Raw genomic sequence first — 144179 nt, forward strand, 5'->3', positions numbered from 1 at the left:
TAAAAAATATAAATAACACCACACACACACACAAATAAACCAAACAAAACCAAACAAACAAAAACAAAACAAAAACCCCTTTGAATTGTACAGTTTTACTGTGGGGACAGAGTCCAAACAAGAACTCAAGCAAAAGCAAGTAGCTTTGGGGGAGAATGAAAATTAAGAACTGCAAGTTTTTATGCAATGCCTGTTCCCCTTCACAGGATCTCCTGAGGTCTGTTTGCCATAGTAAATGCCAAGGACAGCCCAAATATCGTGTTGGTAGATATTTTTTGAGTACCACAGCTGCACAGAGAGATGTGCCTTTCTGTCCACTGTATTAGCTTCTTTGCTAATGAAAGTCCTCTCATTTGAAGATTGTTTTACCCTGCACGTGGCATGCAGATGCCATGAGTAAATGAGTGTCTGTCTATTAAAGGAGTAAATGATCTGGATTTATCCATACAAGAAGGCAATTCTGTCACCAACTAAAGAAGAAACTAACCTAACTCTGCCAAATGTCATTTCAGTGGTAGTTCCTGGGCAGAAAGCAGTCTGCTGCCTAAGCAACAATTACAAGGCCGTACTAGAGATGGTGCTGGATATGATAACTCAGAATGAGTCACCAGAATACAAGAAAAGAAAAAAAAAAGTGGGAAAAGAAAAAGTGGAAAAGAGCAGTATGGGAGGATGTGTAATGAGAGCAAAATGAGCTTCCAGCGTATCACTGAAACCACCTTTGGAAAAGCAGGAGTGAATAGAGCAGGTTATTACTGAAGCTGGCACTGGTTTTGTCTCCCCTGGAACATCATGCCCAATTCTGCTGCTCATGGTTCAAGGAGTGGTTCCCAGACGAAGCACAAGAACCACTCAAAAGGTGAAAAAAACAAAACCTCTTAGGAGTGAGAATCTCCATCCAAAAGGGTCCTGAATGTGTCTTCCCAAACAGGCTGCAACCCGTCATGACCCCAAAAGGAGCAGCGACTGTGCAGCAGGCGCAGGCGTTTTGTGTGAGGACCACGAAAAAAAAGTCACCTCTGGCAACTTCAGGTATCTACAGCACCTAGGGGAAAAAAAGTACAAAACTGATGGGTAGCAGCACAGGCTAGTGCGAGATAAAAGGAAAACACATTCATTCTTATCCTCGCTATATACGTTTTTTTTACTTAACAGCATAATTGCAGGATTCCTGTGGGAGCTGCTACTCTGTCCCCAGGGCCAGGCAGTGGAATTTGTGTGGCCGGGGCACGGATGTGTGCATGTGCGAGGGGGAGAAGGAGCTTTTCTAGCTGTGGAGGCGACTGCTGGTGAGACAGCAGAGGGAGGGGGTGGCGTATTAGAGTGCTCGCTTCAGTCTCTTGGCTGGTTGCCAGCAGTACAGAAGTTGAGAAATCATTTGTCACAAGGATGAAAGCCAAATACAGTGCTCTGGGTGAGATGTAACCTGACAAACAGTCTCCTGTGACTGACGCATTTGAACTACTAATACACTCTATATAAATGCCTTTTTCTGACAGCTAGCAGTCTTCTTTTTTTTTTTTTTTTTTGCTTAGTTTTTCTGCTTGTTCATGCTGAGCTTTCCAAGTTCGGCGATATCAGATTGCTCGGTGAGAAGCACTGGGCAGGAAAACAGTCTTCCGTCATGCTAGTTCCACCCCACGAGTTCAGGAGGAAACAAGCGATGAAACAATTAGAAAACAATTTTTAAAAATTACTATTCCCTAGTATCTGTCTTTCTTTCTTCCTTCTTCTTTTTTTTTTTTTTTTTTTTTTCAAAATGTCATACAGTCAGCTGGCCAGCAGGAACTTCATTTATAACTGTCAATTTAACAGTTCATTTATTTTATTGAAGCAGTGAGACACAACAGGGGTGTGGTAACCACGAGATAATCACACCTCTGGGGTCTTAGGAGGCAAGGAGAAACAGCCAATTCTCTCTAATCCCACAGGGGTGTGATTAGTGCTCCTGATAGCTACAGCCAAGGAGGTTATGAGATAAATTGTGCATTTCATGCTCTAGAAAAAGAATTAAATTAAAGTTAAATGTTTAACCAGCCTCATTCAAGGTCTGTAATTCATTTTGATTATAGATATGTATGATAGTGAATACCGATCCATATACATTTGTCTACTATAAAATGTTTGCCAGACAGTAGAAATAGTGATTTGGATCCAGAATTCTACTACACATAGAAGGTACAGCATATAGCTGCCTGTCTGTCTACAAGCCCTATAGGCAGGGATCTATCATTGTGCTATCCAAGACCTCCTGTAGGTATGCAGTCATTACGTGCATATCTATACTAACTAACTGGATCCCAGCAGCGAAGAGACTGTCTTTTTCTTAGCTGTTATGGGTAACCCTGCTAATCCATTTCATTAAAGGCTCATCTAATATCTATGTCTGCTGTGGAACGTCCATTCATCTCTCATATATGATGCTTCCACTAGGAAACATGTAACAGGTATTACAATGCTTTCACTAGAAAACATATAATGACTATTTGGCAGACAGATGACTGCATCATGCAGGACAGAAATTACAAAATTTATCACATCTATAAGGTCATATTTCTCATTTCCATCCTCCAGTGATGTTGTCTGTAGTGCACTTTGTTCTGTTGAGTTCTAAAAGATTCAGTGAAGGACACCAATTTATTTTTAAAGTGAAATATCTTTAGAGAACAATTTTTATGATTGTTATGAAGACTAAACCAATATTGCTTTGTCATTGGCATGTGTCAACATTGTGTGTTACTGTTTCTTTCTCCTTTTGCTGAAGTCTTGACTGAAAGAATGATGACCCACCCTTGAGATCCCTTTCTGCACCTCCATAAGTAGTCATTGCCTTGGGGAGTTGTGGTGGGTTGACCTTGGCTGGCTGCCAGGTGTCCACCAAGCTGCTCTAAATAAGATTTAAAACAAAACAAACAAACAACCCCAAACAAACAAATAAAAAAAAAACACCAGACCAAAAAAAACCTGTGGGTCAAGATAAAGGCAATTGGATAAAGAAAAGCCCTCCTGGATCTGGCTGGAACTGGTTCCATCTCACATGGGGGCAGCTCCTGGTGTCTTCTCATAGAAGCCACCTCTGCAGCTTCCCCACCGCCACTACCAAGATCTTGCCACATAAACCTAATACAGGAGTCTGAAGATATGAGTACCAGTATCAGCCATGGTAAAGATGTCATGCTTGCTGCCGAGAGCAAGGGCGGTTTATTCAGATTTACAAAAAGGACGTTAAAGTAAGACTGTAAAACCAAAAGGTATCTGTGACTATTGCACGTGTAAAACAACCCACTGCATTCTACCGCAATAAACCAAGTTTCTGCTATCGTGTGTCACTCAGCTGGGCCATGCTGGACCTGACAGTCAGGTTGTTCAAAAGGTCTCCCTGGTTGCTTGGGATGTGGAAACATGCAGGGGGCAGCTCTATCAGCCTGAAAATCCTGCAAAACTTTCAGGAGTATCTTTGAGGTTTGTTATTTCTATGGGATGACACAGGTGCCTCCAGGCAGACTGTCTGCCTTTCCAGCTCCTCAGGCTGCAGTGCTGCAAGCATCCTCAGGATAGGGAAACAGATATTAAAATTCCCTTGGCTGTTGTGGCAATTTCAGTTGTCAAAGTCTGATCTGACACCCCTCAAATCTTTTTAGTTAGTGCACTTGAACACTGCTTATCCAGACTGGGAAAGTGAAAGCATGATCTGCATACTTTTAGTAATTTATTGAACACTTTCACTATATTTTCCAGTTCTTCCCTTTTTCTCAGTAGGCCTGGCTGTGTGAGAGAAGAATAGATAATTATTTATTCCACAGAGATTTCTTTAACACACACAAAATGAAGCATAGGCTTTTCCCAGGGTCACAGACCTAACTCCGGTTTCACTCTTGTTTTATAGAACGGCATAAAACAACATAAGATCAGAATTCTAGGTCAAAATAAGGCTGCAGTCAGCTGAAGCATCTCCCAGTTAACCCTATTTCAGGTGTAAGAGATTTGATTTTTCTGCTGGTGATAAGGGTATTATTCTTGCAATCTCAAAAAGAAATCAATCCAAAACTCTATTTAATTTTTCAGAATTTATTTCAATGTCATTATTCACCCAATATGAATTATTTATTGTAAAGATTATCCAAAACTAAGGTTGTTAGTTTAAATGAATGCTCATATTCACTGCCATGCTAAAAGCACCTAGTAGGTGCTTTTAATGGTACTAGGGAGTGTTTCATGGCTCCAAACACATGGGATGCAGGTACATCGTTTTAACCATGTCACTCCAACCGCAGTGCAATCCTTGTCCACCTTCTAAAGGACATGGTTATCTTACAGGAAGTTTTCAGACTTCATGGAGGGATTTCAAGCACATCATCCTCTGCTGCTCTTCAGTGGACACCTCTGGAGTGATACTGCAGCCCTAAGTCTGGTTTTCTCCCAACTCAGCTCAAGGGTGTTGCTGCCTCTTTGTCAAGCAGAGCTGCTGCCAAAATTGTGAAACAAACATGAGCCTTTACAAGTCGTCTGAAACATTAGAATGAAAAGGTATACGAAACACGTAGGTCCCTTTTCAAACAATATTTTGGTGACTATTCTAATCTCCCTGGGCTACCCTGAGTAGCCCAGATCAGGCCAAGCTTGACTGGAAAAACGTTCCCCTACTCTGTAAAAACAGTGCAAGTCCCAGCAGTAGTATTTTTTGCAAGAGGTAATGCTTTGGAGCAATGCTGGCGTGTTTCTGTTACTAAGGCAGGTTTGGGAGAACTAGTGCTTTGATACCTGGGGCACACTGCAAAAATTAAAAGACTTCTTAAAAAATTATTCTTCTTTCAAAATGAAAGAGAATTATAACCCTTTTGTCCTAATGATAGGGCAAGGGTTTTAAATTCCTGAGTGTTGCCTCCCTCTAGCCCCAAAATTTTTGTAGCTGCGGCACTGAATGCAGTCCCATTATTTTTAATGATATATCAGGACTGGGTAGAAGAATAGCATACCATATATCAAAAGCTACTCCCTTGGAAATCACAGAGCTCTTCAAGAAGCCACCAACGGGTTAAACGGTGACCTGACCAATTTGCTATGGTTCATTTGGTCTATGCTAATTGTTTTAAATGCTCACTTTGTGACATGTTCTTTACTGTGCTGATGGGAAGTGAGGCATATTTCTTTAGAGCAGGGATTCAAGAATACATTTATATTGGAAAGACTTTTTCAGAAAAGTACAGGCACACCTCAATAGTACCCTGTAAATAGTAATTAAGCTTCATCATTTATCCAGTTTAAGGAAATACACGAAATAAATACTTTTCAAATCCTTTTGCTCTGCTTGATTTTTCAATATCACACCTTTTTTCTCTGTACTTCTGAAATGCTTGAAGTCAGGTTGTTTCTTTCACATTACCAGGTTTTTGTGTCTGCCTGTCTGGTGGGTGGCTTTTTATATATCCCTTCGGACCCTGACCTGGTAGTCATTATTTAGTCTATTATCTTCATCTTCCTTCCCCTTTCTTTTTCCTCCTTTTGTTTATTAGACTAGTCAGCCTTGATATTAGTCTTCCCAAAGCTACTATCCGTTACAGTGTCAGCAAAGCAAGCTGCCTTACTGTAGGCCAAGTGTCAACAGAAGGTGAGGCAGAAAATCAGCCACAATCTAAAGCTAATTACCCTGCCTAGAAGTTAATTAAATACTTGTTAGGAGCAGCAGGGTAGATCCTAATTAAACTTGTCTAATAACAGTATGCTGACATACTCTGACACTGGGAATTCCTACAGGGTTTAAATAATTGTACAAAGGGCAATAATACCTGTCACATCATGGTGTGCAGGCAAATTCTGAAGATGCACATTTCTCAGTATTTTCTGTACTAATTTGCCACATATTGTGCACTTCACATGTGTTTAATTTACACATGTTTTAATTTTGGTGCCCTGGATCTTTCTGAATGACTTTGCTGTTGCTGATCTAAGTGTAAACCACTGCAAAGGAAGATGGTCACTAGTATTTCATTGTATCATTTATTATGCTAAACCTGATAAAATCCTGCACCCCAGTGCTGCTTAAGTAAAGCCGTGGCCTTTCCTTTCAGGTTTCTAGACAGTAGTGATTTTTTTCTGCAAGCAGAGCGCCTGGCACACCTTGCCAGCCTTCACACATTCCCGATGGACAAATCCTGCACCCAACCCCAGGATGGGAATTTTACCCATGGCATTTTCAATTCACAGGAGTGTCACTGGCAGAGACTTTTACCCCCACTGCTAAGCATGTTTTAAATCAACATCTCTTTAAACTAGCCAGCTTTTCATTTACATTCAAAACAAAAGGGAGAGGAAACCACTAGTAGGTGTCACTGCCAGCTGAATGGAAGGGGAGAGGAGAGGTGAATGCAGGAGAAGTGCCTGATAACAGAATACAACCTCTCTCTTCTATTTATTTTCAGCCTTTTGACGGTCTGGAAATATTTTTGTTTCCCAACAGGAAAACACTATTTGCCATCATTTCAAATAACAGAAAGTTCCCCACAAACCACGGCAGGGCTTTTGTCTAGTTGTTCTTAAGGGATCCTCTACGTCAGCGGTTTTAATGCTGGTTTAAAAACCTGCCATTTGACCAGGTTCTGTTTTTCAACTGATGAGTTGTCACACTGCCTTGCGTGAGGGTTAATCCCCCATTGTGTCGCTTATGCCACGGCAAAGAAGGACGGCAACAACAAATATGCAATTGCTGATAAAGCTTGTCTCTTCTCGAAAAGCCCCGAGAGACTGTCTCGCATGCTGATGGGTGTTTACTGCAGCAAAATGCTGCATGTCAGTTTTAGGAAAGCGATGTTTTGAAACTTTTTGCCTTTTCTCCCGGTAAATCAGCTCAATTTCCCACTGTTCCTTTTCTACCCTTGACTCAATCATCCTTTTTACTAAAGGGGTTGGAGCTTTTGGGTGGTAACCGGCCATGGATGCTTGAAAGGAGATTTGATGTTCCCATCATCAGGCCATACTTGAAACGCCATGTCAGTGAAACTAATGAAATGGAGTGCCGTGATGTGAAACTAAGCAGACATGAGACAACTTTTGAGGAGGAGAAACAAGAAGCCTGCAAAGGTTTAAGCCAATCGTAGTACTCTCATTTTGTACCCCCTCTCTGAACAGCAAGGATTAATGGAAAGATGTAAGCGCTCTGATCTTTCCTGGCAAGACTGTTACAGAAATAATCAATTAACCTTGGGAGATCAAATTGACAGAGCTTAAGCGTGAAGTTATTTAAAATGCCAGACTATCTAGGCAGACGAATACATTTGTTGTAATACTAAATGGAGAATGAAAGTATTTTTCCAAACTTCACTTTTCTGAACTGATTTAACATTATTTCCCCAGGAGTCAACTCTGCCTTTTTCTGTGTGCACTTTAACACATTAAAACAAAATGAGATTTGATGTACTCCACAAAGAGACGAGTGATTTTTCTCTCTTCCTTCATGGAGTGGGAGGGTTATTATAGAAAATAGCCTATAGTAACCTCATGCTTTTAGCTCTTTACTTTTGTTTATTTGACAATTTGATTATTTGGGTTCTTGTCTTCTGTGGTGATTCTGGTTGGTTTGCATTCTGGCTAAGTCATCTGCTGCTTCATCTATGGGATAAGAGTTCCTTTTGTCCTCACAAATACAAAGAATGTGAATTATTGTATAATATCAGTTATTTTTATCAAATACAAGAATCCAGTTACACGTTCTTTAAACAATCAATTTAACTTCATTTGGTTTGAAAAGAGAGCAATTTTATTTTATTAATGTGCTTTGGGCTGTGTTATTCAGAATAATAACCTCTCTAGTATTTTATCACGCTGTAATGAGATGAGGACAACATCAAGTTGTAGCAGCATCAGGCTGTAACTCTAGGCCCACGGCTGCAAGCTTCAGCTGTGATCCAGCATGTAAGACTATGCTTAAAGTAAGCACGCAAGCAATGGCAGTGCTTCTGTGCTTGAAAGTTACCGTGCATATACACACAAGCTTAAGTCCTTCCTTTAAAGAGAATTTGTGGGCAGCCCTATTGATTCAATTGGTACAGGTTATTGTTACAAGAATGGCACAAATTTTACCACATGAATTTTAAATCAGTTGTTTTGTTGAAGTAGAAAATGTGTTGCATTTGATCCCCTCACATTGATACTTTCGTCCATTTCATCTTTTTGTTACTTTTTCTTTTTTTCCTTAATTTACAATGTTGCAGCAGTCTATATTAAATGCAGCAATTTAATTCAAGAATGCACTAGAGCTTAATTCGAGTTTTATTATCTGAATTTACATATTTAACTCCAAGCTAAACAGAAAGTACAAATGCATTTAAGCCAGTAAGGAAACATTTGCACACAAAGACATATGGGCTGAATCGTAAAGATACAGTGTACAAACCAGCTCAGATTGATCAAGTTCATCCAGCTGCACTTTGCTAGTAGCCACACCTTTCAGAAATTGTCATCCCCAACCATTTGTTCCCACACCAGCACTGGAGGTTACACAGAGGAATAAAGTACTATTATCTATGTGTCCCCCAATCTAAGGCAAACTGAGATTATTTTAGCCAGTGCAAGTTGTGACTTGAGCTAACTCAGTTGTCTTTGTCTGAAGCAGGGCAAGGAACATCCACTGAGCTCTTCTCCTGACCCGCATTTCAGCTGGTGGTGACAAGCTGTTGGGAGTACTGATGTGATCGACCCCTTCAGCTGGCTCCAGAAAGGGCATCTGTCCCTGCTCTCCTGCTTCCGCTCCTTGACTATGTACCCTCTATTCACTCAGTTCTCCTCCAGACCATGAAGCGGTCAGCCTAAAAGGGAAGCGAGGAGAGGAAGCAGAGGAAGCTCTTGGTGGGACTGGCACTCAAGACAGATGATGTAAGGGAATGGGCAACAGTTAGGACCAAAACCAATGTGTGAAGAAGGGGTTAGTTATAACACAGATGTCTGAGGAAATTATTTTTTGGACTTGCAAGAAGTGAGAGGAGAAGCCATCTGGAAGGTCTTGAGCTTTTACATATAGGTAGAAACACTAGAAACTGTCAGCAAAGGGACAGATTTATGGACAATGAATCAATGAAAAGGTGAGTACATGCTGCAGAAGCCACAAACAAACTATTGGCCAATCCCTGATTAAAGATACTCAGCTCTCAGTCAAATGCTCTCTTTATATGTTTTTCATTGAGCACATGTCCTTCCTCAAGCTTAAGACAGTGCATCAAACATGAATGATACTTTTCAAAGGCTTTCAAGTGGCAGGATTCCTTTACAACATAGTCTGGCCAGGACAGTTCACGGCAGCAGAAAATTCCTGGATGTTTTTCAATTGTAAGAAGTCTGATCTGAAGGAGCAAATGAGTTAGTAGCAAATTATATTTCTTCCAAAAGATAGAGCTGGAAGATCATTTGAAGACAAGAATTCCCCATACTTGGAAAAACTATTCTGAAAAAAACAGGCCATGATGGGTTGCAAATTGAACACAAACTCTCAGTATACTACTGTTGTAAGGTACTAGTACAGCTCTTCAGTTCGTAAAGAAGCAGGAGTAGAAAGTAGGACTGCTGAGATTGTTTTTTTCTACTGGTTGTTTTGTCCCCAGTTCAAGAACAAGGATAATAAATTAAAGGGACTCTAAAGAAGAACCACAAAAATGTTTTAAAAGTTGGAAACATGATTTAGAGCAAGAGAAATTCAGCTTGTTTAACTGAAAAATGAGAAGGTTAAGAGGTGAGTTGATGGCAGTTTGTAACTATAAACACAAGGAGCAGAAATATGTTAATGGAGGGCTCTTCTGACTAGAATACAAACAAGTGAAAGAAAGAGGGTACAAACTTCAAAAGTGACAAATAGAGTTCAGGAAAAACAGCTTTGTCCTTAACAGTAAACATAATTAACCCCTCAAATAATCTGTATCTATGGTTGATTCTCCATCTCTTGAGACTTCATGTTTTACAAAATACTATCCCTAAGACCAAATAAAACTTATTCTGCAAAGCCCACAGCCTGTATATACCAGTAGTTGTAACAGCTGACTGTAATAGCTCCTTCCAGCTTTACAATGTAGGTCACTTCTAATCAGCGATAAATTAATTGGAGCAAAGGAAAACTTAACAAAACAAATTCTAGAAGAAAAAAAGCAACTACATAACTTCTATTAAAAAAAAAAAAAACAAAAACAAAAACAAAAACAACAACTTTTATTGCTATAACTTGCCCTTGGGTTTTAAAGTTCACTTCTCTACCGACCACAGCCACTTGTATACTGAAGCACTGTTACACAGTAAATGGTGTAAATGCAGGTTTTTCTTTCAAAGTCCAGCTTTAATATAATACAATGTAAATAATGGTGCTTTTGCCTCCCCTGGACAATCTGCATTAAGCATTCTCCAGCCAGTGCCAACATGGCACCACAAAGGGAGAGAAGTGCAGCAAGCCCATGGTGTGTCAATGGTACAAGGTCCCTGTGAACATCCTGGGTGATTTGTCCACTGGTTTTTACTCAGCAAAACCACTATTCTGTAGTCCACCTTTATAGGAGCTCTTGGCCTTCACTGTTCATAGCAAATAACCACCAAAGGCAGTTGCCAAAGGGTGTGCCCGAAAGAAGAGCAATGACTCAGGGAAGTCTTCTAATTTTAAAAGCAGGAATGTACATCTCTATCACACCCCATGGTCTTACAGTAGGAATTCCAAGTAGCGTATGTTGCAGAGGTTGAAGCCCCACAGCATGAAGGTAATGACTCTCTTCCAGGCACATAACGGGAAAAGTAATGTATGTCCTGGAAACATATCCTTGCTTTGACAGGGACACTTGCTGCTCCCTTTCTTTTCTGTGCAAGGATGAGAAAAGGCAAAGACAAGACAAGCCATGGTCACATAGCAAACTGTGTGCTTTCTCTGCAAGACTCCAGTATAAATGCACCACAACAGACCTTAAACTGTACACACAGATGCAGCATAACAGGTGATGGTCCTGCTGAAACCATCGGCATTACAGTGCTGCTTCGGTATGTACACTGGTTAATTGTAGTCAAATCCTGAGGTGCATTAGGATCAAACTGGCTTCTGTATCAAGCCAGAACACCTCTTCTGCCTTCGTTTCTTTGGCTGTTACCACCTATTACAGCCTCAGGGAAGTGCAACCTGCCATCACATTTGTCCAGCGCCAGACTGATGGGCTTTGCCCCTGCAGATTCCTTTGGGATTATATTTAACAATTTAATATTTCCAATGCTGCTAAGTGATTGTTTATCCCAAAGTAAACATAAAGGTTATGGAAAATTATATGATTGGTCTGCTTTCCCATGGAAACAACTGCTAGCATTTTTATCTTAGATTTTCTGTTATTGTAGCACTAGAGCAGAGGGCCTGAAAGTCCTTATTCCAGAAAAGATAATTAACATAAAAAGCAAAGGACATAATGGAGAAAATAGCAACAGCATTCGTAAAAACAAAAACAAAAACATCATTCCATCTTCTGTGAAACACATAGATGTCAGCATCTATGCCCCCAGGCATTGAAGAACAATATGTACAACAAGGCAAATCTGTCTAGCAATCACTGCAAGTCCAAATATTAGGTATCTGCTCCTGAAGACCTGCCTGCCTATGCCTAGTGACATCTCCCATAAGACGAAATCTTCAACTCACGTGTAGCTGCATGTAAAAGCAGTAGAATGACACTGAAGTGTGTCAGGCTAAGGAGCTGCTACCTGTGGCAGATTTGGCGTTTTTTTTTCAGATCTGTGTAGGGTCAAACAGAGTTAGAACAGGAATTTAGGAAAGAAAATTCCATCCTGCTAGGCTCTTATAGAACCTAAGTTTTCATGTCAAGAAATGCAATACTTGTAGCACTTACCCATCCATATATAATATCTGGGTAAGAAGTATCTTGTAAGTGCAAAATCTTGTTATCATCCTTAGTTTAATTTACAGTTATTAATTTGCTTTACTTTGGGATCATAAGAAGTAAGTAATAACCTTTCTTGCAGAAGACAGAACTTTGAAAACTTGCTCATGCTAATTCAACAGCTGGTAACATTCAGACATGTTGGAAACAAAGCAAATGTTCTTTCAAACAGGAATTTAGCAAATGGAACATATAAGGCAGCAATAATGTTTTACCTGTCAGACTTTTACTGCAGAAAATGGGGTTTGGATAACGAGGAGAGAATACAGAAAATCAAAAGATAAAGGAAAATAACACAAAATGGAGAAAAACAGGAGCAGGGGCAGAAAAGAGATGGTTAAAGGAGAAAAATGTTTTGCAAGGATATAAAATAAAAGTAAGGTAACAGCTAGCTATTGAATAAAAACGCAAGAATTGAGGTTCTGCAATAAAGAAGTGATGAACTGAGGCACCAGGAGAAAGGATTATAACAGAGAAGATTTAATACAATGTAGTTGGGAAACAAGACTAAAAAAACTGTAAAGCATAAAACAGTGGCAGACAGAAAGGAATCAGGGGAGAGAGAAAATACAAAAACTGAAAACAAGAAAAAAATGGATGGCATATTTCCATTTACTAAGCAGTCTACTGAAGGATAGAGGACCGGACAATAAACTAAATACAGTTTGCTTCTTCTATTCTTCTGCTTTATTGGATGATAAGAAATGCTAAACATGGACTTGAAATTGGGTAAGAAGCAAATGTGTAGAAGTCAGTATACTTACTAGCCTGAAAATGCTATCTAGCCATTAAGTATATTTTAGCCTAGATTCCTAAAAAGAGTAGCCTTATGCATTTTTGCTCTTCAGCTATCCCGCTCTCTCGCATCCCTACTAGCTTTTGACAACTCCAACCAAGAGTGTCTCCAAGATACTGAATGTTTACTTGTTTCAATGAAAGCAGCCGCAATGAAAAGGCAAGAAATCGAAAGCAATCCCTACCCACCAATGGCAGAAGATTGCAGTACACACACAGATGTTCTCTCTTCTGCAACCAGTAAATAAACACCGCGCAGTTAATAAGCACAGATGCTGCACAGAATCACCCACAAGACATGCTGCTTCTTGTTCAGCTGGTAGCTGGAGACAGAAGGGGGAAACTGGTGATCTGTAGAAGGCTCATCAGGGAGTTTTAAAAATCTGGGAAGTTGTGGGGCATTGTAAGAAATGCTGTGGGGTGGTCAAAATATAGTAATAGTGCATTAGTGGAGAAGAACTCCAGCGTGGGGGTGTGGGGAAGGAGATCCCTTGAGGTCCTGGGGAGGGGCTCAGGCTATTGTGGCGGGGAAGCCACAGGGCACAGGGAGGAGAAGCAGAGTCCATACAGCACGGTGCTGTAGGAAATTTCTTCACAATGAGGGTGCCAGAGCACTGGAACAGGCTGCACAGGGAGGTTCTGTGGTCTCCTTCTCTGGAGACATTCAAAACCTGTCTGGGCGTCTTCCTGTGTAACCTCATCTAGGTGTTCCTGCTCTGGCAGTGGGATGGGACTAGATGATCTTTCGAGGTCCCTTCCAATCCCTAACATTCTGTGAGTCTGTGAATGAAGGATGTGAATCTACAGGAACCCAGGCTTTCCCCCTCCACTCCTCCTGAAGCTCTTTGTTTCCTCAGCACACCTAGTGACTTCACTAGTGTTCAAGGGTGAAATTCTGTTAGACTGTTAAATGCTTACAGGCATTTAGAACGCTGTTTGAGTGAATTGCTCATAAAGTATGCATTTGTAAAGGAAAACAAGGGGAAGCTGTGCCATGTTTGAGGCAAAAAGACACTTTTCTAATCGTAGTTAGGCTGGTATAATTCAGAAGTAACACCAAGCTGACCTGATGCAAGAAGTTGTTTTACAATCATGAGCAAAAGATAAAACATGTTCATGCTGTCAGTGATGTCCACATTTTATTATTTTAGCTATGTCAGGAATCTGGATGTTCGTTTGTAAAAAATAGCTTTTACTAGCGCTTTAAAAAAAAGTAACCAGAAGGTCATCAACAAGGGAGCTGAGAGAATAATATAACATGAATAATGTATTAAATTATTTCAGTCTTTATCTATTAATGAATTATCTTCAATCATCTTGTAATTTTCTTGAATGTATTTGTAATTCAAAAGTAGTCCCCATGCAATTTCTCAAAAAAAAGTATTTCTCTAAACTTTTCTTGGTCTTTTTGTGGATAGAAAGTAGTTGAAATTTGAATTCAATTAGTTTGTTTTTAATAGGACATACAGAGTTGGAGTTTCTATTTCTGTTCTGTCATAAACACATCATGTTACCCATAGGGCATTAAAATTTTAACCATGAAATCTCTTCTTCTAATATATTTTTAAATGTTCCTTTTCCACCTATATTCTAATACGACCTGCAGTGTGCTAAGGCAATCACTGAAATTCAACACCTAGTGTGCCCAGTCTTGGCACAATTTTTTCTTCCTGAAAGAACAACCTCTGCTATGGGTGTTGACTCACCTCTTGAAGAATTTAAGTGCTACAAAGCAATAAAAAGAATATTTTCTTTCAGAACACAATGAATGTTATTGGCATAGTGGCTGACCAGGCCTTTTTTTTCCTGTATCAGGCTATAAATTACTCCCAATTACTTTAATGGGAGTCTTTGGTGGTCCCTATATGTAAAGACACAAATTCTCATTCCTCTTTCCAGCACACCAAATAATAGCTTGCACCCCACTGACACTTTTACACTTCTTAGATATTGTGAGTAGACTTTGTATTTACCTCTAATACTTTAAGTTATAATAGTGACAACCATACCTGCATTGGAATCCAGCAGTCACAATATGCATCTGAGAAACACATTATTTTTCATTTACATGGCATAGTTACAGAATCAAAGGATATCAACATGCCAAATAGAGCCAACATATTTTTATAGATACGTAGCTTATACAACTCCTTCCAGCGTGAAGATATGTGCAGAAGTCCCTTCCATGTGAAGATACAGCAGCCTATCTGCGTCTTCTTCCAAGTTCCAAGCTCTTTTCTGTCGGTCACTCGTCCATTCATGTTGTTGGCACAGTCTTTGTTTTTAACTCAACCTTTAGCCAGATGTGACTTCACCAGCTATTCCACCCAGGGCTCTGCCCAGAGCCTGGGGGTGTGAGAGCGACTATGCTCATCACATCCACCCACGGAATTTGGATCAAGCTATGACTGTGGTACTACAGCAGCTGCAGACCCTCTTCCAACTGCCCCTTCTGCTAACTTGGTCCCCATGGAGAAAAACCTTGGTGGGAGGACACAAACATCTGTAATCGAGGTTGACATCTGAACACAGTCACTAAAATATTTTGGGTTTCTTGGTATCAGTTCTGGGAAGAAGCAGTTCACAGTGAAAGCAAAGTATTTTTTTCTCCCCCGGAAACATCAAGCATGCTTTAATCCAAGTACTATATTCTTGTGAACAGAATCAAAGAATTTAAGAAAGTACTCAGAGACACAGAGTTTCCACATTCCATTTTAATTAAAGGCTATAAATACTCATAAAGAGAGGCTGGCACACAGCTCTAGGGATCAAGCTGAGTAATCCTCATCTGGAGCTTTCTTGTATTTATATGATCATGTTAAATCTTGATAAGACAGTGACTTATCTAAGGCTGAAACTTGCAAAATCTCTATTACATAACAAAGCACATTCTGCAATGCTTTTTAATACCATAACAGATCAGTTAGGCTCATCTCCAGAGGGGTCCAATACCAACTGGAAGCCCACCTTGGCTCCCAAAGGACAGTGTTCTCCAGTGACTTCAAACAGGTGTGAAATCCTGCCTGGCCCCAGCTATAGTAAGGACAAAACAGTTGTCAGGCAAAATCGAACAAGCGGTTCCTAGTCTGGTTGCTGGATCTCAGTCAGTGATCACCCATGGTGAGCGAGGAGCAAATGCAACAGGACCAATCAAAAGAAAAAAAAGAAAGAAAAAGGCGGACTGGTCCCATAGTACTACTTGCTTGCACAAATCCCTCCATATGCCACCAAGGAGTGTGATGTGTGGCAGATCTGTATCGCACAGACACAGGAATGCCTGCATGAACGGAAAGACTGAATCCAGTGAGCAGAGTTTCAGCACGTGAGCCTTTATGTGGGAGCTGAAAATATAAAGGGAGGGAGAGGAGCTAGTGATCATAAAACTCCCTGGCACCAGCTGACACAGCAAGGGCAGAAAGGACACATGTAATTTTAATCTTTCCCCCACGTGAGTGGTTTTTCCTTCCCCTTAAACACAGTGAAGATGCTTACTCTGACCATAGACTGTTCAGCAGGGACACTGCCTGACTTAGTAAAAGCAATTTCTGTTCATCTGGCAAAGTTGCCAGTCTCCATTTGCAGGCTCATACAGTCTGTGCCAGAAAACAAACAGGAGGCAATGGTGGGAAAAGAAGGGGAGACTCCAGTCCATACAAAGACTGCCCCTTTCAATAGCACATCTTTGTCCAGGTAGGTCAGATCCTGAGCATCTCTGCCTTCCTCCCAGCTTTTGCAACTGCTCTTTTAGACCATTTTGGTTCCATGCATCAAGAACCCGTCTGCACAGCAACCACACAGACCCTCTTTCAGCCAGTTTTCTCCAGAGGCTCCTTACTCCCATTGGGAACGAACTCCACAACTCAACAGCCTTCCCCTGTTGCAGCTTGCTTTAAAGGTCATTTTTGCAAAGAAGTGTACAAAATTACCACCAGATCTATGTTTTCATACATATATAAAAATATATCTAAACATATAAAAATACATATATAAAAAATTGTTAGCCTAAACCAACATGTGTTTACTGGATTTGAAGTTAGAGGGGGAGAGAACTCCCATTGCATTTTACCTTCACAATGGTGCTGGAATGGTTGAATAAAGTGTGGCCCCGCTGCCCATATGCCATTCAGCTTCTGTCTGTCTTTTTGTTTACACTGGGAATACAATAGAACTATAGTCCTTCCAATGCATCATTTATAAGTGTATTCTACCTCTGAATGTACAGACAGAACTGGCTCTGTGAATGAGCTCTGTGAATATTGCCAAGACACTGTGCTTTGTTCAGCATTATTCTTCACAATAGATACCACACTTTGGAAGTAATTTTAAAAAGGGAATCAAAATAGTGGTACTTTTAGCCTTTGTTTCTTTTATACCACACTGCATTCTCTGTCTCTCACTCAGCTGCTTCTATTATACTGACAAATTAAATAAACCACTCCATTGCTAAAGAGGCTTGGGCGGGCTGGGCTTCGGTACACTGCTGCGCTAGGAAGTTGAAATAAACATTTATGCCGGTTTTATTCTTAACAAATTTAAGCTAACTTTGGTCAAGCGTCTTTTTTTTTTCTTTTTTAATAAAAGGAAGGGGGGCAAAAAGAAAGAAGTACTTCAAATTTTTGAGCCGATCTGCAGCATCAAGGGATCTGGCATCTGAAGCAATGGAGTAATGAGAAGCCATGTGTCCAGGTAATGAGCCCATTTTTTTAGTGCTCCGCTATTTAGAAGTGCTGCGAGTTCATTCCTGCCGTGCGGCCTCTGGGACAGGGACTTGGTGAGTCCGGGCAGTGGTGTGGTGCAGATAGTGGTCTGGTTGTAGAGGCTCGCTGCGAACAACTTGCAAACTTCTGCAGCAAACTTTCCACTGGATCTGGGAATTTTCCTCTCCTGCTGCAGGCACAGCTCTGTTTTGCAAGGCAGCTTGTTTGCATGCTGATCAGTGTACAGAAATAAGGGCAGGTGGGGGAATGTTGAGCAAAGTGTGATGGATGGCGGGGGCAGGTCTGGCTGCTTATAGGTGTAGATTTATAGACAGATGGACAGGTAGAAAAATATGTTGATTTGTATTTTGGCTATAGGCTTGTATTCCCATTGCATCTGTAGCAAAGAGAGAACTAAGAAACTGAGGAGAGTGGTAATGTGACTTTTACCTGCATCTAGGTGCTTTCTGAGTTGTGGCTCTTTTCTTCTGGAGGCAGTGAGACAGGAGAACTGGGGAGCAATTAGTAGTGGTCTGCTTGTGTGTAGATAAGGTGTGAAAGGCCATCCTCCGCATTTGCAAGCGCTGGGGTATTGGTGGGGCTGTACGCTGTTTAGAAAGGCTTGTCCATATAGTCCAGTATTCTTGAAAATACTGCCAAATGAATGGCGTTATTTTCCCAAACGAGATCAGGGTAATGAGTGCAATGTTGCCCGGATTAGGTCTGAAAGCTCCTCCTGGGCTAACAGTGTGTGAATAATGCAGGACCAGTCTCAACCCTGCCGTGCCTTTCCCCTCCTCTCCTAACAAAGCAGATGGACCAGAGGCAGAAGCCTGAGCTAAGGAGGAAAATTATTTTGGTTTTTGGTGGGTTTGTGTTCATTTTAGGGAACCTTAGAAGCAGCCAGCTTCCTCCTGAAATCGTTGCTCAATGCCAGCTGTGGGGCTTTGAAGACTTAAGCCTTCCCTCTGAGGCTGGAAGGCTACAGCACAAGCTGGGGCACTGCCGGCAGGGACACCCCTTGGCCGGCCGGGCAGGGACCAGCGCTGCCAGGAGAGCAGCCAGCAGGGAGCAATTGGGATTCATCTTTTGTTACTGAAGGAAGACTTTTTAAAAAGGGGAGGGAGGAAAAAATAATATTTAAAAAAAAAAGGAAAAATAAAGGGAAAAAAAGGTGAAATTTCCTTGTATTGTCTAGTAAAATTTCCTTTAATTTGTCCCCAGGGACATCCAGCCTCCTTGCGATTCCCCACACATCTCTGTCAACGCCAGCGACTGGGGGGGGTCCCTGGAGAAGGGAGCGGGGGAAGCTGAAGGTCAGGGTTACCCACTGTGGCATGACTTTTAAGCTAAAGGGGTTTTTATTTCTCTTGTTGCCGTGTCAGGTTTAATTTGGCCTGCATTATTCTGGAAGGGTGGGCCTGCTCGTGACAGGAGGGGGTTAAATGGGATTACAAGCTTTAGAGGTTGTCAGCAGCCACCGCTGCCTGGGGATGTTAAATTGCGATTTAATGGTCAGCTTTATCTGTATAGTATCAGTGGAAATCTGCTGTTTTCAGCAACTTAATAGGCACTGTGTTTTCAGGAGGGGCCTTTTTTTTGGGGGGGGGGGGGGAAGCGGGGGGTGAGGGGCCCGCGGGAAGAGCCGGCCCGAGGCGGGGAGCGGGGTCTGGGCTCCGGGCAGCCCCTCAAGCCCCGGGCTCCGGCCGCGCCTGCTTCCGCACGGTGCTGAACTTTGCGAAGGCACCGGGCAGCCCCGCGCCTCGGGACGGGAGACACGAACCGGGCAGCGAGGCCCGCCTGCCGGGACGGGGGCGGTGGGGAGGCGGCTGAGGGGGAGGCGGTGGCCGCCGGGAAACCCACCGGCAAAAGAGCCTCCGGCGCGGGGCCGTCTGTGTGTGTGCTGGGGGTGTTGCGAAGGGCTGTAAAACATGCTGAGGGCAGGCGGAGGGGCCTCGCCGGCAGGCGCCGGTATTATTTGCTGGCGAGGGAAGGGTCAGTCCGGAAGGTTCGGGATTAGGAAATTTAATATCCTGTCAAAATTCTCACGGGGATGAGGCTCGGCCGGGGGAAACGCGGAGGTCTCGGTCGGTTTAAGTGATTTTTTTTCCTCATTGCCAAACACAGCAGCCCCAGTAGCGTGGCCGCACTGAGTGAGGTGGGCTGGGGTTGGTGTTTCCTTCCCCTGCCCTCGCAGGAGTTGCACTCGGGAGTTCTGGCATTGAAAATAAGACAGGCAAAATCATGGTTAACCGCGTACATATTGCATGGCAGGCTGATTTTCCAAGGACGTTTTCTTTTAAAACGGGAGACAGGAGAAGGTGGGAAGAAAAAAAAAACCCACAGTGCAGAGCAATAGCATCATAATAAATAGTAAACTGTGGCCCCAAGAGTGTACTTTTTGGAGCTGATGTATGATATTAAAATACAGTTCCTAAACGAGTAACAAAAAAGATGGGGGGAGGAGGGGTGGAGAGGAGAGGGGGAAAAAAAAAAAAAGGAGGAGGGGGAGAGAAAGTTCCTGTGCACTTTGTTCAAGGTTCTGCACCTCTCTAAGCAGCTGTCACATCCGTACATTATGGTACATTGAATCTGAATGAGGCTCTCCACATCAAAACCTTGCATCCATTATGATATCATCTCCTGCTCTAAGCTGTAATGCTTATTAATTCTGCACCCATACTCTCCAAGCTTCAGCAAATGTATTCCATCAGCCTAGCATTTAATTTAATTAGTACAGCTGGGCTCTCATTCTCCTTTCTGTGTCAGAGGTATTGTCAGCACGTTCTGCTATAACACAATTACTGATTGCTTTTAGATAGGCAGAAATATGATTAGGGTATTGGGTGACTGTATCATAAGCCTTATTAGATTCATTTGAAATCTGGAGATAAATAGGAAACTTTTATTTGCAGTGTAATGAGATTATGCTTATTAGGCCAAGGCCTCACAACCTTTTGCAAAGAACATAGTGTATCACTAGGATTATACTCTGGAACCACACTTTTTTGCTCATAGCATCCAAGCAATTTCTCAGCAGCTTTGAGATTTAACTGTTGTAGCCCTGTACACATTTTAGAATTGTTTTCTGGCCCAGTGACTTTCTTCTGTGATATACTGTGCATACCTTCCACCATGTGTTTTCTTCAGCTTAAACCCAAAAATGTGAGGAAGATGTTTTATTCAACAGAGGAGAGATGTTTGGGTGAACTGTGGCCATGTGTAAATGGGTAAACATGCTGATGCATTAGACAGAGGAGTTTTTGCCAATACCATTCTTTTTCTGTAGACTCTTTTTTCTTTTTCTCTTTGTAGGAAGCTGCAAAAAACATTTCAGGATCAGCAGTTATCAGAAGCTAAAAAACATTGCCGTTCAGATACTTCTGACGCTTAGTCTTCAGATAGAAATAATAAGTTAATTTTCTTGTGTAAAAAATCCTGGAAATGTCACTTCCAGAGAGAGTGCGTTTAAATCTTAATGTATACATCACAACCTTTTGTATTATACTATCCTGACAAAACACGTGGCATAGTGTTTGAGAAGCAAGAGTTATGTTTTTAAAAGTTCATTTATTACAGGGATTCAGAATTCTGATCTGGTAATTTCCCTGTAACAATCAAGGGTACAAACAACCCATCACTGACTTGACAGGTTATAGAAAGGAGTCCATCAATTCTAACACTGGTGTCAAATTTAGGTTTCATTCTGTTTCTGCGTAAGATTTGCTACAAACTCCAGTGGGAGCAAGATGAGGCTCTTACTGGATTCTTGTCCTTTGTGAGTGGTATTACCCAGTGTGGAAGCATTTTGTAATTGAGTGTGGGAAAACCCTGAGCCTAGTTTTCTGTTCATTGTTGTATCACTTGCTCTACACTTAAGGTAGAATTTGTCTCGGTGTCAGTATCTCAGGCTAAGGATCAGACTTGGGAGGAAAATGTGCTTCAGTACTATCATGGTATTTTATTTTGCATTTGCGTAGCATTGAAAGCATGTCTGTAAGGGCTGGCTTGTGTCTGTCGTTAACATGACAGAGACATGTTTGAGTAGCATAACTCCAAGATTTGTGATATTTTAAAACTGTCATGGGAATAAACTTGGAAGAAGTCAGGTAGAAGTTCTTAAAGATGACATTTCTGTATTTCTCATCTAGTTACTAAGGGAACATCCGGAGGGTGAGACTTTTGCCACAGCCTGGTGGAGTCCTTTGCCAAAATGGACTGAGCTTTGGGGTTCCTAGCCCTGCTTCAGCTCGTACTTCTGCAGGTGCCTCATTGTGCAGTTGTGTGTGATTCTCCAACTGGGGAACCTCGTGCTGGAGCTGCACTTTTCACTTTATTGGAGAGTAATATGCATCAGTTTGTAATGGCTACTGGCTTGCTTCAGAAATCACAGTATGCATGCCTAAGCAACGTCAGCAAAACGTTACTCTAAAGGAACGATTCTATAAATTGGGAGACCTCAGTATTATGGAAAAAGAGAAGGACCATTCTTTCCAGGTACAGGCAAGCTCAGGCACAAAACAGTGAATCAGCTCAAGTTACACATCTAGGAGCAGCAGCTTTGCAAGTGCTGAATCTACTAGCAAGTCAAATACTGAAAATCCAGTGTTTCCACTGTGAGTAAGAAGCTAATTTTAATTGTATCGCTTTATAAAGAGAGATGCCACTTTAAATCAAGTGTATTTTGGAAGGGAGGTGATTTCTCTGATAGTTTTAGAGGAGAGAATATCTAGCTTCTTTCTACCAACCGAAAAAAATGATGAACAGCAGCCTTGTTTTATACTGGCTCCAAAAGCAGCACAGATGACAAATGCCACAATTTTCCAGTATGTTGCTTCATCAAGAAAATATTTTAAAGTGTGGTGTAATTGCTGTATGTGAGAATGAACTGGTAGCCCTGTTCATTTGTCCCCCGTCACCATCATCCTGATTTGCAGTGAGCAACAGGGTTATTCACATGCTGAGATTACACACATGCTTCGGTGCTCTGCTGGATCAAGGCCTAATTGACACCCTAATTGACAGGCTCAGTTGAGAGACTGAAGACTAAATTGGGCTTGGAAGCTGAAACGTGATGTATGTTTTTGCCCTCAGAGGTGGTTTGTCCAGGCTGTGTTCGAGATGTGTTACCAAATAATGTGTTCCACCTTCTGCTGTAGCTTTTGTTGCCTTTCTTTTGTGGCTAGAGAGAGGACTTCAGCTACTGGGAAAAAAAATAATAATTAAAAAAAAAGTCCAAACCAATGACATGTGGAATGCTATAATGGAACAAACAGTTTTATCTTTGGTCTTTCTAAAATAACAAGTTTGTTAAAAAAAATACTAACAACCGTTTATTCAAAACCAGTTGATTAAATGAAACTGTAACTAATTGTTAGATGTTTGTTTCATGTAGACTCAAAGGTAGAATCACAACAGAAGTAATTAGGGTAATTATTAAGGTCTGTATTTAATTCAAACCCTCAGAGAATATTGCATATTCATTCAAGTGAGCTATATTTCCTATTAAAAAGATAGTAGTTTCTCAAAGCTTTCATTTACAGGTATGTTTTTGATAGTGTCATTTTATATGGAATCATGTCATCTTGCTCTCTTTCTACTGTGACAGTGTTTGTTATTCATAATGATGGCAATCAAAGGGGAAACGTTACCAGTAATTTCTGTGTACACTTCTAACCCCCAAATATTTGTAATAGTAATTTACCTAAGGCATTTGAGAATTTGAAGATTGGGGTGAACTTGCCTTGATCTCTCTATAGAATGTACTGTGTGCATTAAGATACTAAAGCCAGGCATTTTTATATACTAAAGAAAATGCAGTGAGACATTATTTATAGAGTAACTGAAAAATCGAAGCAGTACTTGTACCCTTTTACTGACAATGAAGAGAAGTCTAACTCTGTTTCAGATATTATTTTCTTCTCTTTAAGACTAGTCTGTATAAAATGCAAAGAAAATCTACAAAAGAAATGTTTGGGGGCATTTACTGTGAGAGGTTCTCAAATGGCTGTTTCAAACTGTAGACTGAAGAAGAATTTGTATCAGAGCATTTTGGAAAAGAAAAGCTTCATGGACCCAGTTCTTACATGTTACTAATCATGCAAGACACAGAATGGCAGGATGTCTTCCAATATTTGTTGCTGGCAGATGACACACACCATCTTTACAGGACAATTGGACCACTGTGGTCTCCTGCTGGATGGATTTAATGCTTGGATTTAAATCCAGATTGTCTTGGTAAAACCAGGTGTTTCTCTTGAATTCCTAAAATGCAAAACTGTGTTGATCAGACAGAGAACAATATTGCTTGCTAAATTAGTAAGTACCGTTCTCTCCCCTTATGCTTCGATCCTCAAACGCTATGCACTGAGTGTGTTTAATAGAAACACACGTCGGATCAAAGTTATCTCAGCCAGATTCCTTCCACTTAAATGATAAGCCACTGGAATTTTGTTAGTGCCATTGTTTAAATAGATACATAACACACTAGAATTAAAAACAGTAATGACAATGGATTTGTATTGCCCTTTTCTATTACTGTAAAAGTACAGTGGTGGTGATAATAACACCTGATTAACCTAATTTTCTTGTACAATGGTAGAAGCATAAGGCCTTAGTATGGAGCCAGCTGTAATGGTCTGATGATGGTCTGCCTTTCTAACCTGCAAACAATCAGTGCACTATGGAACTGACCAAACAACTAAATGAAGAGAAAAAAGTTGATAGAATCATAAAAAAAGGAGTGAACACGGGTTATAGGTGGTAGCATTACAATTCACATAATTACAGCTCTGCAGTTAAAGTCATATCTGCATATTCTTTGTAGTTCACATTTTACTGCCTTAGACATTTTTTTTTCCCACCAAATGTGATATCGCTTCTTATTTGTGACCATTTAAGTGCACGTTGTTAAATGAGAAATAATGCAGGCTCATTACTGAACCATTGGGGAGTACTGAGCTAGCATAGGTGTCTGCTAGAAGGCAGAAAACAAGGGGTTGCACACTGATGAAATCTTTTGGCCACATGACTGCACAAGCATTGTGCTTATGTGTTAGGACTCAGCGTTTTGGTGCTTGGCCACATTTCCAGAAGCATAGCTCTTTAGAGAAAAAATAAAACTTCCTTTCTGCCCCCCATCCAGCTGAGAGGTAAGCCTTGCTCTCTCTACAGTACTCTTCCATCCTCCTAGTAATGTCCTTTCTCTTTCAGGCTACAGGAGATCAGGTAGGATGAGCTCTGCTGGTGTCAATAGAAGTTTTCCATCTACACCCTTCTTTCTCCCACCCCTCCTTCCAAAAACTCTGCAACTTCTCCACATTTAAAATTACCAGTGGCTTTATGAAAAGGCGCTATGAGAAGCTGCAGTGCAGCAGAACTGAATCCCCACATCACCGCTTTGCAGTACAGTCAGGATCTTTATCGTTGAGCTGTAGTGTGTGCATTTCCTAATCCAGTAGTCCATTACTTTATGAATGTATATAAAACTGTTTTGAGAAGAAAGGCTTCACGTGCCTTATAAGCAAGCCAGAGCTGGCCTTCTATATCGTATCATGGCACTGAATTGATCTCCTGTGTCACAGAGGTTTTACAGAATTATTGATTAGATCCATTTGTAATGGTAAAGGAGTTATTTGGTCAGATCCATAATATAAAATACCTTTGCTTTCAGGCACTTATGCATACAGTTTAGAGTGGGCAAAGAAGACGTGGAAACATGCTTTTAAAAGGATGAAATTTTGTAAAATTGCTGTTAACACTTCCTTGGCTTAGGTTTCCATTATGCACCAGCTTGCACCCAAATTAGACAACACATGAAGGTGTTGTTTTCTTTTTTTTTTTTTCTTTCAAGATCTTTGTCTAATTACTGACTTCTCCACAGTGTTTTTGTTGGGATGGACTGTGCCATTAATATTCCTACAAGCCCTCTGCAGGTTATGGTTTGGCATATTTGTACCCGAACAGACAGACTTTTCTCGTCCAATACATCCTATGCAGCAGCAGCCTGGAAAACTACATTATTAGAGGTCATCAGTTGTTATACACATTTTCTCTGCTCCCTCTCTTCACTTCAGTATTAAAATGTTGGGTTTTTTTTTTCTGTTGTTGGCCACGATTTTTTATACTTACAGAACAGTGTGAGGGGTGACGATGAATACTTCTCTTCCCTGCTGCCTGCCTCTGTGCTGCATGGAAAACAAACAGGAGGGCTAAGACCGTATTTCTCACTTTCCTTCAGCCAAGTCCTAGATTCCATTGCCAAGACTGAATATACCAGAGCGCATGATGAGTGTTTATTTCTTAGCACAGAGAGCTGAAGTAACACATGACACCTTAAGAAATGCCACTAAAAGCCAGGAGAGTTAGATTTTATTCCAATCTCTAACTTTTATTTTCCATTTAACCTTGGTGAGAGTTCTGAAATGTGACTGTTGGCTTGCTTAGAAATCTTAACCAACACAGCCAGGCATGTGCCAAACTTTACTTTGACCCTCTGCATCCAGGTTTCCATTTGACTGGATGACAGTGGCCTTGTCTAGTTGGTAGGGGGCTGTGACTCCAAGATTTATGTTGACAGATGTGCAAAACACAGCCTTAGGCAAAGAAAAAGTCAGATCCTTACAACCTTAGGAGTGGTTTCTTTTTGAGGAAATAATGCCAACTATTGATGGTTTGTAATAGTTGTATGATGTCTCTCAGGACACACTGCTAGTTTTGCTGCCATCAGACAATAAATTCAGCTTCTTACACATGGATCTAAATTTCAAGTAGTAATATTGCAGCAAGAGTCTGTGTGTTTTTCAAGCTGATGTGGACAAGATACTGATTTAATTAATCTCAGTGTCTTGTGACAAAAATTACAGTAGGATACCCATATTTCCCTGCTTCAAATATGATTTATATATACCTAAGACCATAGCAGGGTTTAGTGGTCAACAAAATGCAGTCTTGACATTTTTTTAACTATTTTTGGTAGCACCTACTTGGTGAAAAAGAGACTTTCTTTTAATTCAAACAGAATGTGTGTCACACTGGCAGCTTTAGGATATGAGTGTCAGTATGGTGTATATAAAGATCCTCTTCGTCCTCCTCTCTGCAATGTGTTGAATTCTTGAACAGAGCCAGTCACGCTGCTGTGTATGTTGACTGGAGGTTGGGGATAAAGGGTTTTTCTGACATCCACAAAGCATCATCAGCATGGAGGTAGTGTTCCAAGTGAACATAAGAGGCAAACTCCCAATCTGAACACCCAGGTTCACACTGAAAGTAGTCCTGAACTCTGAACTATTTAGCATACTATTTTTGCAACGAAGTTTCAAATGCTGGTAAAGCCTAAATGACACTGTGGAACTCTTGTTTCCCTTGCAGAAGTAAGACTAAAATAATGAATAAAATTACTATGTTGAAAAAAAGTTTGTATTGAATCACTAAGATGACTTTTCTGATTTAAAGAACCTTTTTGCTAGTGAACAATTGCCAAAATTATACGTATTCTTTGGCATCTTATTCAGCAACAGTGTTGAAGGCACCCAATGCTAATCAGATCTGTCCATCGCTACCTTTTTGAAAGATTGCATTCACATTCCATAGGGTATTGGATCAAAAATAATGCTGTGCAATTAACAATGAACAAAATGCCCTCCTAACAATTCCCATGCAACCTCAAATTCTTGCCAGTGTTTTCCAAAGTAAGCAGGGACTCCTGCGACTCAATACAGTGAAATACTGAATAATACCAGCTGCAAAGCCTCACTAGTAATTGATAGTAATTTTCCAGTGACATGTGGTTGAATCTGTTACACACATATATATTATATTTATGTCTTACAAAGTTATGCAATTTTGCATTCAAAACTCCAGGTTAACAGTTTCCTAAAGTAAGCTGGCATGTATAGCACTGTCACTGTGTCAAATAGTGACTCTCTAATTCCAACTCAATTATTGATGATAATATTGAAAGTAAATATTATGGTTATTAGATGTGTAGGCCTAACAGAAACAACACTCAGTCTCTACTCATGTTTGCCATTTTCAGTCCCCCAAAAGAACTAAAACTGATAAGAAAGATTCATTGGGGTTTATGACATACAGCTCCAATGGGGATAATTGGAAGCTTAAGCCCTAATCCTGCAAACACTTAAGCAGTGCTTAACTTCAGTGCATACAGGTTGACTCAAATGCAATTACTTGTTTTTTTTAAAAAAATGCACTTGCTAAAGCATATGATAGAAAGGGGCAGAAATGGGGTTTTATTTAATGATGAACTGCTGAAACTCTTTGCAAGGAAACAGACCTGTGTAATTGCAGCTGACTTCACCATTTTTGCATAGCACATGAGTGTGTGTATACAGTATCCACTTCTCCAATATTCTTCAAGGATGTTGAAATTGTTAATGAAGTAGTGTACTTGTGTTCAAAGGAGAACAATACAAATAGAAAAATAGAAAGCACATAGCAAATAGCAGTATCCTTAAGCTAACCTATACGTGTGCACCTGTCGTATAGTGATTTGTCAATGAAGAAGGTATTGGATGGGTGCAGCTATCAGTGTTTGTGCCTGTCATGAACTCACACAACCTCTGAGTTTTTTAATGTTATCATATTATTTAATTTTATCCTTTTAAACTGAAAGAGCGACCTGAGATCAGTAAGGGGATGGTTTTATCTTAATTATCATTGTTTTCTTCATAAACATGCAGATGTTCAGCCTTCTTGTAACTCCAGTGATTAATTTTTTGATGCATAAGGAGAATGGAGTGAAGTAGTTTCACCTTAAACACTATTAAAACTGGTAGTCTGGTTATATTTATATCAGCAGGACATATTGTTGCTTGTGCCTTTTTAGAAGTTGGGAAAACATCACAGTACAGCTTGGAGTGAGGTTGCTTTTTTCTGCTTTTACTCTCGTGGCAGAGTGCAACATTTGCAGGAATGTTGCTGGGCTTTTTTTAGAAAGACATATTTGTAGATACTTTCCATAGCTCAACTCTAATAAACAAAATTAGCAGTTTCACGTATTCTCATTTTATCTAGTGGGAAGCTCTTAACCAGCACTGCTTCTTCCAGGAAAACACTGGTGGAATTTTTTAAGTGTTTATCCTTCATGTACATAAAACATTTGCAGTGGGTTTTGTACATAATATATGTAAAACATTTTAGAGTTTGAAAACTGTTCTGATTCAGTGAACTTTTGGCTACAAAAGCACACATTTTATATCCTTTTGAAATAAGAGGGAGATTATCTTGGGCTTGTTTTCTTTAGTTCTATACCCAGGATGCCAGAGGCCATGAGTATGTCAGGGTTAAGACCTGAATGCAAGGAAAGCTTGTTGACTGAGAGGTGTGTAGGTGTGAAAAGCAGTTTTACCCAGCCTGTACTTTGAGACCTGGAGGTGTTTCTTTGGTTCTGCACCTGGATGCACCTTCTGGCTGTATCTCACTCTTGGGGGTAGGTGAGAAGGTGTCACACTTGATGTGAAGTTATATATTTCTCCTCTTGATCTCAGATGCCAAAGTGTGACATTGACACTGATGTTGTTGCTGGGGTATTTTTTTAAACAGGTATTCAGAAAGATTTGTCTTAGCTCCTATCTGTAGCTCATCCCCGCCACATCCAGGTTTTTACTGGAAGTAACAACAGGCGTGTTGCTGGCTGGAAATCACTGCATGGTGTGGCCACGCCTCTATCTGGATGACCTGAGGGCACCAGAACGGTGTGGTGTGGTGTGGTGTGGTGTGGTGTGGTGTGGTGTGGTGTGGTGTGGTGTGGTGTGGTGTGGTGTGGTGTGGTGTGGTGTGGTGTGGTGTGGCACACAGGTCCCACCAGCTAGACAAAGCCTTTAAGTGCACAAGTGAGACACTGCTCTTTTTTTGTGTGTGGAGTCTCCACAGAGTGAGACAGTTTCACACACTTTGTAAAGAAAAAGGTTAGAGCATGCCCATCAGATATACTGGACAGGCTTGCCTGTGACAAGCTATGGGACAACATGCCAAGTTAGATGGACCGCATTACAATGAGCAGGAACATCTTCAACTAGATCAGGTTGCTCAGAGCCCCGTCCAGCCTGGCCTTGAAATGTCTCCAGGGATGGGGCATCTCCCACCTCTCTGGGCAACCTGGGCCAGTGTTTCACCAGCCTCATTGTAAAGAAATTTCTTGCTCATGTCTAGCCTAAATGTCCCCTCTTTTAGTTTAAAACCATTACCCCTCATTCTGTCACAATAGGCCCTGCTGAAAAGTCTGTCCCTGTATTTCTTCTAAGCCCTTTTTAAGTATTCATATTTCTTTTCCTTGCCTTTGCCTGTCCTTTCTTCTGAGGTAATTTTAATAATGTATATAAAATCCTGCATTACTTTCCAACTGTAAGGTTCAATATAAAAAATTGAATTAACTAGTTCAGGTTAACCATGAGCTTTCATCCAAAACATGGATTTTCTTTTTTTTAAGTTGAAAATGGATAACCGGATAACCTTCTTTTTCTTCTTTGCTACTCCAATATCCTATACCAGGGTCACCGTTAATTATTTATGTCTAACTGCTGTTCCTTTTGAGAGAGACATTTTCCAAGCAACAAAATATGTGTTTATTATGTAGCATCATAGCAGTAAATGCCGACACATACGTACTATAGGTTCAATATCATGCATATGATAACAGCCCAATTGCACAGGGCTGGTGCAGCAGGACTTTTTCCCAGATGGTGCTAGCTCTCATTGGAAAAGTCATGGTTAGAAAAAAGGATGCATCTGGAAGTTAGAGGAATGGTAACCCCCGTATGTTGCCCTCTACTGCATGGAATGGCTGGGTTTGTCCTTTTACAGTGCATGAAGAAGATAAAAGTTTTCCTAGTACATGAGCTAAAAGATATTTTTTCTTCCATATGGTTTGGGCCTATGTTTTGTCAAGTCGGAGTCACTAGGTTACTTTCTTTCATTTGTCTGAGTCTAGTGGAAGTTCTTGCATTAAATATTCTTCTAAAATGCAAGCATAAATAGTTAATTTGAAGTACTGTTATATGCATACTTTATTAATACACATATAGTTATGACATAGGATTATGTATGTAAGAAATTGCTTAGGTATTTAATGTCATAGTAATATTGAGTGAAAGGCCCATAAATAGCTGATGTTAGTGTACCTGGAAATCTGTTGCAGAATTCCTCTATGATGATATGCGTACAGGTGTTCTTTGTTCAGCTTCTTTGACAAGGATTGACATTTTTGTAAATATTGCATAGAGTAGTTGGAATTACTTGCTGTTTGTATTTGTTTCTGTCACATTACAAGTAGCTTCATGCTCCTTAAATGATCTTGGCATAGTTTCATGTAAGCTAAGATCTAATAGCTTCTGTCTTTTACTTAGGGGCATAACTGTAGAATTTGTGTCATGACAGTTCTGAAATTTAATGAAATAAATTTGTATCCAAATGTCTTGTAAAGATTTTCTGAAAACTTTTAGGAGTGTGTGATCAAAATGTTTGACACTAGTGTCACTATAATGTGTGTGTGTTTTTGTGAGTGTGTACATATGTGCACATACACTATATATGAATACATAGATATATGTATGTGAATATTCATGCATATAGTGACCTCCTGTTCTAAAAATGTTTGAGATTAGTTGAATATAGGGATTTTTTAATTCTGGAATTATATCTTGTAGTGAACAGGAAACATGATTACTCCTAATGGGAATTCTTTCCTTGATGAGATTATATTTCTGTGTGAAGGAGTGTATCTAATACTTTTGCAGGTCAAAGCAGACAAAGGTAGTACTGTTGTAATTATTTTGTTTTCACTGTAAGTGGACACAAAAGGAGCAAGGATATTTGCTAAACTAATATTAGAAGTCTGTAGAAATTAAATCTGATCTGAGCACATTATATATTTACCTGATGAGGGAGGGAAATTTTCACACTTGTTGCTCAAGTAGATACATGAGTTTGGGGTTTATTTTCTTTCTCTTTTTCTATTTTTACCTAGATTTTAATTTAGATGAAGAGGAATGGGAGTGTCTTTGTGGTGTTTGTGTAGTGTATTGATTTCAATGTTGTACTTTAAAGGGCTAATTTACCATGTGTATCTTATCTATATGAGTATGTCCTTCATGTCCAGCCTAATAAATGTTAAGTTCCTGGGGTTTTTTAGTGGGAACAGGATGAATCAATCCCCAGGGCATTCTTCCCTGCATCACAGAGTTGCCATTTTACCTGTTCAGTGTAATTTAACCTGAGTCAGGAAATCAGTTGAATCTATATCTGGAAAACAACCAAATCTAAGAAATAAATGCTCCGCCCATCCCTGGGGATTTAAGGTTTTTCAGTACAGTTGTATTAGAAAGTGTAATAAAGCTCCAAACAGCAAAGTAAGTAAGATAATTTGTTCTGTCCTCAGCCCTCAGGGCCTGACTAGAGATCCTTAAAACCAGTTTGGTGAATGTCTGGCCAATGAAGTTGCCTTTTTTTTCTATCTACCTTTATTTGATAGTTCTTCGAATCTTTTTTTCGGTCTCCAGTTACACAAATCTTTATTAATTTGAGATATGGAAGACAGTAGAGTAAATCCTGAGTTCTTCACCCTCCCATGACCGTACTCTTAAGCCTCAAAGTGAGTCATGGCCAGCAAGCTGGCTGGTGTCTCTGAACTTCTAGTTTCAGCCAAATGCAGGAGAACTTTTGACTCTTATTCTTCATAAAATACTTGGGTTTAGTATATGCCAGAAGTCTTTAGAGAAAACATACTTGAAAAGGTGATAGTAGCCTTACTTCTAGAAAAATAGCTGCAAATCTCGATTTCTTTCCTTTTGACTTTAACCTGGTGTAGTTACTCTTCTGAATTACCCATGCACAATGAAGCACGTCTAAGCAAATGTGTCATCTTCAACTTCGAAAATCTTAACCACTGCTAATTTTGGGGATTGGGAATGGGGAAGGGTTACCTCTGGATTTCTCTGAATTACAGTCAGGTTTGACATTCAAGTTTATGCTGTTATTTGCAGCAATAACAACAATAGCAATTAGATTCAACAGATTTCATCCATAGGTGCCACATTTGCATTTCAAGGGTAGTCCGTGGTGAATGCATTTTATATAGTCACTCCTCAATGAAAACAGCAGTGGTGCGAGCAGTATTAAAGTGGTTAGTAAGGATGCCTCTGCCCAGGCCACCACATAGCAACCACTATGTTTCTAAGGACGAATAGCTCTTGCCTGCCCTAAGCAACTGGATGAGAACATCAAAACATGCCTTGTGAGAGACCTCTAATACCCATTAGCGTTAGCAACTGTTACCTCAATCATGAATGACACAGCCCTAATTATTAAGGTAATTAGAAGTTATAACACTGGCAATATTAAATGGAGAACTTCTAAAGCCCATTAACAATGTTACTTTAAGTGATCTGGCTGTGAACTGTTCAAATCTCTAATTACATTACACGTCTGCCTTAAAGGGTGATGTAATTAAGTGATGGGAGAGGGAATGAATATATAGCAACTACTGTGCTAAACTTTGTAAGTACTATTTTCGCAAAAAGCCTCAGTAATGTCATTATGTCATTTAGGGGTGGGCTTTTTTGCTCAACTGCATACCACATACAGCTAAAAAATATTTACCTTCAGAATATATAAAAATGTTATATCATGGTTTAGAATGATTATGTTACCAAAATCAGGTTGGATTTGCTATGTTATTCGTGCATGACAAAGCCATCAGTGACATATTCATGCCACCTCCAACAGCACTACACTTTCACACCAGCCTTCACCAATATAAGTGGGTAAATGCCAGTATCCTGTATGTCCTACATAAAGGAAAGCTATTTTTAAATAAAGTAGATTGAATGTTGCAAAAATGAGTCAAATTTGTCAAAAGCTAACAACAGTTATGCATGAGTAAGAACAGAGGACAGACTTCTGCAGGTAGGCCTTTAGGTCTTCACCTCATGAATTCTTATTGAGGACTTGAGAGCAGACACCAGCTTCTTCAGATTGGAAAGAAAGGTGGAAGAAAATGGGGATATGGTGAAAAACAGAGTTGGATGGATGGATGGAGGATACTCTATAATTCTCCAGTTGTCTTTGGTGAGTTATCAAAATTGCTTTTCATGTAGTACAAAAAATGGAAAGGAACAGATTAACACTTCCCATATTCAGTAAAAAAGGAACAAAATTAAGTAATTCCCTCTTTTGAGTTCTTTTTATTCAGAAATTGGCTATGTTTTCTAAGCGTGAAAACTCCAAGTTCTAAAAGACAGTTAGATCTAGGTGCCGGAATTTGGTTTTGTGGTTTTGCATCAGCCTTTGACATAACCTCACCATTTATATGTATATGCAGCCACAATAGCAAGGTTTGTTGTCCAATTAGGTGGTTACATTTTAATTTTTTTTTTTTCTGCACTTGGTGGAAGAAGAAAAGGTCCATATGCAACACAGCAGATTATAATCTAAGATCTTTTTTCTGCTCGTTTTTTTCACATTAGATAGTCCATCATGAGCTGAGTTTATTTAATATTTTTAGTGATGATTAATGGATGATACTTATACCCTTCCTCCAAGTTCTGTGGAGTGGTTAAGTGAAGAGAATTTTTACTGCATACTCAAGGAAGCATCACAAGGTTTGTCCCTCACTTTGGTCTGTGGGGACACTGATACACACTCAGCCCTGTGTGAACACTCCCCCGCTTGCAAAGGCACATAGAATCACAGAATTGTAGAGCGGTTTGGGTTGGAAGGGACCTTCAAAGATCATCTAGTCCAGCCCTCTGACATGTGCAGGGACATCTGTCACTAGGTCAGGTTGCTCAAAGCCGCATCTAGCCTGGCCTTGAACACTTCCAATGATGGGCATCCAGAACTTCTCCCAACAACCTGTTCCCGTATCTTGCCACCCTCGTTGTAAACAATTCTTTCCTTATGCCAAATCTAAACCTACCCACTTTCGAATTAAAACTTCTGGCCCTTGTCTTGTCACGTCAGACCTTGATAAAAAGTCTCTCTCCATCTTTCTTACAGGCCCCTTTTAAGTACTGAAATGCTGCAATAAGGTCTCTCGAGAGCCTTCTCTTCTCCAGGCTGAACAACCTCAACTCTCTCAGCCTGTCCTCACAGCAGAGCTGTTCCAGCCCTCTGATCATTTTTGTGGTCTTCTCTGGCCCCTCTCCAACAGGTCCATGTCTTTCCTGTACTGAGGGCTCCAGAGCTGGACACGGGACTCCAGGTGGGGTCTCACCAGAGCAGAGCAGAGGGGCAGAATCACCTCCCTTGACCTGCTGGCCACAGTCCTTTTGATGCAGCCCAGGACAGGATTGGCTTTTTGGGCTGCAAGCGCACATTGCCAGCTCATGTCCCATTTCTCATCCAATGCCGTCATTTGCTTTAGAGCTCCTGTGTATATTGGCTTTATTTGAGCTTTATTTGACCTTCCTGTGCACACGCTGACAGTTTTTGAAGCAGGGCAAGTTCCTTGATGAACACTCAGATATACCTCTCAGTACACATCATGGTGTGCCCCAGGCTCTTAAATGTTTGCACATATATACAGACCATTGTCAACAGCCATTGCATATCCCTGCTGAGTGGAAACACCAGCAGGGGACAGGGCTTGGGTGCACCCACATATCCCCTAGTATGAAGTTGCATATTGCCAGAGCACACAGCCAGGGAAGTGCTGCTCAGTGCATTAGCATAGATACAATTTTGGTCTCTCACACTCTGGCTTTCCAGCTGAGGAGAGGTCTACGTTCTGGAGACACAGTGCTGGAAAGAGTTTGTTGGAGATTACAGCTGAGACAGGCCATCGTTCATTCAGGGAAGCTCCTTCATCAGCGTTTCTGCTCCAGTTTCTGCCTTCCACCTGCTCCACTAAGTTGTATCTGATGACCACTAAGTTTGGGGGTGAGCAGGGGGATGACAGGCTTCTTCTCTTTTGCCCAGTTTGTGAGCAACTTGGAGGCCAGGTGGGACACCTGCTATCTGAGGAAGTTCTTCCATGTGAATCCGAGTGCTGAGATGTTAGTTGTTTTTGTGCAAACAGCTTAGATGGACTGAAAAGCTGTTAAGTCTTGCTGCTGAAGGGCAGATCTCTTACATCTGTCCAAACGGTGTTGCTGGGTGCACATATTCCTTCAATGCTGGCCACAGACATTGTACATGAATACCTGGCCAGAAAAAGACACCTAAGAAATCACTGATACTGAGCTAGAAATGGAAAAGAAGGGAAAGGGAACCAAGGAGCGAGGTCAAAAGACATTAAAAAGAGTTAAACACGGATTAGCAGTGGAACCATGAAGTCCAGAGATTGAAAGAATGGTCGGCCTGTGGTTTTGTAGCTCTTTCTAGCACTTCTCATTACAGAAGCTCTTCCCTTGCTGTAAGGTTTATTTGTTAAACAAGACAGGCAGTGTGTCATCAGAGCTCTGTTCTGAGAGGATTATGGCATTAGCAGAAACAGGTCCTGATCTTTCTTTGAAGGACAGTGATCCTGTAGGGTCTGACAAGTGTCAGTCAATCTGCCAAAAAAAATTACAACCAGTGATAAATGTGATGTGTGAATGGGATTGAGGGGTTTCTTTTTCTGGGTGCCAATAATCATCAAGTTAAATTTGTAGCTAAACTTGTAATTGAAGGGGTTGAACACGCCACTTAATTTCCCCTTTTTCTTGACCTTGTACAAAACCAAATTTTAAAACCTTTTTAACAAAGAAAAGACAAAAAGATATTTTCCTTCTTCGAAGCAGGAAAAAAAAAAAAAAAAAAAAGGACAGAGTTTTGCTGTTAAAAAAAAGGTCATTGCTAAGCCATGCATGGAAAATGTGTAGCTTAATGGGGATCAGGTTCCTCAGAAAACTGACAGTGTGAAAATGAAGAATTAAAGTGAACTTTTAAGATAATCTTAGCTTTCACTCTTGCCCTAGCAAAAGAGCTGATGTGCACAGAGGCCCTGGTTGGAAATTATCCCTTGTCAGGTAAGCACTCAAGCACTTGCTTAAATGTATTCCTGAATGGAAATATAGCCTATACACAAGGATGAACTGTACACTCATAAATGGTATTTATAACATTTCTCTTGATTGTCACTTTATGAAATCACTGGTGTTACCAGGGTGCAGGAAAAGGTAGAATATGATTGAGTTAGCTTGCTTTCTTCTGCAAAGCAAGAAACATTTATGGTTGTATTACCTGGTATGTCCTGCTTCACATGCTAACAGTTTCCTCAAAGCTTTGGAACAGGCACTTGAGAACATGTGATCAAAAAAAACAGTTCCACAATTAGGGAATACTGTTTAAGTCAGCTTTGTCAGAGTGAAAAGTCATCAGTGCACCCATTCCCAGCTTAGTCCCTGCAAAGTGACATATCAATGCAAGTCTTCTCTTGAACTAATACCTCTCTGTTGTCAAAGTGCTTGATGCTGAGCTCTGTTGGCCAGACAATTTCTGGCAGAAGCGTGGGTCAAATGTAAGAGGCTGGGCATGTGTTCATCCCTCCAGATTTGAGAGCTGTGTATGAGAAATACAACTTCATCCTGCAAAGAAAGAAATATTCTCCTCTCAGACACAAGGAACAGATCGTTCCTATCTCAATTTGAAAGCAGAGTTATATTCCTAATTTATCAAAAAGAAAGGAGAATAAGAAATAAATTTATCTTCTTTGGGGCCTTAAACAAGTAAGCAATCCCTTAGTTGGGACCTAGATAGAAGTGGGTGCAGAGCCCAATCGATAGCAAGAATAAGGCAAGTCAAAGTCAGAAAAATAGGAAAGTAAAGATATACAAGGCAAGGATCTAGGCAACAACTGAGATCAGAAGCCAAACCAAAGGAGAGGAAACTGCATTCAGTTGTACCAAGCTGAAGAGCAAAACAAGAGGAAAGTCAGAGGCAAAGGTCAGAAAGCCAGGGAATTACAATGCCAAGCAGAGCATGGGAAGGGGAGCAAGACAGAAGAGGAGCCAAAGGCAGAGTAAGCGGATAGAGTGTGATTATTCCTTTGACACCCAGGGCAAAGGACCAGCCTAGCTCAGCTGGTTGTTTTTATCAGAGCGTTAGAGGGCAGCAACAGCTGCAGATGAGGACCCTGGCAAGTCCCTTGAGCGGTAGCTGCAGTTGAAAGGTTGAATCAGGAAACTGGTCCTCTCTGCTTCCCAGTACTCAGTCAAACCTAAGACTTAAAACACTTCACCCTGCAAACAGATGTCCTTAGCTGTTCTGAGACAAACAATGAAAGGGCTGAGAAAAACAGTCTCTGCATATATTCTGGATTTACTGTGCTGCACATGTGGAGACGTGGATGTTGACATAATGCCCTGCCTATGGTCCCCAGACCTCACAGAACATAGCACTCAGAGATATTTGTGTCACTAGTAACTATATCCTAAGTATTTCTATGGAAATACACTACAACAGTAAGTATAAAAGGGAGAAAATTAGGTGAGGTAACTTGCTCTGGTTGGTTTGAGGATTATGAAAGTAGGTTTTTACGGTTACAGGAGAGGAGATGCCTCCAGTGGATGATTTAATCGTAGAATCATAGAATCATTTCGGTTGGAAGAAACCCTCAGGATCATCAAGTCCAACCATAACCTAACCCTAGCTCTAAACCATGTCCCTAAGATCCTCATCTAAATGCCTTTTAAACACCTCCAGGGATGGTGACTCCACCACTTTCCTGGGCAGCCTGTTCCAATGCCTGACAACACTGTCCAGGAAGAATTTTTTCCTCATATGCAATCTAAACCTCCCTGGTGCAATTTGAGGCCATTTTCTCTCGTTCTGTTGCCTTTTACTTGGGAGAAGAGACCAACCCCCTCCATGCTACAGCCTCCTTTCAGGTGGTTGCAGAGAGCGATAAGGTCTCCCCTCAGCCTCCTCTTCTCCAGGCTAAACAGCCCCAGTTCCCTCAGCCGCTCCTCATCAGACTTGTGCTCCAGACCCCTCACCAGCTTCGTTGCCCTTCTCTGAACTCTCTCTGACTAAAAGTCAAAGGCAGTCAGGTCTTTCATTCTCAGTTGCGTCTTAATCCCCATTGTCTTTCCTAATGCTGAGGGACTGATCCTGAGAGGGGGTCCACATGATCTTACAATTTCAATTTTTCCTTAATTTTCATACACATTAGAGTATAGTCCCTTAACTCCCACAACATAATCAGTATTTTCTCTATTATCACCTTTAATAATAGATTGAAATACTTGAGCATTCTGTTCTCCCTTGTGGAGAGAAATATGAGCATTACAACTGATTTGTTGGTTTGTTTTTTTAATTAAGGCTTCTTGAAGCTGCTCAGAGCATTATATTACAAGAGGCTCAAAATGCTCTACTAAAATAAAATACACACAACACAGGTGATATTGATCATGTGACTAATCAAGAGTTGTGTAGTAAACTGAAGTCATATCTCCATTTGTTTTGGAGAAAAAAGGGCAGTAGTGGCAGATGAGTGAAGTTCCGACAAGAGGTGATAGGTAATGCAGAACTGTTGTTCACCAAATCCCACAGTATGCGAAATAGAGGCTACTCAGTGAAAACAGTAGGAGTCTGGCTTAAAACAAAGAAGAGGCAGTTCTTTGTACCCACTGGACAGTGAACTTCCAGAACCTGCTGCCACAAGAGGCTGCAGAGGCAGACCCTAAGAGAGTCTTCAAAACAAGAGTCAGAAAAATTCAGGGACAGCAAATCCATAAAGAGGTATTAAAAACACTAGAGAGCAAAGTGCCATCTAAAACCCTCACTATAACTATCCGTGTGCTAGGGGACTACAAAAGAAGTGGACTGCAAATAGTGACTGGGCTCACTTGCTGTCCCTGAGTGACATCTCCTTGTGCCATTGAGACAAAATAGTGGGCTAGATGGACTGGGAAGGTACTAGATGGACTACTAGATGGTACAACCCAGTAGCTTCTCACGTTCCCATGCATTTCACTGCTTGTTTCTTTGGGTGAATTCACCAACATGCTATCTGCTAATTCTTGCCTTTTGAAGCAGCTTCAGCAGCACTTTTCCACCATACACGAAGGATTTCTCTGCCAACTGGCCACAGGGTGTCTCTTGTTGTGAAACAGTTACTTGGATGTAGGTGATTAAGTGGCTATTTGACTAAGCTAGTCTGGGAAGATGGAATGTACATCAAGACTAAATCCTGCTCTGTACAAATTATTTGTAAACACCTTGTCAGAGAGGTAAAGAGATGGAGAGAAAAAGACCATTTAGACTCAACTTTGGGATAATTACATTAAACATTATTTTATTCTGTCACCGAGGGTCTTCGTTATCCTTTGTAACTATGTAGTCAAGTCTGGATTTTGAAAAAAAAAATGTAAATAGAAAAACTATTTGTTTCTACATTAGCCAATATTGTGGTAAGGGTAATGTACAGACTAACTGGTACATAGCAATGCATAACATTCCTAGTGGTGAGGTGGTTACAAAAGCTGAGATACTGGAGCATTTCTGAAGTTCCCAGCAATAAGGGACCATTCGGTTGCACAGGTTGGCTTGAACACTGGTGCCGCTAGCATCTATGTGAAAGGAGGCACCTTCCTGCAAACATGTTTGGACAAATGAACCCCCATAGGAATAGTAGGATAGAGGAATGGTGAGTAGTGGGGTTTGTAACAGCAGCATGCAAAGTCAGCAAAAATATGTGAATTCTAAACTTAACTGACTGCTTCATCCCAATTCAAATTTTCTTATGTTTTTCATCATTCAAAGTGACCCATATGATCACTTTGGTCATACATTCCTGGTTCGGAATTACTTGGCATTGGTTGACTAATAGAATTAATTTACAGGTCATTTACAGTTGTTCTCTAAGTGGAACAAAGCCTACAGTAGTGAGCAGGGAATGCAACTGACTACACATAGTGCTTGGGTGGGAATTTGGGACTCTTAATCCTCATTTTTATACCGGTCTGGCAAGTCAGTTTGCTGCCACCCTCAGCCTTGCTTGTTTTGTCCAAACAGGAAGAGGGAGATCATAAGACCGAAAGTGTGATGTTACCATTTATTCTTTGGAATTTTGCTCATGCCTTTTTCTACTTCAGAATTCCTATGTTCAGGCACATGGTTCGCTCACTATGTTCCTGTCTTCTGATAGGAAGAGGGAAGGATTTAGGAAGAGGTGAACTTCTGGTTACTAAGAACTCACTTCTGGTAAATATTCTGCAATATATACTTAAATAGTCCTGTTTGGTTAATATTCTTACCAATAAACTTAATTCATTGCGCATTTTTAGTAGAAAAAGTATATAAGCCTAAAAATGTATCAAAAGGAATATCACTTAAAATACGAATTTTTGTGGGCATCTTCTTTAGATACAGTGGTTAGTTTTCGTTATTATCCCATTCCTGGGAAGCATACCAAGTTCGGGGCTAAAAACTTTTAAACAAGAAAAGCTTTCTGTTAAAGCAACATCTGTTGGACAGAGCCCACAGTCTGGTGTACTTTCCAGGCAGGTGTGCACTGATGGACCAGTCTGCACAGTGTGTTGCAGCCAGTTTCATCTAGTGTGTCCCAAGCTTTTATTTATGTAACACTGACTCCCACTTTTTGATTTATGTGACTCAGATTCTCACTTTTTTATTAAACAGGGTTCTGTGATATCCAACACAATATAAACTGTTTCTTAGAGCCACAGTAAAAGCAGCTTGAACTATTTCATGTAGATGTTGTCCTTGTATATTTTATTTTATTAGAACTTTAGATAAGTTTCATATTAAACATTTATCAGAAGACTATACAGTTTACATAAAAAGTATATCCTCTTACTAAGACCTCCATTCACCTGAAGAGCTCTGATAACACATATAAACCACTCAAGTTCCATTTTTGTTTGGTTATTACAATATCAGATCCTTAGTTGGACCAAACCTGCTTCTGCATTATGCCATATTAAATTTTTAAGCTTCCAGCTTAATATTGTTCCTCCGTACTATTCGTCAAGTAGATAACTGAAAAAGCGTTCCCATTTTTATTGTGATTTATATGCACTTTAAATACTTCAATCCATTTTCTCTTAAAGTTTCCTAAAATACTGAGTTGAAAGCCAATTGAAATTCGCTCACCAAAGGTGCTGTGTTGAACTACCTCAGCTTTCTCTCTAAACCGTGTGTTGTTTTTCTTTTAAATCACTGCACCAAACTTTGTTAGGGCTCGTCTGCAAGTGCTCCACACAATAAACTGGCAAAGCCCGAAAAGTACGGAAAGAAAATTCGGATCATCTGATAGAGGACAGCAATTTCTCTTCTTGCTCAGAGGTCACCTCACCGTTCCCCTCGCTACTGTACATTATGTGTGGTAGTCTTGGCTCTGGCCTTCCATCACTCTTTTGCACACACTCCCTTACCATGTCAGGTTCTTTGTTGTTGTGGGGCTTTTTTCTTCCTTTTTGCCCATAATTAGTAGTTGCAGACATTTTCTGTAGTCATTGGTTGTGCTGAGAAAGTGTAATTTGGTGAAGGGGCATTTGCACAAAGAAGAAAATGGAAGGCTGATTTCAGTAGTAGGGGGCCGAGTGATTATGAGGCAAAAAGAGTTTATGTCAGTTCCAAAGCAGTGTAAGGTCTACCGACAAAAAAAAAAAAAAATAGACTTTTATTCCAGAATAGTGTCTATGGAGGAATACAGAGAGTTACACAAGCAGTAGCTGCTGCAGCATTATCATTATACTGCCATAGTTCTGCCAGTTAATTTCCTCACATGGACAAACCCTCAATTTTTTACTTGCAAGCTCTCACCAAGTATTCTTATTTTGGGTTACCTTCACGAATTCCTGGTCTCTTTTTAAAGATGTATTGGTTTTTAAAACTTCAGTTGTTGGAAGGGCTGTGAAGTCTCTCCCGGACATCACGTCTTTGAAGCACTCTGCAGATTTCTTAATGTACAGAAAACACTCTCTGGATTGTATTTTGTCATTGAAATGCTGTGCAGACATATAAACCCCAGAGATGGAGGGATGGATGAACCTGACAGCATTAATAATAACAGCAAGTCCCCTTTGCAAAAATTAGTATGGCTGCTAATTGCTCTTTAGGTATCAGGCCCATTAAAGCAACAGCAAAATGAAGGTGTAAGTTAAGAGTGGGGGTCTGGAGGCTGAAACGGTGCTTGGATAGCAGTTTCTTGGAAAAAAGAACTTTATGACTTGTACAAGGAGCATTGAGTTAATGCCTTCCTCAGCCCAAAGGGAGGCAAGGGAAGGAACAGGAGAGCACCGCATTTACCACTCTTTTATGCACACAGTGATCTGCTGTTCTTCCAAATAGAGCAGCAGTACATGCTCCACCCATGAAGGGGTGGGTAAGCTGTCTCTCATGCAAACCACTGGCTGAGGCTGGCAATGTCAATGAAGTTTTCCAAATGAATAAGTTTGACTATGTAGTGGTAGGCTATGACTGGAACTGTTGGAAGAGGACACCTTTCTGTGAGTGTATGCAAATTTTTTAGTGAATCTCTGCATTCATTTGAGCTATACAGCAGGGGGACCCTCATCTCCTTGTTGGTGCTAAACATTTTGTTTGCTTCAATATTTAAATAGTGTGAGTGTTTTGTTCTATTAGTGTAAGAAAGACACAACATGACCTTGCTAAAAGCATGCTTAATTTGAAAAATATAATTTACTGTGGAAGAATGTTGTTGAGAACCTGAACTCAAAAGGGAAAGCCACAAAGTTCTGCAGTCAACATCCTAAATAAACTAGAATAAATGCTCATATAACCCTATCAGTACATTTGTACAAGGTGTTTTCACACTATTCTCAGGAGAGTTCACAAGCAACAAAGTGCTTCCCTTTTTCCTGCTTTACTGGATTTTGTTACATTCCAAGGACAAACGTGCATTTGCTCCAACAAAAAGCTCTGATGTGTTCTCCTGTTACATCAGAACTGTATTTTCAAATGGGAATAGCCTTTGTATTGGAGACAACCAGCTTGAGAGCCTTCAAGGATCTTCACTGTCAGAAGGTGAATTCTCAGGCTGTTTCAGACACCTCACCTACCACCTACCAGCATCACATGTCACCGCAAATGGAAGCCATATCTGGGCTTTTAGATTTATTTTGCAGAAATACTAGCTTTATAAATAAAGACTGTCTCTGCTTTAGTCAACCCTCTTTGTAAGCAAAGATTAATTATATTATTAATAGTGACCACTTACCCTATCCTGATGCACTAGATACTTCTGTGGACCTGGGAAGGGCAGAAAAATAAGCTACTTCTTTGAAATTTTATCTCCTTATGTTTATGAATAGGACTATATGCATAGAGTCAGCTGTACAAAGTAATGAACCTGAGGATATGTTAGAAGGTCACTTTCAGTGCTGTTGCTACCAAGAGAATCGAAAGATACACCTAGAACCACACTAGTTTCAACCCATGATCCCCAAAGAAGAGCTGAGCACACACTGTATTGTAAGAAACATAATCTGTTTCAATAATTTTGCTTTTATTGGGCTGAAATAAGCTCTGTAAGGTGCACTGACTTTGAAGGTTGTTTTGCATATCTTAGTTAAAAGGTTTTACTGTATCTCCTTTGTTTGGTGAGCAGAGGGTATGTCCCCAGATGTTTTGCCTGATTATTCTGGGTAAAATTCAGAACAATTTAAGTTATTTTGTAATTTGTATGTCACAAAGTAGAAGCCAGGCATTTGGCAGAGGGAAAAACCATTTTCCATTGTAAAATTATAGATAACAAAGTCAGAGTGTCCACTGCACTTGCTCGCTGCCTTGTAGAAGACAACCATAGAATGTCTTGGAGCTGTTCCCTGTTTGATCAACATCCACTCTATTTAAAACTGCCAGTCTTGGATAACCTGTCACAGTCCCTTGGCAAATAGGATATCCCCATCTGTTTTGCCTCACTGAAAGGAGGAGATAAAAAAGGACTTAGTTTTGTGTTTTGGAGGCCTGCTTAAAATACTGGTGTTTTCTATCTTTAGCAGTGGCTTTGGAAGGGAGGTTGATTTTCTTTCTTATGGTTTTACTGAGAGCAGGGAGAGACAGTGTTGCATAAATAGCACAAATAGGAAACTACTTATTTTTTAAGTTCTGCTTTCAGACTCATAACTCATTGACTTAGTGGGAGCTGTAGTGCCAGAGCTAAAGCTTGAGTTCAGCAGTTTGCATTTATTTTACTTGTAGTCAAGATTCTGGATAAAGACTTCTGGGAAGACAAAAAAATCCCACAGTGTGGTGTAAAGCTGACAAAACAAGAGAAAATGAGAGGAGAATAATATCAGAGCTCATAGGCCTCCAGTTCTAACAGCTCTGCTCCTACTGCTTTCTTCCTTCATTTAAGCCCCCAGTAAAGTCTCCCTCTGTTTAGCTCTAATTTAAGAAACTGTCCCTTAATCCCATCCCTTCCTGTTCTCTGTCATCCTCTTGTTACTTCCTTCCTCTTATCTTTCAAAAGCTTGCTCACTTGCTCTCCACCCCCACCCTGGCTTATTTCTTCCACATTAATAATAATCTTAGTACTGAGCACTTATATCGCTCTCTACATGTTCAAAGTGCTGTACAAACCTTAGCTAATTAATCCTCACAACACACTCCCCTCCCTCTATAAGACAGGTAAGTATTATTATCTCAGTTTTACAGATGCGAAATTGTCGCAGTGACTCAGTGGCAAAGACACAAGCACAGTAACCTTGTTCTAGCAACCTCTATTTTGAAAATACCTTCTCCAACCCTGCTTGCCTCTATAAATACCTTCCCATCTCCTTTGTCTCCTAAATCATCAAGACAAATCCACTGCCTACTCTTGCCGCCGCAGCTCCCTTCATTGTTGCCATCTCTTTCGCTCCTTCAGACACCTCCTGCGGGAGCTTTGCCAATGCATTTGCTCTTCTGGCTCTTTGAATACCTTCCTCTTACATCTGCAGTTTTCATCTCATTTCCACCAGGCAAAATGAAAGTAACTCTTTGTTAGACTCACCAGTTTGCAGCTCTTCTTTCTTTCTCCTTGCCTGGATTTCTGTCCCTGAATCTCATCAAGCTCTAGGCTTAGGTGTCTTACACAAGGCTGCACAATGGGGATCTGGATCAAGAAAGACACTGAGGTGCTGGAGCGAGTTCAGAGAAGGGCAACAAAGCTGGTGAGGGGTCTGGGGCACAAGTCTGATGAGGAGCGGCTGAGGGAACTGGGGCTGTTCAGCCTGGAGAAAAGGAGGCTGAGGGGAGACCTTATCGCTCTCTGCAACAACATGAAAGGAGGTTGTAGCATGGAGGGGGTTGGCCTCTTCTCTCAAGTAACAAGTGATGGGATGAGAGGAAATGGCCTCAAGTTGCACCAGGGGAGGTTTAGATTGGATGTTAGGAAAAATTTCTTCCCGGAAAGTGTTGTCAGGCATTGGAACAGACTGCCCAGGGAAGTGGCTGAGTCACCATCCCTGGAGAAGTTTAAAAGACACGTAGGTGGGGTTCTGATGGACATGGTTTAGTGACAGTGTTAGGTTAACAGTTGGACTCCGTGGGTGTTTTCAAACCAAAATGGTTCTATGATTCTGTAAGATGGCCTGAATTCCCCTCACATCATTTCCTAGTAGTCTGGCATTTCTGAAGGCATCCTGTACCAGCAAGAAAACAGCAGGCATCGGTTTGTCAGTAGAATTTATGCCCTCTCTATACATGCAGCTCCAAATCGGGCCACAGCACTCCTGCTCAGCACCTTGTGTGAATGCATGTACAATTCACTGCTTTGTTTTTTCTGTCAGTGAGCTCTGACTCACTCCATGGGCCAGCGATCTGCTTGATCATTGGAAATGCTTACCTGTCCCACCTGACAGCATTGTGTGCCCTGATCTGCCTTCCTAGGATCTGGCATTTTGACACTTAAATAATGTTCTTAAAGTAGATGTCCTGAATGTGGCCCTGACAGCAAGTGGATTGACAGAGGATATTTTTAAATTTAGGGGTGTCCATACTTATAAGTACACACATCCAGGATTTTAACTGCCTCTGTTCTTCCAATGTGGCACTTGTTCCTGTACACGGTAAATGAGTGATCATTGCTGTCATGTCCCTGTGATCACAGAATATGTGTGTTACTTGAAACACTGGATCCAACTACTAATTATTACTCAGATATTATCCTTGATTTGCACTCTCCAGAGTGGTGTTCTTGGTCTTATCTGGCCAACAAGCAACAATAAATTCTGACAGTGTGGATAACTGAGGATCTTGCTTAGCTAAAACAGTACATTTTGTCAGTCTCGCATTTCTGTCCAATTAATCAGACATGATTACATGAATTTACTCTTTAAAAGACTCTGCCATAATGTCATGTCTTGTCAGGAGCAATCTGTTTAATGGATTGGTACCATTTTCTGTTCTGTGTCATACGACATGGTATCACACTTCTGCAGGTGAGCTATCAGTCTCTATGGTGCTGTACTGAGGGTTTTATTTTTAAGATACCTTAGAAGACTTGTTGTGATGAGATTCCACATCAAGTTCTTATTCATGCTCATAATAATGAGAGGCTAACTGCAGTGAATTGAACACAAAGGCACATCACTTTTTTATCTTGTAGAGGCATCAGTGTCATAGAGGTCAGAGACTTGGGCAAAGAAGTTGCCGGCTTCTTGCAGTTAAGTTCTGCTGACCCATACCCTCTTGTACTGCTGCCTTATTCTTTATTTTATGTCAGTTTAGTTTATACATGTGCTATCAGTCCGTTACTTTGTTGTGCACTGTCTCCTCATCTTCTGCAAAGAGTGAGCAAGGAAACTGCCCTACCTGTTCTTTGGGAGTTGAGTCTTGGTGTCAAATGTTGCTTTCTCCGTGTTTGGCTGGATGCCCACAGCTGAGGTGATGGGACCAATGTGCACCTGAATGGCCTGCTTAAGCATTTGTTCAGGCTTAGTAATGCTATGCTAAGTTTTGGGGGCACAAAAGGTGGCATTACTGCATAATTCCGCATAATTGTTCTCAAAAAAACTTCGGATACCCCTGCCTACATTGTGCCCTCCTCCTTCTGCATAATGTGAACGCTAGAGGGTGTAACCCACAAACCTCTGGGCTCCCAGGGGCCATTTACTGTGGTGAGGATTGGCATCACTTTTGGACACAAATGGTCTTATCAGTTTATCACCTGTACACTTTTGTGGATGCTCTGCTTCCTCCTCAGCAGCAGCACCCTCTGCACAGAGACCTCTGAGCCTCACTGTACCTCCCAAACCAAGTGAACTTGAATTCTAGCTCTCTCTTCATCTCCCCTCCTCTTCCCCCAACCTAGACTTTTTTCTGACTCAACCCTTCTCAATAAAAAATGGAAACCAGCTGCTTAGGCTCACAAATAGCTGGGTTGGTTGTTTGAGGGCTGGGGGGTTGTTTTTTGTAAGGACCATGGTATTCATTTGCCTTAGAGCCTCTTAAACCTGCAGCTGGAAGTCTCTGCACTATAATCTGGGAGCTGGGGAAATCTTTTGAGCCTCTGGGAGGTTGTTCTGCCCAGTGGCAAGTGCAAAGATCCTTGGTCTTTTCGAAGCCTGCTTCTGACCTCAACATTCAATATATTCATTGTGCTCTCTAACTACTCTGTGGAAAACCTAAATATGAAAAGAGCAATTAGGAATCAAACAAGCTCAGCACAAGGCACAGGGAGAGTGCTACAAGCATTTGAACACTGGCTTTGGCACCAGCCCTCATACCTTCAGCCGCTTCAATAGATTTCTTTTTTGCCTTTCTTTCTTACCTACCAGAGAATAATAAACAGAGCCATGGTATTAGCCCATGTATATGTGCTCACTCATACCTGTTTACCATGAGTAAATTTACTGCTGTCTGCTAGAGTGGATCCAGGGCCTTCTAGATGCTAATTCAGCTAGGCAGCTGCCAAAACCTGGTAGAAAACAACGACTGGGTGAAGCCTGTTCATTGCTGGGTTCTTTCAATTGTGTTTTCACAAGGAATTATATTAGGTGTTTCACTAAAATCTCTATTCTCAAAAGTGGAGTTTTGATGGGAAATTTAGATCATCTCTAAAATTTTTACTTTTTCCCATTTCCAATGGGTATCTTCATATTTTGAAATTCCTTTCTTATTTCTGTATTCAAATGCTATTCATTTTTCTTATGAAAAGTGTCAGTTTAAGCAAAACCCACATTTAAGGGAATCTTCTCTTAATTTCAAACATTTCTGTGCTCCTTTCCAGTTATCTCTTTTAAATGACAGCAAATTCTATTGGACCCCCACAGAAACTGTTTCAGCAGGAAGAGCTGGCTCTTTAAAAATATTCAGTTATGCTTTCAAAGATGCTCCAAGAATAGTCTTACTGACTCCACCAAAGCCCACACCTTTTGGAGAAGGCCTTGAATGGGGGTACCACCCAGCCCTCCATACAGACTTCACATTGATGTCTTGCTGAAGGTCTAAGGTGCTTCTAAGGTGCGGAAGTATACCGACAGGTGCTTCACGTTTAAGTTAGGTCTCTCAGAATGAAGATGGAGGCTTTAAGCTCTCTAACTCATGTGCTGAAAGCAGCAAAGGTGCAGCCACGTTGGCTGCAAATGCTCAGGACTGCACTTTTCACTTGGATTGAGAAGTGGGCCCATGTGAAACTCACGAGGTTCAACAAGGCGAAGTGCAATGTCCTGCACCTGGGTTGGGGCAACCCCCGGTATCAATCCAGGCTGGGGGATGAATGGATAGAGAGCAGCCCTGCAGAGAAAGACTTGGGGGTACTGGTGGATCGAAGACTGGACATGAGCCAACAATGTGCACTTGCAGCCCAGAAGGCAAATCCTCTTCTGGGCTGTATCAAAAGGATTGTGGCCAGCAGGTCAAGGGAGGTGATTCTGCCCCTCTGCTCTGCTCTGGTGAGACCCCACCTGGAGTCCTGCATCCAGCTCTGGAGCCCTCAGTATAGGAAAGACATGGACCTGTTGGAGAGGGTCCAGAGAAGGCCACAAAAGGCCACATTGACCAGAGGGCTGGAATAGCTCTGCTGTGAGGACAGGCTGAGAGAGTTGGGGTTGTTCAGCCTGGAGAAGAGAAGGCTCCAGGGAGATTTTACTGCTGCCTTTGAGTATGTAAAAGGGGCCAATAAGAAAGATGGGGGCAGACTTTTTAGCAGGGCCTGTTGCAACAGGACAAGGGGTAATGGCTTTGAACTAAAAGAGAGGAGCTTCAGGTTAGACATGAGGAAGAAATTTTTTCCAATGAGGGTGGTGAAACACTGTCCCAGGTTTCCCAAAGAGGTGGTAGAAGCCCCATCCCTGGAGTCATTCCAGGCCAGGCTGGACGGGGCTCTGACCAGCCTGATCTAGTTGCAGATGTCCCTGCTCATTGCGGGGGGGTTGGACTAGTTGGCCTTTGGAAGTCCTTCCAACACAGACTATTCCATGATTCTATGATAATAACCCTGTATTGCAAAACTGATTACTAGATCTTCCTTGCTCTCAGGGCCAGTTTGTTGTGTTTATGTGTGTTGTGAGCAGACTTCTGGCTTTCTGTAACCACGCTCTCAACACCCACTGCCCTACTTGGGCACTTAGGGCTCTGGGCCAGTCCAACCACCAGCTGCCCACTGCAGCAGCACTGACACACAGCCCTTGCTCCCAGAACAGTGCTCAGAGCATTTCTCAGCATGATTTCTTCATGTGCAGTGTGGCCACAGCCATGAAGACCCATCAGGTTTTTTTAAGCCATGGTCATTATTGAACACTTTGCTGGATCAGAGTGAAATGTTTAATAAAAGCCAGTGTGAAGGAGCAAGGCGAAGCACATGTTTTCAGGGCTACTGTAAACTACTTGCTTTAAAAGAATGCCAGTATCTACATCTCATTATTCCGCCCGTATTCTGCCATGGTGTCTAAAAGTGCCATATGCATTGCTGGTATTTGTACTCATTTCTTAACCCCAGTATTTACCTCTCAAAGTACTGAATGTTTCAATCTAAAAAGCTGCAGTGGGAAAAGATTTTGGTCTTTACCAGCTTCTTGTATATCAGAAATAATTTCTTATGCAGTTTGCTAGTAAAGTAGAAAGTCTCTACAATTTTTAAAGAGTAAAATTTCTCTAAAAAGTTATATGATATGACCAAATCATTAACATTTCATTCAGACAATTTGTCAGTCTGAGTAAGCTGCCTTTCAGAATACAAATTCATGTTTAAACAGCAAACAAGAGAAAAAACAAACAGTCTAGAGAGGTCAGTGCTTTGTATCTAATATGCTTTTGCAGTTCACTTTTGTTCTGGTAAGCAGATGCTTTGAAAACTGTTCAGCTGCAGTTCAGACAAAGGTCAATATCAGGCCAGTCAATATATCATACAAAGCTCCAAATCAATACCCTATGAAAGGAGGCTCAGCACCTTCTGCCTAAAAAAGTGTCTAAAATAGAACTTACTTCTCAGACTCAAGCTGTCCTGGGGGATTTCCTTCTTCAAGTTCTCGCTGGAGGAGCCCATCATGATATGGCAGTAATTGGTAATCTTTTAACCACCTGTCCATGTACTGAATTTTGTGATTTAAGTGAGCATATTGATAACCAGCCTTTGCTTTTTTATACATAAATGTTAGGGTGCCAGACTTATATTTTCCACATAAAAGATCAGCAACTTTATTACCCGCAAAAGGTGGTTATTAGGGTCTAAGACTAGAATTCATCATAGTAAGTATGGTTATTTACTTTATACATTTATGCAGTATATCAGCCACAGCTTTGACAGTGCTCTGCAATTTTTTTTCATGTGAAGGCATTCAAATCCAAGAAATATATTCATACCTGCTGTCAACAAGTGCAACTCCCTTGGAAAGCTCTGAGTCAATTTCAGCAATGACGTGAACGGCAGCATAAATTTTAGGTCTAAATTGGTCAGAAAATATGTGAAAGTGGGCATAATTTGCATGCTGAGGACTGAAAGAGGGAAAGTAGCTAGCAAAAAAGAGTGCAATTAAGTGGGGGGGCGGGGGAATGGAATAGAGGATCTACTGGCATGAGTGTAGTGCATGGAATTTGGTTCTGAATTTAGACAACTACAAGCAGATGTAAATGTTATACTTAATGCAACTGGCTATTTATAGTGGCGTGAGCACACTTTCTCTACCTGTTATGCTCATTGCTATACTAAAGGATGGACTAGAGCATGTCATGCCGGGGCTGGCAAACGTTCAGCACATACCTGTATATATGTGCTCAATATGTATTTCCCAGTTCCCCAATGTGCTCTATAGTATGGTCGCAAACACACTGATTCTTTATGAAAGTGAAATGAAAAAAAAAAAATACCTTAATTGCCTTGAATGTGTTTTGGGGGTCTTTTGTTTAAAGCAGCCTTTCCTGTATTTTGGGCTGCTGTGATAGGTCGTGGAAGGTGAGGGATATTTGTCACAGAAGCATCACTTCTTTGATACCTTCTGAAGGGAAATGGCTGAGACCTGTGTAATGAAATGAAGGCGATATTCAGACTGCCAACAGGAACTGCTCGACTTGGGTGCTGCCATGCTTCTAAGCAGCACCTGGTTCCAGCAGGATGATTCAGTACATCTGAGGTAGACATCTCAATTCCAAATATAATTGATAGAGAAAGGTGGCCACCTCTGAAATCACTCAAAGCGGCTAGGACCCTGTCTCTCTCCACTGCCTGAGGAGGTCACTGAGACTCCCACCTACCAGTCACCTGGGAAACCTCTTAGTTTAGATCTGAACAAGTGTTGAACCTCAGTCACCTTCATCCACTTGAAATCCAGAGCACTGAGTCCTCTCTTGAGAGCAAGCAGCTAATGATGGAGGAGGAAGAGGCAGCAGCCACTTCAGAATAACTTCATTGTTTGAACACTCTCACAAGAAGTGGGAAACATGGATTTTAAGCCTTTCTCAGACTGAAGGGGTTTGAACCGCTATTCCCTTTTCCTCGGAGCTTATCCTACCCATCAAGCTAGAGAAGTTCTTCATTCTGCTCACTATGCGAGGCCAGGGAGCAGAGAGAAAATAGGTAAGAACAAGCTCGATTTTGCAGCCCATTGGTGAGGGCAGGCATGAGAGAGTCCTGAGGCTTGGTCCCAGCTGTCACTGCTGTTTAAATATTCTTTACTGTTAACTTTTAATACAGGCACTCATACAGTCAAGCAACCATGGTTGACAGGCAGTAGAGACTGTAGTGTTTAATTCTGCCTGAATTTGTGTTGAGCACCAAAAACATGTGAACCAGATACTGCCCTAAGCCCTGAACTTACCACACCGAATTATAAGCATCTAGCTGAGACTGCAGCAACGTAGTTGCCTAATTAGGAACAGAGTTGTTCAAGGCCTTCTGCAAAGGTAATTGAGAGAGAAGGGAAACCACCAGAGCAAAAATGACTCCATTCTTCATCTGAATCACATTCTGGAAGTGCTGGTTCTTCTTTGTTGATTACAAAGGGGTCCTAGGATGACAATGTTCCCCAAATAAACCTCTTGGTTGAATTTAGCGTGCCCAAATCACAGGAATACAATTTCTGTCTCCAGTTCTTCTGTGGTTTATCACTGTTAGTTTCCTTTGTGTCCACCTCAGAGTGGTGTGGACCTCCGGAGACGGATACAGAGGAACCATGTAGATCCAACCTAAGTGGAGACTGCCACTCAGCACCAACATTTTAAGGTGATGTGGGAGGGTTTTAACCTTCCCTTCACCCCAAGGAGCTTATCCGCAGCAAAGCCCTCGCTCTTTCATGAAACCAGCACACCAAGAACAGATCCCATTGGAAAGATACACTGCATAGTCAATCCTGAAATGCAATGTCAGTCAGCTAATCTACCTCCTTTTATATAATTAAATTCATCTTCTCCATCAAAGCATTGTGCTGTTTCAATGTGTAAAATGCATTCATGATGCTCTTCTTTTTCACCTGAGAACATTTTCTTTATTCCAAACAGTGGCTCTCCTAAAGAGTGAGAACTCCTAGAAAGGAAGCAGCAAGGTATACAACACTGCTGGACTTCCTGTGTAGCTTGTGGAGTGGTGTGTAGCGGTGAACTGCAGAAATCCCCTTTGAGGTTTTGTCTTACTTGTTTTCAACATTTTATGACCAAGAAGAAACAAACTTTATGTTATTAATGTGCTTATTTAAGAAAGGTTGACAATACCAGAGAGGAAGAAACTCATTGCCGTGAGAGCATAAACTGGCATGGTGCCATTTAATTACATAGAGGAAAGATACAAGTACAGGTATTTGAAAGAGATATCTGTATTTTACAGAGTGGACCCTGCAGATAATTCTGGGACCGTAAGGTCTTTTTGTGGCAGACACTGCATCTTCTTATATGCTTCCAAAAGCCTTGTTTCTGGCTGGGGCCTTGTGTCATTATTGTAATAGTGATGACAGCAAAACCAAAATTAAGCCACCATAGGTTGTTTTCATTTTTTCTGAGATGGGACTTTTAGAAACTTTGGGTGGAGGAATAAGATTTTGGAAACGTAATCCAGAATATATACAACTAGACACTGTCCCAAACTGAAGACTTCTTGAAACCATATAGATGTCTTCAGTCCTCAACAGTGGTGTAATTGGCCTGTCCTTCCACCAGTGGAGCTGCAAGGAAATTCTGGTAATTTTTTCTTTTTCCTAAATAACAGAGCAAATAACAATTGTAGGGGAAATGGTGGTTGATGGTGAAGACAGTAATAAATTTGCATTAGACAGCTTCAGCAAACTAGTGAGAAGACCTACCATTTTTGTTTGGGAGAGGCTTTAGTAGTAATGTCACAGAAGTGACTCATCAGCCTTTATATCTCTCTGTGCAGTGTTTATCACCTTTCTCATTCAAAGGGTATGTTAACCCATTAGAACTGAATAAAGGTCATGTAACTTGAGTTCTCTGATGAACTCCACATATTCATCTCCATTTTCTTTGACCATAATTATTCTGTCATCTGGAGTAAACTATGTGTAACTGAACTGGCCCAGGGAATCTTCTGAAGGAGCTGGTTATGAAATAGATACTATCTCCCTTCAGGTAGTCTGCCATGTACAGGCACTTTTACTGTAGTCTGAACACAAAATCTGAGGCTTTTTTTCATCTCTACTGCCTTTGGGACTTAGGAGTTGTGCTTTCAATAAATTTTCCTAGGGTGATACATACCAGTGTAACACATAGATGAGATGCATGTCTATCTTCCCCTAAACCATTCGCAGGGTTTGGAGGTGAACCATAGCTTTTGCTGATGAATTCAAGAGCCACAGCAATAGTGTTTGTCTGTTCATTTCACTGTACCAGTTGACTTTACTCCAAAAGTAAATAGTACTGATTGGAGAGGAAGTACTGGGGAAGAAGGAAGGATGTACCTATTTAGTCTATAACACAGATACCTCTTTTTATGGATAAAGAAAACACATACCCTCTCTTCAATTTTCCTTAAACTTCCCTCTTCTATGTTACCTTTAAAACCATTCATAACTATGATGGTAAAAAGACTAGGGCAAATGTGTTCCATTTTGTACTAATTTAAATGTGATTTTGAACACTTATTCACATTAATAACTTAAGTCTAGCAGCCTTCCCAGAAAGCTCAATAGGGAAGCAGTAAAGACACCAGTTGCACAATATTCTAGATGAGAAATTTTCCCTCAGGGCACACCTCATTTGAGATCTCTTCTGTACTGGTAGTGGTGATTTTGCTTATGGATTCTGGCAGCTTCACTTCTCATTGGTTTTTCCCTGTGGGAGGTGGTGTCAGCAGCCACAAGGAACTGCCTGCGTTCTTCTTTGATTTTTAAGATACTTTGATATTTGTTTTAAAAATAAAATGGTTTAAGTGATGCTACCTGTGATGGACAGCCTGCAGCTGGATTCTTGAAATGGCCCTGGAAGGTGTGTGAGATGGGATGTGCACCTCCTCCCATGGAGCAGGCTCAGAGAGGGGGGGAGGCCAAGTGCCTCTGACCCAGGGATGTCACTCCATGGCATCTTCCATGGGTCACTTGAACCCGCCAGCAGGACTCTTTGTTTGCCTTTAAAGTGGTGGTGTGTCAGTGTGTTATGGAAATGTTTAATTACATTTAGTAGTTCTTGTTTCCTGTTACAAATGTTCATACTGTTTCACCAGCATTACGTAGTAATTAACAGATCACCTTCTGTGTGGAAAGCTGAGAAGATTGCACTTTAACTGATAGGATCAATTCAGGAAGAGACTCTTTCTCGCTCTGAAACTAGCTATTCCAAAAAAAAAGTATACTGCAGTTATTTAATAATCTGTGTGCTAATTCACTCTGTGGTTTCATTTTTATTGTTATTGATGTTAGTGTTGTTATTAATCACTACTGTTCCTTTTTACTGCTTTCTTTACTGTACTTAGGTGTCATTAGCTGTTGAATGGAACCAAACTCTTTTCAGCGGTGCCCAATGACAGGATGAGGGGCAGCGTGCACAGACTGAAGCACAGGAGGTTCCATCTGAATATGAGGAGAAACTTCTTTACTCTGAGGGTGCCAGAGCACTGGAACAGGCTGCCCAGAGAGGTTGTGGAGTCTCCTTCTCTGGAGACATTCAAAACCTGCCTGGACACATTCTTGTGTGATCTGCTCTGGATGAACCTGCTTTAGCAGGTGGGTTGGACCAAATGATCTCCAGAGGTCCCTTCCAGCCCCAACCATTCTGTGATTCTCTGATCTCTGTGAATAAGCTTTGCCCTCCCAATCCCTTAAAACTCGGTGTCTCTGCCTACACTACCCTAAGCTGTTCTGGATCAGGTGTAAGCGCACAGCACTGGGTATCCTGCCAGCTTTCCATATATACGGCTGCTCCACGCATAGCCTGAGGACACCAGTGGGGTCCAGCTGTGCTCAGGTAGGGAGGGCACTGCACAGCACCAAGATCTTACTCCCACTGCACCAAAGGCTGCACTTGCAGCTTCAAAAATCGGAGAGTGGTTGGATTACACTGGCAGCCTCAGGTTCCCAGTAAAGGCAGTAAAGTCCTAAAGATACTGATGTGCTCATTGGTGCCAGGTTTTAATCCAAAGTCTTTTCTCCTGATGTAAAAGCCAGAGTGGCTTCCACACAGTGGTTTTAAAGACAGAGGTCTGTCCTCAGGCAGGATCTGCCACATTCAAAAATTTGGGTTTGTTGTGATCCATAGAATTTTTTTCAGGCACAGGGCCACTCCCACACCTCTTCTGTCACAATCTGTTCTCTCCGTATGGCTATGTGCATGGCAAACAATGTCCCATTGTTTTGTTACTCTACCGTACTTCAGTAATGCAGATTATAGGTTCTCCTCCAGTGCCTGGCAACTTGGTTTTTGTTTTTAGGCCTCCTATAAAGGTGCATAGGCATTTAAAGGAATTTCATCTTTGTCTACAAACCAGCATTTATTTAGCTCCTTTATTTAATACTATTATTTTTATACAACCTTCCCCATGTGATCTTATCCATAGCACGTGCATTTTAGTTGTTATATGAGCTTTAGAGAGTTACTTTTGTATTCATCAATCTATCCGTAACTGTTATAGCTTTTATCCTTGGCTGTTACCAGTCCTAAAAAGTGCCATTACATTTGAATCTCCAACAGATGTCTTAATAGGACCTCAGTGCTTCTCAGCACCTATTTCTTCCCACTCCTGGTTTAAGTAAACACACAAAATAATGTTTTCCAAGCCAGTAATCTGGTTTCATTTTGGCTAAGTGAAAACCTACCCTTACTGTACAGGTGTTCCTTTAAAGAGGAACTCAAATACCTTATGGATGTAGTTATATGCTCTTTCTACCAGTTTCCCCCCTAAAGCAAGGACTTTGACATCTTCTGGCCTTGCCATCCCCTCATTAGATGGTCCCATGCAAAGAACCATCAGAGAAAACTACCTGGAGGCCTGCAGCATTAATGTAAGATAATATGAGCATAACTCCTAGATTTCTGACTTTCTATCTGTCATAAGTATCAATCTATACTACAAGCACAGACATCTGCTGTGTCTACAAATTCAGACATTAAATGAGATCCATGACCTGCATAACCTAAGTCACATAAGTACTGATATTTCTAGGTGACCAAAATTACTATTGCAAAAACTCATCTGTACTAGCACTCTTTTTTGGGAAGTCCTCTTTGAGATAGAAGGCACATTTACCTTCTATCTGTCCAGTGAAGAGGGCTTGTTTCATATCTACATTTGCAGTCCTCTTTCACTATGAAAAAAAGGGGATCTTTAGGATCAGCAAACTGAGGCCCCTCCTTTTGCAAGCACTGCATCATGCAACACCCTTGTTGACCTTTCAGGGACTTTGTAAAAAGTCAAGGCTGCTAGACCATATGGGAATAAATGCCAAGAGTGTGAAGATTCAATAGATTGACATGTCAAGAAGAGATACAAACCAGTTATTTTTACACAGAATACTTTTTTACTGGTTCTTTGGTCCAAACAGAGTGTCTAATCAGTTCAAATTTCTTAGACTTGTTTGGAAATTTTTCAATGCTCGTATCAAGAGCTCAGTACTTTCCCATTCTTATTAAATTTGCAGTAATATTATAACTATTCTGTGGCATTAGGTTATGCAACAGCATTAGTGTATGATAGAGGAAACAAATTGAGTTAGACAATAAATGAGCTAGATGAAAAATGTCTCAAGAGCTGGGCTTCAAGCTTCCCAAGTCTCCTAGATATCTTCTACCATTACTTATAGTTAAGGTACCATGATACAAATGAGACATAGTCCAAAACCAAATCTACTTCATACACTTAAGGAGAAGAAATGAAGTGGGAACTTTATGTCTATAAACTGACATGACTGTCAGCATACAAAAGACTGAAATTTATAAGCATTTGTTTTCTTAGAAGAAATAAAAAATAAAAAGTATTAATGCCCCAAGATAGCTCTGGAGAATAAATTGATAGAAAAAAGGTAAGAGCTGGGTTTTGCTGCATGCTGGAGATCAAAGTCTCATGAATGCTGGTGGTTTGATGGGATACTTTCAGTAATTGGTATGCCATTACAGAGCATTAGAGATTTACATTAGTGAGAAGTGTGTAGAAAAGAAAGAGGTACTGAAGGGAGAAGGATGAGATACGTTGATCAGCTGAAGAGAGGCCTAACCTTCTATATTGCACTAGCAAAAAAAACCTTTTCAAATTTATGATCACAGAATAAATACATTAATATATATCTGAACACTTGCACTTTCAACTACCTGTTTGCTGATATTTGTAGCCCAGAAGAACAGGCTGATGCCCAGAATTGAGTAGAGAAAGCAAAACATGGATGTTTCAAATGTCCAAATAGCTGAAAATCACAGTGGAAAAATATTTGGTTAAGATTGTACTTGGAGCTTTGTTTTCTGTTCCTCATCACAGTAGTCATGCAATGGAAGAAACCTTACAAAGAGTTATGCAGTACTCCAATAGCTGCAGCAAGCACTGCTGCAGTTTAAAAAGGACAAGGGAGTTTAAGCAATTTTCAGTTGAAAATTTAATATCTAAGTACTGCAGGAAAAGTGTATTCTAACAGTGTGGCTTAAGTTTTAGCATTAGCCATTGGAAGAGCTTGACTTTAGCTCTAGAAACTGAATATTACTTCAGCATACACAGTCTCAATCACAACTGAGAACTGAATTAAAAGCAGAGAGCGGGAGGGGCAAAACTGGGAGGGAAGGGGGAGAAAACTGATTTTTAGTTGCATTTATGAGACAAAATTACCAACCCTACCTGGACATGACTATCATTTCCCACCTGACTCAAGACATCCCTTGCTTGTTCCAAATACTTTGTAAGCCTTGTCCACAGTGGGAAGAGATTTTGCACTCAATTTGGAGAAATAGTCAGCTGTTCAATGAATTAATTTTAATGTAAACATGGGGAAATGAATTATCCTTTAATAGCCTTGACAAGAGCAAAATGAGGAGGAGAAAGATGCAGATCATGAAACAAGAGTCCTCTTTCTAACTTTGGGGCCCCAGTATATATTCTTTAAAACTGAGGGCTAGCACAATTGCTGAGTTTATGTAGTGTCGCTGGACACTCTTTAAGTTCCCTGCTAACAGCTTGATGTGGCAGCAGCTGGCAGGTGTTGAAGGCTGGTAGTCCCTGGTCTTCCCTTGTTCCACCTACATTGCTGCATTGCTGCTGGCTTACCAGTATCAGAGACTCCTTTGGAGGGATTTTTGTCATCCAATTGTAGACGTCCACATCTGAGCTTGTTAACTGCAGGTTACGTTCATATCCAGTGGAAAAGAAAACAAAATAAAACAGGTGTGGTTCTAGAGACCTAGATTTTAGACATGTATTTCAGGAAGAAACTCCCTTGCTTTCTACTGGCTTTACAAAGGGTTCAGATCACCAGCTCAGTTACAGACTTTGAGAACACGGACTTTTGGCAAGGTGCATCCCACTCAGTTTGTCTGTATATATTTCAATCACAGTATCATCTGCAGCTCGATTCTGATTATCTGAAAACAAGAAAATGGTATGTCTTATTTGACTTTCTTTAATGCAGGTCATCCAATTGGCCATTCTTTGGCAGCTGTTTCACTTCCCAGCATCACTTGCAGTGCTACTGTTAAATTAAGCCCAGCTGCTTCCTTTTCTCTTCATTGACCTCCTAGCAATTACACTGTTCTCTTTATTACACCTTATTTTAATGTCAACAGTTTTATGCCAGAGCTCAATCATTCGGACGCTTGAATGACTTCACAGAAGACTAAGAATGAGAAAAAGTCTCTTTAATATATTTAGATGGAAATTGTAGTAGATAATTAACTTTAAAACACATTTGTATAAGTGAGATTTACTGAGTCTATACACCCAAATGAAACACAATTAAAGTTATTGCATTCATTACTTGGACTATGTTTTTGTTTTCTGTGTTCTCTAAGATGTGCCATTGATTCTCATAATTTTTCAGTTAAGGCATTCAGTGTGAGGGACTCTGAGTTTCTAAAGATTCTCTACATAGACCCATGTCTGTAAGGAAACACTTGGTTTCACTAAGATGCAGAGCTTAACACATAACCTGTCTTTGGGAGTGGAGAGAGATGGAAGTAGAGATGAAGGGTAAGAATGGCCATATTTTGAATAACTCTTTTCTCTGGTGCTGGATATTAAGCATCCCATATTGGCCACTTCTGGCTGCTCGAAGGAGTTGCAAACTTTTTGCTATCACAGGGACTTCAGAGAAGTACAATGAAAAGAGCCTTATAATTTATCTGAGTGTCTTTATTCTAAATAAATATAATTAAATCATTAACAAGTACAGTAATCCCCATAATGAATCTAATATCCTCGCATGCATTTGTATATTTTTCTGGTATTTGCTGGACACAGATGGAGTAAGGGGAATCTTTATAAATTTGTTACTACTATATCTAGTACTGGTTTTCACCATCTTCTCAAGGTCCACCTCAAGGGAACTTTAACTTAATTCTAGGTGTAATCTAATATACTCCACGTCATCCTCTCATACAGTTGTTTTCTCCCATTGAACTCTTTCTTGCATCCAACAGGAGCTCTGCAGAAGAAAAGACTTACAAATCAGGACCATAAAATTCACTTTAGAATTTGGGAGATTTTTTTTCTGATGTCTATCTCAGATCTGTCCTCAAACATTTGTCTGGTTCAAATTGTATTTCTCTCTGCCACCAGATGAACCTGCCACCAGCTATCCACAGCCATTTTCTTTTAAAAACATATGTACACATCTCACTGAAATCCATACATTCTGTCATCCAATAAAATGCTACATTGAACAGAAATATGTATCCTTCCATTAAAAAGATATTATTAAAATGTGCAGAAAGGTACACAATAGGTGTTCTAGACTTTTGTAATAAAATATATCCCAGGAGAGATTAAAATATAGCATAATTAGGTTTTTGTGGGGTGTGCGTTTTCTTAGAGAGAGCAACTGAGCTGAAATAGTAACATTCTCAAAATCTTATGTAATCACTTCAGAATTTTTTTTCATTATGTTCATTTCTACAATTCAAAACATTTAAAAGTTACGTTTATGTAAATTTTTATTTGTCCAAGTATATGTACAGAAGTTCACTGACAATTATGCTCATGTCCCTGCTGTGCAACTGGCAAATTGCTTTTCTCATATGAAGAAACAGTTAAACATCTTAAAATATATATCCTAATGTAGTAAAGCACACTTAAGGCACTGCCCTTTTTCCGTGGACACAGGACAAAATACTATTCAAACATTAAGATTCAAATAAGGAAGCAGGAGTGAGATGCCAACTCTGTAGCTTGTACACAGAAAAAAAGGTTCTGTGCAGGGTAGAACTCTCACTGTTTATGACTCTCAAGTCTTAACTGACGAGAGTTTAATTTGTGTTTTTCATGTTGCATGCAGGTATGTGAGGAGCTCATTAGCCACTGTAATTAATAGAACTCGAGAGCTGGTTGCTTTGTGGCAAACTGCAGCACTGGTGACAGGAAGCAGGGGAAGGTACCACAGCCCTACAGCACCTGGGGACTTGTCACTATGGATGGGTAGGATGCAGGAGCAGCATCTGCCCTCCCTTCTTTTCTCCTAAATCCACCTCTGGGGGACACCCAGCCAACACAGCCCACTGCACTGAAAGGCTTAGCCACAAACAGCCCTTCAGAGAATTCCCAAATCTCTGATTTAGTGTGATCAATGGCACGATTAGGCTGGGTGTTGTGGAGAGTGGTGATTTTCTAACGGGAGCACTGTGATCTCTGTTTACAATGAAGCTCTGCTGGGGAGGGAAAACTCATGAGACATCAAGATGCATTTGCACAAAATACCTTGGGGCATCTGTGCAACCAACAGTCTGTAAGTTAATAGAGCTTTTTCTCTGTTAAGGCAGCAGAAGGGCACACACTTTTATTACATCTGTGTCAGAAAGTGAATCTCCGTGCTAGTGATGTTCTTTCAGCTAATGCATTTAGCCACACCAAGCAATGAACTTAGTCGCTGAGCTATTCGGGAGGTATCAAGCACAGACATTAAACAGGATTACACAACAGCCGTCTGCTCTTGCTAATTAAAATGTGGAAAACAGCCAATATCAAATTAGTTTGTTTAGTCAATTCATGCCTATTTTAGCTAGTTCAGCATGTACTGCGGTGGTGTCACTATGTGGTAAGACTTCTTAAGATTTCACAGTGGCCTGTGTCATTGTAATATACAGATAATGCGATTTTGCCCAATGTAATTTTGTCCAAAAAGAAACTTAAAACTTTTTAATTGAATTTGGGTTTTTAATAAGTAATTGTAATTTTTTTTATGTATTTTGTTAAAAATATTCTTAGGCCTGCAGTCTATAAAATGTGTTCACCAGTAGCTTCAGCTACCAGTTTCACCTACATTTCCACTAAATTGTGGGCCATCAGTGCTTTTAGAAAACTCTTCTTTAGTTTAAAAAAATATATATATTTGAGCTAAATTTTTGCTTTTAAATGGACTCACATCAGTCCTATAGGTTCTGCTTTCCAACAGACCGTTATTCCAACAAAATTTGCTTTTGCAAGACTGAGTTATAGGAATGAGTGGTACCAATGTGCTTAGCAGGTGTCCAGCAGGCAAGATTAAGTCCAGAAAAAAGTTCATTCACACCTCTAGCCTAGGGGTGTCAAACTCATTTTCACCAGGGGGCACATCAGCCTCGTGGTTGCCTTCAAAGGGCTGAACGTAATTTTAGGACTGTATATATGTAACTACTTCTACATGTATACAGTCCTAAAATTACATTCAGCCCTTTGAAGGCAACCACGAGGCTGATGTGGCTCTCGGTGAAAATGAGTTTGACACTCCTGCTCTAGCCTCTTCCCTGTGACCCACTCCCCAGCTTGCCTCAGGGAGGGAACTGTAGACTGGATTAATTTTTCTGGCAGTTTGTGTCCAGTAACCTTCTTTCCCAAGGTCCACAGCACAACCCCCTGCCCCAACAATGTGACCAAAAGCGCATCTCTTGCACACACACCCTGCACACACCCCCTGCCAAATGCTGTGTGGATGCGAGAATGTTTGTGTGCTACACATACCTGCAACATGGTACGGGGCCCACCTTTCCTCATGTTTTTTTGTTGAATGTTCTCCCACCACCTTGTGTGAGTGTGACTATATCCCTTGCTGCTCAGCAGCACGCCCAACAGCCATGAATTTAGATAGTTTAGATCAGGAAACCCACTGACGTGTGCCACAGCTCTTCACCAGTGTATCTGATGGAAAGCCGAACACAGGGATGGGATGGTGTGTACCTCAGCCTACCTCCATCATGGAGCCATAGGCCATATCTGGACTGTCTCTCCAGAGAAAAGGGCTAGGAAAGTACACCTGTGTCCAACAGCATGATACACCTGATGTGGCCCATTGTGGCCAAAATGTCGGGCAACACTTTATTACTGCTTGAAATCTCAGTATGTGCCATCACTTGGAGCCTTGTCAGATAAGTGAAACCCCAAAAGAATCCTAGTGCAAAACCACATGTGACCATAGGTAGGGTTTTGGTGATTACTGGGGTGACTTCAGTGGCCGGTGTAGGAGATTTGGCAGATATGCACTTCTTACAGCCATTTTGTTGGGTCCTGAGCTCCTTGTTCCTCTGAAGAAACTGTCCATTGCAATTGGTTTTCTCTCAGGCTTACTACCCTGTGTCCAGCTTAGCATTCAACCAAGATAAGTAGGTTCATATATTCATTAGACCCATTGCTGAAATGATCAACAGGAGCACATCTTACAAAAATATATATTTATTGTCACCATTATAGTTTAGAGTCAATGCCTGCTAAAAAAAGAAGAGAATTCCTGCCCCTGCTAAACTTGTATTAATATCTGCCTTACCATTTATAGATGGGTTGGCATCCTTTTCACATTTGGACAGTTATCATTAGCAACCGAAGTATTAAAAACTTTTTTAAAGAAATCTTGGATTTCACTGCACAGCTCTGTGGCAGAGTCAGTTCAGTGACAAATTTGCAGCACCTGCAAAGGAGTAAAAGGAAGCTGGAGTTCTTCAAACTTAGGATTTAGAAGAAAAGGTGGTTTGAATAACCCTTCTAACAAAACAAGCTGGGTTTTAAGCAACATAGATTCAGTAGAGAGTCTTAAAATCAATGAGCAGAAAGCTTTAATAACTTCCCCAACCACTGTTTTCCTCCTTGCATGAAAATGACTCATTAAAAGGACACATCAAATTGCTCTCCATGTCTGTGAAAGCGAACACCAACACAATTGGAGAATTTGCTAAACTGTTACATTGAATGTGATATATAACAAGAGGGCTAGGAAGCTGCTGCATTAACATGTGGGAGATGTTAAGAGAAAAACACAAATGTCAATGTAAGAATGGGAAGGAAATTTGAATTTGCAATTATGCTTTAGGGGTTTTTTTTAAACAAACGTTGCAGTTTGGAAAACAGAAAGAAGCCTAGCTTGGTAGTTCGTGCTCCCAGTTTTTAATATAATTTCAATCTAAGTATACAGAATGTTTGGTTTTGTGCTTTACGTTTGTTTAGGTATTGTTATCATATTTTTATCCTCCATCCTACACAGAGCACTCATGACAGTAATCTATCCCAGCTGTTGTGAGAAACAGAACCACATTTTTAGGCCAATGTATAGATACGAAATGAGGCTTTACATTTGTATTCAGTGATTAGAGACTTAAATATAGAGATTTCATAGCAAATAAGTCCTTTAAATGGAGTGTCATATTCATCACAGAAATAACTTGTAACCATCCCTTTGTAGGCAAACCCATAAAAGAACAAAGACTCAGAAAACTGAGCTATAAAAAGATGAAAATAAAATCTGCCTCTCACAAAATCACGAAGTCCCAAATCATGAAGGTGGTTGGTTTGTTTGGCTGGTTTTGGCTGAAAAGGGAAGTCCCACCATGCTAGGGTTTGGCCATGGGGAGGAGCATGACGAGCACATCCAGGAATACCATTACTTGACAGCCAAATGCTGTCAGAGAATGCACATCAAACCACGTGCACGGTGCTTCTCTGCCAGGTAAAAAACTGCCTTCTAAATCATCTAGCAGTGGATCAGGCTGAGGTGTCACTATCTCAAGCCCAAAACATGTTTCCCCTTCCAGCATGCACATTGACATAAAATACAACGCTATTTCCTTGAAACACCCACAAGGGCCATGTGTTGTTCCACAAACTAAAAGGATGAGCATCTCCTAGAGTCTGCTCCACAGGCTGCAGACAGAGCCTTCTCCAGTCCTCCTCCTTGCACCAACCATCTTGGGGACTTCCGTTTTGGGCTTTTGGTCAGGGAAAGGTGGGTGAGCTCCAAGGACCTGGAGGAAGTTGGAATCAATAGGAAGTTGTGCAAGAGTCTCTCCTCTTGAGAGCATTGAAAGACTGTATTTTTGGACATTATTTCACACTCCATTAAAAAGATGTAAACTGTGTGAAACTCAGTACAGTTATTCCTTATTAATATGTCTAACTGAAAGCAGTATCTGAATCAGTGTTTTAGCAGAAAAGGCTGTTTACTCTGATAATTAAGGAGAGTCGAACAGTTAGCCTACCAGTAAGTGCTGTGCCAGTTAATTCCATAGAAGATCTCATTTTCATAAGGAATTCAGGTGGAAAACTCTGCATGCTACTCTGTTTCAGAAAATAATCTAGTTATACTGCATTAAAAAAAAAAAAATTAGAGAAGCAAACATTTAATTAATTGGCCCTATCTGTGATAACATTTTTCATGGGATAATAATACCAGTGAATTTTACTACTTGCTGAAAGAGGCAGGTTGCTATCAGGATGTGTCCTGAATGTGTTCAACTAGTTCAGCTCGAAGGAAACAATGGAGCTTATAGACATGGTAGGTTACCATTCAAATTGCTAAGGTTCCCATTACAAATATTCCTTCCTTTGAACATCTCTTGCCATCCAAGTCCTACATTATGCATATAATTTAAGCATTCTCTTTAATGAATCACAAATGAAGAGCAATGTCTACAAGGGAATTTCAGGGTAGGTGTGGGTCAGTTCCTGTGTTACACTCCATGAGCATCTCCAGAGGAGGCAGTAGGAGCAGAAGCCATGATCCAGAGACTCTTTGTGGGAACAGGAGCACAGAAAGCTTTGGATCTAGTCCAGACAGAGCACAGAACCTCTCCAGAGGTATTCAGCTGCTAGCAGGATAAAGCATCAGCCAAGTGTGGCCTTTATATGTTTTTTGACATTTGAGAGTAGTCCTGCAGAGCTTGACGAGCTGAGCTTTGTCTGATTGAAGAGCATGGGATGGCACCCTAAATTACTGAAAATAAAATGTGTATTGTTATATATTGCTACTATATGTTTTCTACAGTTTGTATATGAGAAAGTATGATTAAAAGTCGATGAGAGACTGTTTATAAATTTTGATTGCTTCATAATTTTAACTCTGAGCAACATTTTTATCATAATTATAGGCTTTCTTAAAGCATTTATGCAGATTGTTTTATTCAAAAGGGGTTTATTCCATATAAACTCCACTCTTTTATCTCTCTATAAAATCAGTATGTGAATTCCCAGCATCCACAACTCCACTAGACAGTCATCCCATTAGTAGCAGAGATAATTTCAAACAAGGCAACATTCCTCAGATATTCTGAACATTATTTCCTACTCTGCCATCCGAGTGAGTGTCACGGTGCTAAAGAGTAATAATCCTTAGCACATTTGCTACCTTTTTATATCTCTTCAAATGTATCAGCAAGTTTATGGTCATAATTACTCTGTGATGTTCCTGTGTATTATGGTAGCCAGTGTACACATGGTTCAGTGGAGGCTTGGGGAGATTAAATCAGTTATCTCAAATCTTCAGCTCAAGGAAACTTAAATCCAAGATTTAGCTGCAGAGCTTCTGTTCGTTTCAGTGAGAATTTTATGTCTAAACATCCTGGATCCCTACAAATATTGAAGTCTAAAGGGCTTACCCAAGGATCTTAGGCTGTTTCTTAACCTTGGTCAGCATTCAGTTGATTGCATGGTGTGAACTGCTTTTGTGGTCTGCAGCAGGGAATGAGTCCATGGCTCACAGATCAAATTGTTTCATGTCCATATTGCCTATAAGGAGAGGGCTCTGGAGCAAACCGTCCTCTGTCTTTCCTCCAGGTTTTCGCACAAAGGGTACGAGACATCCATCCCAACCAAAAGCCCAGGATTTCTGTGGTGGGGACAATCAGAACATCAGAACACTTGGGTGAAGCTTTGGGGAACAAATCGACAGCACAGCTGGACCTAATGGAACAGAAAAGCAATTTAACCCACTGGATCAATCAAAAGCAGTCCTAGTAATTATGATGGAGAAGCCCAGCAAAAGTGAATCATCTTCACTGGAAGAGGAGCTGAAAGGCTCGAATAGCTTCGTAGCAGTCACTGTCTCAGCAAGTTGTGCCTCAGTATGGTCTTCTCCAGCACTGGAACGTATATAGACCTAATAGAACAAAATATATACTCTCTATTTGCATTTATAGCTAGGGCATCAAATGGACAATGTGTTATCACCTCCCCCAGGATATATAAATATATAGTGTAAAATGTATATAAAATATGAGCAGCAAAAGTTAGACCTTTTGGAACATGTGCTTGGATTCCCAGAAACAAACTTGACTTTTTAAAGCTGTAACATGTTCTAGTGGGCTCAGGACAGTGATGACTGAGCATCTAAATGCTTCATTCGTCAATGAGGACTGATAGTTTTCCTCAGTCTCTCTGATAAACCACAAGGCCTGATGCTAAGCCATGCTCCATTTTACAACATTACTTTCAAGTTTAATGATTTCCTCCAATGACTGGATCATGTTGCAGCAAGATGACTGATTCCCATCCCATACTTTCTACTCACAAGCCATTTGAAAAACTGATTTGCACCTTAATCTTGGAATGCATATTCTGCACTTGAATGGTTCAAACGTCAGACCATATTCAAGAGAGAGGCAGCTCTAAAACCTGAAAAGAAGAAAATTTTTTTTAAAAAAATCAGTTGTCATCTGGTGCTCTAAAATGAAACCAGAGAATCAGCACAAAGAGTGTAAATACTGAATTCTGTGCAGCAATGCAATTAGATTTCACCTGTTGATTTTTATAGCTTGTTACAGGCCTTATAGCTTCCCTGATTTCCCTCCAGCATAGATCAGGTATAACTTCACTGCAGTCACAGGAACCAAGCCCACAGAAGACACAATTTTAGCAATCTTTGTGTTTCCTATCTGCAGCACAAGCCTCATGTTATCCTTAAACAGTCAAATTGTAGTCATCTTTATTTCCATTTCCCATGTTATTTTAGAGCAATTTTCCAGCTCTGACTTCCGGATTTGTGCTATAATATTTTCACCCTGAAAACATACTTATGTTAACATTTGAAGTATGGGAATAAATACAAGTTGAATGCCTGCATTTCTGATGACACTGCAACTAGAGAGGGTGCAGATCTCTATTTCAGACCAATTTTAGGATAGTCAGGTTGTCACTAGACCTAGTTTCGAGACTTAATAAACTGCTATATTGGAGATAAACTGTTTATCTATATCAATAATATTTTACTTCTGAGGTTCAGAACTGTTTCGTGGCAGCATGCTGAAAAAGGGACAGCTGTTTCTGTGTTGGAAAGCAGTAAAATACAAGTATACTGGTAAAGAAGACAGTCTCATTAGAGGTAACACCATGTCCATTTTTAGGTGGCAAAAGGAGTTTTTTTTACTATCTATCAAGGCTATCAATAAATATTTTTCCCAGATTTATTGATCAGTTTCTTGTCTGGAAATAAGGGTTGCGGTTTTACCATAGCGTTTCTTTGCAGGCAAATGGCCTGGATAATAGCTACGGGCAGTTTTCTCTGTTAGGTTATTGAATAGACTGTCCCCGGCTCCTCTCCAGAGCCAGGCACCGGCCGCAGAGCCAGCCTGTGTATTTTAACAACCTGCTGCACACCGAAGTTGCAGCTACAATTGACTGACAAGAACTCGGAGCCAGTTGTTCCAGAATAAAACCTGATCTATTCTTCGACGATTTTTACCCGATGCTTGGCTGTAGTTGGCGTTGTCAAGGCAGGGAAAAAAGCTTACCTCGGGGCTGGTGCTTGTGACCCAAAGAGTCCACAGTAACCTCAGTCTGGAGCACTGTCGGCACCGCTGGGCTTCTTTTTTTTTTTCACTTTAAAAAAAAAAAAAAAAAGCGGTTTCTGATCAGTAAGAAGCAGCAGCTTTTAGGTCTGTCCCGAAAGCAGCGTGTCTGCTGTGCTGACCCAGAAGCCCTGGCGAGGTCTGGGAGCTGCTCTGAGCCCCTCTCCCGGAGCTCGGGGGTGCTGCCCACCGCCCCCCGCCCGCGGAGCGGAGGGAACCTCCCAGCCGCGCCCGGCGAGGGGGGGTTTGCGACATTCCCGGCTCCCCCGTGTTTTCTGAACACCTGAGGCAGGGTGAGCTAGCGTCCCAGGCATTCTGTGTCGTTCTGCATATGGAAGGGTTGAAAACCCCTGCAAAATAACAAACAAAAACCTGCAAGGAGGAAAACACTGTAATCAAACAGCAAAGATTTGGGGGGTAGCGGGAGGGAGGGTTCAGATCAAATGGGACTTCAAGATAGCAGACAGCAGTAACGGCATATGATCAATAATCATTCCGTGTGCATTCCTCTACTCATTTAACATTAGCTAGGACCATACAAATATTGCGGCTGAGTAGTCGACAAGGAAATCAGCTGAGCGTGTGCTTAAACTATAGTTAATTATTAATACGAAAAAATATTTTCAATTAAATGTTTCATTTAATCCCCTCGTGTCGATCTGCTTTGGAAGCTACACGTTTAGCTTCCAAAACGGTAAGGTGGGTGCCGACTTATTCTAGGGAATTTGATATCATCCATCTAATATCATTCGTGCGATGAATTATCATATTTTCTCTTCTTGCTTCGTTCTAGCTAGCTGAGGCAACGAACAATTTTTAGTATAAATATCTATTACTTTCTTTAAATGTTCAAAGGAAATTTGTCAGGGGGGTCCCTCGAAGCACAGAGGCAAATCACATCTCGGTGAAGAGATGTCTTTTGGAAATGTGAGTTCGAAAAGAAAAGCGGCTCGTATTTCGGATTAGTAACTTCGGAATAAATTAACCGTGACTAATATTTTTCCCTGCTAGCGCTCCTAATCTCTTTTGAGGGGTCCTAGGCGGGTGCCTGCCACCCTTTGCAGCAGTTCTGGCCACCTCCTTGCACGGTCCTTCCCTCACCCTCCGGAGGCTCTTGTTGTGCAGCTGCCTGCTCGCTGCGTTTGTGGGCTTGCTTTCCCCCGCCGCCTTCTCCTAAATCAAAACCCTCGGCTCCCGCTGTAGGAAACCACCGCTGCAAACCTGAACCCTGACAAGCCCTTTTTTGCCTTCCTTCCTCATTTTCTTCCTCCTTTCCTTCCGCCCTTCCTTCCTTCCAGCACTTCAAATTTGGAAGAGCGACAGCGAGCTGAGGAAATGAAGAGCCCCGTTTTTTCAGTATATACGGCAATCAGCGCGTTTCAATGAGCCATCGTATTTGTCCTTAATTTCGACTTTCCCAAGCACTGTTCTCATATTCTACTGTTTGAAATGTAGGAAGATTTAGCATAATTTGGAGGTTAGATTTCTAAATAAGCCTACTTTAAAAAACAAGCCCACACGGGAGATTGTCAGTATCTCTATTTTGTACACAGTTTACACACTGGCACCGCGTTTTAAAACCCTATATGTGGGTTAAAATTCAATTTTACAACCCCCATTTATACGAGATGTAGGTTTGACATCTGTTTGCCAGAGTGTTTTGCACTTAGCCTAACACCCACTATTAAATGACAAAATTGTGGCAGGCTGTCAAAGCCAGCTGACTGACAGCTGCTCTACTTTACAAAAAAGCCCCATTCAAATATTTGCAGGGTTTGAAGCTTTCTGTAACGCTGTCGCCATTCTCCCCGTTATTTAGCATGTAAAATATAAGTCAAAGTTTTAAAGCTGCTTTCCAGAATGTTGCCATTTTTCCATATAAAAAGAGCGAGTGGTGGTTGCTGGCGGGGATCCAGAGCCGAACGCATTGGATGGGTATTTCGCTGGGTCCCCGCGTTCCTCCTATCTGCACAAACCCGATAAAACTGTCATTTAGCAGCGTTTCTTAATATTGCAGCTAATTAGAGCCGGCGTGTTATTGAAGTGAGAGCAAAAATCCACTTAAAAGAGAGGGGAGGGAAAAAAAAGAAAGGGGGGGAGGGAGCTAAAATGTTTCCGCGCAGGCAGAGAAGCGCACCCGGGCACAGGGCAGAGACCCCCCAGGGAAACGGAGGGACTCCGGGAAAAGGACACCGAAGGCATCCTTGCTCCCCTGTGGGGGTGCCCCTTCCTACCCCCACCTCCGGGGTTCCCTCTAGATATTCGCCAACCCAGGGCAGGTCTGGAAGTACGTGCAAGGGACAGGGCTGAGGGAGGGCGAGCGCTGAGCCTTGGCCGAGGTCGGTCCCATTTCTAGCCCCACTGATGCGGATGGAACGTTTAATTCAGGTCGTTAATACACGCCCGTCCGTTGCCCTGTTCCCCCTCCAAGCGCGAATACGAGTCTGTAAAAGGCAACGATGTTTTAAGCTTAAAAGCCAACAGCTTTTTATTTAAGATGTCTAATGATTGTATGCGACTGAGCAACGCAAAATAGCTGGGAAGGTTAACTTCTGCATGCCAAGAAGTCTTTGCAGCAATTGTTGGGGTTTGTTTGAACCTTGGGTTCTTTCCGCAGCCTTTGCAAGACAAGCAGGGCTCTAGTTGTCAAGAGATCTGAGGTGTATGGGGGGAGGGGGCGAGTACTTGTTAATTTATTTTTTGAACGAGGTCTAGGTCCACCCCCCAATAAAAGAAGAAGGCACTCCGGCGACAGGAAGGCGACTGTCCCCAGTGTTCGTTCCAAGTGCTCTGGCCCCGGTCTCCCGGCAGGGTAAAGGCAGCCCCGATCCTCCTGGCCTCTCCCGCCGACCCCGGCAGCGGGCAACAACACCTCCTTCTGTCCCCCTCCTCCCTCCTTGCCCCACACCTCCCTCTTCCCGGCACACACGGACAGGCACACACCCTCACACAGCCAGAGCGGAACAGAAAACGGGTTACTCTCAGGTTTACCTGGAAATCTTTAGCTGATTTGTGTCCATTTTAATAACCTCTATCGACTGTCTTTCCTAGAGCAGTTGTCATGTTGATAGAAAGGGACTGGAAAAGAGTATTAAGGGGAGGGGGGAAATGCAGGAAGAAAACTAGCGGATCTGTCTAGGAAAGGGGAGGTTATCGCAGTGAGTGGCACAGGGCGGAGAAGGTGCGGACCCTCCGCAGCGATCTCAGGCGAAGGGGGAGGCTGATAAAGCCCGGCTCTATCCCGGGTAAAGCGATGGAAGGCAGGGAAAGAGCGGGGAGCGAGAGGGTGAAGAAGAGGGGGTCTGAGCCTCCCTGGGAATTCCAAGTTTATTGTCAACAAAGGAGGGTCTGGCCGGGCTCGGAGCCTCCGCGGTCCCGAGCTGCCGGGGAGCGGCAGGGAACGGCGGGGGGCAATGCAGCGGGGTCCCAGGGCGGCCGGGGTGGACGCGGTGACGGACGGGCGGAGGCGGGGGGAGCCCCGCGGTGATCACTGCCCCGCACAGGTGCGGAAAGCAGCACTTGTTGGGGAGGGAAACACACTCTTCCCTTCCCTGAGGCGTCTCCCCCGGAGAAAGGGGCAAGGGAGAGTGGCCCAGCAGGAACGGGGAGGGAGAAAGGCAGGGTTAGAGGAGAAAGTGCGTGTGAGAGAGGGAAAGGGGAAGAGAAAGAGGAGGAAGGCTCCGAGCTCCACCTCCCCGCTCGGCGCGGCGCTCCAGCTGCTCTCAAACCAACTGCTCAATTCTATTCACTGCCGCGACGGAACAAAAAAGTGGCTATTTATTAGAATACTTGTTTGGTATTGTTCGGTGCCACACAAAAGGCGTTTCATTATGTTGGGGTGGGGAGAAAAGCCCCTCTCCTCTTTTTTTTTTTCTTTTTTTTTCTTTTCTCTCCAGAGCGAAACAATAACTTGAAATTGTCTTTAGAGTCTTTTCTATCAATAATAAATTTCATTTTCTTCTCTCTCTCTCTCTCTCTCTGCCTCTCTCCCGTGCAGGGTGTGTGTGTGTGTGCGTGTGTGTATGTGAGGGGGGGGAAGAGAGAGAGAGAGAGAGAGAGAGAGAGGGAGAGAGAGGGAGAGAGCGCGGATGGTGAGTGTGCGTGTGTCGCCGGGCACTCGTGGCTCGGGCACAGCCGCCTGGGAGCTGCGGCTGGGCGAGGGGCGAGGAGGAGTGCTCGCTGGCCCCGCCGCCCTCGGCCGGGTCGCGCTGCCCTGCGCCTTCCCGGGCACGGTCGGAGGAAGGTGTGAGCTAGGCTAGAGGAGAGGGGAAAAAAAAAAAAAAAAAGAAAGAAAACAACACAAAAAAAAATAATAATAATAAGGCTGCCCCTTGAGCTGTTATGTTGGGAGGAGGCTGGAGCTGGAAGAGCAACTGTAAGTGTGCCTCTAACTTTTGAGGGGGTTTTCACCCTGTCTTGGGAAGGGAGGAGGGGAAGCCGGCGAGGGGAGGGCTTCCGAGTTACTTTTGCTGCGAGGAGGGAAGAACCGTTTGCAATCACTGGGTTATCGGCTGTGACACGGTTTGGGGCGGGGGGGGACACACACACACGACAGTGTTTTGGGCTGCCCTCCTCCGCCTTTCCGGGGAAGATGCTGCACTGGGTTTTCAGGCACGGGAGGGAAGCGGCGGCTGGGGCCGGGGGCTGCGGGCGGGCTTGGACGGGGAGGGGGCCGGGGCCTCGGTGACCGGCGCTGCCTCCCGAGCTCCCAGCACTCGCTCCGGTTACACGTTCAAAAATTAACATGTCGGTGCGCGGGTGCCATTTAGTGAAAGGTGTTTTGGGCAAAGAATCAGCTTCGCTGTGACTGACCGACGGGCTTGGCTGTTAATACTGCCAAAAAGGAGAAATCAATAGTCAGAGCAGCCCTCAGCTATTACAACTAATGCCTGCTTAATCTCTGCCCCTCGGAGCGAGCATTCACATGGGTTCTTAGAATTGCTAATGCGGCCGGGCTGAGCACGGCTCCATCTTCCCGGGGAACGGGGAATCCCCGGATCCGGTTCCCTGTGAAGGTGACAGCTGCCGGGACCTTTCGACGTGGAGGCTGTGCCCAGCCTCTCGAAGTGAAGTCCCGGCGAAAAGAAACTCCTGGGATGTAGGGCTACCTGGAGCGGTCCGACCCGGCGTCTTACCCTCCCTCCCCATCTCCAAGGTGGCTGTACAGTTTCCCCCTATTGCCATAAAGTACCGGGATGCTTAAAAGGTGAAATTGATTTTTCCTTTCTTATTTGACGGTGGTGTTTGGGGTCGATCAACAGGCAAGGCTGTGCATCTATTGATCAGGGAGGGGACGGGTTTTGGCTGAATCTCTTTTCAGAAACAGGTGTTTAAACATGATAGCGGCTCCAGTCAATTAACCCATTAAAAACCCGTTTTATCGCATTGATTCCCGCAGGCTGCCATAAAAGGTTGTGGTTTGAAAGCTTCTTTGTTAAAGGGGGGGGGTTGTATGTAGATGGATGGATGGGGGAGCGGGAGGATGCAAACTGTCCCCAAATATACAGTATCGAGCAGACGAGTAAAATGCCAAACTACCTCTTCTTGTTTGCGTTCCCATCAAGTCAGGCTGCCCAGGCATCTCGACGCGCCCCGTCTCAGCCCCAGCTGCTCCGGGGCCCGGCCCCTCGGAGGGCCAGAGAGGCCGCTGAGGGCTCCAGGGGCTGCGGGACCCTCTGCCCGCCCTGGGCCTGCCGGCTGCGCAGCCCCCCGTGACAAAAGTTTTCCCTCGGGAAAAGGGTCTCTTGTGGCTGGTGGGAGGGCGAGGGGGCAGGGAGACACCCGCGCGGGGAGGAGGGATCGGGGCGGGGTCGGGGCTGTCGCCCTGCACCGGCTGCACGCCGGGGCGGGCTGGGGGTGCAAGTAAAAGGTAGCCCTAGAAAAGTTACAAGTGCTGTTATTCCCTAAATAGGACAGTCTATGAACAGCCGGGGCGCCCAGCACTTTTTTCAGGTTTGCCCGTGATAGCGCTCTAAAATATTTATTTGCTAGAGGTGTCAGTAGCCGTGTTATTATCCCACCTTGCGGTGACTACCAGGGAACCCTTGTAAAGGTAATGTGAAGTATCAATCAGCGACCTGGTGAGAAACAGGTCTGTGAAAATCACCCCTTTTCCCAAAGGCAAATAATCACTGAAACTCGGCTCCGGCCAAATCGCCGTTATCTGCAGTTGGTGGGAATGAAACCGGGTTTTTCTCGTCGCCTCACTAGGGTTCCTTATTCTCCTTCCCATGACCAGAGTGTTGCACTGGATGGAGCAAGAGGGTCGTGTATGTCTCCTGGGTACCTTTAGTTTCCAGACTAGCGGTCTGACATTATTTAGATGTTTCTAGTTTTCCCCCTGTCTGCTGTTTTCTGAAGTAAGCGCTGGATGCAACCGAAAGGTTTGAAATCGTGTCAAAGTGATATTTTAATCTCATTGAAAAGTGTATTAAAGGAGAAGATGTAATTTGTGTGGGATGTTTCGATGAAAGGAGAGATTGGAGTGGATGATACTTTCGCTCTCCTGTGAACCTCATGTCATGTTTATATTGAAGCCTGTGTAGCTAATCTAATTTGCAATAACAGGATGGCCTGCAAGAAAGAAGCTTCTATATGATTTCATTTCTTTCTTTCCTCGTTTATTTTTTGCACAAATTCATTCTGACTTGCCCTGAATTATGCCTTCGCAATTTGGGGATAACTGACGAGGATGCAAACCAGAAATATTTCCTTTATTATGTTCTAAAACCTAATTCTCCATGCGATGCGCCACAGACATAAACAGCCAGACTGCCCTGCTGTAATTGGGATACCTCACTTCGGTTTGTGAAGTTATTTTTTCGTGACTGACGTTTCAGCAGCTCAGTTTTAAATATTAACTTCGTAATAACTCCCGTGTCATACCAGCCCCATGAGCACTCTATCTTCGCATTTCTGTTTTTTCCATTAAAAGATTAGCTTTATAAAACTGTACTTTCAAAATATTTTCCTTATAGTAGAATGTAAGTTGCTGGGTAGATGTTTATGTGTACAGGGGCTCTCGATAAACACATCTTTTAAAAAGTAAAAGCTCTGGTCATTCCTTTGCATGGAAAACCAAAATCCTAGAAAGTAACACAGTGCAAACCCTCATCTTCCGCGAGATGTTTTGCCTTCTGATTAGCGCATATTCTCGGTGTGTGCTTTAGTAATAATAATTTTAAAAAATCTGAACAGACTTGGAAATTACAACTTTTGTGTAATGTAAAAAGGTGTATTCAGCCTGTTAATTACAGGGGGTTGTGTCATTGGAATGTTATCAATGACCCGTTTAATTTTACTGTAATTACTGACAAAATAAGAGAAGGATAGTTCACAATACAGAATCTTCCTCTTTCAGAACAATATTGTGCTGGAAGTCGACCTAATAAGTAACATAAACAAACATTTTAGAAAATACTTCTGGCAAAACTGCGTTAGGACGCCATCCCGTAAATGCCACCGGAGGAAGGATCGGGCCCGTTTCAAGGCGTGGAGGCACTTGGTACATACTGCAAGGGTGAGCAGTGGGGGAGGAAATATTTTCTTAGGTGTGGGCTGACTGTCCCGCTGTCCCACCGTCCCACCGAGGTGTACCTCACCGCGCCTGCAGAGTGGGCCTCGGTGCTGGAAGGTGACACCCCCGACACGGCCGGCCCACCCGCCCGCCCGGACCCGCTGTCGCGTTGAGGCGCCTGCCGGCTGCAGCAGAGATCAAACGTGCGGGAGATCGATACTACTGCTTTTAGGCTCAACGAAAATATAAAGCCAATTCCCAAAGCCAGTAAATAAATCGAAAGAAAGGAAGGAAAACAAAAATGCTGGGATATACAAACTCTTCGGAAAGGGGCGATTTCTCGTTACTGGAGAAACGGGGCTGATGCAGAATTCCTTCAGAAAAATGGCTCCAGCCGCCCTTTTACCTGACACAATAAATAAATGAATGGAAGTACCTACACGGAGTAGTCGGATGCCCTCCGGCCGCTTTGATATTGTGCAGAGCAGCCTTCTCCCGAGCACACATCTGTGCTCCGTGTCGCGCCCCCTTCCCAGCGCCCGCTCCCCGCAGGGCGGGCGGCTCCCGACAGCCGAGCCCCGGCACCAGCCTCGCCGGCCCCGGGTGCGGATGGCACTTTCCTGTTCTCACTAGGACTTTAGAAACCTTTCGGCTCCGCCTCGTACCCACCCTCGGTGTTTCCCCGCCGTGCTCTTCCCGTCTTTGCCCCGGGGCACCCCGCCGAGTGGTATCAGCGCCGGTGGCCCGGGATGTTCCCTTCCCTGCGTGTTCCCAGCGCGGCCGTGGGCGATCCGTCGGCTGTGGGGGGACATACAGGGAAAACGGCCTGGGAGCCGGGCCGACTCTCCAAACCGCTCCGGGGAGCCGCAGCGGGGCCACCGTTCGTGTCGTGCTGTTGTCGCGACAGCCCGAGCTGGTCGGGAGCAGTGGCCGGGAGCGGGACGCGCCGAGGCGGCGGCAGGACAGCCCTTACCCTTATCACACTGCCCGTTGGTTGGCACCGCTCTCCGGGGCGAAGGGGACAAGGAATTTTAGCCCTTTACTCACTCCCCCTTTTCTTTCCCCCCCGTTTCCCTTTCATTCATAAACCTGGTGGCTATATACGCAGCTTGAATATTGACGTCTCTTCCCCCAACTGCTCCTCCGTTAACCCAATTACAGAATTCATCAAGAACTGTGTTGAATTATCTCTTTCCATACAGTATCAGCATTAGCCTAATTAAAAGCTATAATGTCTGATATAATGATTAAATCGTTAGCTCTGCTGTAGGGAAGCAATATTTTGTTTTCCCTTCAATTAGAAGCTGATTGAGGTTTTCAGAGCAGGTCAGCTGTGAAATTTGAATTATATGTGTGAGTACCGTTCACAGGGTGAGCCCCTACTCGAAAGCTCCAGAGATTCTCTAAACGTTTTTACCCAGCAAGCTGGGAAAAGACAACAAAACACACAGAGCGCCTGTATCTGATTTGGGACTGGGGCTGTAGGGTCCCCCGGAAGTCTTGTTAATGCTGGAAAAGAAAGCGAGACTTTATTCAGACGCCGTTTTTCCTCCATCCCATCCTGGCTGGGTAGCAGTTCTTGTTCAAAACCGTGATCCCTGTCAAGTCACCGAGGCAGGAAGGGACTTCCTCCCCATTTCCTGCCCTCCTGGTTGCTCGCTTTGGCCCAGGTAACGACTTCCCGAGAGCGCTTTGCATTTCGCGCTGACCACCGTGTTTTGCAGTAAAGGGCCAGAGGAGCTGCAAGCGATCGCCCCCTCCGCCCCCCATCGCGTTTCAGACGGGACTGGCGAGGGATCAACCAGCATCTCTCCATGGCATCTCCCCGGTGAGGGCTGGCGCTCGCCGGCCCCGGGGCGAGGGAGGCACGGCGGCAGCCAGCAGACGGCGATCGCCGCCTGCTCCGGGGTGCCCGGCTCGGCCCCCTGCCCCCTCCTCCCCTTTGGGGCCGAGCACAGAGGGGGCACGGCGGGCACAGAGCCGGCCGGGACTGCGACGGGACACCCCCGCCCCGAGGGGTCGCCCTCCCGCCGCGGCGGCGGTAGCGGGATAAGTGCGATCCGCCGGGGCGCGTCCCTCAGCACAGCCCGAACGCGGTAGACAGCGGTGGCCGGGGGAGGCACTCGTCACTCCATCTGGCCTGCCAGCCGGCCAAGCGAGTACCTGCCCCCTCCGTGGGCCCGGGAGGCGGCCAGGACTGCTGCCGGACCTTGAGCCCTCCCTGGTCCCGCTTCTAGTGCAGGATCTCCTCCCCGCGCTCCCCCTTACCTCCCTGCAGTCTTCACCAACGAACCCCCACCCCCCTGGCCTCCCGTATTCCCTGCACACGAGACTCCTGGCTGTTTGCAACTCCACTTTCCTCGGTAGAAGTCCAAGGACCTCTTATCTCTGGGCGCAGCTCCCTGCCTACACCAATCCAGCCCCCGCAGAGCACTCCTGGCACTCGCAAAAGTGCCTGACCTCCTTCCTGTTCCGGCACTTGGGATCTGCTCTACTTTTACCTCAGAAGAAAAACCCCACTCTGTTTCCCAAGTTGGCTTTTAAGCTCCCCTCCCCAGTCGATATACAACCCCTCGCCGTCGGGGATCGAGGTGCGCCTGGGGCAAAGGGGCTCATGTCAACAGCATTTTCTTGTCCCCGGCTCCCTGCCCGCCTTTAGCCACCCTCAAGGCGGTTTGGCTACTTTTAGGGAAGGGAAAGGAAGGGGCGCTCGGTATTTATTTGCAGGAGGAAGGGAGGAGGAGGAAGCCCCGCACCGAGAGAAAGCCCGGCAGGGGGGCAGCCCCCGGGGGTTGGGGGTGAGAGGCTGCCCCTCGCATCGAGGAAGGGAAGAGTAGGGTCAGCCTCGGCCGCGGTTTCCCTGCATGTGAGAGGCAGGAAAGTGGGGGCTGTATCCCCGATTTCTAGGGGTGAGCGTGTGTCCCATGGAGTCCGCCTGCTCGCAGGGTGCACGGGACTGGTTTGGAAAAGGTTGCCCCGCACCAATTCGTCCCATTTATTTGTCAGGAGGCCTTCGAGTACCTTTATATCAAATTTCAGGCAAACAAATACCACCGAGGTTTTTGGGTGGATAACGTGCTAGCCGTTTCATTTATTTCGTGTTTTTCACTCCTAATATCTTCGCTTGCCATCCAAGTGGAAACGTGTCTTTCTGCAGTAACCTTCTCTTCCCCTCCCCCCCCCCCCCCTTCCTACCCCAATCAATTATATTTTTAATACATCATTTAGCAATCACACCGGTCTTGCTTGTTTTGTCCCTGCAGATGTGGCAACTCATCAGCTCGGGAAAATATCAGCCAGAGCAGTGCAGGTCCAATACCACACCGCTTCCACTTCCTTCCTCCCCCACCTTTGCATCGTTAGGGCCAATTGGAAGTCCCCCCAAAAGCATTCCCACCACCCGAGAGAACAGCAACACTCCGACTGAGCTCAAAGTGCCCAGATAGCAGGCCGAGCCTTCAGCCGTGAGAAATTAGGAGAGGCACTTTATTCTCTTCGGCAAACCCAGATTATTGTGATGAGATCACTGTTTCGCTACGAGTCTTTGGGGAAAAAAAAAAGTCTAATGCTAGCCCAGCTCCTGAGTCTGGTGCTTTGTGCACGATGAGTGCTCCTCCTGCAGAAAACTTCTGGTGGTGATATCAGTAACTGGGGAACTACGGCGTGATTCTTCCCCTTGGAAGGCCACTAGGGTCGGGAAAATTAACACTCACGAACCGGGAGAGGAGCAGGGATGCCATGTGTCCCTTTCTCCACCTGGCAAAAGACGATGGGGGTGGCGGTTTGTTGTGTTTGGACGTTTGTGCGACTCACCGTCCGTTCCTTACAGGAAGTTAAAGATTACAGTGTGAATTTCAGCAGGGACCATATTCTCCTCTCTGTAAAATAACTGTAATCTATCTCACAGGACAGCCATGGCATAAGGGGAAGAGGGGGGAAAAGCCATACGCCTGTGCTTACTTTATACAAGTATAAAGTGTTTCTGTGTACCTTTATTAGTCTCAGATGCTTTTAACTGCCCTAAGACTAAGTGTGTAACGACTGCATGCAACACCCCCTTGCGCCCGGGTTTAGGTCTGGGAGCAGTTTTAAAGCTGGGGGGACCCGTCTGCCTCCGCTCGTCCAGCGAAAGCTCCAGAACGGGCGAAGTCCTGTGGAAAAGGCGTAGGTGCGGTAGCGACGAGGGCTGCCCGGCCCGGGCGAACACCCTGAGGTGCCCCAGCCCCCCCCACCCCGAACACCACTCTACGGCCGTCTAAGTTTCGGGCGGGCCCGGTGGGGACGGGGCATCCCGCGGTGCAAGGCCTCCCTCCAGCGATTGCCCAGCGGGGAGGGAGGGGGTGTCCGGGGCCGGGGCCGGGGGCGAGGTGGGGCGAGGTTCGCCGTGACCCCGCCGCCCGCCCCCCCCTTTTCCCCTCCCAGCCGCGGGGCTCGGCGCGCCCCGCCGGACGTCACTGCTCAGCGCGCGCCATGCAAATCGCCACCCCGCCGGCGCGCCCCCATTGGCCGCCGCCAGGCGATTTAAGGCGGGCCCGGCGCGCGCCCCGCATGGCTGCAACCGCCGCTCGACCGCGCGCCCGGCGGCTCCTCCTCTCCCGACCCGGCCCCGTCCCGTCCCGTCCCGTCCCGCCCGGGCCGCGGGAGGGAGACCACCGCCAGCAAATTACCGTGCCACCGCGCCCCGGCTGCCGGGCCCGGCCCTTGTTGTGGTTGGGTTCCTTTCCCCCACCCCCTCCCTCCCCCGATCCTCCTCCTCCCGCTTTTTTTTTTTTTTTTAGTTAACGTTTAAATACTTTTTTTTTTTTTTTCCTGCTTTTTGCGTGGCGGTGGGTTCTCCTCTCTCTTCTGCTCCGTTCACCTGCGATCAGCGGATGCAAGTCACACACGCTCCCTCCCTCCCTCCCTCCCTCTCTCTCTCCAAGTTAGCAAAGAACAAAAAAAAAATAGCTCCGTTAAGGATAAGAGCGGGAGCGGAGGGGTGTGCGCGCCTCTGCCGGGGAGCGCCGGAGAGCGGAGGACACCGCCGACGGCTCCGCACACTCCTCCCTCCTCGCCAAGTCAAGCAGCAAGTTTGCCGTGCACCTGTTTGAGCAGCTCGAATCCCCGTCGCCGCCGAGCCCCGAAAGTGATTTGCAAAAGGGAGAAAGTTTTTCTCCGGCGGGGTGGCCGATCGCTCTCCTCACGGTTTTCGTCTCCTCCTGCTTCTTTTTTTTTTTTTTTTTTTTTTTCTTCTGCACGACGGTCGCTACCTTCATACAAACGGGTTTTGCCTCGCTCGCTCCCCATCCTCCCGGGCTCCTCTATGTTTGATTCTTTTTTCACGCCTGGCGCCGGTGGAAAATAAAAAAGCTACTTGAATGTACAGCATGATGATGGAGACGGACTTGCACTCCCCCGGCGGAGCCCAGGCCCCCACGAACCTCTCGGGGCAGACCGGAGCGGGAGGTGGTGGCGGCGGCGGCGGCGGCGGCGGCGGGGGGAACAAAGCGAACCAGGACCGGGTCAAGAGACCCATGAACGCCTTCATGGTGTGGTCGCGGGGCCAGAGGCGGAAGATGGCCCAGGAGAACCCCAAAATGCACAACTCGGAGATCAGCAAGCGCCTGGGGGCCGAGTGGAAAGTCATGTCGGAGGCCGAGAAGAGACCGTTCATCGACGAGGCGAAGCGGCTGCGGGCGCTGCACATGAAGGAGCACCCGGATTATAAATACCGGCCTCGGCGGAAGACCAAGACCCTGCTGAAGAAGGACAAGTACTCGCTGGCCGGGGGGCTGCTGAGCGCCGGCTCGGCCGGTGGAGGCCCGGCCGGCGTCGGCGTGGGCATGGGCGTCGGCGTCAGCCCTGGTGGTGTCGGGCAGCGGCTGGAGAGCCCCGGCGGCACGGCCAGCGGCGGCTACGCGCACATGAACGGCTGGGCCAACGGCGCCTACCCGGGCTCGGTGGCGGCGGCGGCAGCAGCGGCGGCGATGATGCAGGAGGCGCAGCTCGCCTACAGCCAGCACCCGGGCAGCGGGGGGCACCCGCACCACCCGCACCCCCACCACCCGCACCACCCGCACAACCCGCAGCCCATGCACCGCTACGACATGGGCGCCCTGCAGTACAGCCCCATCTCCAACTCACAGGGCTACATGAGCGCCTCGCCCTCGGGCTACGGCGCCCTGCCCTACGGCTCCCAGCCCCACCAGAACTCGGCGGCGGCGGCGGCGGCAGCGGCGGCGGCGGCGGCCGCCTCCTCGGGGGCGCTGGGCGCCCTGGGTTCGCTGGTGAAGTCGGAGCCCAGCGTGAGCCCCCCCGTCACCTCGCACTCGCGGGCCCCGTGCCCCGGGGACCTGCGGGAGATGATCAGCATGTACTTACCGGCCGGGGAAGGCGGGGATCCGGCGGCCGCTGCCGCCCAGAGCCGGCTCCACTCCCTGCCCCAGCACTACCAGAGCGCCAGCACGGGGGTGAACGGCACCGTCCCCTTGACGCATATCTGAGCCCCCGCCGGCCGCCAGCACAGGCGCCGGGAGCGGTGGAGGCGGGCGCGGGCACCGGTACAGGCTCCGCCACCGACTCTGGCTACGGCCCCGGGCAGCCCCGCAGGACTGCGCGCCCGCCGCCGCCACCGCACGCTCAGCCCCGGCCGCCCGCCCGCGCCCCGGCCCCGCGCCGCTCCCGCGTCCCCCTGTCTTATTTTTGCCTTTTGCTTCCCTTCCATCCCGCCCTCCCCCGCCTCTCTCTTTTTTTTTCTTTCTTCCTTTTTGTACAGAAATGTTTTGATGTTCTTGTAATAATAATAATAAATAATAATAATAACGAGAGAGAAAAAAGGTAACGATTGCTTTACTTACCTTTTTTTTTAGAAGGACTAGTTTATGAAACTAGTTTTAGACTGAACTTCCGTGTTTTATCGAGACTTTTTGTACAGTATTTATCATTGTCCCAAGAGACATAGAGCGTTTATTTGCAAAGGAGGAGAGAGAAAGAGAAAGGGAAAAAATAAAAGAAAAAAGAAAATAACACGACGGCGAAAAGACAGAAAATATCAATAATAACCACACAAAGTTGTAGGCGATGCCAACTTTTATACCGCGCGGAACCGCTACAATTTCAGTCACGGATCGCTTCTTGAGAAGGCGTTTTATTGCCCAATTAACTCGAAGTTGATGGGGAAACAGTTCTCATTTATTACTTATGTACTAAGGCAAATCCAAAACACTTAAGAGTTTTGTTTGTTTGTTTTTGTAGATGTTCTTGCTTTTTCTTTGTTTGGGGGTGTTTTTTGTTATTTTTTGTTTATTTATAAAACTTTTTTTTTTTCTTTTGGAGGCTTCAATGGCTTGGGGTTTTGTTTTGGTTGGTTGGTTTGGTTTGTTTTTTTTTCTGGGTTTTGTAAAACTTTATTGTATCGGAATATTTTTTGTTTGTTTTTCTCTTGAATTTTGTTTTCTTTTGTACCTTTTCTTGTAAATGCATTGTGAAATAATTTTTATTTAGGCGCTATGAGGGAATTCAGATTGTGTATATAGTTTACTAAAAAGTCTTTCTGCTAAAAAGAAAACCTAAGGATGCATTCAATTTTGAGTTAAATAAATTTTAAAGCAGAAAAAGTAAACTGTTTTTTTTTTTTAATTAAAAGAAAAAACCTAACGGAAGAACATAGTAGTGTTTATCATGGTATACCTGGAAATACAGCAGGTAAACCTAGAATATGGGGACGGAGTTTAAAACAGGAGCGGCAAACAGAATAACGTGCAATTCTGCAGTGAATGTCGATGTCTCCTAATCCGTGTAAATCAGGGGAGATGAAAGTAGATTTATCTTAATAACTCGTTCCGTATTGCGAGGGAAGGCGACTTATTGAATTACTCTTCCTAGCCGTGAACGGTCATTCTGTGTATTTTATGGCCGGGACGACGGTCCGGACCTTGCCCAAGGCCATAACTTTCCCCCCGGGGGGAGGTCGGGCGCTGCGGCCGCACTGCCCGCCCCTGCCCCCCGCTCGGCCGGGAGTCCCCGCCGGCCCGGGGGGAACCGACCTCCCCGGGGGGACGCGAAGGGTCTGGCTAGCGCGCCGCTTTCCCTCTAATTAACGCCATGAAAAGCGAAAGCGCTTCGGTTTGAGAGGCCCGAAAAGAAAAGCGACCTCTAAACCCCAAGCCCGAGAAGCAGCCCCATTCCTGCCGAGCCTCCCGGGGGGCGAGCGGGGAGCGGCTGGATCACACACTCCCACCCCACGCAAACTGGGGCTCCAGTTCCAGCGACTGGGGCGAAAGCTGTCGAGCAAAATGATACGTGTCTGTTCAGTGAGGAATGTCGTCCAACGCTTTGAAATGTAATTTATTTTTTTTTTTCTCCTAGCTCTTGATCACTACCTTTCGATATGCTGGAATTAAAAGTTTGCTGTAAACTTCGTCTGATAGTAATAACAGCATTAAGCGTTGCATTTAAATATCTGTAGCAAATAAATTTTGAAATTGGTCATAACTGCTTGACAAAAGAAAAAAACAAAAAACTTTTAACTTCCAGCGCAGCGCAGCGACTGTCTGTCGCAGTAGGCTGCAGGGTTTTTGAACCATTTTTCAGCGCTGGCGAACGAGAACTTCATCAATCCAGGAGCGGGGCAATGTTAGTTGGTCAATGAGGAGCAGTTTCTGTGCATGTTAGAGACTGCACTTTACCTATGATACTGACACGCTAATTGCCATATATAATTCTTCGTAGACCTTTCGATAATTTTGTTTAAATCACTAATTCTTTAAAGTGAACGCAAAATTTTAATGGAAACTGTCTATTGATTTCAAATCAGGTAATAAAATTCCGCCCCCCCCCCCTTTTTTTTTTTTTTTTTCCCATTTGTGTCTTCATTAAAACGAGGTGTGTGCAGATTCTGCAAGTCAGCAGGCTCGTTTTGGAAATCAGCATACAAATAACGCACACAGACAGCAAGAACCTGTGAGAACACTTTTGTAGCGCTGGTTACCTCCAGCCAAGCACGGTCCTATATGTAATTTAAAATATTAATAGGCGTAGCGTTAAATATGCAAGATAAGATGAGTACCTGTTGAACCGTTTCTTGAAATGCCTTATCCATCATGTGTATACATACTCATACATATCTACACACACTATAGATAGCATCATGACCGAAGAGAAGTGCATATGTGTGTGTATGTGTACGTGTGCACTTGCAGACGCATATACATCTGATGCAACCTTGTTACGTGCCTTTTCTTTAAGGGTCATAGCTATTGAAAATCACATTTTCTAACAATGCGGAAGAGAAAAATCACGGCGAGACGATCTTGAATCGCTGAACACGACTGATGAACAGGTGGATTGGGACGGTTAAGAAAGACAAGCAAATAAACATCTGCGCGCATCCAAACAACAGAAATACTACGGAAAGCCTTAATACTGAAATATCACGGCTCTAAATGAGCTCCTTTTAACGAGTCTTCCCGCCTCCCCTCACAATTTAGAGACTCAATGGCGTGGTGCCTGGAATAATAGGAATACCTGCACTTTCAACACAAGGGGATTAAACAGACCCAATCTCGGCTATATTCAAATAAGCTTCGAATATTCTCAGCCCGCCTTTCAAAGAAATACAATCCTTCCTGTGAATGACAAAAAAAAATCCTACCAAAACCCAACACACCAAACACCATAAGGATAGAATTTTATGCTGTTCGTAGTTTACTGGTTTGGCGGTTCAGTTTAACTTGAGTTAAACTTTACGTTTAGCTATACAAACAAAGTTAAAATAACTTTGCTAGGCACACTATTTGGGCTTAGATACAGAAAAAATAATACAGTCTTCGGGCTTTTTGCTGTGCGGGTTATATGCAAGAGAATAATTGAATATGCAAAACTAAGAATAGGTTTAAACGATTTATGGTTTAAGTACGTTACATCTAAAATTGTATGAAATGTTCCTCCTATAGCATGATTGACAGAGCTATTAAAATCACCTATCTGGATGAATTACAAAAAAAAAAAGGTGCTAACTCCTGTTCAGTAAAGGAAGGAAAATCCAGGGCGAAGGGGAGCGAGGCAGAGGTGCCCTCTCTGCAGAATTAGGTTGCGTGTAGAGTGGGCGTCTTGGGGTCATGCCCCCGCGGTCCGGATCGTAGCCCCCCCTCCACCCCGGTCTCCGCACTGCCGGCGGCTCCCTCTTGTCCCGAGAGGGGGGCGACAGCAGACGTGCCAGGAGGACAGGAGGCAGTGAGATAACAAGTTTCATCTGCTCCAAACTTCGAGCCAAAATGCAAACAGGGCCTGAACTCCACAGCTCTTTTCCCAACTAATCTTCCCAATTTTTTTCTCCCCTTCTTTTTTTTTTTTTTTATTTTTATTTCCCCACCTCCTTCTTTTCTTTTTTTTTTTTTTTTCCACGCGTGGCTCGCTGAGCCCGTAGGAGTGGCGCTGGGCCCTGGGGAAAAGCCTTTCCCTCCATCTCCACTCCCCCGCGCCATCAACCGGAGTCACACCGCAGAAAGCCCGGGGGCGCAGGGGGGTGGTGTCGATGGAACGACGGAGCCGGGGATATGGGGACGCACATGGAATTGTCCATGAAGATAAAGGAAGGCTGTAGAAATTGGCGCAGGAGGCTTTGGAGACGCAGCCACAACGCGCTCGGGGGACCATAGGGGGCCAAGAAACCCCCCGAGGTGACCCTTGGCAGGGCGGGAGGTCTCCCTCCCAGCTGCACCACATGCAGGCAGCATCAGGCCAGAGGCACCTGAACGCCTGACGCTGTTACAGCTTTTTGCAACCATGCGTAAACAGCCACGGAAGAAAAAGCAAAATAAAAATTATAACCACGCGGAATACCACCCCACACCGTGGAAAACAAAACCGAACATCTAATCTGAGCATTTCTGTAGAGTAAAAAGCAGCTAAAACACTCGAGTTGGCAGCTGCCCGTGGGTACGACACGTTAGCTGAAGAGGATGTGCTCCTGGGCCGGACGCCGACCTTCTTCTGCGCCTCGCGATGCCCCCGACTTTATCGGGGACTCACCCGACCCCCAGCGACCCTTTTCTGCCCGCTCCCTCCGGCAGGGTCCAGCTCTCCCCTTCCCTCCCACGCTCAGCAACACGTGGGGGAGCGCCTGGAAGGGGCAGCCTCGTGGAGGCGGGCTGCGTCCGAGAGAGTGTGTGTGTCTGTCTGTGTGTCCGTGTGTCCATGTGAGTGTGCCGGAGGCTGATCTTGCGGGAAGGCCCCTCCTCGCTAAGCAAGACCCCCGGGGCCGCGGAGCAGTGAGCCTGCGGGGGTGTTGTTCGCGGGGTGTCCGTGGGTCTCTGCGAACTGCAGCCCCACGAAGCGAGGTACCCCTGGCCCCGTCGGAGGGGCTCCAGATGAATGATGCAAGAGGAAGAGGGGGATGAAAGGGGAGAAGGGGGAAGAGAGAGGGAGGGAGGGAGCGGGGTGGGGGGAAGGAGGAGGGGGACCCGTGTTTGGAGAGCGAGGGATTAGCGAGGAGAGTCCTGACCCCGAGATGAACGGCCAGTCAAGCCCGTTTACAATCACCCAGCGGAACACCGACGGCTCCTGCTGCAAGCCAGTGGCCGGCAGGGCAGCCAGAGAAACCAGAGCCCCCCGCAGAGCAGGTGGCTGGTGCGGGAGGCCCCGGCCCGGCTCGGGGGAGAAGGGAGACGCCACAGCTTTTAGGGGCGGGGGGGGGGGTGCATGGGAAAAGAGGTCTCAAGGGGAGAGCAGGGGGCTGAGGCTGATGGTGGTGGGGAGGATGATGCGGTTGTGCTCTATCTCCCGCCCGCAGCCTTTTGGCCCCTCACGGAGGAGCAGGGAGGAAAGGAAAGCGGGGCGGGGAGGTGTGGGGGTGTGTGAATGCAGCCGTGAGAGGCGGGGGAGCAGGGCCGAGATATCTGGGAAAAACAAGCGCGCTGCTGTCAGCCGAGAAGGGCCGTTCTTAAACTCCACACGGGACCCACCCGGCCTGGGCCGTGGGGCTGCCGGCGACACCAAAGCCCGGCTCCAGTCATGCGTTTAGCGGCGGGCGGCGCGCAGGCCGCCCTCCCGGACCGCAGGCCATCTGCTGCACGGCTACCAGGGGCGGGGGGTGGGAGCGGAGCCGCCCCCGACGGGCCGCCGAGCGGGGTCGGCAGCGGCGGGTGGGCTTCTCGTCCGCCGCTCCGAGCCCCGCGGGGCATCGGCGCCGCTGCTCCGCGCTGCCGCTCACACCCCACGCACACAGACACTACACGGTGGGGGGAGGAGACATACAGCAACTTTTATTTTTTATGGAAGGAGGAAACAAGTAGTCCCTTCACCTCGCAGTGTTTTGACCCTTCATCTTCCAGAAAACACAGCACCCCGCAAAGCGAGGGTGCTCGGTGGCTCGGTGCTATCCCACCACCATCCTCGAGCACTTGTGTGCACGTCGTCCGAGCTAACGGGGAGCTAAAGCAGAGGGCCCTGGCCTAAGTCGGAGACACGTCCCCGAAAAGTGCCGAGGGGAGCCCCTGGCACCTGCTGCCATGCGTGGCCCACCTCCGTCTCCTCAGCGCCACGAAAACCCACGCAGCTCAGGGGAGAGTGGGCGCCCGCGGCCGGCAGGCAGGGACCGGGAGGTATATGTATTAAGCGAGTGTCCGTGGGTTCGTGCTGAGGTTAGGGGTGTGGGTGGGCGCTGCTTCCCTGGAGGGAAACTGAGGTCTGAAACAAGTGGTGTCACACGGCTGAGGGGGAGAGGAGATGGGTAGCAAAGTTTGGCTGAAAAGTCACTTCTGGCGAGGTAATGTGAGAGAGAGGCAGAGGGAACGAAACAGAAAACGTGGCCGGACACGGAGGGGAGGAATGGCGTGAAGTGGGCCGGTTGCAGCGAGTGCCTTCGAGGGAGCGGTGGGAGCCCACCACCCCATGCCTGGGCGGCGGGAGGGAAAGCAGAGATTATGCATGCGGGGCGGTCATGGCCTGCCTGCCTGCCTGCCTGCTGGCTCCGGCCCCGCTGCGCCTCTGCTGACTAATGTCAGTAAGAGCCGTCGGACAGGGGCGGCCCCGAAAAGGAGGGTGGCTGGCGAAGGAGCCGAGGCCCCGGGCACCGGCTGTGCAGGTACAGATGTAACGGGAGGCTTTCCTAAGCAAAGAGTCCACTTTGACATGCAGCGAGTCATTCTGCTCTTGGGGGAAACTTTGCGAAAGTCAAGTTTAGCCAACTCAATTTTGGAGACCCTCAAAGAGCTTTGCTGTAACAGCAGCACGGTGTATAGGGCCCACTCTTCCGCTGTATCCCCGAGATGGTAAGAGGTGCTAGCAGAAGACCTGGAAGTCCTTTCTAGCCTTTATGCCTATGCTAAAATCGGGATACTCCTGTCGATGCCCGTGTAGGATATGCCACAAGTCAACAGGAGTTGGTTGAACTGAGTTTCGCCTCTGTATGTGCCCTCAAAAAAGTCTGGAGATACCAAAGGGAAAGGACCTGAGAAAACCCCAGTCTTTTAAACTGCCCAGATCTGGTGTGAAGTAAGGAACAGCTGCCCAGGGAAAGAGGGCTGGTCCCTGGCTTTGGGGTTGAAGCTGTGGGGCCTTGTGACAAAGAAGCTCCTGCATCCTATTTACAAAGCCTCGGGGTGCCCCTGTGCAGTTTCATGCCTATCTTTCCTGAACGGTGTAATTCCCTGAAGGGAGGAGCCTTCAGAAAGGTCTTGTTTCAAGAAAGTCATTCAAGTGGTTTAGCATGGCCTGTCAGGATGGGTTTGGGGGTAATATGCTTCATGCTCGGTAAAATCCCATTGTCCACGCTTTCAGCCTGGGCACCTCTCTGTGATTCGGAGAAGACGTGTGCCACGGTTAACTGCGGCTCTCAGATAGAGAGACTATCCTACATAAACCTTAAAAAAAAAAAAAAGGGGGACAATGAAACCGAGGAGAAGCAGAAGAGCATCTGGCGGTGGTCAAACAATTGGGCAAGGGCTAGTGGGTGAGCTGAGCTCTGAGGACTGGGAAAACGCGGCTTCAGCCTGGGGCAGACCAGTGTGGGCTGAGGAAGTGCAGCCGACACGGGGGGAAGGACAGGAGTCTGCAAAGTGCATTTAGGAAAATAATAGCTTTCACCGGGAGGAGGTGAGATACAGTTTACCAAGGCGTAAAACTCTCCATAGCAACTAGGAACTAGGGGTGAACAAAGGCACCATACATTTTGGGCAGTAAAATTCATCCACGGAAGGACGAAGGGGACAGGGATGAACTTTGATTTCCTACCAATGCAGAAAAATTGTTTAGGAAGATTTTATTGCTAAAATGTTGGACAGTGGATAGTTTAATCGCAATCAGGTTAGCAGAATGAAGTAACAGCTTCTGCAGGTTTGGACCTGCAACCGCAAGGAACCCAAGGCGGGAGGAGAGAAATAAAACTCCAGGCACGGGAATTCAAAACACAATTTCGACCCGGTGAGGAAAGCTGGGGGCTCTGAAACCATCCACGGTGACTTGGAGTTGCATACACCCCAACCATGGTCTCCCCTTCTGCCTTACACACACATTAATACCTTTAAAGTTTGGAAAAATCTTGAAACATCACTTGATCAATTGATCGGGTTAGCTTTCCAAGTCACCTTTCATTTTACCTATACGTAGCAGAAGGCAGAAAGGGGCATTGCTTTCCTTTAGGGTTTGTTTGGGGTATTTTCATTATCTGTTACTTCGTGCATTATCAGTCCTACATTCCTCTAAATCGCTTTTCAGCCACAGGGCAGGTGAGAGCTGCGTGTTTCCTCCCTCGATGTTAGAACGTAAAAAATAATGCGAAAAACAAGACGCTTGTACAATCGAAGTCACTGTGAACTCGTTTATTTCCTTCCTTGAAGGACAGTGAAAGAGAAAAGAAAACTAGGTGGGAAACGTCTTTTAAAATACACAGCTGTAAGGGAAATGAAGCCTGCACGTTTCAGGAGGGAGAGGTCTGGAGGAGAACTGTGAATCTCAGATTGCAGAAAATAGCTAAGGAAGAATAACTTCCGAAAAAAAAAAAAAAAAGAAATTAAAAAATCAAACCGCACAAAACAACACGAGGAGCCGAAGAATGGAAGCGCGCAGTTTAGTCTAACAAACCTCTCAGCGGTGTGCCTTGAACAGCCGTAAGGGTGAAGAGGAAGGGATTCAGACATGCGGTGCGTTTTCCAAACGGGAACTTTCCATGCTCTGGTGTCACATCATTTACTCACGTGTCTTGCGGAACGGCCGAACCAACGAAGAAACGAGAGCGGAACATGCGTTTCTCACCCTCAAAAGCACTTCGTCTGTTCATGTTCCTCTCAGTTTATAACTTTCTCGCAAGGCTGAGGAAGTTTTTGCTAACCCTCCATCCCAAAGTTCCACTTAGCAGACCATGTTTTGGGTCATGGCTTAGTGTGAAATAGTCTCCTAATCGTTTTCTTGTGACTAGGCATCTGTAGGGAAAAACGATGCATTATTTTCCCGAATACAGCAACACCTTTTAGGCTTCGCAAACCAAACTTCGCTGGTTAAGTGGGACAATCTCATCGTGATACGCGTGTCACAGATCCAGCCATTGAAGACAAGGAAAGCAATGACATGGCGTTATTTCAAAGGACACTCTTGGAAAATCAAATGAGCTATTTGGAACAATTTGGTAGGAACTTGCTATTTAGTTGTAGTATTTAGTATATAGTTCCAGGTAGGTAAATTATATGTGTTCATGAGCCTCAGACACCTTTTAAATGATTCATAATGCCTAATTCACGCGTTTATGTATTCACGGTTACGACAGATGTATTTATCATGTATCTTAGACTAGTATTAAACGATAGATGAAAGAAGAAGATACTACAGTTGAAAGGTAAACTTATTTTCATGAGAAGATACAAGCTCAGAGTCCCTTGTTCAAAGCACAGTCTCTGCTCCTCAGAATATTCTTGGTGACTTCCAGCAAAAGCTAATTTAAAAAAAAAAAAAAAAAAGGCGTTCATCTTTAACAAAAATCTGTCAGACTGTGGATGGCAACACCTCCTTAAATATATGTCGTGGCGTCATTCACTTGGGAAAGTCCTATCATGATTTTCTGATTTTTGCTGGTGAATGCAAACCTCTCTCCATATATTGTTGCGCATCAGAATCAGATACGGGAGACCTGAAGCATCTTGTCATACCTTTTAGTTTTAATATGACATGTCCATTTCCTACGAGGTACAGGACTCTCTTCACACGCGAAAACTGAATGATTGGAAATACGGAGGCAGAAATTCGGAGCTAAAATTCACAAGGGATCAGGTTTGGCTTTCGTGGTATGAGACATAAAGATAAAAAAATTAAAGAAAGGGCAGAAAAAAGAATTACAGAAGCTACGTTCCTGTTCTGTAAAACAGCTGTACAACACCTGGAATGGAATCCTTTCTCTTGTCAGATATCATACGGTAAGCACAGCCGCAAAACTCTTGAAGGGGAAACTTCGGTGTTCCCTCTGCCAATGCGCACACCGCGCTTAGCACCCGGATTAGAGGGATTTCTAGTGTCTCTCTGGGGATGACAAACGAAACTGTGAAATGTTACTTTAAAAAACTGGTCGGATTTGCTGCGGAAAACTGCCTTTTTCCTACGGACAGGAATTAAACCTCTTTTGCATGAAAAGGAGGGGAAAAGGCAACTGGGGAGGCGGCTCAGGGTCAGCCGTGCCTCCTGCCAAAGGGGCTGCTGACAAAGTGGGTCAGGCATTGCCGTCCGCTACTTTGAAAATCAACCTAACTAGTGGCCAAACGTGGTTTAATGAAGCCCAGGACCCGGTTATCCTATGTACCTTCCCACCTCCGCACCTTCCTGCCAGGGCCAAATATCTTCTTACACAAATCGGTGAGGACGGCCCCTTCGCTCCCCGCCGTGGCACTGCCACCCGGGGACAGCTGCCGCATGCCCGTGGGTCTTTGGCAGAGCAGATTCAGGTCTCCCCCATCTCACATGGAGGGGGGGCAGACGGTGGCACCGTGCGTGCGGGCGGGGAGCTCCACGTCCCCGGGGAGCAGCTCCGGGGTCAGGCTACCGCGTCGCAGGGGAGATAACAACCTCTGGTCCCTGGAGAGGGGACACAGGACAGAGACATGTCCCGGACCGAGGCCATGGAACCGGCGGCAGCCAGACTGCCAGGGCCTGCACGCTGCACCTCCGTCCTAGGACTGGAGGGTCTGGCCCCTAGCTGATTTTAGTGAAGGCCAGATCCACCCTCGGGTTTCCCTGACCGGGGAGCCCAGAGGTGGCTCATGAGCAGACACCGACTGCGCCTGGCAGCCCTAGATCCAGCTGTGCCCCAGAGGCTGTCGTGATCCATAGACTTCGTCTTTATTGCCCTTTATTTCAGTCCACCCATGAACGAATGGCAACTTGCATGACCTAAGTTGCACCCGGTCTGCTTGTCTATCTTCTGTCTCCTACGATGTATTTTGTGAGGTCATTTTGGGTGAAGTCCGCTAATTCTGGAAATTTGAAAAAGCACGACCGCTTCTAGAAATTCTTTTTTTTTTTTTTTTTTTTTTTTTTTAGGAAACCTGCGAAAATGTTAAGCTTGAGACTGCAGTATTCTTCCCCATGCACAAAACACGAAATACGAACCAATTTAAAAGGTATACCTCAGAGGAGGAGAGAAATAAATCCAGAGTCATTCTGCACTAAAACAAAAGGCCGTGAAATTTTTTCGTCTTAAAAGACTAGTCACTGAGTAAATATCTTTCCACATACCAAATGACAGATATTTTGAAGAGTTTTCCTAAATGGAAATATACACGCCTCTAAGATGTATGTTTTCAGCTTCAGCAGCGTTCTGTGTTTTGCTGAGTATCTTCGTGCCACCAACACAGGAAAATACAGCCAGAGAGGCAAAGAGTGTTGACATACAATATAATAGTTAGTGACTTTCTCAAAGAACAGGTTATCTTCACCTGACAGGAAGATGTTAATAGAAAATTGCAGTAAGAATTTTGGTGCTATACAGAATACTTTCTGAACTTCTAAACAAACAAACTAACCAAATATCGTTCTCATTTTGGAAACTTTACAGTACAATTACTGCAGTCTACTCAGATCACTCCACTGACCCTCAACCATACTACACAGATATTGCCAAACTGAATTCCCTCATTATTTCTCAAAGCCAACACTTGTTAAAAGGAGAATGCAGCATCCCTAATTTAAACGTTAGCTTTACGGGGAAAAAAAAAAAAAAAGGCGAAAAGAGAAAGCAAGACAAAATGGGGAAAAGCTATCTTTTAAAGTGAAAGAAATATGAGAAGCCTATAGGAAAATGGTGTAAAGCTGACTAGACTAGTGTTGTTTCTTGTCCAACCTAGAAGTCTTCTGCAGGTTATTTTTCTCTAGTACAAATGTAATTTAATAGCCGAGATGGATATTGTTTCACTTTCAGCTATCTGCTCTATACTCCGGTCTCATTCTGCACTAGATGATTACCTTACTCTCCTATATGCACAATTTAAAGGGAATTACCTATTACTTCAATTATTTGTTTCTTATCAACTGATGTTACACTACAAGGATTTGCATTGAAAGGACACAAAGAAAGAGCAAGTCATGGCACATTGCCAAATAAAAGAGTAATGTTCTGGTGAATTTAGCCTAAATAATTTACTGCTATATAAAAGTGGAAAAGTGGAAGGTGAACCCTTTGACCAATAAATCTCTTCTGCATGTGAAACCCTTATCTTGTCCCCTCCAATATATTCCACACTAGGAAGCCATCATCATTGGCTCTGGTTTGTTATTTGTAAACCTTGATCTTCTGCACTCGGTGTCCTAAATATGGATAATTAGCATCAGTTTATCACGCCTCTGCATATTTTCTCTTCTCTCCAAACATGCATGCTTCTATTGGCTGCCATTCTGTCACAGAAGATTATGGAGACAGATTGCAGAGAATGAATGTGCTAAACGAGATTAGGAAGGAATAGAAATAGCAACTTGGCCAATAAATTCCTCGTGAGAGCCTTATCATACAATTACACGTTGACTTGTTTCACACTCTCCCAGCCTCTTAATCCAACGCCCCCACCAAGAATAAAATTTCACTAATTTCTGAATTACTGCATATCCTCATGACTTGTCACTGAGAATGGTTGGAAGAAGCAACACGGTCGAAAATAGCACATCAAACTTCCAAAAAGAAAATAAACTTTACAGGCAGAAAGAGATGGGGCTTTAAACCATTTGTGGATTTGTGGCCACACGTAGAAGTTCTTGTGCGGCCGCAGTTTCAAGGGCCAAGACTTCAACATGAGACGTTTTGATCTACGCTTTTGCTCCGTAATTCTTTACACTGTGTGTAACGTTATCTTTTAGGAGGACTTGGGGATCAGAGTGCGATGCACTGATGCTGGTAAACTATCTTGCGCCATCGTTTGCTGTGCCATCAGCTGTCACCGCTGAGCCCGTGCAGACTCGTCGGACAGCAATGGCGGAAACACCTACTGCCGTCATCGACTTCTTGAACATTCCTGAATATGCATTAATTGAGAAGACACCATCAGAATGACAGCAGAGCGAGACAAAATCGTTCTGAGCTTACAAGAAACATCTACCAACTGTGTGGAATTGGTTCTGTCCATTCTGCCGAGCCTTTTTCAGTGTGGGCATGAAGAAAACCTTACTTCCATGACATAATTAAAAGGCATGGGAAAACTCTTCAGGAGACATAATCTCTGGAAATGCTGGAAATTTCCATTTCCCCCCCTACACTAGCCCAGGAGAAAGACTTGCAAAACATATTAATGTTGTTTTCATTACTTCAGATACGCGTAGAAGAAGAAGGACATAAATGGAACAAAAAGTCCCAATATCTGAAGAGAAAGCCTTGCTCAGTTAATCTTTACTTACAGATTTGGTGCCACCGTGCACTTGTTTCGCAATTTTAGCAGATTTAAGGGTATTTTACAGCTTTTATTTCCGTGAAAGCGCTGCTTTAGAAAGCAAAGTGTTTGTATAATTCGAGTAATTGTTTCCCCTAATAAAAGTGAATCTTCAACCACATACAGACCTTCAGAACCCGGATGAAAAGTATGACAAAGTCGTGCTAAGTATTCCAGAGTTGCTTAGCGCCACGCTTGCCAGTGCAACCAGACGCTGGGAAAGCCTTAACGTAACGGTGAATCGGTACATGTCGCAAGTGTTACGGGTGCTCAAAATAAGGGGATTCCCTCAAGTGGGGACCTTCCGTGCACGTTTTTGCCCGGGCTGGAAGCCATCCAGGATGCAGCGGAACATCCCCGCGTTCCCCAGCTCGGAGGGAGCGAGGCGGCCGCGACCTTCGGGTATGACAAATCCATCCTGCGAGTATCATAGAGCACGAAGCGCCCTGCGAAAAATTCACGTTTCGCCCCTTCGAGTTATATTAAGCATAAAATGGATTTCTTAGTAGTGGTGGTGTAGTTGTTGATTTTTGTTTTTAACCTTTAGCCTACCCGTTGCTTTTCTCATACTCTCCCTTGGAGTTTTGCTTGGTAGTCGATCACTTCCGGGTGGTAAACCAGACGGCAGATGAGGGTCACCTTCATCCCAAGTCTTAAAACCACAACGTCGCAGGAAAGATTGAGGTGATATAAGCGTGACCTTGTGGGACAGCAAGACAGCCCCGCTACCTGTTTGCTGCCACAAGAGCCTTTGCGGTCACATAAAAATAAAAATTAATACCGTTTCCTTCTTCCTTTTCTTGTTAAATACGTAGGCATGCATGCATATTCATATGTATGTACATCTATATGTATACACACACATATATATATGTACACACACAACTCTTGATTGAATTGGTTAGCTGCATCAGGGAAAGAGGCCTTTGCCATTAATCTGGGAACAAACCGCTAACCTCGGTGACTGGTATTTTAGCTTTTCTTTTCTCGCTTCTCTCAGTGCGGGGAGAGCAGTAAAGCTTGTGTGGACTGATTGTGAGGGGCTCTGCTGGAATTTGGCAGGCCAGGGGCTTGGAGAGAAGCCCCATGCTGACTCCTATTCAGCGGGCCAGTTTTCTGCGAGCTTTGGAAGTTTCACTCAGCCGTGCACTCAATGGCTTCACAAAGCTGATTACAAGCTTCAGCGCATTCCTGAAGGAGCCAAAAGCGACGCAGGTGCAAACGAGCCGAGGGAGCCCCTTATCCCGGTGACAGAATGGGACAAGCTGGGAAAGGCTTGGACCACACAAATCCAGGGCTCACCAGGCAGCAGCAAGCCTGCCTTGGGAACCGGGGATCATTATCCGCTCTATTCAGCGGGGACCCAGCGGCAGCAGCGGCACGTCTCGCGGCTGGGGACGGCTCCCGGGACTCTGTGTCCCGGGTGGGAGTAGCGCCCGTTCACCTGCCATCCCCTCCCTCCGCGGCTGCCTCATGCGTTCACCTGAGGTGCCCCCGCGCCCTCCTCCCGGCTGATTTCTACCTCAGGCTTAGGTTAGGCTTCAACCCGACGCCTGAAGTACCTCGCCGGCTTTTTTCCCCTATTGCCCCATCACACAAGAAAAGCCTCTCTTCACCTCTCCCCCCGCCTCGTATAAACACGGTATTTAAGGCTCTGTCTGGAAAACCAGCACAGAAAACGCGCTGATCCGAAATGGCAGGTTTCCTCCCTACTGAAATTCTCTGACAAACACCCTATTTTGAAGACTGCCTTTAATTCCAGAGAGAAGCCAGCCGAGAGTGCACCCGCTCCCCCTCCCCACCCCCCGCAATTACTCCAGCCACCCGATTCCCACAGAAACCTCCCGCAACACAAACGCTTAGTGAATGCTTTCTGACTCCGTGAAAGCAGCCCACGGTCCCTGCCCTTCCTGTCTCCCCGGGGAGCGAGGGGGTGGCGAGGAGCCGAGGGGTGGGGGGTGTCTCGGTGCTGGAGAGGGTGAGGCGTGATTTCCTTTAATTGGGGGTTCTCGGAGGGAGTTCCCCCCGCCTCCGCTCCCTCGCCTCCTTTCCTCTCTTCCAGCCCTTCCCCTCCAGCCGGGAGAAGAAGCTGCACTTCACTTCGCTGCGAAATTAATTACGGCCCTTCCCCGCTATCAATTACGGAGGAATCAGCCCTTCCTAGGGAGAGGAGAAATAATCAAAAGGCTTTTCAGTCTGGGGGGTGGACCTGGGACCGCCGAGCACATAATGCGGCAAGGGGACTTGCCGCGCTTCTGGCCGGTGGTTTCATATGCAAATGGCGAGCTGCCTCCAAGTTATCATTATGGGTTTATTTATTTATTTATTTTAATGTTATTATTGTGTCGGGGGTTTTAATAGCCACATGCTCTCCCCTTCCCTTTCAGCGAGGTTTCCTTGGCGATCAGCCACGCTGCTTCTTCCTCGGGCGCGCTGCCTCCCGCCCCAGCGCCTGCCCCACGTCCATGTTAATTTCGCCCTATGGAAATGAAAGCGTCCCGGCCGGGCAGCTGATATTAAAGCGATCCCCCGGCCTCGGGGCTCAGCCCTCCCCGCTCCTCGCAGCGGCCGTGCCTTCGCATGAACGTGGCGTGTCGCTGCCGTGAAAGCCCCCCCTCCCGTCCTTGTCCCCGACCCCGTCTCCCCCGGAGCCCCCGAGCCCACCGCCTCTTTCATGCTTACGAGATGCTGGGGAGGCAGCGGTGCGTTTGCTTGTGCGGAGCACACCGCCTGCAAGCGGTTGCCTTGGCAGAAAGGTGCAGCTTTCTGATGTTCTTTTGTCTGATAACTAATTCAAGTTAATGCGATCTTTATGTAAAGCTAACAGCGGATAATTGTCTATTTTCTCGCCAACAATCTCCATCACAATCACTTATCTGGAAACCTGCGGTTGTATTAATCGTTATATTCCCCGAGATAAGCGTCTCTCGAATTATCAGTAAACACTGGAGGGAAATTAAACAAACTCCAGAGCCACTTAAGTTTCATCGGCAGCTTTTAACCCCCTTCTCGGAGCGGGGGCGCGGAGGGCCAAACCGACCTGGGACTGGAGAGGAGAAGTTGTAAGGGGGGTGCTGTGTGTGTGAAACAGTGGAGAAGGGCCTGAACTTTGGGATAATTCTGAAGAGCCGAGTCCTGCTCAACGCGCATTCCCTTCGAGGTGTTCGCGTTGCAGAGACAGGCACGCACCTTCAGTCCTGGTCGCCGTGCGGGGGTCGATCTTTAACAGCCCCCGGGACCTTGTTGGAAACTCTTGTAGATCGTGTAATTAAGTGTATTAGTCTCTGCAGGGGCAAGACGAGCAGCTAGGAGAGAATACACCCAGAGATTAAGTAGAAGTCGCATGTTTTTTAGGTCTCCTATGCGAAGAGGAGAGGGTTCTGCTTCCTTCTGAGAATCACCATATTAGCACAATTATTGGCAATATTTATACTAGAGAGTGATCCGAACCCCAGGAGGGTAACAGAGAGTGCGAGAGAGCGAAGCTACTGTGGGAATATGTTTTACTGCTTAGATCCCATCAGTTCCGTTAGGTGTAAAGAAATTATAGCAAATTGTGCTGGAAACCCCTCCAGGGAAAACATACTTGTATGACAAAGATTTTGCCTTTTAGAGATGAAGTCAAAACATCGGTGTCAAATGAAATTCATTTTAGGGGCGCTGCCGTGTGTATGCTTACCTGGCTGGGGAAAAAAAAAAAGGACAAACCGTGACATTTCAGTCGGGAATCTGGGACAGCAGAGAGTTTGCAACTTCTCCGGGGAAAACCAGGCGTTCTCCAGCTTCCCTGCACTCCCCGCCGCTCCCAGCCCGGCGCCCGGGCGGGAAAACCTCGCGGTCCCGCCCGCCTTGAGGGTTGGCGGTGAACCGCTCTCTGCGCGCTTAGCATTTCTGGGAGGGTTTTTCACGTCGAAAAAGCTTTATGAACATTAACTAATTAATCCTGATACTTAGTTACGGACGAATTTCAAAACTCGCCTCTATGATGAGCTTTATTTATTAAAGTCTTATGATTTTATTGAGGAAACTGTGGTTTGCAAAGGTTTCCAGTGGCACGGCTCTCATCGTACCCGGGGAAGGTGAAGTCTGAAGTCTGAGTGGAAAAAAAACACCAAAAAAAATCACCAACAAAAACCCTACAACACATCCGAGCACAAACCAAACAAAATACCGCAACGAACACACAAACCTCTTGTTACTAGTTTATGTGTCAAGACACCGTATTTCAAAATACGATCGGTTTCTTGAAAAAAAAAGAAAAAGAAAAAGAAAAAGAAAAATCCTTTAACTGCCTCAATTCTCTAACTGTTTCCCTCGCGTTAAAAGTTCCCAGGGTAGCTTTTTCTTATGGCATTTGAGAATCATCCCACTTCATCTCTCACCTGAATCTTGTCATCTGTGCCATCTTGAAGTGATCTGTGAACAATGCTGGTCCCTTGGACAGCCCAAGCTGGTCAATCAGGCAGAACAGACTATGTAAATGGAATGGAAAGGCGAAGCGATGGAGAACAGTGGCCCCCATTGTCTTGGGCATTTCAAAGCGAAGCCCAGCTGCAGCAGGCGTTGCTGTCTTGGACCCTTGGTTGCTACTCTAATGTCATCATTGCAAAACATCACATTTTGAAAACTCTACAGGCTGAATGCATGAGCAGCCCTCTGCAATGATTTCACTTTGCCGTGACATCTTTTGGAGTCACCAACTCCCCCCCACCCCCCAAAAAAACCCCAAAAAACAAAAAACAAACCACCATCAAAAAACCAAAGCATCAGCCCCACGAAAAAACAAACAAACAAACAAATAAACACCCCCCCAAAAATCCCAACCAAACAAAAAAACCAACCAAACATAAAAGGCAAAAAAACCCGACCAACCAAACAAAAAAACCCAACCGCGAAATAAAGGAAAAAAAAAACCCTTCAACAACTGAGGACTGGGATCCCAGACACACTGCCCGCTCACATCCCTCAGTCCCTTTCCCCGCGCTCCTAATAGCTGCGGTGCAGCTGAAACGCCTTTTGCAACTTTTTGGTGAATGCCTCGCCTTTCTCGTTGTTCTTAGAGTCGAAGCGGATGACGATTTTAGTTGCATTTAACTTATTTTCTGTCGGGTCTCTTTCAGGCACTCTAATGAGCTAACGCCGAAGAAACGTCGCTGTGAGCAGGCAGTGAAGTATTTATTCACAACCGCTCCCAAAACTTCAGATACACCGGGCTTGAAAAGATTCAGGCAGTGTCTTTGCGGGTGATTAAACCGGCAGCTAAAATGGGTATTTACGGGTCCATGAGGAAGTTGTGGTTTTTTAGTACTCGGTTTCTTAATGAACTCGAGCAGTTGCTGCTCCTAAATATTGCTGCCAGCCCTGCTCCAGCTCCGCTTCCCAGCACTGATCCCCAGGTTCACCACAACATGAGAAAAGAACTTTCACTGCAGTACAGCTGAGCTGTCGGATGATTAATGTGCTTTTTTCAAGCAACTAAATCATTGCCCATGTTTCACTTATCGTTCCTTTTCATTTTCTTTTGTCTGTAGGTGACATTTGTCATCACCATGTGGTGAGCAGAGGAAACTCCCCTCTCTTCCACCCTCATGTCAGGAGCCTACGCTCAAGGAGCAAAGGTCTGTGCCACCAGTATCTTAAAACATTGGGGGTCACCTTTCTTTCCCTCCTTGTCGTCTCTCATTTTGCAAGTATTGGTGAAGCCAAAGCTGCTTCTTGAACAACAGCGTTACTACAGTGAGCCTGCAAAGATGGACAATGCCACAGCAAGCCTTAGGTGCTATCTAGCTCGGAGATGGAGTGGTCATACGTTTTAGTAGTCACCCCTGAGTCTGGACTATGTTTAGCATTCACACAGGAAGAAAGTTTCATCAGACTAGTAGAAATGAACTAAGAAACTCTGCATTACATTCTTTGCAGGACCAAGAATAATTCGGTGTTTATTTCCTACTCCTTTAACTGACTCTTTTCCTTTTGCTATAGTAATGTACTCTGTAATAATGTCACATAAATTACAAAGGAAGCAAAGGATGGAATTATTTAAAAGTAAATAATTATCCACTACAATTTGGTTAGCTTCCTAAATTTGTTTGCCCCTTTCAAAATGCAGTGTGTTGGTAAGAAGGAAAAGATGAGAGTAACAAACAAAAGCAAAGAGAGGGTGAAGTGAATGGGGCAAATAAATTACTGCATAGGTGCCGTTTCAACTTCTGTCTGGAAATGTCCTTCCTCATGGCAAAGAGAGTTTTCCAAGGACAAGTACTAGATTAAAAGAAAACCATTTTCCTACTACATTGCCCTCTGGGTCAAATGAATAACAGCGGGTACTCAGACTGTTGCCTGTTTCATGCAAATGTTTAAATAGAGTTGATGTGCCCTGTATGCACCCTTCACCACCAGGCATTTGTTAGTCGATGTCCCCAAGACTCTTTCCCCTATCAGTTCACCACCTTAAAACTCTACCTGCTAGACAAACAGATCTCCCAAAATCTGTGGCCTAGGAAGTCTTGTGAGTGCTTCAGGTACCCTCTGGGCCCCACACTTGCAGACTTGAATACAGGAAGCCAGAGGAAAAGCAAAGTTGTGTAGCCGGTGCCTGTGCTGAAGACAGCAGCAACACACATGGCTTGGGGACAAATGCCTTGTTGCTGTAAGTGGGTGTGTCTCCATCTGGATCTCTGCTACGGTACTTCCAGAAAGACATTATGAAGGAGGAGGATGTAGCGGCTTTCGAAGAGGAGCAGCTGCTCCTCCATATGTCTCATGTAGAGGTGTTGCCATGGGGCTCTGTGGAGCTGGGGATCCACTCTGTGGACACTGCAGCTCCCACTTGTTGTTGGGATGGACCATGTTCACCAGGGCTCAGAACATGGCGGGAGGATGGGGGCCCACAAGGCCATTGCACCGCCCTTTACCCGGGCAAGTCCCCCTCCTCCAGTAGCCCTATTTCCAGCCCATAATACCAGCTGAAACTCATCCCTTCTCAACAGCCTGCCAGCCTCACACTGCAGGGGTGAGAGTCCAGAGCTGGGTTAACCACCCCCTGCTCGGGCCTGCTGTCCCTCCACAGCCCCAAACAAGTGTCCCTCACCCCAGGTTAATGGGCTGGGCTCTGACGTGAGGGAAATGATCACAAATCTGCCCCTTGGGCAAGTTGCTGCAATAACCAGGGACAACCTCCTTTCTCACTGGCCCTACATCCCCTTGCCAACATGAGCTAACTGGAAGCAAGAGCAGCTCCTCCCTTGAGGAGCTGAACTTTGCTTTTCTTTCACAGCTGGAACATCTGCCCCTTCCCTCTACCAGCCCCAGCCCTGGTACATTCAGCTGCAGTTATCTCTGCTCATGCACTGACTGTATTTTTCATGTTTATTATCATCCAACACAGTGTAGTGCCATCTGGCACATGCACACACAGGGGGAAGAAAACCATATATTCAGCAAATGGAGCATACAGGGTTTAGGTTTTGTTTTGTCTTGTTTTTCTTATTCTTCCAGTTTTATTTAAAATTATGCGGAAGGGATAGCTGAGCAATTCAGCTTCATGAAAAATGATCAGAAAACCCCAGTTAGGAAATTAAAAATTAGAGGAAAGCGGTGACTCCAGGAAGGGACAAGAACATTCCTTCTGCTGAAATACGGTTTCTTCTTTTCCTCCTTCCATATTTCATTTCACCTCATGCTCTGATAAGGAATAAAATTACTTTAAAATGTTTGTGTTAACTCTTTTTACCCAGGTTTTGTTCTGGTCTTCCAAATCACTATTTTACTGTAAGATGTGTTTTAAGCAAGTGACACGTAACAAAACACACTCCTCCAAAACACTAGAGCACTGTGAGCCACAGTGCAGCCCTTGAGATCTTTGCTATTTTCACTGCTATGGTAAAAATGAATGCAAAAATACATCTGCAGAGTGGAAGTAAAAACCATACATAGCAGTTTCAGTGAAAGCTAGTACCTAATGCATTGCTACCTTAATTCAAAGATAGTTTTGTAACAGAGTTGTATAATCAAAGCATTTTTCTTCCCTGATAATTCATGCACTGTAAGATTATCAGTGGAGTTGCCCATGAAAAAAGTACTACACAATGTATTGTATTACTTGATTCATTTTCTTTCATTTTTTACTCTAATTTTGCCTAATTACTCTATTGTGATCTAAGTCAGCAATCTTAAATTAACTATCAGCTCAACTTTTGAAGAAATCCTACAAATGCGAGATGATGAAATTTAAATAACTGTTGGTTATTGGAAAATGTCTACGCCACGGAAAAGAAAACCTTCAGATATTTTTGTTCCATTTGCATATATAGCATTGTATTTTTCCTGTTTCAGTTTTCAGAGTAGAATTATCTGACTTTTCCAAACTATAAAAATACTGTCAAAAAACCTGTTTGGGGTAGTGGTGGTGGTTTTGTTGTTGTTGTGGTTAAGAACGATAGCTGTAATGAAAATGTGAAAGAAAATAGTTCTTGGGACTAAATTGTTAGTTATTCAGACTTCTTCAGAAAAACAACTTGTTGTTTTACAGATACAGAACGGTAAAACTGTTCTCTGATCCTGCTAAAATAAATATGTTCCAGTGCAAGTGGCACAATATCTGTATATTGAGCTAGATTCTGGCCTCAAATCTGTTTAAAATTCAATATATCCTTTGCTCAAGCCCTCATCCAAGGCAAAGCGACATCACTGTAATGACTTCAAGTGGGCTTTGGATCGAGGCCTTTTACACCACTATGCCTCACGCCACTACTCTGAGAAAGGCTTTTTTTACTATGTCTTTCTTTTCCTGTGAAATTAGATTAATTTGGAATGAATTAGAAATGCTTGAGCAGAGATGCTCAGGGTTACTTTTAATGAAAATACTTTTCATTTGAAATATTTCTTACAAATACAATTTGCTAGCAAAATAAAAATCTGCACTTTTTGGTATATTTCTGCTCATGGTTGATTTTTGGGTGAATTGCACTTTACTTTTACATGCATGTGTTCATTGCCTTGTTTCTGGATTGCAACCTTTATGTAAATAACAAGCGAAAAGAAAATCTATTGTAAAATACAATGTATGACAAATTCATTGAAACAAGCAAAATAATTTAAATAATGGTAATTCAATAAATGTCAGGAAAGCAATCCCACACCTTCGCTGATCGAGGCTGCTATGTAACTCAGAAGAAAGCGATCAAGGGAGACTTTTAATGCGCTAATATATTGAGCCTGTTCCAGTTGTTAAGCACATAATTAGAAATTCAGCAAGTCTTACCAAAGAGGGTCATAAACAACCACAATGAAAAACTCAAATCTCTCTCTGCTTTGTTTGGCAATGTGTACAGAAAAAAAAAGTCTTTCTCTTTTTTTTTTTTCTTGATGACTTAGATTAGCTCCAATTAAACTTAGCCTTAACTCCAAGAGCTGCAAAGCAAAGCAAGCAGAACTTTGCTGCTTACTGTTAGAAACTGTTTTACTTACAAACTGTTAGAATTGCTTTTAAGCATCTCCAACAAAAGAGATATAAAAGAGAAATCAAAGTGGAAGAAAGAGTCAGGATGCTACAAATATAATGCAAAAGCCTTATGTGTCAGTAAGCATTAATAGTTAACAAAGCCATCTTGAATCTACCCATCTTCTTCATCCTGTATGCACTGAACAGGATGAATTATAATAAAATCTTGTAATAAAGAACCTTAGTTTTCAGAGTTTACAATGTTTTTCTAAATATTATTGATTTGAATATCCAGAATTAATGTGGTCTGGTTAAATGATCTCTAATCAGTAAAATTTTAGCACTGATCAGACAGTGGCAGAATGATATTTCCAAGTGTTGAAACTGTCTTGTGCTACTTAAGTGAACTGAAATGGCAGAACAGACTTGGCTCATTAAACCATGTCTGGGAAGACAATATGAGGGGAAAGAAACCCATCATAATTAAGCATCCCATCTAGATTATTGTATTAGTGTTAGACCTTTATAAATAGTGGGTGAGTGAAGCCACGTTTCTTTTCAGCAGTAAGTGCTTTGAAAATTTTAAGGAATGTAAATGCTTGAAAACATTTTCCAGCTCACGTGCTTTCAGCATCAAGTTTAGCCCCCGATTTCCCTATTTATTCCTCTAACTCTCCTGAAGTGGCCTTCAAAACGCACAAGTGTGGATTTATTGTAAACTTCGCTGTTGCAGCTTCACTGTGGTTGTTCTGATCATTTCAGGACAAATGTGACAGCTTAAACTAATGACTGAACATCTATTGTGTTAGTGCTTTTCCCCGGTTATCTAGTTATTATTTATTTCCTGCTTGTTCTATTGTTTCTTGCCTTATGAATACTCCTGTTCGCTCTGATAAAATTCCTTATAACATGGCTGCAACACCAAGGGTTGGGTAAAAAGCGTCCTCTGAGTGATAACACAAAGAGCATATAAAGAATTCATCACAGCAGTCAGTAGTATAATGCGATTTATTTTCACTAGACATCTTCTTCACTACTGGATTAGTCACTTCACTAATGAGCAAATGACCCATAACTCACAGGAGTGGATACTTAATGTGCAGGTCTTCCCTTCACCAGTGCAGATGAACTGCAGTGTGCTCACCATTATGCAATCACTTAATGTTTATGGCTCTTTCTCATCTTTCTTGGGCATCCCATATGTGGTGGGAGATTCAGGTGGGTGAAAAATGCAGGACCCAATGGCAAAACAGATACCGAGCTTTATATTTTTTATTGTTCCAAAAAATATTGGTAAAAGATGTTTCCTGCATCTAGATTCCACCAGGAGCCTATAAACAAACAATGAACCAGTTTTAAAAAGCAATCTTTGTATGTGCTAATACATTCAAGATGCTATTTTCTACCACTGTACACTGGGCATCTTTCAAATTTATTGTCCAGATCTCACTTTAGCATGACTTTAAAGAGAATTTATCAGGTCATTCACTGCATGAATGCAGTTTGTCTCCCTGTGCTAGGAAAAGCTGACACTGTCAAATTTAAAAAATCCCGAGTTTGTCAGTAAAAGGAGAGTTTACAGCTTCAGTGGAATCAAATGGGTTGCAAGATATTGCCTCTAAATGCTGGGGTTTTTTTGTTTTGTTTTATTTTTTTAACTTTCCTTAATTTCACTTATTGATTATATGTATTTACAGAACCTAGAAATTTGAGTTTATGATTATTAAGTATTAATAATTCAGAGTTCAGAATGAAGTTCAATACAAAGTATAAAATATTCAAAATTTTGAAGCTGGCGAATCACCCTATGAAACCAGAGAAACAGAAGCGGAAGCAGAAGTACACTCTCTACCTCATTTGGCAAAGAACGGTGACAGGTTTTCCATACCCAGAATGATTTTTAACACTTCGAAGTAAATTCTAGGGCTCATTTTGTACACTTCATCCAGAAATAATTTCCTAGAGACAAAATAACTTCTAGCTTTCATGACAAGGCTGACATTCTTCTGCTGGAATCCCCAGTGTAAGTTTATCCCAAACGTTATATGCAGCAGATCATGGAAAATTTAACTGCCTGACATAATAAAACCCATGGTAATTAAAAGGATTCTAAGCCTTTAGAAATATTCTAAGCCTTTACCTGCTTACACATAAGGCCAGAAAACAAAATTGCTTCTGTTTTCTTAAATCCTAAATAAGACCCAGGACCAAATCCCACTGAAGTCAACTGTAACCTTTTCTATTGACTGCCATAGATCTGAAATCAGGATGTACCTGCAAACTCTCCTTTGTTGTTCTGCATCAGTGATGGTTTTGTGCAAAATCTTGGGAAAAGCATTGCAAACGACTCTCAGGATAGAATTAGCTGAGCAGTAAAATGGAACGATTGGCCTGCTGCTGTGTTATGTGTTACATTTTATTGATGTAGCAAGTACTATAGGTGTTAGGTCTCTGAATGCCTGTGATCTTTCCTGAATTAATTTCTCTTTCAAATCAAAAAGCTGTGGTTAAACTGGAGTATACTTTAAAATCATGTTTTGTTTTGAGAAATTTTAAGGATGAAAAGTCCACCACACCCTTCAGTGGACACTTTCAGTGCCTAGTTGCCATCACCATTAACCTTTTTGGGCCTTTTTTTTTTTTTTTTTAGTCAGAATTTGTCTAGCTTGAACTTCCAGGCACATTATAACATGTATTCCTTTGTCTGCTAGACTGAAGAGTCCTCTACAACCATCCTTCTGCCCCCATATACATACTTACATGATCAAGTCACCCCTTAACCTGGGCTTTAAAATGATTTATCTACACTGAGTACCTTCCCTTTCTTCTGCATACACTGTTAATAATGCTTTCCAGTCTTTTAACCATGCTACTTGCTCTCCTCTGAAGTCTTTTCAACATTCTCTAGGGTTACAGCAAGGTGTTCTCAGGCAGCTGTGCAAAATTAAGACTACTTTAAACTTGGAGCAGTGGTTTGTGTTAAGTTCTTATTAGAATTATGTTAGTCATAAAGGCATTAGGAATAAATAGCAAAAGATGTAAAAGAAAGGTGACATATCAGGTGGTACTTCAGTGTTAGAGCTTTAAGGACAGGGGCTTAATGAGAAAATAAAAGGTATTTGTACCTTCAGCACTTATAAATGTAATGTTCTTCATTTGGGTTTCTAAGTATAGGTGTAAGAGTCTGACTAGAGGTACCATTTCATAACCTAGAAATGTCTTCTTTTTATTTATTTTTAAATGTAGTTCAACATCTTAAAATTTCCCATGCTGCTTTGGGTTAGGGCACCATTCTTCATATTGCTCTTGGAAGGTTGCCTCGCGTTTGTGTCCAATGTTAAGGTCACTGCAGAAACATGGTTGGAGGACTGATGCTGTGCAAAGCAATGATCCCAGTGAAGTTTATAAAGCACTTGAGGGCCACTCCTGAGTGGCAAAATAACACATTAAACTTCATCATAATTGTATTGTATTTGGAAAATTATACTGTAATAATTCAGATCTGCTATAAGATCTTCAGCACAAACTCTTTGTGAAAATGTTGCTATGTCATGTGAAGAGGCTTATAAAACTTATTTTAGGTGTTCCAGGCAGTCACTGAGAGTTGGTGGAGTGGTCCGTGGCAGAGATATTTCATGCAATGAGCATTTGACACTTCTCACCCAATCACACTGGTATTTTATGAAGTTGCTCTAACAAAAAAGATCCTGTCAAATTTGAAGAAGTGAAATATTCTACTTTTCTCTGTTTTGTTGAAATATGTCCTACCAGTAAAGCAAGCAATACTCCGGTAAAACTGTATATCTGATCAAACAAATAAACAAATAGTTCAAGGTGTTACTTAAGCAGAAATACTGAGTTGCTCAATTTCCCCATGTTCAAGTTTTTATTCTAGCTTTTTCTGCCAGGATTTTTATTTCTGCTTCTGTTGGTTTTGTTCATGCTTTCAGTCTGTCACTGTTTTGCTCTCTCTCTCTCTACTACCTTCTGCCTTACCAAGTCCCTGTGTGACGACCAGAAGCACAGACTCCTCTGACCAACCCGGTTTTTGAACATGGGGGTTTTGTGCTCTAAATAGAAGCAAGCTAGGGAATGGCTGAGATCACGGCTATATTGTTCGTTCAGAGAATTAAAAATGTGACTACGGAGGAAAAGAAGGCAGACAGAAAAATAAATCCCGACAAGAGGGGGTTTAAGAAAACCCTCCCTGTTGTGCAACTCTAAAGCAAATTTCTGAGGAAGGGTTATATATCTGTGCAGTCCCCTAAGCACTGGTCCTGCCAGGGTAATTTCTCCCATTTTGCAACTTCAACGCCATGCTAAAATTGTGACACTGTTTCCCAAGTCAGCTCAGCACACAGCCATTTCACCTTCCCTCATCCCCCCTCACTCCTGCAAGATGAATTGAGGGTGCAGCGACAGCCACGAGTCAATCAAGGATGGTTCTGATTGTAAATGCCTGCAATGGTATAAATGACAGTGCTGAAGGAGATTATATTCAGAGCCACATATATGCTGCCGAGGTCCCACCTCGAGATTAGCCTAAAATACCACCCAGATCTCTAGGTACCTCCCAATTAGCACAGCCAGGCAATCTTCCCAGCACTACAGAGGCAAAGACATATTTTTAGCTCAGTGCTGTGCTCTCTCCCCTGAACTCTTGGAGCCCCGCTGAGCCAATGGAGTCCCAATCAGTGGGCTAGCTCTGATGCTGCCCCTTCACAAAATTGCCTGTAAAGCCAGTTCAGCAAAGGGATCTGTAATGAGCTCAGTAGCTTGGGGCTCTCAGTAAACTGCAGTAGTGAAGGGAGTTCATGGCTGAAATGCCAGCCCTTTTATTCACCAGTAGTACATCAATTAGTAGTTTAACAGGCAGAGGAAAGGTACAGTCAGTGTTCATTTATTATAGTATTAGGCAGATCATAGTCTGCATTTGTGCTAATTCTGGCAAGTTTTCTACATTTTGGTACTCAAGGTGATCTGTTTTCTTAATTTTATTTCACCATTCCCCATGCTACAAAGAATGTGCCAGATAAGTTCAGTTGCAATGTATAGAACCAAAATGTAAATAGTAGTAAATAAGAAGCTAAAACAATTTTTCTTACAGATAGAACAACTCATGAAGAAAGAAAGATGCCCTAGAGTCTTGTAGGATTTGTATATGATTTGTGATATTGCTGTTATACTTACCATTCCAGTTTATGACTCTCAGAGAGCATTAAGCATTAATGATTTGCATTATACAGGAAACACTTGTGAGTTAATCAGTGCCTCAAGTTCTTCAGTGGTTCCACCCTTTCTTTCTTCCTGTCTTACAAAGAGCTGATTTTATTACTTAATTAGTTCCTCTGGTCAAGGACTATGGACCCAAGTGTTGTCAAAGTTAGCAGAAAGAAACATCTGTCCACTCAGCCGGAGTTCTCTCCCATCAGCGGGAGGGACGGACAAACAGTTGATGGCAAACAGTATGTTCACCAAATGATGGGCTATTATTATCTAACAAACCAATTGGAACAGTTTAGGGCTTTTTGTGTTTTGTTGTGATTTATAAGTATTTGAGAAATACTTGCCGGGAACTTATTTCAGCCAATTTCAGCCTATTGCATGTTGGATCTGTGCCTTCACTATTCACTGCTTGCCACTGTCCCCAAGTAACTAGTTCCCCAAGTCACATGGGGTTCTTTCTTGTCCGTTACTGGATGAGTGGAACTAATAAATAGGAGGAGTGGAATTATGAATTAATTTTGCTTTCTCACTGGGAAATAGTTTCTAATTTTCTTCATAGGCAAGCACAAGCCTACCCAGCTCAAGGTTAATATCTGATATAAGAAGTTCAAGATTCCTGAGCCCTTGATTTTTCTATTTTTTCTGAAACGAAGAGTTATAATGAATATTTCAGATTTTAAGTTGTTTTCTGCTGTGCTGTTCCTAGGACTTTATGATGTGAAGTAACAAACTTAGGATGAATACTTATTCATCAGTATTGCAAAAAAAGTCTTAGTCTCAAAAATTTCTTTGCTCTGTTCTCAGCAGAAAAAGATCAAAACAGTTCAGAACTTTCCCTATTTTTTAATATACCTGCATAATCACTGTTTTTTTCTGTTATTTTAAAACGTATCTGTGGATCAACTTTAGTTCTCCCAACATCTACCACATGACAGAATATTGACACATTTTTCTAGTACATATATCCCTATTCTCCCCAGCAGTCTCTGTTATAGACCATCAGTCGGTTTTACTGGGCTATAGGAACATCATTCTGTCTCTGCCATGTGCTGGGGCTCCCTAGAAATGCAACTTGATCTCTCCCCCTCATTCACTTTTTAAACGCTCAGATTTTCAACAAAAACTGCTGAATTTCTCATAGTCCCACTTGCCTATATTTCTGAGACTAAAATGGTTCTTTCCAACAAGGCAATATTATTTTCCACACTATGATGTTTTCTTTTAATGTATTACCTCTCTTACTCTGATAGTTATGTATTTTGTGTTTTCTGAAACTCCTCTCTCACAGTTGCTTCACCCATCTGACCCATTCTTCAGTCCATGTCTCTTCCTGCTAAGGCTAGTCAGAACAATTTTCATACAAGGGGTTTTTCACCAAAATACATATTTTTTTTCTTTAAATGTGAAGATGGCTGAATTATTGCCAGCGAGATCAAAACTGAGTGTTATAACCCTGGAAACTTTCAGAATATAAAACTGTTGCTAATGGCCATGTCTTCTTCCACCTGTTGTCCCTGTTGTCTCCTTCCTTCTCTGCTCCCCAGTGGATGTCAGATCCAATATCTGTTTTACCATCCTTCTTCATGAACACCTATACTCAGTCTCCCAGACCAGCCTTTATACCAGGAATATTATTTCCCAGATGTTCTGAGTACTTCACTGAGGTGTGTCCGTTTATTAACATTTTTTTTTCCTAATTATGCTCTATTTTAAAAGAAACAAGTAAAGAAGAAGAATTGAGAAAGCAATAAGTGTCTCATTGATAGGACTCATAATATAGCTTTCTTATTAGATACATGGTCCCAATGCTTCTTTCCCTCCGCTATTCCTTTTCCCATCTTCTTTGATTTCTCACCATGTTCTTCTTCACAGTTGTATTCATGAAGTAAAATGTACAGGTACAGAAACTATGTTTTATGCTACATTCACATCTGCTGGGGATTGCACTGAGGGGACATTTTAGGGCCTTTGCATGATGTGGATGTGGCTGATGTCCCCCCTGCCCTGGGCTAACACTGCCTGCAGTAGCCTAATCCAGGTCTCTGCCATCTGCCCTGTGGATCTGAGACAGCACTCTTTGAAGATTTTTGTGGGCTTTCAGTAGTAAAGTGACTGAAATAATGAGGTGCTGGATCAGAGCCTTCTGGAGAAGGTATCCCCATGATGATGCTGGCGGTGTGTGCTGTGTGGCATGGGAGGGGCCATGATGGCATGTAGATGCTAGGTCACAGAATCATAGAATAGTTTGGGTTGGAAGGGACCTTCAAAGGTCATCTAGTCCAGCCACCCTGCTGTGAGCAGGGACACCTGCGACTTCATCAGGTTGCTCAGAGCCCCGTCCAGCCTGGCCTGGAATGTCTCCAGGGATGGGGAATCTACCACCTCTCTGGGCAACCTGGGACAGTGTTTCATCACCCTCAGTGTAAAAAAAATCTTCCTCATGTCTAACCTGAATCTCCTCTCTTTTAGTTTAAAACCATTACCCCTTGTCCTGTCTCAACAGGCCCTGCTAAAAAGTCTGTCCCCATCTTTTTTATAGGCCACTTTTAAGTACTGAGGGGCCATGATAAGATGTCCCTGGAGCCTTCTCTTCTCCAGGCTGAATAACTCCAACTTTCTCAGCCTGTCCTCACAGCAGAGCTGTTCCAGCCCTCTGGTCAATTTTGTGGCCTCCTCTGGTCCCTCTCCAACAGGTCCATGTCTTTCCTGTACTGAGGGCTCGAGAACTGGATGCAGGACTCCAGGCGGGGTCTCACCAAAGCAGAGTAGAGGGGCAGAATCACCTCCCTTGACCTGCTGGCCATGTTGCTTTTGATGCAGCCCAGGACAGGATTGACCTTCTGGGCTGCAAGTACACACTGCCAGCTCATGTCCAATCTCCCATCCACCAGTACCCCCAAGTCCTTCTCTGCAGGGCTGCTCTCAATCCCTTCATCACCCAGCCTGTATTGATACCAGGGGTTGCCCCAGCCGAGGTGGTCTTGTCGAACCTCATGACGTTCTCATGGGCCCACTTCTGATCAGGTCTCTCTGGATGGCATCCTGTCCCTCAGGTGTGTCATCTGCACCACTCATCTTGGTGTCATCCACAAACTCGCTGAGGGTGCACTCGATCCCACTGTCTATATCATTGATGAAGACTTTAAACAGTACTGGTCCCAGTACAGACCCCCTAGGACACCACTTATTACCAGTGTCTATCCGGACACTGTGCCATTGACCACTGCTCTGGGTGTGACCATCCAGCTAGTTCCTCATTCACCCGACAGTCCACCCATCAAATACATACCTCTCCAAATTACAGAGAAGGATGTTGTGGGGGACTGTGCCAAAGGCTTTACAGAAGTCCAGGTAGATAACATCTGTAGCCCTTCCTTTGCCCACTGATGTAGTTACTCAGTCGCAGAAGGCCACTAGATTGGTCAGGCAGCACTTGTCCTTAGTTAAGCCATGCTGGCTGTCTCAAATCACCTCCCTGTCTTCCATGTGCCTTAGCATAGCTTCTAGGAGGATCTGTTCCATCATCTTCCCAGGCACATATGTAAGGCTGACAGGTCGTGTCAGGACCTCTGAGAGAGTTTTACAGGATGACTCAAGGCAAAATGAGCCACAGTTTGTGCATCCCATAACCAAGTGGTTTATCTGTTGTATGTCCTTCAGCAAGCTGCCCTATTAATTGTGCTCTGATTTCCCTCTAGAGGAAAACAAGTAATTTATTGGAGAAGTAATTTGGGTGTGAACTAGCACATGTGCACTAAAAATGTCAGGTGAACATGGTCTGTGAGCAAAACTAGGTTATCGGCCACAGCCTTTGTTGCAGAGTTAAACCCATCTCCTACACTCCTAATACCCCTCCAATCCATCCCAACAAGCTGTCACCTGATTTTAACGATGCTTTCAACCCAGGCTGACAATTCTGCCACAGTGTTTGGGTAGCAGGACCAGCAGTCACTATCTCTTCAATTGATGTTCAGTCTGTGCTGCAGAAAGAGAAGATGACAGGGAGTATCATCCCTTGGACACTGGTGTTCTTCATCACAATTATTCTGTGTGCTGCAGAAATCCAATGTTTTTTTCCCCAGAATTCAGTAGAAAAGAGTCACAGTCAAATTTGCCAGAACTGAATGTGGTAAGGGATGTCAAAGACAAGAAGGTTTCCTATAATTACATAGGTGGCAAAAGGAAAGCTAAGGAAAAGGTGGGCCCACTGCTGAAAGAAATGGGGGACCTGGTTACGCAGGATACAAAGTACTGCACACCACCTTTACCTCAGTCTTTACTAGCAAGACTGGCCTTCAAGAATCCCAGAGACCAGGGAAAAGATTGGAGCAAGAAACATATACCCTTGGTGGAAGAAGATCAGGTCATAAAGTACTTAAGAAAATTGGACATACATAAGCACATGAGCCCTGATGGGCTGCATCCATGAGTGCTGAGGCAGCTGGCAACTGTCATTGTGAGGCCACTCTCGTTGGTCTTTATCAATTACAATGACTGAGAGAAGTTCCCAAACACCAGAGAATAGCAAATATCACTCCAGTCTTCAAGAACGGCAAGAAAGAGGACCCAGGGACCTACAGACTGGTCAGCCTCTCCTTGATCCCTTGAAAGGTGCTGGAGTCATCTTGGAAACCATTTCCAGACACTTGAAGGACAAGAAAACCATCAGGAATAGTCAGTATAGCTTCACCAAAAAGAACTTACACTTGACCAACCTGTTAACCTTCTATGATGAAATTACTCATGTGGTAAATGAGGGGAGAGCAGTGGATAATGTCTACCTGTACTTCAGTAAGGCTTTGATATTTTTTTCCTGTAAAATCCACACAGAGAAGCTGTTGAATTATGGACTGGATGAGTAGAGAGGGATGTGGAATGAGAACTGGCTGAATGTCTGGGCCCAGAGGGTGATGGTCAGTCTCATGAAGTCTAGTCAGAAGCCAGTAACTAGTGGGGTACCCCAGGGATCCAACCCTGTTTAACACCCTCATTAATGATCTGGATGATTGGGCAGGGTGCACCCACAGCAAATTTGCAGATGACACAAAATTGGGAACAGTGGCTGATTTGCCAGAGGGTCGTGCTCTCATCCAGAGGGACCTTGACAGGCTGGAGAAATGGTCTGACAGGAACCTCAAGAAGTTCAATAAGAGGAAGTGCAAAGTCCCGCACTTGTTGTCCCAGGCACTAGTACATGCTGGGTACCAACCAGTTGGAGAGCAGTTCCACAGAAAAGGACCTGAGGATCTTGCTAGGCACCAAGTTAATCTCGAACCAACAATGTGTCCTTGTCATAAAGAAAGTTAATGGCATCTTGGGCTGCATTAGGCAATTACTGCCAGCAGATTGTGGGAGGTGATAATTCCCCTCTACTCAGCACTGGTGAGGCCACAAGGGCAGTACTGTGTCCAGTTCTGGGCTCCTCAATGCAAGAGAGGCATTAACATACTGGAGGAAATTCAATGAAGGGGCATGAAAATGATTAAGGGACTGGAGCACCTCCCATATGAGAACAGACTGAGAGAGCTCGGACTGTTCAGCCTGGAGAAGAGAAAGCTCAGGGATGATCTTATCAATGTATATAAATACCCGAAGCGAGGGTAGAAAGAGGATGGAGCCAGGCTCTTTTCAGTAGCGCCCAGTGACAGCACAAGAGGCAATGTGTACAACCTGAAACACAGGAGGCTCATTTTAAATGTAAGAAAATACTTTATCGTAAGAATGACTGAGCACTGGCACAGGCTGCCCAGGGAGGTTGTAGAGTCTCCATCTTTGGAGATATGCCAGTTGTCCAGGTGCGGTCCTGGACAACTGGCTCCAGGTATCTCTGCCTGATCAGGGCAGCTGGATCAGATGACCTCCAAAGGTACCTACCAGCCTCAACCACTCTGTGATTCTGTGAAGCTTATGCAGCTAATAGAAACATTCCCCCAGGACTCCTAATGGTACGAGGAATCCCAGGCCAATAAAGATGACATGCCACCAGTACCTCTGTTCAGCATAGTTATGGACAGGCTGGGTCAGCTAGCCAGCTACACTGGCCTGTCGAGAGGAAGCTTTAAGAGAGCCATGGACCATCAAGTGAGGGCAAATCTCACAGCCGAGGCAGGTTGATGTTTGTCACAACAATGACAAAGGCCACTGTTTTTGAGGCCTATTAGCCAGAGTTAATGTTTAAAGTAACATGCTTTTTCATAAAGAAAGAGGTCAAATTAGGAGCATGGGCTACTGTATTTGCTTTCTTCAGCAGCTGGGGATCACAACGTCCTCTTACCATGTAAATGAGGGGTGAATTAACAGATCCTTTTACACTGTTTTTTTGAGCAGACAGGATTACAGGACAAATTGTGTTGTGAAACAAAGAATAGCTCCACAGGAGCCATGACTCTTCCTATGAATCATTCTGTCCCTCCTCTTCCTTTCCCATATGACCTTTCTTATTGTAATTTTTCTTAAAGGTAAATGTCTTCTAGATGGAAATGCCATACTACCTGAATGGCTGGACTTGAAAATGGCTGAAGTTGGCTGTTTACTAGCTACAATTTTATTTAATAAGTAGTGGCTGATAATGGTTATTTGCCTTCCTACTTGGATACAGAAAATAAGCTTTAAACGTAAGCATATGCATTGTCAAAATTATAAACATACCCTTCCCTTAAAGTGCCAAATAGAAATATAAGTCATAATAGACCTTCAATATCAGGAGAGAAATTGGGATGGAGGGCCTGGAGAGATGGGGTATATGTTTTTCTGCGTAATGCTATGTTAACACACCTATGAGTGAAGAGAAATTACATACGGAGCCATGCTGACATTTAAAGGAACTGTTGTGGAGAACCTGAAATACATAACAGAGAAAATAAGAGATTTGGAGTTACAAGGTTACATCACATTTAGAAATTGAAGGAAGTAAGTATTGTAGTTCATGATAATACAGGTGGAAAAAGGGTTACAGGTGTGTCTAAAGCAGCAGTGTCAAACTGTAGGAGTAGTTACATTTATACAGTCCTAAAATTACATTTGGCCCTTTGAAGGCAACCGCAAGGCTGATGTTGCCCCTGGTCAAAATGACTTTGACACCACTGGTCTAAGGACTGCTTGGAGAGCATTAATGGACATTATCTTCCTGTAACTTTCAATGGGTGATGTATCAAATAGTTTCTGATGTGTATTTAGAAGTGAGTGCTTCTTTCTGTGCATCCGAGGTGCTCTGTTCATATTTCCAAAGGCTGGTTTATGCTCCCTGGAGCAAAGCGAGAGCAATCATGAGTCTGCCCTGGCTTGCACTGGCTGGAGTAGTCTTTTTGGACTGAACCTAACATTCAGCGATTTACAACATAGAGCACCAACAAAATCTTCTTTTTCCTCAAGTCTCTGCCTGGTCCCATCCTGATAATGGGACACAGCAGCCAGATCAACAGTATAGTACAGAAAGTTTATTTTAAGAAAGAAAAATGCTATCTAGCTGCTGAAACCTGCTCTGTCTCTCCTGCCTTGCTTTGTAGCTGGCCACGATCTGACCTGAAGTACATTCACTTGCAGCAACACTGACAGATACTATATGTCACATATCACTTCACTGTAATTTCCTGGATTCAGCCGTTATTTCACTAGTGTGTTGTTTTAAGTCTTCAAAAGCGTCTAAGTGTCCGAACTTGATTTTTCATGCATATAAGTAGCCTTAAGAAGCTGTGGCACTTCAATACAAAAGATGATGCTTCAGGAGTTCACTGCCAGATGAATATCTACTATAAATATTATTTCTGGTTTTGTGCTCATTAAAACATGAGAAGGTAACATTTGAATGTACACATATACTCTAGGCTTTTTCTAGGAAAATATTTTTTTCAAATTATTCTTTCTGACTTATTGAGATGTTGTCGACTTACGAATCAGCAACAAACAAATGTGCAAATTCCTTTGAAAAGGAAAAAGGAGAAAAGAAAAAAAAAGAAGGAAGGAGAGGTGAGGAGAAGAAAAGGAAAAGGAGAAGAAAAGGAAGAAAAAGACACCTAACACACAGAAGACTGAATATGAGCCTTAAAACAGCATAAGGACTAGTTGCGGGAAAAACAGGAATTATGGCTTTGTGCAGAGGATGCAGTCAGAAACAAGACACTCAGCTCATTAAAAGACATCTCTAAGCGCTTACATTTCAAAAGTACCATCTCCAATAGAAAACAAGGTTTCCCTTTCAGTAAGTACATAGCACGTAAAGGCTGATCAATTTGTTAATGTGAATGTTGGAGAGAAGAGAGATTACAGCAATAAAGCTTCTGACATGTAGATTAAAGTAGTTGAGTTAGACTAAAAGGATATTGTAAAATGCCACATGTGCTCAAATTTGTAGACAAAATCCGTATAATTTTGGGGGACACTTTGTGATCACCTAATTAAGGACTGAGAGGGTTTGAGCACACCTGGGTTTGAACGAGTTTTGTCATTGGCTTTGTGAGCCCAAGCTTAACTGCACACGCGGCCCCAGGAACCCCCTGTTCCCAGGCAGACTGGGGACAGAAACTTCACCGTTATGTAAGTTTTAACAGTTTTTACGAAGAAAACCCAGTGAGGGCTTTTGGACAGGAAAATTGCAGCGTTTAGCCCAAATGTGAGGAATTTTGGCTCCTTGGTTAATTATGATCTACTTTATTACAGCAGCAGAAATAGTGCTAGACAAAAAGAGGCAGTTCTTGTCTTGAAGAGCATGCACTCCAGCTATTATTTTATTCGTATTCTTCCTCCTTAAAATTAGCCACTGCTCATACAGTATCCACAATAAATCCAAACAGTGGGATAGAGGCAGAGATTGACTAAGTGAAACCTGCCCTAAGTGTGCACCCAAGAGATCAACAGAAATCAATTTGTCTTGCAGAGGTAGGTGGTTACCCATAAAAGCTGAGAAAAATTATACTGGAAGCCATGGGGACACTTTCAAGTGGGAAAACGGGTTTGCCTACTGCATATAACCTTGCTACCAGAGAGTATGTGTGTGTATGTGTCTGTGTGCGTGAAAGTCACGGGGAGAGATACCAAGAGACAGAGAGTGGAAGAGAGAGAACAAGAGAAAGAGCGGAAAAGAAAAAGGGAGGAAAAAAGAAATCAGTAGAGATACGCAAATGTAAAAGCACAATGGTTGTACTAAATGGTTTTGAGCTTTTTGTACAACTTACATAATTCTCAAGTAGAAGAAAATAAATCCATAATTTATGCACAGTTCTCCCTAGCAAGTAAAAAAAAAAGGTTATTTTTAAAACCCCCTATATTGATTGTATTTTTAGAACACTTTCTAAAATAAGTGGAGAATTCAATCCTACTCTCCGAGGCATGTCAATTTGTGCCCACATAGTGGATGGAAAGATTGAACCCTAAGTGCAGATCATGACATTCTGCTGTGATAAAAGCTGTTTCTGTTTGCTTTAACATTCATGCATAGTGGTAAATGCCACCTGTGACACATTGGGATAAGTATAACTATCTCTATTGCATCTAGTGATTGCAATACACTGAAAGGTGTTTCTGAAAGTTACCTGACTCTCTCTACTTCGATAACTTAATTTTCTTCAAGTGTTTTAAGACAGGGGAAGGCAGTCAAGTTATAGATACAAATAAATTTCACTTGCCAGGAGGTTTTTTCATAACATCATACCACTTAACAAAAAATAATATGTCTTAGCAGAAAATTTGCCTGTGATCTACTTAGGCATGTGCGTGTTTCTAACTCTGTCCAGGAAAAGCCCTGAACTCTTGCTTAGATCCTTCTTAATCATGCCTGTAGGCATTGCTTAATCAGCACTGTGGTAAATATCCATTCTCCCAACCATTTCACACTGTATGTTATTACACAAGTAAGGACATACATTTATTAATAATCAAGATCTGAGCAGAAAGGTGACCTTCAGCCTCCTCTTTTCATCGCCTCCCAGACACTAGCCTCTTCTTGTACTATCCAAATAGCTTGTTTCCTCTGTTATTTAAGTTGCTGTGGCTATGAAGGCAGAACCAGAAACTGGCAGAACCATCTAAATAAATGAAAATCTACTGCTCAGGAAACCTGAACATATCCTGCAATATTTTCTTCCCAGAGATAAGGGCTATAGGATTGCTATCCTGCCAGTGGCGTATTTCTTTTTGTATGGTGTGGAAGCTCAGAGAGGGCAGCAGGGTGGCAGACTGCCTTCCCACGAAAACTTGTGCAACTTTTCCAACTGTCTCTTCGTTCTCCGGGTACCTCCTGCTTCAGAAAGCTGTTCACTACCCTGGACATCCCGATGAAGCCTGTGTACATGTTTTTGATTGCCTTTGGTGGCTACTATAGCTATTATTTGTTAATCAGCTTTTTAGGTGGGAAGCCAGCTGTCTTGTTTGCCTGGGAACTTGCACACCAAGGTTCTGGTCCACGCATGGAGCTCCTGGATGTCGTGCCAACCCATGTATCATGAATGACATGGCAGAAACAAATTCTCTTCTTTAGCTGTATTTGCTCTTCGGGTCCTTGTCTGACATGAGGATGAAGAACCGTCAGGTTCCAGCTCCTAAAATCCTTCCTGCTCCCTCCTCTGTGCTGCAACCCACGCTGGCCTAGTTTTGAAGCATGCTGGATAATGTGAGCAGCTAAAATTTCCTTCCTGTGTAAGATAATGTGCCCTTTCTAATATTAATTTTTAGAGGATCCCAAGCTCTTTAGCAATTTAGTAAATCCATGTGGGCACTAAAAAACAGTATTGACATGCCCCCTGATAACAATAAATAAGTGAAAATGTCTGGTTTTTAAAATTTTCCTAAAAACCTATTTTTGTCCTTAGGCAACATTTTGTTACTCTGCTTGCATGTATCGGTGTGTTTCCCACTGAGCTGGATATGTAGTCCTATAGATGTAACAATACAGATGCATGCATGCATTATCTATATATCTCTTGTTTGCCAAACCTGAAGTAATTTATGTAATTATACACATAGTGTATTTTAGCCAAATACACAAAGAAGATTTTTTTTAAATGCCACTTAGGATCTAGATTTAACTTAAACCACTACTTAGTCTATCTTCCTTAATAGGATACTAAAAAGGAATTTTATGACAACATTATCAGTAGCATTTTGCTGATAATTAGAATAACAATAATAATACTGAGATATTTTTTCAGTAATAATGGTGTTATTAATGAGATTTTTATGAAAGACAGACTTCTTTAGTATAATTATGAAAATTGATCTTTTGCATTTTACTTATTCACTGAAATCAGATAAGTGGCTTAACTACATGTATTATTTCTAATAAATATTCAAAAGAATGCATTTAAACAAGGCACCTCATTCTATTCTTGCTCATATTCCTTGCATTTAAATAAAAGTGTAATTGCTCTGCTTTTTTAAACTGCTAGTTTGGATTAGCTGTCTAACCTGTACAGGGTAGCTGTTTGCTGTTTGCATTTTTAATAGCTTTATTACCATTTGGTGAAGCCTTAATTTCTCACTCCCTTGAAGAGTCCTGCCTTTAAGTCAGCTCTACAATTTAACCAGCAATAATCTGTCAAGATAAGATAAAGACCTACACCAGACGAAATGCAGTATTTTTGTGTAGCATTCTGTCATTGTTAAAGGAAAGATCTGAGTATGTCAAAATGTAACACCTGAAAGTTTAATAAACTTTGTAGCATAATTTTACAGTTCACATTTTAAAATAAATTGTTCTAGAATACATTAGCTTGTTCACTAGTGAAATCAGTTAAATATCTATATAAATATGTTTGGGTGAATGGAGCCAGCAGTTTTTCAACAAGGATAAAAGTTCTTTCAGTTTTCAAGCCTCAGATTAAGTCACTTCTGAAAATCCTTGCTTCTGTTCGCTTCTATTATCTCTGCAGTTTCCATAACTCCTTCGTAATATTTGGCCACAACATCACTGCAGAGGTTTACTAAATATTGCAAACATTCTTTTTTGTTTGGTTGTCTTTTTGATTTTTTTTTTTTTTTTTTTTTTTCCCAGAGCTGCTAATACTGAGGTGATTGAAATGAAGCATATTTAACTCTTCACTTTCAGGACTCTGGCTGGTCTTCCAGTATTCCTGTTTCTTTTCACATTCCTCTTTCACTTATTCATGCAAGTGAGATTTTTGTAGAAAGAAATATATAAAGATGAGGTCCTACATCCATGTTAGGGTAAAAGAGTAACCGAACTGTTTCAGGTATATATAAACTAGTATATTTATAGAAAAGAAGAACAAAGAAAGAGTTTCTCAGTTCTACCTTAGTAGAACCTGCTATTTCACATGCAGATGGACGTTAACCTTTCATCTAACCAGGCATGTACAACGAAAATGGCAGAAGTGTGGGCTCTGTGAGCTACTCCTAAGTCCACGAGAGTAGACTGAGGGTCAGATGTGTGGCTGGGGAGGGAAGAACAGAGTACTGTGCATGGCAGTGTTTGGGCAGCCTTCTGGCCAAATCCTGTACCCTTCTGCCTTCTGGACAGCTTGGGCTGTGCTGTGATCTTTCTCATCTTTCTCTGCACTACCCAGGAAGGGAAGGAGTTTTACGATTGCACACCCAAGATTCTTCATTTGTTTTTTCTTGAGTAACTGAACTCTTATGAATACTAATTTTTTTTTTCTTTTTTAATTAATAGGTGTAGTCAGACCAGCACTCCCCTCTTATGTTGGTTAAACTTTCCCAGGGCAGCTTTGTTAAAACATACACTTCCATGAAATGGTTCAATTTTGATGAACCATCATTTTGCAGTGAAAAAAAATCTGATTTGCTGCCAAGATCCCCAATCCATTTAACTTCAGTATTCCATCTTCCTGGGCTGGTTCTGCACAGGACTATATTAAGAAGCAGCTCAAAATGCTCTTTTGGAGGGCTCAGAAGGTTTGGCACTACAGACCCTGTATTAATGACACATACCGTAGTACAGTGTATTTCCATTTCTCACAGTCAGTGATTTATGAGCTGCAGAGCCATAATTGAATAGATTTTGGCTTATAAGAACCAGGCCCTGCCTGACACCACAAAGACTGTTAATAATTTAGTTCTGCTTTGACATAAACTTGGTAGTTCTGTGGGCCTCAGTTGTTAGTTATGAGAAACATAATCTCGATTTTTAGAACAAACCGGAAAGATATATCTGCTGTAAGTAAATCCACTGTGTGCTTCATCAAACTCACTGCTGTCAGTAAATACGTTCAATTTTAAGGTTAGGGTGATTGGACTATTTTGTATTGCTCACATGAGAAAGGCATATAGGATGTGGCCTTTCCAGGAAAAGCGCTGAGATACAGAACACACATTTAAGAAATAGCTGCATCTAAAATTAGGCTACTAAGTCCATTATTAAGGACTTAAAAAAATATTTTGGACCTAAAAATATTTAGTAGTAGTTGCTACTTCGTTGCAACCACAGAAGGCAGATCAGTGATAATTATTATACTTATTCCATGAACAGTAGTACCTGGTAAGTTAATAGCAATTCTAGCACTGATGTGTGTTGGAGAATTTTCCCATTATAGCGATGCTGCTTATAGTTGCTAAAATACATTTCAAACGCAACTCAAAATCTGTAAATATTTTGTAATTTGACCTTGTGGGGTGACCAGTGGTCTTTTTTTTCTACATGAATATTCAGGAGTTGAAAAAGGGTATAAAGGCAGCCTATAAACAATGTCTCAAGCCCATCGCCCACGAAAACTCATGAGAGAGCCTGCTGTGGGCACAGCCCTTAACAAACACTGAATGTCTCTGTGTCTGCTTGAAGGATACTTACTACAAGCACAGGTCCCCATTCAACAAAGCTTTTAATAACATTCTTAAGTCTACACTTGTGCTTAAGGCCTGATCCGTGTCTCAAGGCCTTTTTGGAGTTGCAAACAGACATTCCTACACTCTGGCTCCCTCTGGAAGATACAGTTCAGACCAGGGGAAATGGTTCCCCAGAGGCTGAACTGAATCAGCTCACAAGACCACAAAAGACATAGGGCTAAAAGAGTTGATCTGCCAGTGCAAAGGGCCAGAAGATCAGCATCTGCTGCACAGAGGCTTGAAGCTGCATAAGATGTCTGCTCTTCCAGCCACGCTAAGTAAAAGTGGAGCTGTATTGGGACACTGATCCCCGACCATCATGGGACGTTGGTGCAGCCAGGTTAATGCCAGATGCCCAACTCCTGGCCTACTCAGGCAGCTTTACCTGCAGAATGGCAACAGCCATGACCTTCAGGAACAGGCTGGTGACACCCTCACCTGACACAGCTCTTTACACAATACATATAAACTTTAAAGCTGGTTGTTTTCTTCACAGTCTGAAGTGAGGTGCAGCTACGAACATCTCTTTATACCAGCAGCCCAAACCTACGTCAACCTGGAAAAGCATTTATACAAGCGTGAATCAAGACAGAAGGAAGGGCAGGGTAAAGCCTCTCACTGAGCAGGAGGATTGATGCACCTGACAGAGCTGAAGCCAGATGGACTTCAAACATGCCTAAAAACCTTTCTGAACTGCAACCTTACAGCTGCTATCTCAAAACAGGAACTCACATCCCATGTTTTAGACAATTATCTCCATACTGAAACAATCTGAATTTGGAACTAGTCCAGACCGGAAACATGTACATTTGAGGTTAATGTAATAGACTCCTTGTTTCTGTATCTCATGCCATTTACTATTTTTTAAAAAGTAAGATCATTACCCCACATGTATGGGGTGTGAGGGCATGTGTCAATTGAAGGTGTGAAAAATGATTACAGGAAACGGCTCTGACTAAAATAACCACAGAGAAGCCAAAAGGCTCGTGGTTCAATAACGAGTTCATTCAGAAAATCACAAGGCAGCATGACAGCTGGAGTGAGGAAAGAGTTGTGGCAATACTTTTTTAAGAATTGCATGATGAAAAAATAATAATAAACATTAACTTTTTTTTTTTTTTTTTTCTTTCCCATGACATAAACAAAGGTATTCTGGTCATAAGCCAAAACCTGACAAAGGTCCAAGGTTGAATAGGGTTTCTTTGAGCCTGTCTTCCTGGTATAATTATTTTAGGTTCAGAGGAACCAGATCTGGAGTGTTGTAAAACTCAACACAATGAACTTGACAGACAGCCAGATTTCTGTTTTCAGCCAGTTTAGGGTTACCATAATCTCATTATTATGCTTGAAAGACAACAAGTAATAGAATCTCAGGTAGCCGTTCTGTCTTTACTCAGCCGCATCTTCTCTTTTATGCCGATTTCCCTTGATTACCTGAACTAGTGAGGCTCAGTTTTCAACCACTTATCTTCCAGAAATAATCATCTGATCAGCCTTACAAGGTTCTCACTGCACTCAGCAGTTTTAATGGGTCAAGCGTTAAATTAACCCTTTAACCATATCCCAGGAGAATATAAAACTTATTAAAAAACAATTTACTATTCAGTCGTCATTAACTTTGCAGAGGAGAAGGAGTTCTTTGGCCAGTTTGGTTGTTTTTCCCTCCACTCATGTCCTGTTTACCTGCATCTTTGTTCTTAATAACACATAAAATCTTTTTAAAGCTTCCAACTAAGGAAACACTCTTCTGGTTTCTTACTTCTAAGGAAGCAAAAAATGGAGACATAGGAAAAGCAGTGTGTGTTTCATGTTCTATTGTAAGTCAATTTTTTACAAAGATTAAAGGAATTTTTCCATGTATGGAAAAATACATCTGCAAAAACATGACTCGTGTCTGTCGGTGTTGTATCACATGCAGAATTGTCAGGCTCATGAAACTCTTATGGACCCACCTCTGTGATGGAAAGGGCTTGCAACTCACTCTGGTACAGAAGAGTATTTGCACTAGCCTCAGCTACAGCAGGGAAGCAACCAAACAGGAGGTTACTTACTCGTGCAGGTCTACATTGGTGTGCAGAGCAGTCAGCAGCTGTGCTGCCACTTCCAGCCTCTCCAGAAAGCTCTGGAATCCCCTCTGGGAGGAGGCTAAGGCAGGAGCCCAAGCAATGCTCTCTGGCTTCAACCTTCCCCAGGACAGCACAGCCAGCAGAAAGATGTCTTCTGCTCTGACTCATCCCAAAGCTGGGGAAACAGAGGTTGGTGGGAGTGGATGTGGCTCTGAAGCAGCAGCCTTGGCAAAGCTGCTCCTAGGAGTGGATCTGCACCATTAGGGAACTGCACCATCAGGAGGGACTTAAACAAGAGGCAGGTGGCATCAGTGGCTGTACCAGACCATAGTTGTTCTTGTGAAGCAAAGGTCCCCTGCACACAAGAACTACCTCAGCAGAGCAGTCTATCCATTCCACAAAGGGGCAAACTCTCAGCAATATTCCAACAGTAAAAAGAGACAATAGGAGAAATATTTCACGTAAACTAAGGCCAGAAAGATCATCAGTTTACTAGCTGTTATGGATGAAGGGTGTGATCCATCCCAGCGCTGCTTCTTACAGCAAGAGTATAGTAGCAATGCCCGGCGTGTAGATCTAGCATTGCTATCTTTAACCAATTCTTGCTCGCACAAAATTCTCACTGTTGTTCACAGGGGTATTGCCAGGAAACGACTTGGATGAAAGATGGATTTTTTTGCAGAGCAATCTCATACAACACTTTCATCACCTTTAGTTTGTACAGTCCCATCTAATCTTTGATGACAACTGGAACTGCCTAAGGGGCTTTACTAGCTCAGGCTGGTAGTTATCAAAGGAATATTAGGACTATAAAATCCACTGTGTGTGTTAGTCATTATGTGTCTGTATAAAAATAATGTGGTGATTTCAGTCTTCTCATAGAATATTGGTTCTTTACAGTGGAGGAATAGAAGGAAAGAAGAAACAGCACGTACACGTTAGATGGTGTGATGATTTGAGGCATATGGGTTTTTAAGAGGAATTTAGGCTGAACTCCCAGGCCCTTACACAGAAGAGGGAAGAGTCAGTGCCAAGGACATTGAGCACAACCAGCCTACTAGGCAGGACACTGCCGAGAGCTACCCAAGAGAAACACTAAAAAGAGGAACACATCTAGGGGCTCAGCCCTCTGCAAAACTTTGGGTTCTTACTGGTGTCCGCAGTGAAGGTGCCTTGTTGTCTCCAAAATCCTCCCATGGTGAGGCCTGTTTCTTATAAAAGCATTATTCTAACCTATTCAAAAAAGGCATTATTCTATTCTGTTAAAGCTTATCACTACTTCTTTTAAAAATACAGACATTAGAGAAGACACAGTGGTCACCCTTCCTTATCATTCCCTGTAGGAAGAATGATCCCTAAGGACACCATGTGTCAGGGTTCATTGACTCCCTCAGCTTGCACGTGTTTAGGCTCAGATCTTCTTCCTACCAGTTCTTTAATCACCAGTCTGTAGACAGGTGTGCTTCAAGCAGAAATATAGCAAGCAGAAAAAGTTATCTCAAGAGAGATTTTTCCCCAGTAATTGCTAAAAGAATGTGTATGTCTGGAGCTTTTACATGTGAGTGATGGTTGGGAGTTACATCTTTGGCCAGTTTCTGTGCAAGCTCTACTGACAAATACCTGAGACCAACCAATATTGTACATATATTGAAGACAGGATTTCCGTGAAGAAAAACATAATGAAAGCATAACATGATATGTTAAAAAAGGCACAATGACAAATTTCCACAAAGGAAAGTAAAAAGAAAAGGCAAGATTCAGTTTCCAAACATATGCACACAGTGTTGTTTCAAGGTACTCCCCCTAGTATTTGGTTAACCATTTTAGATGCCAGTGTCAGATGCTGGCAGACATGTTAGAAAGTATCTGACATACCTATACCCCCCTGCAGTGGCAGATAGAGACAACTAAAGAGATATTTTGCATGACTAGAGTAGCTCTAAACATTTCCATCTAGGTAAATTAATCCCATGTTTTGATTTTTTTTGCCTTTGATACCAGACCCTTTTTAAAAACTATTAAATTAATAATTTTTTTTCCCCATCAGTTTCTATTTGAAAAAAAAAAATGTTTCTTCTTCATCCATATTCCTGTAAGATCAACAAGGAGCAGAGGTTTCTATGGAGTCCATGCCAGCATATGAGAAAACAGGAAAAGAGTAACATGAAATTCAAACTAGTTCTGAAAGCAAATGAAATCCATTTAAATTCAAGAGGAAAACTAGGAAATTTCCATTTATTCTCTTGGACATATGAATGATTAATAAAGAGAAAAAGTAGATTCAGGACAAAATAAAACAAAAGACAAAAATACTGGAGGTTACAGGCCTTTGTCAAGGCATCTTTCTGAACAGTCACACTTCAATGTAATGAAGTAATACACAAAAATCATATCCAACTTCTCCTCGAGAGGCTAACATCTCTCCAAACTTTCTGAAAGCCTCTTCGAAGTTTCTTATCCAGTGGTGTGGCCTGGATTCAACTGACCCAACTTGAACATCAGCAGTTCTTCACCCAAGGCTCCTTTTCTAGGCAGTGGAGAAAAACAGACACGTCTAGGTTGCAATTTCTCTGAATCATTTTATATATATATTTTGAAGATGTGCTTTAAAGATGACTTGTGCCTATGAAGAATGTGGAAAAGGGAGAAAGCCACAAAATGTTTGTAGGTCCTTGGTCATGTCGATCAAACTATGTAATCAGTAACATGGGAACTCTGTTCAAGGGGCCCTTTCAATGTCAGAGTCTACTTTTTACTGAAATTTCTGGGTAGAGCTAACACTCTGCTGGGAGACCATTGAGTCCATCCCATTTTATGCCCAAAGGCATAAAATGATTGAAACCTATGAAACATAAAGTTCTTCTCTAAAGGCTACCACAATATAGATCTGAGCCATCTTTGGACTAAAGATCAACATCTTATTTGCTTTAGTTTGAACAAAGTTCCCTGTAACTCAAGGGAAATGGCTTATAGCTAAAGGATAAAAATTGGCAGTAAACAGTACCCAAAGACCATATTAAAAAGTGCTCCTGAAGAACAGGTGATTTTCTAATATATGAAATAGATACATTATAATACCTAAAATGAAATCCATGCAAAACATTGGCAGTTTTAAAGTGTTATCAAAGTAATAATATATTGCAGTAGACAATGTACAACTCAGTCATGATACTGCTGTTTTCTAAAACTAGTTTTCTGCCTTGCACACATGCAGAACTTTACCAAACCGAAAAGGCTTTCTGTAAATCAACAGGGTTTCTTATGTTTTTAAAAGGGGTACTAGCACTTATCTTCATAGCTATGTTGTAATTCACCTTGAAAAGGAAAAATGGATTAAAGGCAGTTTTTACTAAATTTAATTAAATACTTCCCACTGCTCAAACAAAGCTTTTACAGATTAATAACCTGATAAACAAGCAAAACATAACCAGACAAGTTATTTTTATGGGTGAGACTGATGGCAAATTCCACTTGAATTGCTGGGCTTCCACAAGATCAAGTCTGTGAAAAATTTGTGTGCAAGCTCTTTGAGTCAGAAGTCAGATTTTCATCTACTTATATAGTGTTTCTATACTGATGATCAAGATGTCATGTAAACAAGTAAAAACAAGGAGTGAAACTTTGACCCTACTGAAGTTGTAGGATTATTTTCAACGCATAATTTCTGTAATCTGTCAGAAAGTTGGATATCCAGACTAAACTACTTGCCTAAGCTGTTTCTATGACTGAAGGACACCCCATCCTCTTATTGATGTCTAAAATATATGGTCCTGTTTCTCCCCATTTGCTATAGCAGGGGCATAGATATCTAGCTTAGTCTGGTCATCTAGATGGCTGAAGACAGGTAAGAGGAAGCCTACTCCCCATGAGGCTACCATTTGCTATTAAGGTAATGTGAATATAGAACCACTTCAGAAACCTGCAGCGGAAGTTAGTCCTTCTTTGGAGGATGCTGGACTTTTGCTGTAGTGAGTGGTTTATTTCAAACTTTAATGAACAAAAGAATAGTCTACTCAATGTTCCCATGTTCTTCCAGACACAACTATCCAATGACTCAGCTCACATAGAGGTGGCAGTAGAGGAAACAGATGGAGTTTTGCCTAGACTTTAAATATGCTTAGTAAAGCTGCACCAGACTCTGAGCTCAGGAGATGAGTCATTGCTGAGGGACACGGGGATGTCTGCTCCACTTTTGCTTCTCATGCTGACCTCCTGTGTGGCCACGGGGAAACTGCTCCACCATCTGTTTCTTCGCTTTTATCTGTGCTGGGGATGGCTACAGTGCATTTTGCAGTCAGATTCAAGCAAGCTCTCTCCACGCCCTGCCCCGAAAGGGTATGACCAAGATGATGTGATGCCAAGCCTGGGGTAACATACCCAAAACCTCAGAAAGGTTCTTCAGCTCCATCTTTGTGCTTTCTTAGACGTAGTGAAACTCCTGCTGCTCAGCTGCTGGCATCAGCAGAGCACAAGTCCAGGTGGACATATCCATAGACTGTAAGCACCTTCTCACAGGAATCTTGTGTCTTTTCTTCTGTGCATGTAGAGCAGGCAGCACAAAGGGCTCTGTAAACTCTGATCTAGAGATTAGTAGCACCAACTGCATGTGTGAGTCCATCAGTCTGGCTAGCCACCTGGTTCACTCACCCACGGGGTAAAAGCAAGTATTCAGTTAGGATGGTGGCATTTCTAATTAATCCTTGGCAGCCTACAAAGAGTAGAAGAAGGTTTTAATTAACTATGAAGATTAAATTTAAATTAATAATATAAATGGAAAACTGTGCATGTCCATACCTGTGCATGTAATTGTGCACATTTACATGACGTACTTAACCCTGTTTCCTGAAGTGATGAAACAAGGAACTTCCTTGTTCCTGTCTTTCCTTCCATGCCCCCTGCTTTCATTTGGAAATTTTATTTCAGTCAAGAAATACAACAATTTTGTCTTTGAAATGAATGAGTTCACTTATTACCCGGGATGAAAGTCACAGAGGCACTGGAATCTGAAGCACTACTACAAATAGATAATATACAGGAATCCTGTGCTTCTCAGTCATTTATTCAGCTAGCTGGAAATGTTCTTAGAAAGAAAAAACTAGCTTAAAATCCACTAAACATAGCAGAATAGCAAACAATTTTATAATAATGACTGTGCATATTTGCACTGAAGGGCCTCATCTAAAACATTACTCTCTCATCACACTCCAGGCTTTCAGTCTTCCAACAAATTTTCAAACATTTAGAAGAGTGTTAAATGAATGCTGCTGGGGAGGATTCACAGGAATTGCATAAACTGGACCTTAAAAGGCCAGTTTAGAGTAGCTGCTCAAAAACTATACCTCCCAAACTTCCTATGGGGTACATGCTCTACATCACTTTTCAGCAGAGCATGATCCACTACCCCATACCACCAAATGGATGCCTGCAGGTGTGAGGTCCCAGCAATGAGTTTCTCTTTCATACAGGAGGGAGATTTTGAGTAGGAAAGCTGGTCCAGCTCTCTAAGGGGAAAAGAGCTCATGGGTCTACTTATCAAGCTGCCTCAAGCTCCTGCTCCTGGTGGTTCACACAGTTTGGGCATGGCTGATTTAAAAGCCAAAGTGGGTTCCTCCTGTGTATGGTATGCCACAGAGTGGTTGCTGGCCTGTCAGACTTAGAACCGAACCAGGAGTTTGTGGAGAAAAGGATAAGAATCTCTTCAGCTTGAAATACAGAGTGAGAGTTTGAAAGTCTACCCCTTGGGTCTGCAGAAAACCTGCTCACTTCTGGCCCAAGCTCATTATTATGAATATTCCTCTCCAAGCCTTGCTTGTTTAATAACTGAGCTTGAACTGGGCTTGTAAAAGTAAGTACAAGCCACAGCTTCATCCAAGACTCTGTTCTGACAGGTGTAACAAGTGCAGGTTGTTAACGTTACTGTCATCTGTCTAAAAGCCAAACTCTAACCTTGCTTGTTCTTTCCCTTGAAAATATCTGCAGAGGAGGCATTGAAAGCAAAGAATGAAGTATTCTTTCCTGGAATGTCCATCCCATTGCATTTGTCCAAGATGATCCAGAAAATGTGTGGAGTTTGGCTTCTTTTCCTTTCAAAGCCTTAGCCCTTCCTTTCCCCCTCCACAACTGAGAGAATACATCTACACCTCAGCCGTGGGATCCAGGAATACATGCTGGGCACACCTTCCATATTGGCAACCAGGACAGCCTGATATAAGGTCCCCACTTCGGAGAGTGAGAGGTTTGTTGCCAGCATAGTAGTGGGTACCAGCAGGTATGTATACGAATTTAGCACAGCCACAGATTTCCCAAGGCTTTGAGCTCTGACCTTGGCAGTGTAAGGCCATCTCCAGGGAGTCCCACCAAGCATTGCATCATCTTCCCATGATGCAAATAGCTGAGGTTGTCCCAGCTTCACTTATGTTCCGTATATGTGCTTCCCAGGAGTTTTCTCTGCAGAACAGGGCAGTAGTGTCTCCACCAACCCCAAAATCACAGATGCACGAATTGAAGACAAGAAAGGAATGGCAAAACATCAGACCTGATTTTCTGTATCACTTGTGCCCCTGTATTTCATCCCATGAACCCAGACAGCCAGGTCAGTCATCTGACTAACTGAGCATCACAGATAAAGGAGAGACAGTATAAGGGAAATCAGGGAGAGAAACTGTCACTGTTTGTCCTGAGGTCTGGAGGGGTGGGAAAATGCAGCCAAGCAAGCTGTAATCCACCTACCCAACTGAAAACAACCGTCAAGGCTCAGCAGCATGAACCCAGCGATGTTGAGACTTTACCACCACCACAAGTTACATGATTAAAGCAAAGTACATCAACATTAGAAGCCTGAGCATGGTCAAGTCATTCCTCTGGCATGAGCCCGACATGGAGAAAGAGCCCTTTGAAGAGGCTAGGGATTGTGCTAGGGAAATATTCCTCTTGCCTACCCTCTGCACCACTTCTAGAGAGAGAGATTTGTCCCAGGCCCAACTTGGTTCTTCTAATTAGTGAACATGGCTACAACCAGTCCCACCCCATTTTGGAGTAGGTCTTCCTTGCTACCCAGGGGGCTGCAAAGACTCTGCAAGAGGAAAAAGCCCTAGTGGATGAATAAGTCCTCAGATCAAAACAGTCTTCTGATTAGCTGTCATCCGCCCATCAGCTGGGCCCTGCATCTTTGCTCATGTTCTCTGATGGGGTGTATTTCATCTTTCCGTGTCTCTGATGGAGCACTTGGCAGGACTTCATTGTGGGGACTGTGGTGACACCTGAGGCTATCAAAAAGTTGTATCAATAAATCATTCAGCTAGTCAGATTTCCTACCACAGGCAAGATTCATCTTTTTTTGCACCTGGTCTTTCAAATTGTAATGAAAGATATCAGGAAAGTCTGCTGAGCCAAATGGTTTTGTCATTCCCCCCACAGCTTAACTTAGGTTGCTTTGGTGACTGAAATAGTTGCCCTTGCTTGGATAAACCAGTGTTACATAAAATCTACAGTCTTATAAGAGTTAAACTGGTGAACTATAACCATACCACATAGAATCATGTATGTCACTTCTGTAGGGCTGTTCACTCTTTCCATATCAGGAAAAGAAAGGCTTTGCAAAATTTACCTCCTCACTCCTACCATTTCCTCTCAAAACTTTGTTCTGGTAAAATGTTGAGTTATCATCCATCCAGGTTCGCTCTTGCGAAATCTGCTCCTCAACAATCAAATCTCATACAAAGAAAGAGAGATGAATATTATTGAGCTCTCCATTAGGGATCTGGGATTTTACAGCCTTCAGAGCAACATTTCCACGCAGAGTAAATTTGTTTGGAAAATAAGTCGATCTTTTGTTTGAAGTAGTTAATTACCTTGCTAGAGGAATCAAATGAAATGAAAGATTTATGGATCCCTCTTTCTCATAGCAAAGGCGAAAGTGATCTGTTTGCAGGAGTTATATTTTCAGGCACTTTGCTGAGACACCCCAACCCCCCTTGGTTGCTGACTGTAAAATAAGAAAACTATTACCCAGCTGGGGTAACAATAGGCTCCCACAGTGCTTTTCTGCTCAGCCCGCAGCTGCCAGTGAAAGTGGAAACTACAGCAGCAGGATAACATTCTTTTCTTACAGCCTGTTTCTATGGGCAAGGAGCCCTCCCACTGCTTCAATGTATTTTCTATGCAAAACTGTAGAAGAAGTGACATTTTAAAAGTTTTGACCTTTTTTTTTTTTTCCTTCCCTACCCATCCCCCCTTTTTTTTTCATGAAGCAAGGCATAAATTTTTTAAACCTTCTGACAGGGTATGTGTTAGGAATGGTGATAGCCATTACTATAATAATAAAATGTTTCAAAATTTGAAAATTCTATATTGAGTATAGCGTACTGGTAACCTTTGTGCAGAAAAAGACAGTGATGAGAGATACAGAACTCTTCTGGTTATTGTCACAGGCAAACAGATGATTGTGGCAGAGCTCACACACCTTTGCAAAACAGTGTTTCTGAATGCCACATTTTCATTTACTAATTTCATATTTTAAGGCTAAAATTTTAAAGGATTTTGCTGGCAAAGATTTATTTTCCCATCACTCTAAAAAAAATAAAGAAATATTAACCCATTTTATTAAAATTGGTTTTAAAAAAATGTCTACAAAAGAAAAGAACAATAGACAGAATAGTACTAGTGAACAATAGTGAATTAGCTACATATACATGTATCCAAATTATATGGATCTAATTTGATAGGTGATTGGCATAGTTCCCAATTAGATTACAAATACAACAACAGCAAAACCAACCCTACTTGTTAACACATAAAATAACATGCTAAATCTCAGGAAATGATAAAGGATGTTAGAAATGTAAAACATATTTTCCCAAACACAAGCAAAATAAATGAAAACTCTTCAAGCGAGACAGGGAGGGGGAAGGGATGCCCACAAGTCGTTGAAGTGAATGCAGAACAGATTCCAAAAACAAGCCTGGCAGGTTAATCCATGTAAGAGTCTTGCACTCAGGACTGATTCCCTCTGCTAGCTACCGCCACTATCACCAGCTCACCCTTATGTTCACCAAGGACATTGGCCCTGTTGTGGGTCCATCTCTATCTGTCTCTCCGAGTCTGACCCCACATTCTTTGCATACCCAACCCTTTCCACTCCACACATTGAAACAGACGGAAATTTGACCGATGCAAATGATGAAAAACAGGCCAATAGGGCAGCAATGTTCTGAAATAACCAGGTTTAAAAGCTGTTTAAAAATTCAGTAAGTTTTAGAAGAAAAAGTAGAAAAATCCCATGTTTTAAACTGGTGGCTGCACTGGTGGATTGATAAAGAGCTATGAAGACTTCTGGGTAACCTGAGTCCTCCATCAGAACAAGATAAAATCATCTCTCACTCTACAACACACACAATGTAACCAAATCCATCATTAGCAAACTACATCATTCATCATGAGGCAACAAACTACTATAAATTACAACGGGTCCATTAAAAGATTGTGAAACCTAAGTAAGAAAAAAAAAAAAAAATTAAAAAAGCTCTCCCTGGAGGGTCTGTGTCAAGACAGAAAATTCTTTCAAGTCCCCTTGGTTTGTGCCTGAGATACTATAAACTCTCAGGACACCCCTTGGATTTCACATCCTGTACATGACATCCCCAGGTAAACGGGGCAAAGAAAGTCCTTGTTTCTATGCAAACTGTCTGTTCTTTTGTTTCTCTGGGCAGAGTATCTCCTGCAGATTTTGAAACCCAAAGTTGCTCTTTCCTCTCTCTGAATCAAGAGCTTAAAAAAATATTAAGAAAAGTTTTCATGGTAAGCCTGCCAGGGGGTAGCCAGGGACCAGTGATGGTTCTAGGGAAGCCACCTGGGTATGTGCACCTTTTCTGAGGGCTCCTCCAGGTTGGAGTGCATGGCTCTGGAAGAGTTGCCAGACAGACACTGCACCCATGGAAGGTCTTCTTCTTGGCTTCAGTGGGGATACAACCAATTTGAATCAAGCTATCGTTTCAAAAATGTATCTCTCGTCATCTGCTGTATTAATAGTTATTTACATGTTATTTCCTGGTTTCTTTGCTGCGATATGTGGGTGCAGGCAGAAGAATTCTAAAGGATTTTTAGGCTGATAGTACTTCCATTATTCAGGACAATGTGCTATCCAAGGCAGGCAGCTATTTGGGATAAATAGCATATCCCCATTTGTCCAAAATAGCCAAATGTCTGGCATGAGTCATGCCAAACAGGCAGCTGCTCGGCAGGAGTGTAGTACTGGCATACTAAAAAGCAGAAGCTACTGGAGGGGACAGAGAGAGCTAAAGGTGGCACCAGGGTACAGTGACAGAGGTTTTGTGGGGTCAGTAACACACAGCTACCACACTCGTTAAAACCATTAGGCGATGCTATCATAAATGTCAGCATTTGCCTGCAGTTTGCACACAACATTTTCCAAGACACCACTCATCTCCTTAACACTTAAACGATAAACCAGTATCTTACGGGCTGCTGTGTGTGAGGCACTGGCAGGTATTACCTCTGGAGCACACATGCTGCAAGTATGATACTGCTGCCAAAGAAACACCTTGGGCATGGGCAGGAAAGCCTTGAGAAACAATTCCTTTAGTGACGGTGCTGCTGTGTGATTTGCCCGGCACAGGGTATTTCCTCGCCTGATTGAGATCACAGAATCATGGAATGGTTTGGGTTGGAACAGACCATTAGGTATCATCTAGTCCAAACCCCTGCAACGAGCAGAGACATCTGCAACTAGATCAGGTTGCTCAGAGCTCTGTCCAGACTGGCCTGGAATGTCTTCAAGGATGTGGCACCTGCCACCTCTCTGGGCAGCCTGTTCCAGTAGTTTACCACCCTCATTGTAAAAAATTCCTTCCTCATGTCTAGCCTGAATCTCCCTTCCTCAGGTTTAAAGCCATTAACCCTTTTACTGTTGCAACAGGCCCTGCTAGAAAATTTCTGTCTTTCCTATAAGCCCCTTTTAAGTACTGAAAGGCCACAATAGGGTGTCCCTGGAGCCTGCTCTTCTCCAGGCTGAACAACCCCAACTCTGTCTGGCTGTCCTCACAGCAGAGCTGTTCCAACCCTCTAATAATTTTTGTGGCCTCCTCTGGTCCCTCTCCAACAGGTCAATGTCTTTTCTGTACTGAGAGCTCCAGAGCTGGATGCAGGACTCCAAACGGCTTCCTGAGAAGTATTAATAATAGCATTCACAAGGGCCAAGACGGATGTTGCAGGAAGGTACATGAATAAATTTCCAGGCAAGTAAAGGTATCTGTGTCCTTAGCTGGCTGACAGTTATAGCCATGTAAACGCAGACTTGTGAGCACCATGTGTACCCATGCTGTGTGCAGTCACACTCCTGTCCTTTCCAGGCTATAATGTCCCTTCCTCCCTCAGCATTGCATGAGTACTAATGATTTAAGCTGCAAATACTCCTGTGAAGTAGGTAGTGAACTTCCTTTCACAGAGAAAGAAAACAAAGCTGTAAGATTTGTGCCATACTAAACACCACAAAGAAAGAATGTGGCAAAGCCTTGAATGAAACCAGCTACCAAGAAAGTCTTCTATGGCAAGAACAACCTTTATCATAGTCACTGCAATGCAAGCTCAGCAGGTGTATTTCAAATTCAGTATCTTGGTGATCTACTGTTATTTTAAAATAAATCAAAACATTCCCTGGCATGTAGTAAATTATTGCCAGACTTAGGAACTCTTTAGCTTACATTATCTTTAGCACATTTTAGTGCCAAAAAAAAAAAGAAACCAAGTAAATATGTAGTTAGTCATGCTTGTAAAAATGTCAACGCTGTCAAAAATATTTGTGTGAAAGTCATAAACAAAATCTGCTGCTATGAGAACTCATTTGGTTCTTAATTATGGGACAAAATGACTTCTTTTTCATGAAGACTTAAAAAGAGAGAGAGCTAACGCTGTGGTGGAAATATTGGCACAATCTTGACTCAGCTGCTTCCCTGGAGTAATAAAGTTGCTCCCAGAGAGAAGAGGATTATAATCTTCATAGAATACCTCGAAAATCCAGCTAGTACGCCAGGCTGACTTAGCAGGTTCCTAATAGGATGTGCAGTCCTGCACCTCTAAGTATGTTTGAAAGGGTTCAGGTACTTAAAGGCAGGAGAGGGCTGGCTAGTAGTCCTTTAATTGAGTGGATTTCTTGAACTGCAACTCTCGGATTTGCACACTTGCTTACAGAGGCTGGATAAGCATATTTTATAACCTAAAAAAATAAACAAAAGCAGTAGGTCACCAGACCAAATCATGCAGGTCAGCGGAGAGGAATACCTCTAGCTATCTTGAGGTTTGTGTTCATTGACCTGTGGCAACAGTTGGTGGTCCGACTCCATTTCTGAAGGACAGATGTCCCTACCCGCACACTACCACAGGTGGCAATGCTGTGGTCAGCAGACCCCATGGGCACATCCCAGGAATGAACCCCTGCAGAGGGGGTTTGCTGGGGCCAGGTACACTGGCAGGGCCTCTGAAGAAATTATCCTCCCTCTTCTCTTCTTTGCCGATTTATAAAAGACGACTTGCGCTCTTACAGCTTGTGGTTAATTGGGAAACTTTCACTGGTAGTGAAGTCTCAGGGAGTGGAAGTGAGAATTCAATGGTGTAGCCATTCAGGGACTTAATTTCCAAACCATGGGCTAAGTGCAGGCATTGCCATCTTCTCAGAACAGGATCATACATGTTTGTGCATGGTTGTAAAATATAAGATTGATGAAACCGGTATCAAAACAGACAGAGGCAGAATTTATTTCTCTTGTCCTGAAATGCAAAGACAGCTTGTTAAAGTTAGTGTCCAACTGTACTGACATGGTCTTGTTCAGCAGTGTTCAGGTTTCTCAAGAGTCTGGAGAAATGGCACTGAAAGATGTCACAAACATGGCACAGAACAAGTTACTAGCAAGAAGCAACTTCCAAAAAGGGCCACGGCAACTGAAGCAACATTTCCTGCTGAGCTCTGTTTCCAAGGCCTCTTACAGAAATTATTTCCCATCCATTAATATCCCCAGGAGTTCAGTACCAATGTGTTATATTGTAAACCTAAAAGATTTATTGAAACAGAACAGAGATTCATAAAATTCATCTTTTATTACTCCATTCCATGTCTCTCTCATCTTCCCTTCTCATAGAATTTCGGGTTACTGCTTGAAAAGGTGAGGGAAAACAATATTATAGTAATACTCACTAGATTTATTCATGGGGGTTTACATTATCCTATTTTATAATTGAAAACATCTGCATGGAATCGAGGTACAATCAAAACTCAAGAGAAAAATATCATTTTTCATATCACAAAAAGGATAAAATCCAAAGTAGAAAAATGTGACATTAAATGAACAAAGGCCATGTTATGTTGGCTCATTTCAATCATGTCTACTTTCATTCTTCCAAAAAAGCTCTACTGAGAGAGTTCTGGTACCTCTTGCTTGCTATCACAGAAAAAAAGCTTTTGCTGGAAGAAAAAAAGGTGAAGATCTCTTTTGCACCATCTTTAATGTTTACTCTTAGTCAGATAGAGGAATTGCTGAGATATTTTATGCTTCCTGAAAAAAAGAGGTAGAACAAGAGCTGGATAACTCTGTGACACCCTTTTCTGGTTTGTCTTATGAAAAACTGACATTGTTTTAACAATAAATAAGAGCAGATTTGTTACAGTGTTCAGGGAGTGTGAGGACTAGGGAGAAGGCAGATCAGGAATAAGTGGATTAAAGATAGTCTTCTAAGCAGGAGAAAAAATATTGCCTGGAGATATTTTGATGTTAAGTAACACAAGCAGCAGTCTGTGGCCTGCCTTGCACTACAGGCAGCAGAAAATGAAAGGTGCCTTTTACCTCTGGTCATTCTTGGATGGGTAGAGTGAGATGTGGACATCACTGCCAACTGGCCAGGATGTTCCCTCCCACTGGCAGCCCTGCCCATCCTTGTTACCCCAGCAAGTCAGCAAGAGGACACGTTGTCATCAGGCCAGCACAGGATGTGCCGCTTCTGGAATAAGGCGGCAAGACTGTCATGCTCTGAAATGTCATCTGCTTTCTAGCCTGTTCCTAGGACTGTAGTGAAACACATTGCCGATGTCTCACTCAAGAGAGCCTGGAAAGGCATCACAATTTTTTGCTTGTCTTCAGAAATGGGCTTCTCCAAGGCCATCTATTTCCAAGGTCCCTAGAGCACAAAGACAAGAAAAATAGGTTCTTTTACATAACAAGCAGTGAGAAGTTTGGCTCAGCCTTGTTGAGCGTATCATCAAAATTCAACCTAAGTGTGATAAACTGTCAAGGTTTGTTTTCTACAGTCAGGCTCTCAGCTCATTGTCCTCAGGTTGTTGAGAGACAGAAGAGGGAAACAGATATTCTCAGCTCTCTAAGGCGTCACTTAAATATTTCTACAAAACCTTGCTTCCCTCTGTTAGTTTTTCTGGGGTCCTGAAAACCTCAGATCTTCCTATACATACTGCCAACATTTTAGAGTCCAGAAGCTGGGTCCTCTCTACTGGTCCTGAGCACAGTATAGTGTCACAAACATTACAAGTAATTCACACTGATGCAAAGGATTGGCAGAGAAGATATGTGATATAATGTGGGTATGTTTCCTGATAGAAAGGGTCACAGCCAACCTACTAGGCCATTCAATATCCTGGTGAGCCCAGGAGTAAAGTTCTTACCATCATCTTGTCCCATTCTTCCACTGCTATCTCGCTTCCAGTCTGGATATCTGAATAGGTGCTTGGAGATACATTCAGCCTCTTTGGTTGACCTGAGTACTACTAGCTCAGTTCTTCCAGTGCAATCACGTGCAACTGGTAAATGAAGTTGTCTACCACTTTCCTGATCCTACCAGCAGCTCTGAGAAGCTGTTGCAGGAATCCATGAGATAACAGTATGTAACTTTGCACTTGGCTGTGTAACTGCCTAGATATAGAGATACCTATAGCTAAGGTGAAAGTTGAGTGAACTGTAAGCAGAGGAATTAAAATCTAAAATTAAAATGTTACCATTTTGTAGCAGTGTTATAATCTGTTTATTTGGTAATTCCTGAATCTCTGTTTTGCAGCATCTCTGCTCTATTCACCAGCTGGTTTACTACCTTTGGTTTGTGTAAGGCAGCATAATGTTAGACACCTACAAAACACAGGTATTTACATCAAAGCTGTTAGTCCTTGGATTTTCTTAATTGCAAGTCACATGACCTATAGGAGCTATCTAATTTAGGATGAGCCGAACTACTGCTTGGAAGTGCTTCTATCACTCCATTGACTCTAACAGGGCAAAAGAAGAGGTGAGCTAGTTCAGATGTCTGTACTGTAGTTGTCTGAACTTCAGTCATTCATATCTAAGTTTGAGTTACTTAACCCCACCACAAATATCGCCATGCAGTTTAAGAGAACCCATTAAAAACACATCTTCGCATATGGGGCAAACAGCAAAGATAAGGTGGTGAGTGAGAGGTGTGAAAATTTTACATAAACAGGTCCAAGCTCACTTCTGTAGCAGTCTCAGAACAAAATGCAGAGATTGCTTGTTTGGCATAGCTTTCCCACAGTAAATAATAGATACAAAATTAGCTAGTGAGGGAGGAAGGGAAAAAAAAAATAGATCATTTGCTTTCACTTGCAAAGCTTTTAAAGCGTTCAGAACAATATAAATCTTGAGACAGACAGAGAGTGTCTTCTACAGATGGGCACTGGGCATCTGCAACAAAACACAGTCATGACCCTACATATAAGTTTCTGTGAAGGGCCATTAGATGGGAGACAGCTCATTGTGTGCACATGTGTTTGGATGAGAAAAATGAGTCACTCCCAACTCTGGATCAAGCAGGTGATGTGAAGGACTGGCAGGGAGAAAGATGCAGACAAAGGCTCTGTTTTCTGAAAAGCACTGAGTCACATCCTAGGAAAAAGCATAAAAAAATAAAGCAAAACTGGATGCAGCAATATCAGCTGAGAGCCAGGATCAAGGATGAGCACACCTACTCTGCGACAGAGGACACACACCCATATAAGCCAAAGAACCTATACTATGTTTTGCAGTGGCTTCTGTGAGGTCTTAGGATTTAAACGTTATGTCTGTTCAGCAGGAGTTTTGTGAGAAGTCTTCTTTGTAGTTTCACATGTCGCAACTCAGCACAATCTACAACTTTGCTGGTATGACAAATATTTTGCAGCAGAAACCTGGCCACAGGGCTGTTGTGAAGTGGTCTGCTGAAAGGGAGAACCAGGTTCACCATCTTCCTAAAGTTTTGCTGTCCTTCTTAGCGATATTTCTAACTTGAACTCAGTGAAAGGGTAACCAGAAGATACGACATTGCATTTGTAATACAGGAGATGTGCTGAACAATGTTATGAACCTTCTTGGACCTAAAAAGCTATTAATCCACTGAAATTTTAATTCCCCTGCTATGCTTTACCGGAGTTTTAGAGCAGCAGGAAGGCAAGTAGAGTTTTTTTAGCTCTAGGCTGTGGATCAGCCTTAATGGATCTGGACAGTCTTCATGTTAAGCTGCCCAGGTATCCTGCCCTCCTTCCCAGTATCTTTATTATCTCAACATCCCAGTCCCCCTCTACTTACTATGGAAACTGGAGATTAAGATTGTTCAGTTCATGAACTTATAGGAATCCAGCTCACCCTGTGACACCTTTGTGCTGATTTTACTAACCACTGGCCATTCACAGGAAGGAAAAAAAAAAAGCTGGAGACATCTAAGCTAGAGCAAGGGAACAGCCACCAGTTCCATCATGACCTTCCTGGATGTGGCAAGGCAGTTAGCTCCAGGTAGCCCTTCAGGGCACCAGATCCTGATATGAACAACAGATTCAGAAACCTGAATTCTGAGCTTGGAAACCCTCAAATGAAGCAGCAGGTGTTTA

At 43.2% G+C, this 144179-nt stretch overlaps 1 protein-coding gene and 4 long non-coding RNA genes across 6 annotated transcripts; 3 read left to right on the forward strand and 2 right to left on the reverse strand.

The window, feature by feature from the left end:
* The first annotated feature begins 14616 nt into the window (after positions 1-14616).
* Positions 14617-68997, forward strand: LOC135579157 (uncharacterized). The gene is made up of 2 exons (XR_010471682.1): positions 14617-17381; positions 67374-68997. It is a non-coding gene; the product is annotated as an uncharacterized LOC135579157 (long non-coding RNA).
* Positions 63992-69413, reverse strand: LOC110364606 (uncharacterized). 2 transcript variants are annotated; one of them, XR_002423498.2, is made up of 4 exons: positions 69326-69411; positions 68133-68210; positions 67196-67695; positions 63992-66534 (listed from the first exon to the last, which is right to left on the reverse strand). It is a non-coding gene; the product is annotated as an uncharacterized LOC110364606 (long non-coding RNA). The 2 variants fall into 2 exon arrangements; XR_010471673.1 differs by having other exon boundaries at positions 63992-67695; positions 69326-69413.
* A 3665-nt stretch (positions 69414-73078) lies between these two features.
* Positions 73079-105906, forward strand: LOC110364607 (uncharacterized). The gene is made up of 2 exons (XR_002423499.2): positions 73079-73757; positions 102301-105906. It is a non-coding gene; the product is annotated as an uncharacterized LOC110364607 (long non-coding RNA).
* Positions 81420-84498, forward strand: SOX1 (SRY-box transcription factor 1). Its single transcript, XM_065058772.1, has one exon. It carries the CDS (start codon positions 82256-82258, stop codon positions 83378-83380), a length of 1125 nt encoding a protein of 374 aa, XP_064914844.1. The 5' UTR covers positions 81420-82255; the 3' UTR covers positions 83381-84498.
* On the reverse strand, positions 100761-102291 carry LOC110364608 (uncharacterized). Its single transcript, XR_002423500.2, has 2 exons — positions 101152-102291; positions 100761-100855 (listed from the first exon to the last, which is right to left on the reverse strand). It is a non-coding gene; the product is annotated as an uncharacterized LOC110364608 (long non-coding RNA).
* Positions 105907-144179: the final 38273 nt, after the last annotated feature.

Source organism: Columba livia, chromosome 1, assembly GCF_036013475.1.
Source record: "Columba livia isolate bColLiv1 breed racing homer chromosome 1, bColLiv1.pat.W.v2, whole genome shotgun sequence".
NCBI lineage: Eukaryota > Metazoa > Chordata > Aves > Columbiformes > Columbidae > Columba > Columba livia.

Excerpts from the sequence above, each read along its gene's own strand:
- SOX1 (XM_065058772.1), top strand. The coding sequence starts at position 82,256 with ATGTACAGCATGATGATGGAGACGGACTTGCACTCCCCCGGCGGAGCC.